Below are 144179 nucleotides of genomic sequence, written 5' to 3' on the forward strand. Positions count from 1 at the left end.
TCCAGTAGCATGAAAACTCTTTCCAGTCTTATGTAAATGTAATACATTACTGAAGTTCTGCTTAACATTACTACCTTTTTTTTCAGGTGATCTTTTCATTATATTGCTGAATCAATGCATTTGGTTAATGTGATTTTTTTTTTTATCTGCTTCATGAAATGCAGCTTCTCCATGTGGTCTTTCTGACATTTGGGTGATTTTACATACATACATACATACATACATACATACATACATACATACATACATACATACATACATACATACACTGGTGCACTGGTAATTATGAATCTTTCCCTTGAAAATTGTCCCAGCTGAAAGCAGGTTGGAAGTGGCAGTAATTCAGTGTGTGCATTATTTTTTGTATCCCATACCGAGCCTGGCACAGCAGACGGCAGTTTGCCCAGTGTTTGGCTGCCCAGATCTGTACCTTGGCTCTGCTCAGTGTTCACTGACATTTCAGTTAGGGACTACAGAGGACAGAAATTCTCCATTCTGCTTTTGCTTGTCTAAATTTTTTTTTTTCTCTTAAAATGTTTCTATATTTCTCTCTGTGTAGCCGGGACAGCAAGGTTCCTCATCCTCACTGTCTTTTTCAATCTATAAGGTTGTTCCACAAGTGGCCCCAGGGTTCCACATATGCTGCTTCTCTTCAGCTGTTGTAACAAATTAATGCACTTGTCATCAAAGATTACGCTGTCAAACTGCTGTTTCTTCCAAAGCAGGAGTGTGACATGCAGTGAGGAGAGAAAATGCAGAAATGCCAACTCTTTTGGCAATCAATATCACATGTGAGCTCTAGAGCAGACAATAAGCTCATGAGTAAAGGTCTTTACACATACAGCGAGAAGGCTTTCACACACCAGGGGCAATTTTGTGTGTGTGTGTGTGTGTGTGTGTGTGTGTGTGTGTGTGTGTGTGTGTGTGTGTGTGTGTGTGTGTGTGTGTGTGTGTGTGTGTGAGAGAGAGATTAATTCGCATGATAGTATATTTTTTCAAACTGTTGGTTTTGTCATCAGTATTTTCACTCAGAACATGAATATTACCCAGCAAAAAAGTGACCTTTTTTTGCACCAAGGTAAATTTTTCTGAGCTTTTGCATCATGAATAAACACATTAAAAAGGCAGAATAAAAAGGCTGCTCATGCTCAGACTGTTTATTGCACTCATGAATCTTCTGCTCACAGATTTCTGCGCTCTCTCTCTCTCTCTCTCTCTCTCTCTCTCACTCTCTCACTTTTGTTGTTGAACTTAAATGATAGGAATAAAACTCCATATTATTTAGCCCGTGAACGCATAACACCATGAGAATTAGTTTCTTTTTTTGTTGTCCAACATCCGATCTCTCAGCTTCAATTCTTTAACGAGATTATGAAACTCTCCCTGTTGTCATATGCACCCAAAACTTTGTCTTTCTTGAGAGCAGGTCTATAATTATTGTTTTCATCGCGGCTAGATGACTCCCTCATTCACTCAGGACACTACTGATAGTCGCAGCATGAAACCAGTATGAAAAAAAGCATGAAATAGAACACGTTAAAATTTTGTATCGGAGTTGGTGTGCATACTTTCTGTGCAAAAATTTTGCACATGAATTTTTCAAATTTTTGCATCACAGTTTTGTGTCATATTTGGTGTGTAAAGGCCTTGATTCGTCATTATGATTTTTTCATCTGAAAATATATATTGTTTTGAATGACTATCCTGTAAGGGCGGCACGGTGGTGTAGTGGTTAACACTGTCGCCTCACAGCAAGAAGGTTCTGGGTTTGAGCCCAGTGGCCGACGGGGGCCTTTCTGTGTGGAGTTTGCATGTTCTCCCCGTGCCTGTATGGGTTTCCTTCAGGTGCTCCGGTTTCCCCCACAGTCCAAAGATGTGCAGGTTAGGTTAATTGGTGGCTCTAAATTGACCGTAGATGTGAGTATGAATGGTTGCGTGTCTTTATGTGTCAGCCCTGCGATGACCTGGCGACTTGTCCAGGGTGTACCCCGCCTCTCGCCCATAGTCAGCTGGGATAGGCTTCAGTTTGCCTGCGACCCTGAACAGGATATGCAGTTACAGATAATGGCTGGATGGCTGGACTATCCCGTAAATGAAAACTTTCACACCAAAGGTGAATGTTTGTGTGCAAAAAAGTGACATTTATTTTGTCCGTTTATTTTGAAAGAAATGCATTCAACCAATCTGGGAGCAGGTTCTGGAAATGTCATCACATGCTGCAGGCTTGGCGGAAGCTCTCATACCCCTTTTCGACCAACAGGGGATGGGTTCCGTTCTGATTCGCACAACAAATTTTTAACTATTCAGAGCATTTCTACCAAAAGTAAACTGGTTCAGAACCTGAAAAGTTGGTTCCCAGCTGGAACCGAAATAAAGCTAGTTTTTCAAGCACAAACAGGGATGACATCAGGGGGCATGTGATTAGTTTGGAGAGGAAGCAGAGCACAGCAATGGAGAACGCAATGGGAAAGGATACATCTTCAGAAAAAAATGAACCAAAATCAAATATCTGCAATAACAGAACAAAAGTTTGCAGGTAATGAATGTGCACCACCATCTTGCTAATACTGTTTATTCCCATTGTGAATTGTGCAACACCCTCCATTCACAACACATCCTTGATTACAATGGTTCCACTCAAAACTGGTGAAAACGTGGGCCAGTTCGCTAGCTGGCAGCAAGGTTCAAAGAATCCTGAAGGGAACCAGTTCAAGAACCAGTTCCCTGTTGGTTGAAAAGGGGTTTCATTAAGTTTGTTTCAAAACACAGTGCTGTTTGATATGGGTGACAAAAATGATCAAGATAATGACTTTAAAGACAACGTCTGGAAAAAAAATAAAAGAGGAACCCAGGAATGAAAACAGCGGGTGTATGGTCCATGGTCTATGGCCTACTTTGTGATGTAGTGAAGCTTGCTATCAGTCTCAACAACTCCTTGAACCAAGCAGTGAAACTCCTCACGTTCTCACCTACTTCTCAGGATCTGACGTACTCAAAATCCCCCCCCCCCCCCCCTTCTAAAAGAATAAGCATCAGCTCATCACTTGTCAACTCAATTGTCATACAACTGTTTTTGTGGAATGCTCACATAATCATGTCACGTTTACTGTGAATATTAATGTTGCATTAAATTCTTCAGCAATTTTTTCGCACTTTCACGTCATTTGTTCTCATCATGTGCTATATGTAAAGACCTTAATACTTGTGCCTGGATGGAGACATATAGACTAAACTTATAAAAGAGCAGTGGTGGGTTTCCCAAAAGCCTCTCAACACTAAGAGCATCTTAACTAGGAGAGAGAGTGTTCATTGTGCTGCTCTTTCTACCATTTAACTACGATCTTTGTGCTACGATGCTTTTGGGAAACTCGGCACAGAGCTGTGATTTTAGTATAAATGCATTGTGTAGGATTCAGTTTGATCACTCATAGCCAAGATACAAACCAGTGACTACTCATACATATACAGTATAAGCCTTGGTGTGTTTGTGTTGTCTGTAAGTTTTGTATTAATTTGTTCCATGCTGCCACAAATCAAGTCAAGTCAAGTTTATTTGTATAGCGCTTTTAACAATAGACATTGTCACAAAGCAGCTTGACAGAATTTTGGTGACTTAAAACAGTTAATTTTATCCCTAATCTATCCCCAGTGAGCAAGCCTGTGGCGACAGTGGCAAGGAAAAACTCCCTCAGACACGAGGAAGAAACCTCGAGAGGAACCAGACTCAAAAGGGAACCCAATCCTCATTTGGGTGATGACAGATAGTGTGATTATAACATTTTTAATAGTTTTAACATGAAGTCTGTTTTGTTGATGTTATAAACTGTTTATTGATCGAAACTTGAGTGCAAAACTGTTCATGACAACTGCAGTTAGCAAATCAGCTGTAGTCCTCAGCTATAAAAGCATTACTGTAATCTCCTTCTTATTTAATACAGATTTATTTATGAAAAATCAGCTTTCAATCAGTTTACAATTTTAAATGTTTATGAAGAGCATTATGATTGAAATAAACAAGTTCCTTCAATGGTTCTTAGGTGGTCTATTTTGAAGCGGAACCTATATTGGACAACCCCGATTCCAAAAAAGTTGGGACAAAGTACAAATTGTAAATAAAAATGGAATGCAATGATGTGGAAGTTTCAAAATTCCATATTTTATTCAGAATAGAAATGTTTAAACTGAGAAAATGTATCATTTAAAGAGAAAAATTAGGTGATTTTAAACTTCATGACAACACCACATCTCAAAAAAGTTGGGACGAGGCCATGTTTACCACTGTGAGACATCCCCTTTTCTCTTTACAACAGTCTGTAAACGTCTGGGGACTGAGGAGACAAGTTGCTCAAGTTTAGGGATAGGAATGTTAACCCATTCTTGTCTAATGTAGGATTCTAGTTGCTCAACTGTCTTAGGTCTTTTTTGTTGTATCTTCCGTTTTATGATGCGCCAAATGTTTTCTGTGGGTGAAAGATCTGGACTGCAGGCTGACCAGTTCAGTACCCGGACCCTTCTTCTACGCAGCCATGATGCTGTAATTGATGCAGTATGTGGTTTGGCATTGTCATGTTGGAAAATGCAAGGTCTTCCCTGAAAGAGACGTCGTCTGGATGGGAGCATATGTTGCTCTAGAACCTGGATATACCTTTCAGCATTGATGGTGTCTTTCCAGATGTGTAAGCTGCCCATGCCACACACACTAATGCAACCCCATACCATCAGAGATGCAGGCTTCTGAACTGAGCGCTGATAACAACTTGGGTTAACTTCTCCTCTTTAATCTGAATGACATGGCGTCCCTGATTTCCATAAAGAACTTCAAATTTTGATTCGTCTGACCACAGAACAGTTTTCCACTTTGCCACAGTCCATTTTAAATGAGCCTTGGCCCAGAGAAGATGTCTGCGCTTCTGGATCATGTTTAGATACGGCTTCTTCTTTGAACTATAGAGTTTTAGCTGGCAACGGCGGATGGCACGGTGAATTGTGTTCACAGATAATGTTCTCTGGAAATATTCCTGAGCCCATTTTGTGATTTCCAATACAGAAGCATGCCTGTATGTGATACACTGCTGTCTAAGGGCCCGAAGATCACGGGCACCCAGTATGGTTTTCCGGCCTCGACCCTTACGCACAGAGATTCTTCTAGATTCTCTGAATCTTTTGATGATATTATGCACTGTAGATGATGATATGTTCAAACTCTTTGCAATTTTACACTGTCGAACTCCTTTCTGATATTGCTCCACTATTTGTCGGTGCCAGTGTTGTTTTCGTTAATGATGACGATGACGAAATGATTTCGTTAACGCACCATTTTTTCATGACTAAAACGAGACCATGACGAGCTAAACATAACTCTTTGATGACGAAAATATGACGAGACATATCTGTTGTTTTCGTTGGCGAGACGAGACAAAAATGTTAGTGGGTTGGCTATAGGACTATCAAAATGCATGGCGTTTCCTCCAGTGGTGCGTGCAATCTGTCTGCCAAATGCTGAAAATATCAGCAATAACAGATATGTCTGCATCCTGTCCTTGTTTGGTCACGCCCACCACCAGGCATGTCCGGGCACAGTGCGCACCGGGGCAGCCACACACAGTTCATGGACCATGGGGGCGGCAACGCCAGCATAAGGGCTTGGTGGGCAGAAAAGACGTGATGATTCATGGACATACTTTACACATAATCCAGCAGAAAAGAAAACGCAATGCCTTGTAGTGGGAGACAGAGATACACACTGTGGCTATAAACTACGTGGCAAGAATACGACCAACCTCAAGAGGCATCTAAAGGCTCACCATGCTGCTGTTTCTGCGACGGTAAGTTAACGTTACAAGAAGTCCTGAACAGATCATGTATACGTTTGCTAGCTTTGGTTTACTGTATGTCACTCAACAATTGGTCTGTGATGAATTTCCTATGAAGTTTTCCAAAACACCGTGACCTGGCGAAAATGAATGGGACCACTAGCTTAATGCTAAAGTTGGCTTGGTTAAGCTAACTTAAATTCAATTAACATGTCATGAGTAAAACTTGTCCTGCAGGGATTATTGGTGGGACAGCAACTGAATGCTTGGTCATATATTGACCCATATTTGAGTTACTGTGAAACATATGGAGGGAAATGTAGCTTTTCAGACCTGTTGCTGTGCCTTAATATGTCTAAATGAGCAGCAGCACACCTGGCTACTTTAACGTTAGCAGCATGTTAAGCCATCATATTTACATAAAAATAGACAGCGTGGTTATCTTCTGGTTGTGTGTTCATCATGACATGTTTGTGCTCTATCAGAGCATTGCGACATGTTGAACAGAGGCAGAAACACGAGTCTGTGAACAACGGAGGATACACACTAGACAGCGTTTATGTAGACAGCATGCACACTAGACAGCGCTTATGTAGAGAGTATGCACACTAGACAGCGTTTATGTAGAGAGTATACACACTAGACAGCGTTTATGTAGACAGTATGCACACTAGACAGCGTTTATGTAGACAGCATGCACACTAGACAGCGTTTATGTAGACAGCATGCATACTAGACAGCGTTTATGTAGAGAGTATGCACACTAGACAGTGTTTATGTAGAGTATGCACACTAGACAGTGTTTATGTAGAGAGCATGCACACTGTACAGCGTTTATGTAGAGAGCGTGCAAACTAGACAGCGTTTATGTAGAGAGCATGCACACTAGACAGCGTTTATGTAGACAGCATGCACACTGGACAGCGTTTATGTAGAGAGTATGCACACTAGACAGCATTTATGTAGAGAGCATGCACACTGGACAGCATTTATGTAGAGAGTATGCACACTAGACAACGTTTATGTAGAGAGTATGCACACTAGACAGTGTTTATGTAGAGAGCATGCACACTAGACAGCGTTTATGTAGAGCATGCACACTAGACAGCGTTTATGTAGAGAGCATGCACACTAGACAGCGTTTATGTAGACAGCATGCACACTGGACAGCGTTTATGTAGAGAGCATGCACACTAGACAACGTTTATGTAGAGAGCATGCACACTAGACAGCGTTTATGTAGAGTATGCACACTAGACAGTGTTTATGTCGAGAGCATGCACACTAGACAGCGTTTATGTCGAGAGCATGCACACTAGACAGCGTTTATGTCGAGAGTATGCACACTAGACAGCGTTTATGTAGAGTATGCACACTAGACAGCGTTTATGTAGAGAGCATGCACACTAGACAGCGTTTATGTAGAGAGCATGCACACTAGACAGTGTTTATGTAGAGAGCATGCACACTAGACAGCGTTTATGTAGAGAGCATGCACACTAGACAGCGTTTATGTAGAGAGCATGCACACTAGACAGCGTTTATGTAGAGTATGCACACTAGACAGCGTTTATGTAGAGAGCATGCACACTAGACAGCGTTTATGTAGAGAGCATGCACACTAGACAGCGTTTATGTAGAGAGTATGCACACTAGACAGCGTTTATGTAGAGAGCATGCACACTAGACAGCGTTTATGTAGAGAGCATGCACACTAGACAGCGTTTATGTCGAGAGCATGCACACTAGACAGCGTTTATGTACAGAGCATGCACACTAGACAGCGTTTATGTACAGAGCATGCACACTAGACAGCGTTTATGTACAGAGCATGCACACTAGACAGCGTTTATGTAGAGAGCATGCACACTAGACAGCGTTTATGTAGAGAGCATGCACACTAGACAGCGTTTATGTAGAGTATGCACACTAGACAGCGTTTATGTAGAGTATGCACACTAGACAGTGTTTATGTAGAGAGCATGCACACTAGACAGCGTTTATGTAGAGCATGCACACTAGACAGCGTTTATGTAGAGAGCATGCACACTAGACAGCGTTTATGTAGACAGCATGCACACTGGACAGCGTTTATGTAGAGAGCATGCACACTAGACAACGTTTATGTAGAGAGCATGCACACACTAGACAGCGTTTATGTACAGAGCATGCACACTAGACAGCGTTTATGTACAGAGCATGCACACTAGACAGCGTTTATGTAGAGAGCATGCACACTAGACAGCGTTTATGTAGAGAGCATGCACACTAGACAGCGTTTATGTACAGAGCATGCACACTAGACAGCGTTTATGTAGAGAGCATGCACACTAGACAGCGTTTATGTAGAGAGTATGCACACTAGACAGTGTTTATGTCGAGAGCATGCACACTAGACAGCGTTTATGTCGAGAGCATGCACACTAGACAGCGTTTATGTCGAGAGTATGCACACTAGACAGCGTTTATGTAGAGTATGCACACTAGACAGCGTTTATGTAGAGAGTATGCACACTAGACAGCATTTATGTAGAGAGCACACACTAGACAGTGTTTATGTAGAGAGCATGCACACTAGACAGCATTTATGTAGAGTATGCACACTAGACAGCGTTTATGTAGAGAGCATGCACACTAGACAGCGTTTATGTAGAGAGCATGCACACTAGACAGCGTTTATGTAGAGTATGCACACTAGACAGCGTTTATGTAGAGAGCATGCACACTAGACAGCGTTTATGTAGAGAGCATGCACACTAGACAGCGTTTATGTAGAGAGCATGCACACTAGACAGCGTTTATGTCGAGAGTATGCACACTAGACAGCGTTTATGTAGAGAGTATGCACACTAGACAGCGTTTATGTAGAGAGTATGCACACTAGACAGCATTTATGTAGAGAGCACACACTAGGCAGTGTTTATGTAGAGAGCATGCACACTAGACAGCATTTATGTAGAGTATGCACACTAGACAGCGTTTATGTAGAGTATGCACACTAGACAGCGTTTATGTAGAGAGCATGCACACTAGACAGCGTTTATGGAGAGCATGCACACTAGACAGCGTTTATGTAGAGAGCATGCACACTAGACAGCGTTTATGTAGAGTATGCACACTAGACAGCGTTTATGTAGAGAGCATGCACACTAGACAGCGTTTATGTAGAGAGCATGCACACTAGACAGCGTTTATGTAGAGAGCATGCACACTAGACAGCGTTTATGTAGAGTATGCACACTAGACAGCGTTTATGTAGAGAGCATGCACACTAGACAGCGTTTATGTAGAGAGCATGCACACTAGACAGCGTTTATGTAGAGAGTATGCACACTAGACAGCGTTTATGTAGAGAGCATGCACACTAGACAGCGTTTATGTACAGAGCATGCACACTAGACAGCGTTTATGTAGAGAGCATGCACACTAGACAGCGTTTATGTACAGAGCATGCACACTAGACAGCGTTTATGTACAGAGCATGCACACTAGACAGCGTTTATGTACAGAGCATGCACACTAGACAGCGTTTATGTAGAGAGCATGCACACTAGACAGCGTTTATGTAGAGTATGAACACTAGACAGTGTTTATGTAGAGAGCATGCACACTAGACAGCGTTTATGTAGAGCATGCACACTAGACAGCGTTTATGTAGAGAGCATGCACACTAGACAGCGTTTATGTAGACAGCATGCACACTGGACAGCGTTTATGTAGAGAGCATGCACACTGAACAACGTTTATGTAGAGAGCATGCACACACTAGACAGCGTTTATGTAGAGAGTATGCACACTAGACAGCGTTTATGTAGAGTATGCACACTAGACAGTGTTTATGTCGAGAGCATGCACACTAGACAGCGTTTATGTCGAGAGCATGCACACTAGACAGCGTTTATGTAGAGAGCATGCACACTAGACAGCGTTTATGTCGAGAGCATGCACACTAGACAGCGTTTATGTCGAGAGTATGCACACTAGACAGCGTTTATGTAGAGAGTATGCACACTAGACAGCATTTATGTAGAGAGCACACACTAGACAGTGTTTATGTAGAGAGCATGCACACTAGACAGCGTTTATGTAGAGAGCATGCACACTAGACAGCGTTTATGTAGAGAGCATGCACACTAGACAGCGTTTATGTAGAGAGCATGCACACTAGACAGCGTTTATGTAGAGTATGCACACTAGACAGCGTTTATGTAGAGAGCATGCACACTAGACAGCGTTTATGTAGAGAGCATGCACACTAGACAGCGTTTATGTAGAGAGCATGCACACTAGACAGCGTTTATGTAGAGAGCATGCACACTAGACAGCGTTTATGTAGAGAGCATGCACACTAGACAGCGTTTATGTAGAGAGCATGCACACTAGACAGCGTTTATGTAGAGAGTATGCACACTAGACAGCGTTTATGTAGAGAGCATGCACACTAGACAGCGTTTATGTACAGAGCATGCACACTAGACAGCGTTTATGTACAGAGCATGCACACTAGACAGCGTTTATGTACAGAGCATGCACACTAGACAGCGTTTATGTACAGAGCATGCACACTAGACAGCGTTTATGTAGAGAGCATGCACACTAGACAGCGTTTATGTAGAGAGCATGCACACTAGACAGCGTTTATGTAGAGTATGAACACTAGACAGCGTTTATGTAGAGTATGCACACTAGACAGCGTTTATGTAGAGAGTATACACACTAGACAGCGTTTATGTACAGAGCATGCACACTAGACAGCGTTTATGTACAGAGCATGCACACTAGACAGCGTTTATGTACAGAGCATGCACACTAGACAGCGTTTATGTACAGAGCATGCACACTAGACAGCGTTTATGTACAGAGCATGCACACTAGACAGCGTTTATGTAGAGAGCATGCACACTAGACAGCGTTTATGTAGAGTATGCACACTAGACAGCGTTTATGTAGAGAGCATGCACACTAGACAGCGTTTATGTAGAGAGTATGCACACTAGACAGCGTTTATGTAGAGAGCATGCACACTAGACAGTGTTTATGTAGAGTATGCACACTAGACAGCGTTTATGTAGAGAGCATGCACACTAGACAGCGTTTATGTAGAGAGCATGCACACTAGACAGCGTTTATGTAGAGAGCATGCACACTAGACAGCGTTTATGTAGAGTATGCACACTAGACAGCGTTTATGTACAGAGCATGCACACTAGACAGCGTTTATGTACAGAGCATGCACACTAGACAGCGTTTATGTACAGACCATGCACACTAGACAGCGTTTATGTAGAGAGCATGCACACTAGACAGCGTTTATGTACAGAGCATGCACACTAGACAGCGTTTATGTACAGAGCATGCACACTAGACAGCGTTTATGTACAGAGCATGCACACTAGACAGCGTTTATGTAGAGAGCATGCACACTAGACAGCGTTTATGTAGAGTATGCACACTAGACAGCGTTTATGTAGAGAGCATGCACACTAGACAGCGTTTATGGAGAGCATGCACACTAGACAGCGTTTATGTAGAGAGCATGCACACTAGACAGCGTTTATGTAGAGTATGCACACTAGACAGCGTTTATGTAGAGAGCATGCACACTAGACAGCGTTTATGTAGAGAGCATGCACACTAGACAGCGTTTATGTAGAGAGCATGCACACTAGACAGCGTTTATGTAGAGTATGCACACTAGACAGCGTTTATGTAGAGAGCATGCACACTAGACAGCGTTTATGTAGAGAGCATGCACACTAGACAGCGTTTATGTAGAGAGTATGCACACTAGACAGCGTTTATGTAGAGAGCATGCACACTAGACAGCGTTTATGTACAGAGCATGCACACTAGACAGCGTTTATGTACAGAGCATGCACACTAGACAGCGTTTATGTACAGAGCATGCACACTAGACAGCGTTTATGTACAGAGCATGCACACTAGACAGCGTTTATGTACAGAGCATGCACACTAGACAGCGTTTATGTAGAGAGCATGCACACTAGACAGCGTTTATGTAGAGTATGAACACTAGACAGTGTTTATGTAGAGAGCATGCACACTAGACAGCGTTTATGTAGAGCATGCACACTAGACAGCGTTTATGTAGAGAGCATGCACACTAGACAGCGTTTATGTAGACAGCATGCACACTGGACAGCGTTTATGTAGAGAGCATGCACACTGAACAACGTTTATGTAGAGAGCATGCACACACTAGACAGCGTTTATGTAGAGAGTATGCACACTAGACAGCGTTTATGTAGAGTATGCACACTAGACAGTGTTTATGTCGAGAGCATGCACACTAGACAGCGTTTATGTCGAGAGCATGCACACTAGACAGCGTTTATGTAGAGAGCATGCACACTAGACAGCGTTTATGTCGAGAGCATGCACACTAGACAGCGTTTATGTCGAGAGTATGCACACTAGACAGCGTTTATGTAGAGAGTATGCACACTAGACAGCATTTATGTAGAGAGCACACACTAGACAGTGTTTATGTAGAGAGCATGCACACTAGACAGCGTTTATGTAGAGAGCATGCACACTAGACAGCGTTTATGTAGAGAGCATGCACACTAGACAGCGTTTATGTAGAGAGCATGCACACTAGACAGCGTTTATGTAGAGTATGCACACTAGACAGCGTTTATGTAGAGAGCATGCACACTAGACAGCGTTTATGTAGAGAGCATGCACACTAGACAGCGTTTATGTAGAGAGCATGCACACTAGACAGCGTTTATGTAGAGAGCATGCACACTAGACAGCGTTTATGTAGAGAGCATGCACACTAGACAGCGTTTATGTAGAGAGCATGCACACTAGACAGCGTTTATGTAGAGAGTATGCACACTAGACAGCGTTTATGTAGAGAGCATGCACACTAGACAGCGTTTATGTACAGAGCATGCACACTAGACAGCGTTTATGTACAGAGCATGCACACTAGACAGCGTTTATGTACAGAGCATGCACACTAGACAGCGTTTATGTACCGAGCATGCACACTAGACAGCGTTTATGTAGAGAGCATGCACACTAGACAGCGTTTATGTAGAGAGCATGCACACTAGACAGCGTTTATGTAGAGTATGAACACTAGACAGCGTTTATGTAGAGTATGCACACTAGACAGCGTTTATGTAGAGAGTATACACACTAGACAGCGTTTATGTACAGAGCATGCACACTAGACAGCGTTTATGTACAGAGCATGCACACTAGACAGCGTTTATGTACAGAGCATGCACACTAGACAGCGTTTATGTACAGAGCATGCACACTAGACAGCGTTTATGTACAGAGCATGCACACTAGACAGCGTTTATGTAGAGAGCATGCACACTAGACAGCGTTTATGTAGAGTATGCACACTAGACAGCGTTTATGTAGAGAGCATGCACACTAGACAGCGTTTATGTAGAGAGCATGCACACTAGACAGCGTTTATGTAGAGAGTATGCACACTAGACAGCGTTTATGTAGAGAGCATGCACACTAGACAGTGTTTATGTAGAGTATGCACACTAGACAGCGTTTATGTAGAGAGCATGCACACTAGACAGCGTTTATGTAGAGAGCATGCACACTAGACAGCGTTTATGTAGAGAGCATGCACACTAGACAGCGTTTATGTAGAGTATGCACACTAGACAGCGTTTATGTACAGAGCATGCACACTAGACAGCGTTTATGTACAGAGCATGCACACTAGACAGCGTTTATGTACAGAGCATGCACACTAGACAGCGTTTATGTACAGACCATGCACACTAGACAGCGTTTATGTAGAGAGCATGCACACTAGACAGCGTTTATGTACAGAGCATGCACACTAGACAGCGTTTATGTACAGAGCATGCACACTAGACAGCGTTTATGTACAGAGCATGCACACTAGACAGCGTTTATGTAGAGAGCATGCACACTAGACAGCGTTTATGTACAGAGCATGCACACTAGACAGCGTTTATGTACAGAGCATGCACACTAGACAGCGTTTATGTACAGAGCATGCACACTAGACAGCGTTTATGTACAGAGCATGCACACTAGACAGCGTTTATGTACAGAGCATGCACACTAGACAGCGTTTATGTAGAGTATGCACACTAGACAGCGTTTATGTAGAGAGCATGCACACTAGACAGCGTTTATGTAGACAGTATACACACTAGACAGCGTTTATGTAGAGTATGCTCACTAGACAGCGTTTATGTAGAGAGCATGCACACTCGACAGCGTTTATGTAGAGAGTATGCACACTAGACAGCGTTTATGTAGAGAGTATGCACACTAGACAGCGTTTATGTAGAGAGTATACACACTAGACAGCGTTTATGTAGAGTATGCTCACTAGACAGCGTTTATGTAGAGAGCATGCACACTAGACAGCGTTTATGTAGAGAGCATGCACACTAGACAGCATTTATGTAGAGAGTATGCACACTAGACAGCGTTTATGTAGAGAGCATGCACACTAGACAGCGTTTATGTAGAGTATGCACACTAGAGAGCGTTTATGTAGAGAGCATGCACACTAGACAGAGTTTATGTAGAGAGCATACACACTAGACAGCGTTTATGTAGAGAGCATACACACTAGACAGCGTTTATGTAGAGAGCATGCACACTAGACAGCGTTTATGTAGAGAGCATGCACACTAGACAGCGTTTATGTAGAGAGCATGCACACTAGACAGCGTTTATGTAGAGAGTATGCACACTAGACAGCGTTTATGTAGACAGCATGCACACTAGACAGCGTTTATGTAGAGAGCATGCACACTAGACAGCGTTTATGTAGAGAGCATGCACACTAGACAGCGTTTATGTAGAGAGTATGCACACTAGACAGCGTTTATGTAGAGAGCATGCACACTAGACAGCGTTTATGTAGAGAGTATGCACACTAGACAGCGTTTATGTAGAGAGCATGCACACTAGACAGCATTTATGTAGAGAGCATGCACACTAGACAGCGTTTATGTAGAGAGCATGCACACTAGACAGCGTTTATGTAGAGTATGCACACTAGACAGCGTTTATGTAGAGAGCATGCACACTAGACAGCGTTTATGTAGAGTGCATGCACACTAGACAGCGTTTATGTAGAGAGCATGCACACTAGACAGCGTTTATGTAGAGAGCATGCACACTAGACAGCGTTTATGTAGAGAGCATGCACACTAGACAGCGTTTATGTAGAGAGCATGCACACTAGACAGCGTTTATGTAGAGAGCATGCACACTAGACAGCGTTTATGTAGAGAGCATGCACACTAGACAGCGTTTATGTAGAGAGTATGCACACTAGACAGCGTTTATGTAGAGTATGCACACTAGACAGCGTTTATGTAGAGAGCATGCACACTAGACAGCGTTTATGTAGAGAGTATGCACACTAGACAGCGTTTATGTAGAGAGCATGCACACTAGACAGCGTTTATGTAGAGTATGCACACTAGACAGCGTTTATGTAGAGAGCATGCACACTAGACAGCGTTTATGTAGAGAGCATGCACACTAGACAGCGTTTATGTAGAGAGCGTGCACACTAGACAGCGTTTATGTAGAGAGTATGCACACTAGACAGCGTTTATGTAGAGAGCGTGCACACTAGACAGCGTTTATGTAGAGTATGCTCACTAGACAGCGTTTATGTAGAGAGCATGCACACTAGACAGCGTTTATGTAGAGAGCATGCACACTAGACAGCGTTTATGTAGAGAGCATGCACACTAGACAGCGTTTATGTAGAGAGCATGCACACTCGACAGCGTTTATTTAGAGAGTATGCACACTAGACAGCGTTTATGTAGAGAGCATGCACACTAGACAGCGTTTATGTAGAGAGCATGCACACTAGACAGCGTTTATGTAGAGAGTATGCACACTAGACAGCGTTTATGTAGACAGCATGCACACTAGACAGCGTTTATGTAGAGAGCATGCACACTAGACAGCGTTTATGTAGAGAGCATGCACACTAGACAGCGTTTATGTAGAGAGTATGCACACTAGACAGCGTTTATGTAGAGAGCATGCACACTAGACAGCGTTTATGTAGAGAGTATGCACACTAGACAGCGTTTATGTAGAGAGCATGCACACTAGACAGCATTTATGTAGAGAGCATGCACACTAGACAGCGTTTATGTAGACAGCATGCACACTAGACAGCGTTTATGTAGAGTATGCACACTAGACAGCGTTTATGTAGAGAGCATGCACACTAGACAGCGTTTATGTAGAGTGCATGCACACTAGACAGCGTTTATGTAGAGAGCATGCACACTAGACAGCGTTTATGTAGAGAGCATGCACACTAGACAGCGTTTATGTAGAGAGCATGCACACTAGACAGCGTTTATGTAGAGAGCATGCACACTAGACAGCGTTTATGTAGAGAGCATGCACACTAGACAGCGTTTATGTAGAGAGCATGCACACTAGACAGCGTTTATGTAGAGAGCATACACACTAGACAGCGTTTATGTAGAGAGCATGCACACTAGACAGCGTTTATGTAGAGAGTATGCACACTAGACAGCGTTTATGTAGAGAGCATGCACACTAGACAGCGTTTATGTAGAGAGTATGCACACTAGACAGCGTTTATGTAGAGAGCATGCACACTAGACAGCGTTTATGTAGAGTATGCACACTAGACAGCGTTTATGTAGAGAGCATGCACACTAGACAGCGTTTATGTAGAGAGCATGCACACTAGACAGCGTTTATGTAGAGAGCGTGCACACTAGACAGCGTTTATGTAGAGAGTATGCACACTAGACAGCGTTTATGTAGAGAGCGTGCACACTAGACAGCGTTTATGTAGAGTATGCTCACTAGACAGCGTTTATGTAGAGAGCATGCACACTAGACAGCGTTTATGTAGAGAGCATGCACACTAGACAGCGTTTATGTAGAGAGCATGCACACTAGACAGCGTTTATGTAGAGAGCATGCACACTCGACAGCGTTTATTTAGAGAGTATGCACACTAGACAGCGTTTATGTAGAGAGCATGCACACTAGACAGCGTTTATGTAGACAGTATACACACTAGACAGCGTTTATGTAGAGTATGCTCACTAGACAGCGTTTATGTAGAGAGCATGCACACTCGACAGCGTTTATGTAGAGAGTATGCACACTAGACAGCGTTTATGTAGAGAGTATGCACACTAGACAGCGTTTATGTAGAGTATACACACTAGACAGCGTTTATGTAGAGTATGCTCACTAGACAGCGTTTATGTAGAGAGCATGCACACTAGACAGCGTTTATGTAGAGAGCATGCACACTAGACAGCGTTTATGTAGAGAGTATGCACACTAGACAGCGTTTATGTAGAGAGCATGCACACTAGACAGCGTTTATGTAGAGTATGCACACTAGACAGCGTTTATGTAGAGAGCATGCACACTAGACAGAGTTTATGTAGAGAGCATACACACTAGACAGCGTTTATGTAGAGAGCATACACACTAGACAGCGTTTATGTAGAGAGCATGCACACTAGACAGCGTTTATGTAGAGAGCATGCACACTAGACAGCATTTATGTAGAGAGCATGCACACTAGACAGCGTTTATGTAGAGAGCATGCACACTAGACAGCGTTTATGTAGAGAGTATGCACACTAGACAGCGTTTATGTAGACAGCATGCACACTAGACAGCGTTTATGTAGAGAGCATGCACTCTAGACAGCGTTTATGTAGAGAGCATGCACACTAGACAGCGTTTATGTAGAGAGTATGCACACTAGACAGCGTTTATGTAGAGAGCATGCACACTAGACAGCGTTTATGTAGAGAGTATACACACTAGACAGCGTTTATGTAGAGAGCATGCACACTAGACAGCATTTATGTAGAGAGCATGCACACTAGACAGCGTTTATGTAGAGAGCATGCACACTAGACAGCGTTTATGTAGAGTATGCACACTAGACAGCGTTTATGTAGAGAGCATGCACACTAGACAGCGTTTATGTAGAGTGCATGCACACTAGACAGCGTTTATGTAGAGAGCATGCACACTAGACAGCGTTTATGTAGAGAGCATGCACACTAGACAGCGTTTATGTAGAGAGCATGCACACTAGACAGCGTTTATGTAGAGAGCATGCACACTAGACAGCGTTTATGTAGAGAGCATGCACACTAGACAGCGTTTATGTAGAGAGCATGCACACTAGACAGCGTTTATGTAGAGAGCATGCACACTAGACAGCGTTTATGTAGAGAGCATGCACACTAGACAGCGTTTATGTAGAGAGCATGCACACTAGACAGCGTTTATGTAGAGAGCATGCACACTAGACAGCATTTATGTAGAGAGTATACACACTAGACAGCGTTTATGTAGAGAGCATGCACACTAGACAGCGTTTATGTAGAGAGCATGCACACTAGACAGCGTTTATGTAGAGCATGCACACTAGACAGCATTTATGTAGAGAGCATGCACACTAGACAGCGTTTATGTAGAGAGCATGCACACTAGACAGCGTTTATGTAGAGAGCATGCACACTAGACAGCATTTATGTAGAGAGCATGCACACTAGACAGCGTTTATGTAGAGAGCATGCACACTAGACAGCGTTTATGTAGAGAGCATGCACACTAGACAGCGTTTATGTAGAGAGTATGCACACTAGACAGCATTTATATAGAGATTATGCACACTAGACAGCGTTTATGCAGAGAGTATGTTATCCACAACCCGTCAACCTCGATTACAATTTCCTATCTCTGTATTGGCCTAATTTCATGTTTTAAAGTAATTATTTTTTCAACTAAAATGAATGACTGACTAAAACTGGACTAAAACCCTTTTAGTTTTCGTCGACTAAAACTAGACCAAAACTATCAAGGATAGAATTGACTAAAATGTTACTAAAACTAATAAGGATTTTGTCCAAAAGACTAAGGCTAAAACTAAATCAAAAATGGCTGCCAAAAACAACACTGGTCGGCGCGGAATTAGGGGGACTGGTGATCCTCTTCCCATCTTTACTTCTGAGAGCCGCTGCCACTCCAAGATGCTCTTTTTATACCCAGTCATGTTAATGACCTATTGCCAATTGACCTAATGAGTTGCAATTTGGTCCTCCAGCTGTTCCTTTTTTGTACCTTTAACTTTTCCAGCCTCTTATTGCCCCTGTCCCAACTTTTTTGAGATGTGTTGCTGTCATGAAATTTCAAATGAGCCAATATTTGGCATGAAATTTCAAAATGTCTCACTTTCGACATTTGATATGTTGTCTATGTTCTATTGTGAATAAAATATCAGTTTTTGAGATTTGTAAATTATTGCATTCCATTTTTATTTACAATTTGTACTTTGTCCCAACTTTGGAATCGGGGTTGTAGAGTTCTAGACAGAACTGAAGGTTTCTCCTCAAGGTGCAAATCTAGAGCACAGATTTAACCTTTTAAAGAGTAAACTTTATGACTATGGGAATGAAGTCTCTGTGAACTGTCACTTTTGACTAATCTCGTTGTCATTTCAATATATTTTCATTCTCTGAGGCTGTTTTAATAAACCTACTCGTGTGATGTTACTAAATTCCAAACTGACATCCGTTAACTGTGGCATACATTTTGTTATGTCTTTTCTCGGTATGCTACAATTGGTCCTCATCAGTAATAAAGCCTGATGTCTGATTGCTTACATTTTTCCAGGTTTTTTTGTTGTGATCTGCACCACCATGTGAACCTTTTATCTGTTCGACAAGTGTATCTTCTGAGCTTGACCATGTTTGTGTAATTTTTCTTTTCATTGGTGCTCAGACCTGCTTTCAACCACAAGGGCTAAACACTCAGGCCTGCCTCGCACACTACTCCATAAGCTGCTGTGACATTGGACCAAATCTCTCTTTGAAAACCACCACAATATCACATGATTCAATTTCACACTCATGTGGACTGCTGACGTCCATAATTGCCATGCTGGGGATAAGCCATGCGTTTGCACTTGAACAGAGTTAACCTGCACTCTCTCTCTCACACACACACTCACATTCACACACACAGAGTCTCATTCTATAGATTTATAAAAGAGTGTGAAGAGGGGATGAAAAGGCAGAAATAGAATTTGAAAGATACTGACTTGTGAAACTGCTTAGGCAAGCGGTGTGTGTGTGTTTCATGCATAGAAGGTTGGTATCACAAGCTTCATGCACCAGCGTATACATTTTATGAACTTTTATTGCTCCTTCCTCTAAATCAGTGTCATTAATTCTGGACCTATGTTTTATGCCAAATCTTGTGTCCGTACATTATCAAGGGTAATATCTAGAACTTTAAACTATGAATCATTTCCTTTATTGCAAAAAAAAAAAAATCATTAGGTTTCAGCCTGGGCGGCACGGTGGTGTAGTGGTTAGCGCTGTCGCCTCACAGCAAGAAGGTCCTGGGTTCGAGCCCTGGGGCCGGCGAGGGCCTTTCTGTGTGGAGTTTGCATGTTCTCCCCGTGTCCACGTGGGTTTCCTCCGGGTGCTCCGGTTTCCCCCACAGTCCAAAGACATGCAGGTTAGGTTAACTGGTGACTCTAAATTGACCGTAGGTGTGAATGTGAGTGTGAATGGTTGTCTGTGTCTATGTGTCAGCCCTGTGATGACCTGGCGACTTGTCCAGGGTGTACCCCGCCTTTCGCCCGTAGTCAGCTGGGATAGGCTCCAGCTTGCCTACGACCCTGTAGAAGGATAAAGCGGCTAGAGATAATGAGATGAGATGAGGTTTCAGCCTTACTAGCTCTGTTACATTCTACTGTCTTTTACTATCTTGTTGATTTTCCTGGTTTTCCTGGAGAACTGGGCCATTGATGGCACATGAAACAATCATCCTGTGAAAAATTCATTACTGATAAAACTCCAAAGACTAAAGGGTCTCCAGAAGCCCGAGTGTGGAGTTTTCAGGATGCTGGGTGTGTCTTTCATTGCGTTTCTATGTGTGTTGTACCCGGGGCAACTCGTATCAATAGGCTAGCAGGGTTAAGCCCCCTGATCTTTCAGAGGTTAAAGAAAAATCAATATAAGGTTTCATGTTTTGCGCATCCACATCATCTAATCTGTGGTTAATAAACATTTTAAAGAGATTTATTTGTGATATATTTGAACATGAGTGTAACAGCACCACTAATGGTCAAAATAATTCACACAGAACGTAACGAACTGTACTGAGCCCAGTGCTGTAGGCAGAGACGCTCTCTGTTGTACAACCCCGATTCCAAAAAAGTTGGGACAAAGTACAAATTGTAAATAAAAACGGAATGCAATAATTTACAAATCTCAAAAACTGATATTGTATTCACAATAGAACATAGACAACATATCAAATGTCGAAAGTGAGACATTTTGAAATTTCATGCCAAATATTGGCTCATTTGAAATTTCATGACAGCAACACATCTCAAAAAAGTTGGGACAGGGGCAATAAGAGGCTGGAAAAGTTAAAGGTACAAAAAAGGAACAGCTGGAGGACCAAATTGCAACTCATTAGGTCAATTGGCAATAGGTCATTAACATGACTGGGTATAAAAAGAGCATCTTGGAGTGGCAGCGGCTCTCAGAAGTAAAGATGGGAAGAGGATCACCAATCCCCCTAATTCTGCGCCGACAAATAGTGGAGCAATATCAGAAAGGAGTTCGACAGTGTAAAATTGCAAAGAGTTTGAACATATCATCATCTACAGTGCATAAATATCATCAAAAGATTCAGAGAATCTGGAAGAATCTCTGTGTGTAAGGGTCAAGGCCGGAAAACCATACTGGGTGCCCGTGATCTTCGGGCCCTTAGACGGCACTGCATCACATACAGGCATGCTTCTGTATTGGAAATCACAAAATGGGCTCAGGAATATTTCCAGAGAACATTATCTGTGAACACAATTCACCGTGCCATCCGCCATTGCCAGCTAAAACTCTATAGTTCAAAGAAGAAGCCGTATCTAAACACGATGCAGAAGCGCAGACGTCTTCTCTGGGCCAAGGCTCATTTAAAATGGACTGTGGCAAAGTGGAAAACTGTTCTGTGGTCAGACGAATCAAAATTTGAAGTTCTTTATGGAAATCAGGGACGCCGTGTCATTTGGACCAAAGAGGAGAAGGACGACCCAAGTTGTTATTAGCGCTCAGTTCAGAAGCCTGCATCTCTGATGGTATGGGGTTGCATTAGTGTGTGTGGCATGGGCAGCTTACACATCTGGAAAGACACCATCAATGCTGAAAGGTATATCCAGGTTCTAGAGCAACATATGTTCCCATCCAGACGACGTCTCTTTCAGGGAAGACCTTGCATTTTCCAACATGACAATGCCAAACCACATACTGCATCAATTACAGCATCATGGCTGCGTAGAAGAAGGGTCCGGGTACTGAACTGGCCAGCCTGCAGTCCAGATCTTTCACCCATAGAAAACATTTGGCGCATCATAAAACGGAAGATACGACAAAAAAGACCTAAGACAGTTGAGCAACTAGAATCCTACATTAGACAAGAATGGGTTAACATTCCTATCCCTAAACTTGAGCAACTTGTCTCCTCAGTCCCCAGACGTTTACAGACTGCTGTAAAGAGAAAAGGGGATGTCTCACAGTGGTAAACATGGCCTTGTCCCAACTTTTTTGAGATGTGGTGTTGTCATGAAATTTAAAATCACCTAATTTTTCTCTTTAAATGATACATTTTGGGTGGCATGGTGGTGTAGTGGTTAGCGCTGTCGCCTCACAGCAAGAAGGTCCGGGTTCGAGCCCCGTGGCCAGCGAGGGCCTTTCTGTGTGGAGTTTGCATGTTCTCCCCGTGTCTGCGTGGGTTTCCTCTGGGTGCTCCGGTTTCCCCCACAGTCCAAAGACATGCAGGTTAGGTTAACTGGTGACTCTAAATTGACCGTAGGTGTGAATGTGAGTGTGAATGGTTGTCTGTGTCTATGTGTCAGCCCTGTGATGACCTGGCGACTTGTCCAGGGTGTACCCCGCCTTTCACCCGTAGTCATCTGGGATAGGCTTCAGCTTGCCTGCGACCCTGTAGAAGGATAAAGCGGCTAGAGATAATGAGATGAGATGATACATTTTCTGCGTTTAAACATTTGATATGTCATCTATGTTCTATTCTGAATAAAATATGGAATTTTGAAACTTCCACATCATTGCATTCCGTTTTTATTTACAATTTGTACTTTGTCCCAACTTTTTTGGAATCAGGGTTGTAGGTTCATGCAGCCAATCAGCAACAGTCATGTTACTCCTGCCTAGTTTTGAGCTCCAATGAACTAATGCACTGGTTCTCAATCATGCTCCTGTGGCCCCCCGTTCTGCATGTTTTCCATCTTTCTCTGCTCTATCTACCTGACTGAACCCATCAGTGGCACTTTTGATTAGCTGAGCACACCTGATTTAATCAAGAGCATGTTAATCACAATAACTTCAATCAGGTGTGTTTGGTTTGGAGCAAGGATAGATAGAAGATCTGCAGGACAAGGGAGCTCCAGGAGGAGGATTGACAAACACTGGGCTAATATATTCTAGCCCATTTTGGTGACATTTCTGTAATGCGTCACCAGTAGGCATGTCCCGGACTCAGTCGCAGATGTAATGAAGGTGAACAAAGTGGATTATTTACGCTAGCATTATTTTTCCATTAAAATATGCTTGGAGGAGAAACTGAAAGTTGAGAGACTGAGTACAAATTGTCGAATCAAAGTAGAAATTATACAACAGGACAGATGACAAAACTGTAAGTTTAGTGGTTTTTGGTTTGAACAAAAGGGTTACAACCTTTCTGTGTACCATGTTTGTTCTATATAAACTTTAGACATGAATGAATGAATGAATTTATTTTATTTCGAACATGTATAAAAAAAATGTATGTAACTATTTGTACATACAAAAGAAAGAAAATGAGAAAGTGACAAAAAAGAATAAATAAAATAACATAAAGAGCTAAGACATTACAATACACCGCACATTGTTCGAAAAAAGAGTGGGAAGAAGTACAATACTTTTTTAATTTCCCACCCCTTTTTAACTTCCCCGAAATCCAAACTACATTAATACACCTATTAAAATATATACCATATATACACTTCATGAATATCTATATAAATATATAATTACAAAAATAAATATATACTACATACCATATATATATACACATTTCATAAATATCTATATAAATATATAATTACAAAATTAAATATATACTACATTCCATATATACACTTCATAAATATCTATATAAATATATAATTACAAAAATATATATGTACTATATACCATATATACACTTCATAAATATCTATATAAATATATCATTACAAAAATAAATATCTACTACATACCTATCCCTGTAAATATGAAGATATAAACTATCCCCATAAATAAATATATACCATATATACCTAAATTGACCGTGGGTGTGAATGTGAGCATGAATGGTTGTTTATGTGTTAGCCCTGCGATGACCTGGCGACTTGTCCAGGGTGTACCCCGCCTCTCGCCCGTAGTCAGTTGGGATAGGCTCCAGCTTGCCTGTGACCCTGTAGAACAGGATAAAGCGGCTAGAGATAATGGATGGATGGCTTTTTTCGTGGTCTCTCAAATATACAGTATTCCGTTCAGCTAGCATGATATTGAATGAGTTGAAGACAAGTAACAGTATCATGCTAGCTGAATGGAATATATCTGATAGACCATGAAAAAAAGCCAGCCAATATTATTATTTTTACATATACACACTCTCTTCATATCAACATTCTCAAAGGCCAATGCTAGCTTACCTGCGACTCAGTGCTGTTAGCGTGGCAGTCCAGTTACCTTCCAGCCGACATAGCATTAGCGAAGGTCAACGCTAGCTTACCCGCGGCTCGGTGCTGTTAGTGCAGCAGTGCAGTTACCTTCCAGCTGGTGTAGTGTTAGCGAAGGCCAATGCTAGTGCAGTCAAGTCAAATATTATTATTATTTTCCCTGTGTAATTTACTTCGTTACTTTTAAAATCAACATTGACAACTACACACAACAGAGTGACCTGGCAGCCAAAATTCTCTCAAAATCTTCCGCTTTTAAAGAAGCAAACATCATGGCCATGTTTGTTTACAAACTGTCACAGTCACTCACTAGCGCGGAAGTTTTACATCTCCAACGTCTCTTTTCCAGTTTTTCGATGTCCGTTGGTGTGTTTTTCTCTTGTAAATATGCATAAAGAATATATAATGAAGTTTTGGTAGCCTTTCAGGTATTCAGCATGTCTCCAATTTCAGTTTTCAGTTTGTTTATTCATTTAGTGCTTAATTATAGCATAGCTAATCCTAGCAGTAGCACTGGATTAGCCTCGTCTTCTCTCTTTCCCGGCGGACAAAGAAATGCTTCTGAGCATGCGCAGCAGAAAAGTTTTGTCATTGGATATTCACATGAGCTCTGACGTGTCATGTCATATTGTAACAATATTGCATGCTCTTTCTCCATTGGGTAGAGTGACATAATACACGTAGGATAAGCAATATGCTAACAACATTGCATGCTATCAAACCAAATTAATAAAACCCGCAAGAAGGGAATAGAATACATGTTTTTATTCCATCGAAAAAGTGTCCTGTATGTATAATAATTCCCGATATTTCACTCCGATGACATCACTCCCAGTGTTTTCCCACTGACTAGATGTGTGTTGTCAAAATGGCAAACCGGTTCAAAATTTAAATTCTTTTGATTAACTTGCATATTTTTTTGTGGATGTGTCCATATCATATAAAGAACATTACACAGTGGTGTGAAGAGATGAAGTTATTCTTCTCATGATGAAAAATATATCACTCGGTCGCTGTGCTCACTCGTGAAATATACATTCACCACTTGAAGATAAACTTCATACCTTTGCACCACCATGTACCACAAACTTTTACATACATGTCAACCTATACGGAATGTCCGTATTTTATACGGATTTGATTCAATAAACGTAGTATACGGGCGTATAAATAAAGTTATACGGATTCTTTAAAAAAACTTCAATATTTATTTAGAGCTATAATCAATTCCCACGATGATAAAAGAGCGCGTAACATTTACAAACGTACTGTACACCACAGCCAGCCAGTAAAGAGTCTTATGAAATCGCGCGTTATCTTGTGGTAGCGAGACTTCGTTCCACTTTTGATCATGCGCACACCGCATTGCGAGAATCCCGCCAACCGTGAAGTCATAGACATATAAACATAGACGCCACCTTCTGCGTAGAATCATACGTCATCCTCGCCGCCATATTGGATGTGGTAAAGTGGAGATTCTTCAACCGTCTGGTATAGCGTCTAGACAGTAGCCGAGAATAAAGATGCCTCATTGATGTGCTGCGTTTAACTGTACCAACAGGTTTACCGTCCAAACGAGATCACATGGGATTACCTTTCACAGGTGAGACTGGAAAAATACTTTTCATTGTATTTGGTCATTATAACGTAATTTTACGAACAGATTTTCCTGACTTTGTGGCTAATATGAAGTCTCGCGCATAATAGCCATTCGGTGAAACCTGTCTCCAAACAACGAAGCATCTCATCTCATCTCATTATCTCTAGCCGCTTTATCCTTCTACAGGGTTGCAGGCAAGCTAGAGCCTATCTCAGCTGACTACGGGCGAAAGGCGGGGTACACCCTGGACAAGTCGCCAGGTCATCACAGGGCTGACACATAGACACACACAACCATTCACACTCACACCTACGGTCAATTAGTTAACCTAACCTGCATGTCTTTGGACTGTGGGGGAAACCGGAGCACCCGGAGGAAACCCACGCGGACACGGGGAGAACATGCAAACTCCGCACAGAAAGGCCCTCACCGGCCACGGGGCTTGAACCCGGACCTTCTTGCTGTGAGGCTACAGCGCTAACCACTACACCACCATGCCGCCACAACGAAGCATTTCCTTCGTAACTACGCTGATAACACTTTGTGTTTTTGTCAAACATTGGAGCTTTGTATTCATTCTGAAGGTTTATTGTTATTAATATTGAATAAAAAGTAACTGGGATATATCATTGTTAATTATCATTCAAATTTTAGGGAAATTATTTTAATTTGCATCTTATACGGATTTTATAAGGGAAATACGGATTTCGGAGGTTGGTTATACAGGTTTGATTGACCAAAGGTTGACATGTATGCTTTTAGCCATGTAGTGTATACAGTATAAATTCGTATACAAAACAGACATTCACTCACAGACATAACTTACCAGTGTTGACCTTTCTTTTTTTTCTTTTTTTTTTTTTGATTTGTCACATAGTTCATATAATTTGTGACAGGGGAGGAATACAGAGCAAAGCTCCAATTAATTTTCAACCCCTTTTGATAAAAAGTGACATTATTTTAGAATAAGGTAATTACTGCTTTAAAAGGCCAAGATGTCCAAAAGTGTGCTGTTCGGTTGGCTCATAGATTCACTTTAACAGTACACTCACTTATTCTTAATTTTCCCATCACTTAAAAACGAATGAATAAGAGGAACAAAAAGAGAAAAGAGGAATTTTTTTTTTCTAATAAGAAAGCTGTAGTTCTTATAGTAGTGTAGAGTCACAGCTCAACATAGTACAAGTCCTTGGTTGCACTGCTGCCAAACAAGATCTAATCAGGTCAGCTTTAAAAAGACCTGAATTTCAAAGCTTAGGTCATGGAGAGAAAAAGGCCACATGTATTCAATGCATTTGTAGCCTCAGGAAGGTAAGCACAGGGTTTTGGCACATGCACCAGATCAACCAGTTCAGCACTAATTCCATTGTGTCTCAAGTATAACAAGGTTTCAGGGAGAAAAGAAAAAAAAAACCTGACAAGCACTGACAATATGTTCTCTTTCTCCTGAGCTTGTACACCGTAGAGTGAGTACTTGTGGGATGCTCTGGATCACAGCTTTGGGAAGCAGTGTGGTCTTCTACTTTACAGATTTATCAGGCATTTCTTTCAGAAACTGAGAAAATCTCAGAACAGCACACTGAGGGGGTCACTGGTCAAGAAATAAAGAGTATATAAAACACTCACATAAGATAATGTAGGGCTATAAGCCCAACTGTTAATGTTTACATTAATGACAATGTTAATATGTTAATGTTGTTATAATGTTTTCATTATTTATGCAAAATTCTACATTTTCCAATACATTTTCCACCAAACTTTCTTTGTTGAAACAAAAATTTCTTTTATTGTCCAAGTAATAAGGTCTATTTCATTTCGTCACAATTCTTTTTAATCAGTTATCAGTTGCTAATGGGGCAGCACGGTGGTGTAGTGGTTAGCACTGTCGCCTCACAGCAAGAAGGTCCGGGTTCGAGCCCCGTGGCCGGCGAGGGCCTTTCTGTGCGGAGTTTGCATGTTCTCCCCGTGTCTGCGTGGGTTTCCTCCGGGTGCTCCGGTTTCCCCCACAGTCCAAAGACATGCAGGTTAGGTTAACTGGTGACTCTAAATTGACCGTAGGTGTGAATGTGAGTGTGAATGGTTGTCTGTGTCTATGTGTCAGCCCTGTGATGACCTGGCGACTTGTCCAGGGTGTACCCCGCCTTTCGCCCGTAGTCAGCTGGGATAGGCTCCAGCTTGCGTGCGACCCTGTAGAACAGGATAAAGCAGCTAGAGATAATGAGATGAGATGAGATCAGTTGCTAATCATTTGCCCTGATTTGGAAACTGCTGTATGAGCTTTGTTGTTGTTTTTCTTTTGTGCTCTGCACTACTAACAGCTTCTTAGCATTTTTAGATCTCACATGTACATGTCACCTCTGAGCAGGCCCGGCGCCAGGAACAGTTTACTAAGGGGGCAATTAGAAATCGCAAGGGGGCAAATATTTTTTCATATAGCGTGTAGTAGTGATGGCGGTCTGACAACGTGTTTCAAACAATTAACTGCGCCAACCACAAAACCACGGCCCCGAAGGTTGCTTTAGTCCGGGAAAATCATGTGGCATATTACCAGGGCAGTTGCGATTTATCAACTCCCGTGCCCACCTGTTACCCCTCCCCTCCAATTTTCTCACAGACACGCGTTACAACCAGAAAGATGCCAAACATAAAACAACACACACAAACCTACAGGCAAGTCCTTTAAATTTAAAATACATACAAATAGCTCCGCGGCATGAAAACAAAACGTCAATGCAAGTCTAAGGTACTTGGCTCGGCGGCCAAAATCATAATTTAAAAAAAATCAACAGACCCCGCGGCTGCACCAGTAATAGCCTTCCTGACTCGCACCGAGTCAACGCTAACCACTTAATCCGCGATCCCAGTTTAGGCGTGTAGGGAACAAAACACTCTGAAGTGATGAATTTTCACCCCCGCTGCATGGGGGGTGACGTCAACAACACATATTCTTACGCTATTTGCGCACAAAGCGGACCATATATGAACACATGCACCAACATAAACGGAGATAAACTTAGCCTACAAAGAAAGAAAATGGATTCACAATATTGTGATTGAATTCGTTTAATTCGGAGGGGGAAAGACTACTCCCGTAAACTGACTGCATATTGCAGGATATTGCAGAGACAGTGCACTTGTAAGTGTGCATGTAAAACCCCCGCTCGCACGACCCTTGTCCTTATCACAGGTCTGTGTGTGCGTGGCTGTGTCAGCATTTCACACATACACCCACAATAACTAGTAGTCCACAGTAGTTAGGATTGATACATATGTCTAAAACAGGGTTAATATTAAATTCAGGCTTTTTGAAATAATCCTACCTTAATACAGTTGAATTCTACGATTGCAACGTAAGAATCATAACAACCAATCAGATTTGCTCTACCGTGCAAGTTTTAGTAGTGATTTATGTGAAATGTATTTTTGTACAATGCGCAACCACTTAATATTTCGTATTTGAAAATGCAAATTATTAATGCGTCTATAATACATTATATTTTCATAAGAAAACAATTAAGTGATCTGAGTCTCCGTTGAGGGGGCGGGGCTGTAGCCACGAGGGGGCGACGCCCCCTTTCGCCCCCCCATGGCGCCGGGCCTGCCTCTGAGCGCTTGGACATAACCAAACCAATCCATGCTGTTACAGCACAGATAGGAAGAGAAGAAGAAAAAATGTAAAAAATTTCTCTTATCTCATCTCATTATCTCTAGCCGCTTTATCCTTCTACAGGGTCGCAGGCAAGCTGGAGCCTATCCCAGCTGACTACGGGCGAAAGGCGGGGTACACCCTGGACAAGTCGCCAGGTGTAAAAAATTTATGTCTTAAATATATGCTAAGCAATGTTGAAGCAAGCCCTGTGATGACCTGGCGACTTGTCCAGGGTGTACCCCGCCTTTCGCCCGTAGTCAGCTGGGATAGGCTCCAGCTTGCCTGCGACCCTGTAGAAGGATAAAGCGGCTAGAGATAATGAGATGAGATGAGATGTTGAAGCAGTACATTTGATAACCCAGCAGAGGTTTTGGAAAAACAATAAAGCATGTGAGACCAGTGTGTAGGTTGTATGCTGAGCCAAAAGCAGTTGTCTATATACTGGCACCACTACATGTTAGTATACTGTATGTGTTGAATTGTATGAGTGTGGACATTTCCTCAGCCACACATCTTCAGCGCACAGCATTTCCTGATTTCTGTCACCTATTACCTGTCAAACCAATTTTTTTTGTGTGTGTGTAGTTATACTTCCTATGTTGTTGATTGCAAAGTTTGTTTCCAGTATGCAAATGCCACTGAACCTTCAAAGTCATGTATTTTGAGTTCTTTGATATTTTTTATTACAAATATTCTTGTATATTTGAGAATACCGTTCTCTTGAAATGTTTACAAAATTTTTGCTCCAGTTCCTGCACTGGAATGTTTGCAACGATGTACCATTTTAACAACATACACCAAACACTCTGAACAGATGTCCTCTTCTGCACAGCAACCAAAAATGTAACAATTCCCAGGATGGCAATTTATAATTCAGTATTATATTCTAATATTGAGGAAAGCCATATGACAAGTTGTCATATGAGTTTATCCATTCAGTCATGCAGGATGTGGATTGCTGCTTTCTGAAGGATTGTTCGGGTGTTGCATTCAACAGTGAAGCAGAAAATGCCCGCTTTTCAGCACTGATTCATCTGTTTAAGGGCTAAATATTATTGCAGAGTTTTATGAGAGTGCTCCTCATCTTTAGCCTGCTCTGCTGATTCTGGATGTTTTTCATGGATTAGGCTGTCAGGCCTGATAAGGAAAGATATGCGTCCAGTACAGCCTTATGGGAGCGAGACCTCAAATGCGCTTTTGATGAAGACGAATCAAGAAAAGGGCTCAGAAACTTTCATTTAACAGTCTGTGTATGCTGTAAAGTCAAATTCCTTTCACAAAATGCAGCCCAGGGACATGGCAGCAAATATGAGATGATTATTCAGCAATGACCTCAATGTGAGATTATGCAACATAATAAGGAATGCATATTATGCATATATGAACAAAAGCTGAAAATGGATGTCCGATATAAAAGTATATAATATAAAACACAGCTTGTTGGATTCTTTTTGTAGCACAATTTCAGTCTTGATTGAAGGTCTCAGAGGCTAATACTTTTAAATTAGTACAAAATGTGACCCTATGCTCTTATGAAGTGTTTGCGAGTTGCATTATCTTGGTGAAGTGTACTAGTGCATCACAAATTATTAGAAATTCATAATTTAATTCAAAAAGGTAAACTTTCATAGATTCTGTATTCATTATACATAAATTGAAATATTTCAAGCCTTTTTTGTTTTAATTTTGATGATTATTTCTTATAGCTGGCGGCACGGTGGTGTAGTGGTTAGCGCTGTCGCCTCACAGCAAGAAGGTCCTGGGTTCGAGCCCCGGGGCCGGCGAGGGCCTTTCTGTGTGGAGTTTGCATGTTCTCCCCGTGTCCGCGTGGGTTTCCTCCGGGTGCTCCGGTTTCCCCCACAGTCCAAAGACATGCAGGTTAGGTTAACTGGTGACTCTAAATTGACCGTAGGTGTGAATGTGAGTGTGAATGGTTGTCTGTGTCTATGTGTCAGCCCTGTGATGACCTGGCGACTTGTCCAGGGTGTACCCCGCCTTTCGCCCGTAGTCAGCTGGGATAGGCTCCAGCTTGCCTGCGACCCTGTAGAAGGATAAAGCGGCTAGAGATAATGAATGAATGAATGAATGAATGAATTTCTTATAGCTCATGAAAATCAGAACTCTAGTATCTCAAATTATTCTAATATTTCCTAAGTAAGGAAATGTCCAACTTCTGAAAAGTATATTCATTTATACACTTAATACTTGGTTGGGGCTCCTTTACCACGCATTACTGCATCAATGTGGTGTGGCATGGAGGCCACGGGCGCAGATAGAGGGGGGGACGGGGGGGATTCGTCCCACCCAGATTTAAATTCACCTCGTTCGGTCCCCCCCACTTATAGGGAGGAAAAAACGTCTATGCTGTCTTTCTTTGCATAAGGCAAACCTCACGGAAAAATCAAAAGACTAATTACCATTCGGTTTATTGAGGTGCACAGCAGTACATACATAGTTGCAACTGCGCAGACTGCACAGGTTGCGAGCTCGAGCTTGGTTGCTATGGTTACCCACAACAAGTTTGACAGGCATATCGGGGACAGCTCCTCCTAGTTCAGGACCCCAACACGGCATGATGAAGGGTGCCAAAAGGCAGAAAACGATTGCATCGTTTAAAAAAAAAAACGACTGTAAGTAAACTGTGCCTTACTTTATATCACCTTGCAATTTTTTGATAGTCTGTTCAAAGTAATGTCGTAGTGAAAGTAAAATCGTACGGAGTAGAGATGCCTTTCTGGTAGCCTCCTTCTTTCGGTGGTAGCCTGTAGATACAGTGCTCAGAAGGCAGTTTTAATGTTTAATCTGGCGTTCCCTGCCATAATTTCAGCGAGCATATTGTTTCATAAGGAAACTTTGCGAAGAGTTGTTGACTGACTGCCGCTCACGCAACACACAGGCATAGTTAGAAAGTCAGGATGCACTGGTTTACACTTTACACACACGCACGTAGCCCAGCCTCTCGCTATGTTTAACAGTTGGAACTTAGCGGTTTTAAAACTAGTTTTGCAGTTTTGCAATTTCTGTGCGTGATGATAATGTGTAAACTTTGGATTTCCATAGGCTATGTTAAAATGTTATCATTGTCCTGGCCTGCAGGTAGTTCCTGGTGATGGCAGTGAGGGAGGTGAAATAACATGTATACACACTACCGTTCAAAAGTTTGGGGTCACCCAGACAATTTTGTGCTTTCCATGAAAAGTCACACTTTTATTTACCACCATAAGTTGTAAAATGAATAGAAAATATACCATAGTCAAGACATTTTTCTGGCCATTTTGAGCATTTAATCGACCTCACAAATGTGATGCTCCAGAAACTCAATCTGCTCAAAGGAAGGTCAGTTTTATAGCTTCTCTAAAGAGCTAAACTGTTTTCAGCTGTGCTAACATGATTGCACAAGGGTTTTCTAATCATCCATTAGCCTTCTGAGGCAATGAGCAAACACATTGTACCATTAGAACACTGGAGTGATAGTTGCTGGAAATGGGCCTCTATACACCTATGTAGATATTGCACCAAAAACCAGACATTTAGTAGAATTTAGCTAGAATAGTCATTTACCACATTAGCAATGTATAGAGTGGATTTCTGATTAGTTTAAAGTGATCTTCATTGAAAAGAACAGTGCTTTTCTTTCAAAAATAAGGACATTTCAAAGTGACCCCAAAACTTTTGAACGGTAGTGTGTATATATATATATATATATATATATATATATATATATATATATATATATATATATATAATACACACACACACACACACACACACACACACACACATATGTGTGTGTGTGTGTGTGTGTATTTTATATATATATATATATATATATATATATATACACACACACACAAAATGGAATCATTTGCTGACAGCTCAGTCCCCCCCAGTTCAAAAATCCTATCTGCGCCCCTGATGGAGGCGATCAATCTGTGGCACTGCTGAGGCATTACTGAAGCCCAGGTTGCTTTGATAGCGGCCTTCAGCTCATCTGTACTTTTGGGTCGGGTGTTTCTCATCTTCCTCTTGACAATATTCCATAGATTCTCCGTGGGGTTCAGGTCAGGCAAGTTGGCTGGCCAATCAAGCACAGTAATCTCATGGTCAGCGAACCATTTGGTCATGGTTTTGGCACTGTGGGTAGGTGCTAAGTCCTGCTGGAAAAGGAAATCAGCATCTCCATAAAGCTTGTCAGCAGATGGAAGCATAAAGTGCTCTAAAATCTCCTGGTAGACAGCTGCACTGACTTTGGACTTGATAAAACACAGTGGACCAACACCAGCAGATGACATGGTACCCCAAATCATCACAGACTGCAGAAACTTCACATTGGACTTCAAACACCTTGGATTCTGTGCCTCTCCACTCTTCCTCCAGACTCTAGGACCTTGATTTCCAAATGAAATGCAAAACTTACTTTCATCTGAAAAGAGGACATTGGACCACTGAGCAACAGTCCAGTTCTTTCTCTCCTTAGCCCAGGGAAGATGCTTCTGATGTTGTCTCTGGCTCAGGAGTGGCTTGATATTAGGAATGAGACAGTTGTAGCCCCTTTCCTGAAGACGTCAGCGCGTGGTGGCTCTTGATGCACTGACAGCACCCTCAGTCCACTGCTTGTGAGACTCTCCCAAGTTCTTGAATCGACTTTTCTTGACAATCCTCTCAAGGCTGTGGTCATCCCTGTTGCTTGTGCACCTTTTCCAGCCAGCCTTTTCAGCAATGACCTTCTGTGAAGGAGGGTGTCGATGATCGTCTTCTGGACAACTGTCAAGTCATCAGTCTTCCCCATCATTGTGGTTGTGTGTACTGAACTAGACCAAGAGATGCACTGTATTTATACTGTTTCATTCAAACTGAAATTTAAATACTCTGATATTTTGAGGGGATTTTTTTAATCTTTTCTGCTGTAGAGAATAATTATTAAAATTAAAATAGAAAAAATGCTTGAAACATTTTCATTTATATGTAACAAGTCTAGAATATATTAAATTTCCACTTTCTTAAATAACTGATGGAAAATATTGAACTTTTTCCACAATATTCTAATTGTTTGAGATGCACTAGTTTGTGAGTTGTATTATTACCAAGCAAATATTTTCCCTGCTCCCTCACATACCTCCAATAATTCAAATTATATTATAAATTGAGATGCATTCTGGAGGCAATGAACTGATAGACTTGTTCTTATTTGTTTTTATTAATTAAGAGTACTACATTATTTATTAGAACAGGTATTTGCCTGGTAGAAAGATGCTGTGCAGTCCTCAGCAGTAAACTATATTTCCTACCCTGGCAACCTGCTTTCGGACAGAAAAAGCCAATGTACAGTGGTCCAGATGGCAATACATGTTTGCACAACACTGAGATTATGCCGCTTGGTCATAGTGGCCATGGCCACATACAGATTGCCAACTGCTAATAAACCAGATGTCTGGTACAATATAATAATGAAGTCTAGTGGATCTTCTCCAGCACCTGATTTGGTTCATTATTTATTGCTAAAAGTCTTGAATTTATGTTGGTGTGCTTAATATGAGCTTAAATATACATTATTTATTGGATACCTCACATAAAATGGCACTTACTGGCACATATACACACATTTTGCATAATTCCAATTAATTTCCTAAGTTATCTTTATTATCATGGTCAAATGAGTTCAAATCCTAGATACCATCTCTCAATCTTTTCCACACTTGCTCATTTTTCTCATCTTAACTCTAATTAATCTCTCCATCTCTCTGACTCTCCACAGTCTATTCCCAATCTTTCTCTTGCTGAGTTGGAGCTGACAGATCTGAGTGTGTGGTTGTTAGACGATGCCCTTTGCTGAGCAGCAGGGTTTTGGCCCGGCTGTCTGGCCCTGCTCACTTTGAGACAGAGGTGAACTCCAGATGCAACTGTTTTGACTGCACAGCCCTACAAAGTAGCAGCAAAGACAAAAGCCTTGACATTGGTGCTATTTTTGATGTTTTGATGGTACTGTTTGGTCACTGTTCTGTTTGGGACTGTTCAAGAATGAATGTCCTCACTGAAAGTCCTCATATAAAAGAAACAACAAACAGCATCAGGAGTAGGGATACGTTGTATTGCCATATGCTTATAATGAGGCATTCTATAGGATGCAGAAAAGTGTAGGTGCTGCTGAATTCTCAATTCTGGTCAGGAGGTGCTGATAAATGTTCTATAACAGCAGCTCGGACAATAATTCCAGCTGCAAAGTTTATATCAGTGTGCTCATTCTAATGCATTATCATTTCTAAAGTAACAACTTACACAGTGACTTGTACAGTGAACTTTCCACATAAGTAGATTAAAAACAGATGTAATTATTGATATGATGCGGTTTACTGTGAGGAGACCTTTACCGGCTATTTTTGAAAGGAGTCCAGTTCGGACCTGTCGGAGGTAAAGTTGTTCCCTTAAGTTTCCTGCCGCAAGAAAGTCTACTCTTTATGGTAATGACAAGATGTGACAGGATGTTCTTGAATTAGTTTTTAAAAAAAGCTAGTATTGGCATGTTGCTGTGCTATAAGATGAATAAAGCACTTCACAGTGTGCTCTTATCTCATTATCTCTAGCCGCTTTATCCTGTTCTACAGGGTCGCAGGCAAGCTGGAGCCTATCCCAGCTGACTACGGGCGAAAGGCGGGGTACACCCTGGACAAGTCGCCAGGTCATCACAGGGCTGACACATAGACACAGGCAACCATTCACACTCACATTCACACCTACGGTCAATTTAGAGCCACCAGTTAGCCTAACCTGGGACTCTGGGGGAAACCGGAGCACCCAGAGGAAACCCACACGGACACGGGGAGAACATGCAAACTCCACACAGAAAGGCCCTCGCCGGCCACGGGGCTCGAACTCGGACCTTCTTGCTGTGAGGCGACAGCGCTAACCACTACACCACCGTGCCGCCCCCAGTGTGCTCTTATAGGCAAAATAATTAGCTTCATGTTTGTACTGCCTGTGCATCACACCACCAAAATAATCACCTTGTTGATTATTTACCTAAACAGCATACCATGGCACATTTTATTCCTTATTTATTCTTTTTCTTGTAGATGATATACTACTATTTTGAATATGTTGCATATGACAAAAAAGATTTATGAGTATCATTTGCTATATCAACACAACCTAAGTAGAAAAGTCTTCTCTAATGGTGGGTATGCACTGTGTGATTTTGGGCTGCCCAAGAATAAAGATGGCCAACGTGAAAGACATGTGGCAATATCTTTGGCCGTGGCTCCAAAAAGATGGCCGTTGTCATGGTCTTGCGACCAAAGATAGCCTAGGACAAAATTCTGACAGTGTCAGAATGTTAGGATGACCATCTCACAATGTGACTCCTGCTACAACCTCCATCTACAGTGGTGCTTGAAAGTTTGTGAACCCTTTAGAATTTTCTGCATAAATATGACCTAAAACATCATCAGATTTTCACGCAAGTCCTAAAAGTAGATAAAGAGATCCCAGTTAAACAAATGAGACAAAAATATTATACTTGGTCATTTATTTTCTGAGGAAAATGATCCAATATTACATATCTGTGAGCGGCAAAAGTATGTGAACCTTTGCTTTCAGTATCTGGTGTGACCCCCTTGTGCAGCAATAACTGCAACTAAACGTTTCCGGTAACTGTTGATCAGTCCTGCACACCGGCTTGGAGGAATTTTAGCCCATTCCTCCGTACAGAACAGCTTCAACTCTGGGATGTTGGTGGGTTTCCTCACATGAACTGCTCGCTTCAGGTCCTTCCACAACATTTCCATTGGATTAAGGTCAGGACTTTGACTTGGCCATTCCAAAACATTAACTTTATACTTCTTTAACCATTCTTTGGTAGAACAACTTGTGTGCTTAGGGTCGTTGTCTTGCTGCATGACCCACCTTTTCTTGAGATTCAGTTCATGGACAGATGTCCTCATGGTTTCCTTTAGAATTTGCTGGTGTAATTCAGAATTCATTGTTCCATCAATGATGGCAAGCCGTCCTGGCCCAGATGCAGCAAAACAGGCCCAAACGATGAGACTACCACCGCCATGTTTCACAGATGGGATAAGGTTCTTATGCTGGAATGCAGTGTTTTCCTTTGTCCAAACATAATGCTTCTCATTTAAAGCAAAAAGTTCTATTTTGGTCTCATCCATCCACAAAACATTTTTCCAATAGCCTTCTGGCTTGTCCACGTGATCTTTAGCAAACTGCAGATGAGCAGCAATGTTCTTTTTGGAGAGCAGTGGCTTTCTCCTTGCAACCCTGCCATGCACACCATTGTTGTTCAGTGTTCTCCTGATGGTGGACTCATGAACATTAACATTAGCCAATGTGAGAGAGGCCTTCAGTTGCTTAGAAGTTACCCTGGGGTCCTTTCTGACTTCGCCGACTATTACACGCCTTGCTCTTGGAGTGATCTTTGTTGGTCGACCACTCCTGGGGAGGGTAACAATGGTCTTGAATTTCCTCCATTTGTACACAATCTGTCTGACTGTGGATTGGTGGAGTCCAAACTCTTTAGAGATGGTTTTGTAACCTTTTCCAGCCTGATGAGCATCAACAACGCTTTTTCTGAGGTCCTCAGAAATCTCCTTTGTTCGTGCCATGATACACTTCCACAAATGTGTTGTGAAGATCAGACTTTGATAGATCCCTGTTCTTTAAATAAAACAGGGTGCCCACTCACACCTGATTGTCATCCCATTGATTGAAAACACCCGACTCTAATTTCACCTTCAAATTAACTGCTAATCCTAGAGGCTCACATACTTTTGCCACTCACAGATATGTAATATCGGATCATTTCCCTCAATAAATAAATGACCAAGTATAATATTTCTGTGTCATTTGTTTAACTGGGTTCTCTTTATCTACTTTTAGGACTTGTGTGAAAATCTGATGATGTTTTAGGTCATATTTATGCAGAAATATAGAAAATTCTAAAGGCTTCACAAACTTTCAAGCACCACTGTACTAATGAACCAATAGGAATGCAGCACAAAATGACATACTGATCAACGCAACACTGGCGCCAGGGCTCTATTATTGCTTAGCTGCATTGTTTACCACTATAGCAGTGCAGATGGATGACATGCTGATGACATTTTATTCTTGTATATTGACTTGCATCATACCCTATGATTCAGCAGGTGTTCTCATCATGCAGTCTGCATACATCAAACTTGATGTCATATCCAAGTTTTAGATCCATGTCACACAATGTGGCTGAGCAAGGCCTTGAGATGAGGAAAGATTCCTCTCTGTAACTCTACTCTAGGCAAAAGACTAAGCACAGTTTGGTCCAGAAAAGCCAGCAGAATCTCTTCTGTACCTGCTTGAGTACACATGGGTAGGCACACAAGCCAAGTTTAAGAAGCTGATTAAAAGATAAAGACTCCAAAAAGACAGCTCTGTCGAAACCAGGTTTTAAGGTGCCAACTGGCTCTACTTCATCCAGTATCCTTCCTTATATGAATTCTTTCTTCATTTCAGAAAGTCCACCGCTAGTGGTACACATAAAAACAATGTGTACTTTTCGTTTTGTAGTCTTTGTAATCTTGCCATCTGAAGACAAGACAGCTCCAAATTACTGCAATGCACAGAGCCTGGTGGCATATGTTCACTGACAGCCTCTCAAATGTCTAAAGTCCAGCAAGATCTCAGAGAATAGCACTCCCCTGCATGCTCGCACACTGCACTGTCATATCAAAAATAAATCCAATTCAGCAGTAATGAGCACTAATAACACTGTTCACTTGCACTTTCCTCACTGACAGTTATTAATTGTACATGCGCTATAAAGTTTAACTTGAACTTCACCTGCTCTTTTCTGAACATCTTTAAATTCTATATATAGGGACAAAAGTACACTTTCTGGAAATTCCTTTTCATAAGCCATGTACTTTTATGTACATTATTATGCACACAATAAGTGAACTGTTATCGCTTGTCTCCTCGCTCTTCACATTTTCTTTACTTCTTTCCTCCCTCATATAGCGGCCTACATTTTGCCATGATACCAGACAGCACCTGGTGCAGTTCTCGACCAATAATCAGAATTAGTAAGTCTTGTAAAGAGCTTAGAGCCTGCGAGACAAGTTTTTTAATAACGTGTTGAATTTCCCTGGCGGAGAACCAGGTTCGTTAGTTTAATTTCATATATCTGACAGTCATTTCAGATTAAAGCGCATAAATCTCTGCTCACAAGACTCATTGTTTATAGCTTTTCTTTTTTTTTTAAACCTCGGAAAACAATTGCATTTTTAAGTCGGATCAGTCCAAGAAGGGAGTGTGTAATGCCAGTTTTTCCTTGATGGAAGAACCGATCAATAGGTCCATACCATAGTGCCTTCTCAGGTTACATGAATCAGCATTTGTTTGACTAAAGCCATTGCTTAGAGCTGATTGAGGGAGAGTTAATGAGATTATAGTCATACAGAATAACAGCGATATTTGTAAATAAGAAATAATAATGCAAATAAGATTTTAATTCACTGAATGAAAAAAAAAAATAAAGATGCTGTCAAAAACATGACTGAGACAGACTGGCAACACTAGAGGCGATAAACAGCAGGTTGCAGTTCATGGTTTTTTTTTTCTTATGCAGCGAGCTTTATTCCAAACCGCATCTTAAGTTCTTGCTGCACACGAGTGTATACTCATCCCAACAATAACTCACTGAAAATCGAATTACTATAGAATCTCACAGAACCTGCATCTGACACTGAATAAGGAAAGTAACAGGAAGCTTTCATATTTATTTCATTATGTCCCAGCTATAAAGGAACACTATCTGAAAGCTTGGGACCTCCAAGGACAACTCTGAACTGTAGGGTCTCGTTTCCTTTGTGTCCTAACACAAGGGTCTTCATTTTAACACGAGCCTGGTTGACACACAGACAAGTTTCTACTTTTTACATTTGTTTCCCTCTGCGCCTCTTCTTGCACACCTCTTTCTTTCACTCTTTCTGTGTGTATAACTTCTCTCTCTGTTTCTGTCAGACTTGCAGAGAGACAGAGACAGTCTGATGCTGGCACTCCTCTCTGCTTGATCACGCTCTTCATGCCAACAGGCCCACAGCATGCTGGGGGCTCACTGTCAGCAGACAAACAGCTCAAGCACTATACACACACTTTCAGCCTTGCACAGGAGGCAAAAGTGAGCTTGAGAGACTGTTGCATCGTGCAATTGTCAATGCGTGGATGTTTTATTAGCATAAAGAGATTACATTTTAATTCATGTGTATGGAAACGCATGGCGTTCGGATAAGGAATTATGCTGATGGTTGATTGTCTTGTTAATATAATTGCAGCTCAGAGCGGCACCGATTTCAGAAAATAAAAAGACGAATCGGAGAATGAGAGTTTGTCAGTCAAAATGTCAAACATATTGTATCAAAGAGGCATTAATTCTTGAAAAGTGATTTCATTATACGGTGGTTATTGGTGTTTTAAAGTCAGACGATTTCTCTCACTCTTCAGTTTCATCATAATTAGAAGACTGCTCATTTACTGCACTGAAAGTCATTTTAATTTTACAGTATTTCCCACATCTTAATTTTGCTGTCTTCCTGCTGTCTTCTCAGATGGCGCTCTCAATAAGAGACGACGCCACCTGACTCAGCAGCAATATTATATACATCCTGTGCGTGTGTGTGTGTGTGTGTGTAATGGTGGATGTATAGTCCAGGAGGACGGTATTCTCTAAACTGCAGTGGTTTGTGCAAGAAAAAAAAAAAAGATCCCACAGAAAAAGCTGATTAAAGCCTGCTGTTAACGTGTAGCAGTACTGATGTGCCTTCTTATAGTTATCATCTGCATACCTGTAATGCATTAAATAGTCCATGTCCTGCCCGAGAACGGGCTCTCCTCTTGGAAAGGATTGACCATCATGTGCCCTTAACTCCAAGAAAAAGTTCAGCTTGATGGCTTTGTACATGGTACTTGTAATTTCTGGAACGTGTAGGGGTTGTTCTACATCCTGCTGCAAAATACACGACCCACAACAGACTGTAATCTCCTATAATACTGTAGCAGAACTCTTATCAGCATATGGCTCATCTACCAAAAAGATCAGACATTAATACTTTGTGTGTGTGTGTGAAAATGCTACGGAGTTTAGGTAAGAGTGTGTGTATTACAGAGACTGGTGGTGAAAGAATGTTTCAGCTGAAATCCAACATAACATATCCAAAGGAAAGATTTGTCTTGAATGTTCAGGTTAACGTTTGGATATTTAATATCGCTGTAATGACAATAATAAATAGAAGTTTTGATGATGGTAAGTCTTTGTAACAGCTCAATAATTTATAATATAAAATGTCTTATAGTGTATCTATATTATATACCCCCTTTCATAGGAGTCCACCAGCTAATTGCTTTAATATGTCATTAAAATGTTTCTATATTAAATGTAGAAATGTGTCTAGATTCTTCATCACGTATTCGATATCTTGCTGCGGTATCACACTGTTTGTTCATTTAACACAAACTGTTTCAGTGTATGAAGATCTCCTTTGAAGCCCCTGACACAGCCTGTAGAACTCCAGTGAAGCATGGCTTCTATCAGCTCCTGTGGCAGATCCAAGTATACTTTGTTTTTATGGGAGCAAAGAATAAAGCTCCCATATGTCTTTGGACAGCAATAAAGCTCTTTGGAAAGCATATGGGTTTTTTTTTTTGTATGCAGGACTTCACTGGGGGTCAATGAGAGAATGGACAGATGGGTTTTGCATAGAAAATATTTCAATGTTTACTGAACAGTGTGCTCTTGGCTTGTCCTGCCCAGACACACAGTTTCTGCATATGATAATTTGGAGATCTCTCAAAGAGGCTGAACCTCACAACCAACTGTCAATCACTGAAACGCTAATGAACATGAACATATCAAAGCCAGTCAGACTCAGAGTACTCAGAGCTGCAGCACTCACGACTAGTATACAGTAGCTTGTTAATTTACTATTGTAATTGGTTGATGTTTTGTTTAGTTTGATGTAAATGTCTGATTAATTTTCTTTTGTTTATTAATAGATTTTTAGTTTCTACTCATTACGTTCTTCAGTGAAATTGAGCTAGCTAGTGTAATTTTGTTGAAGTGATTTTAGAAAATATATTTGCCATTGGCGGCACGGTGGTGTAGTGGTTAGCGCTGTCGCCTTACAGCAAGAAGGTCCGGGTTCAAGCCCCGTGGCCGGCGAGGGCCTTTCTGTGTGGAGTTTGCATGTTCTCCCCGTGTCCGCGTGGGTTTCCTCCGGGTGCTCCGGTTTCCCCCACAGTCCAAAGACATGCAGGTTAGGCTAACTGGAGACTCTAAATTGACCGTAGGTGTGAATGTGAGTGTGAATGGTTGTCTGTGTCTATGTGTCAGCCCTGTGATGACCTGGTGACTTGTCCAGGGTATACCCCGCCTTTCGCCCATAGTCAGCTGGGTCCAGCTTGCCTGTGACCCTGTAGAAGGATAAAGCGGCTAGAGATAATGAGATGAGATGAGATATTTGCCGTTGGCGGCACGGTGGTGTAGTGGTTAGCACTGTCGCCTTACAGCAAGAAGGTCCGGGTTCGAGCCCCGTGGCCGGCGAGGGCCTTTCTGTGCGGAGTTTGCATGTTCTCCCCGTGTCCGCATGGGTTTCCTCCGGGTGCTCCGGTTTCCCCCACAGTCCAAAGACATGCAGGTTAGGTTAACTGGTGACTCTAAATTGACCGTAGGTGTGAATGTGAGTGTGAATGGTTGTCTGTGTCTCTGTGTCAGCCCTGTGATGACCTGACGACTTGTCCAGGGTGTACCCCGCCTTTCGCCCGTAGTCAGCTGGGATAGGCTCCAGCTTGCCTGCTACCCTGTAGGACAGGATAAAGTGGCTAGAGATAATGAGATGAGATATTTGGCGTTTTTAATTATGAGAAGAGACTGAGAATTAAACAGGAGACCAGACCAACAGATGAAACCGAACACACATAGATATATATATATTTCAATAAAACACACCTGGGCTTTCCCTATTTTAAAAACCACTGGCTGCCACTGGAGTCCACAGTATAAAAGTTCTAAAAAGGGTGTCCAGGTCCAGCCCTGAAGAGCTTCTGCTATGTAATTTTCTTTGTCCCTATACACCTGGCTCAAATTGTTAGGTGAAAACAGAATGAAATGCACCAGATTGTGGCTCTCAGGACTGGAGTTGGAAACAACACTGATAATAAAAAAATCAGCACAATATAATGGCCAAGCGTGCATGGCAAAAAATATAATTGTGTATTAATTAGCTGGCATCAGTGGCCAAATGAAAGTGGTAAACTGTCTTTCATTTGGTCTGTGATCTGAAAATAAAACGAGAATGTGAATCCCTTCTAGATAATCAGCATCTGAATGTATCAGAGAAATGAAACCTGAGTTTTATTAATGGATGTTAATGTCAATATGCTTCACATTGAGTGACCACCTAATGATGCTAGCTCGTGTTTTGTTTGCCCTTGGCTCTGCGGCATGGTGTGCCCACTTCACTCTCGTGTGCTTACCATTGAACAGAAGAAGCTGAAAGATTATTTTGCCTTATTAAATTGGAAATAATTAAATTATACTGAACAAAATCTGGGCGGCACGGTGGTGTAGTGGTTAGCGCTGTCGCCTCACAGCAAGAAGGTCTGGGTTCGAGCCCTGGGGCCGGCGAGGGCCTTTCTGTGCGGAGTTTGCATGTTCTCCCCGTGTCCGCATGGGTTTCCTCCGGGTGCTCCGGTTTCCCCCACAGTCCAAAGACATGCAGGTTAGGTTAACTGGTGACTCTAAATTGACCGTAGGTGTGAATGTGAGTGTGAATGGTTGTCTGTGTCTATGTGTCAGCCCTGTGATGACCTGGCGACTTGTCCAGGGTGTACCCCGCCTCTCACCCATAGTCAGCTGGGACAGGCTCCAGCTTGCCTGCAACCCTGTAGAAGGATAAAGCGGCTTGAGATAATGAGATGAGATGAACAAAATCTAGAAATAAATGTATCATTCATGGTTATTTAAGTATTATCTCATTTATACTCACTTTATTAGGAACACTCATACACTTGCTGTTTTATGCAGTTCTCTAATCAGCCGATCCCTTGACAGCAGCACAGTGCATCAAATCATGCAGATACAAATCAAGAGCTTCAGTTAATGTTCACTTCAAACATCAGAATGGGAAAAATTGTGATCTCAAAATGTGACTTTCACTGTGGCATGGGTGTTGGTGCCAGATGGACTGGTTTGAGTATTTCAGAAACTGCTGATCTCCTGAGGTTTTCACACACAACAGTCTCTAGAGTTTATACAGAATGGTGTGAAGGGGGGAAAAAAAAAACATTGAGTGAGCGACAGTTCTGTGGGTGGAAACACCTTATTGACAAGAGAGGTCAGAGGAAAATGGCCTGATTGGTTCGAGCTGCCAGGAAGGATATAGAAACTCGTAGCAACTCTTTACAACCGTGGTGAGCAGAAAAGCATCTCAGCATGCAACAGCAGAAGAACACATTGGATTTCATTCCTGCCAGCCAAGAACAGGAATCTTAGAATCCAGAACAAGTTCTTAGTGGCCGGTGAGTGAGTATATAGTGACTTGTATCAACTAATTGTGAGAATTGTAAATTAACACTTCACAGTGAAACTGTATAACTCGATATAAATTGTGTGAGCCTGTTAAACATACTGCGGAAATGACTGAACTGTTCTAACCAAGTATATTGAAAAGAGTACTAAGAGCAGCAATAAAAGCTTTTCCCTGGGTGTTTGATTGTGTTAGTTTTGAAAGCTAATGACTATGAGGGCAATGTAATCATATCCATGAATGTTTCTGTAGTTCTTTTTTTTTTCTGCACTACAGAGTATTTTTCTTTAATAAAAGTCTCATATGCAGAGTATACGCTGCTTACAGTCAGTTTTGGTGCTCCAAAAAGCATCACATAAAATCATACTTTAGGTTGGAGCAACAGTTTAAGCAGTCATTTTCCTGCAGCAAAGAAACTTTATTATTTGCTGGTTTGTTTGTTTGGTCAGTGTTGCTCTTAAACGCATTTACCCAGTTAATGAGAAATATGACCAGCCTCTATGTGGAATTAATGTGTACAATATAGCCGAGTGTAGCTGAACAAAGAAAGTGGGAGGAGGGTGCGGGGGCCTTGTTCACGCTCATTTTATCTCTCTCTCTCACACACACACACACACACACACACGCACACACACACACACACAATAAATCCACCATAAAAAAGCACAGAAGGCCATATACAATATGCAGGTCTCTCTCTCTCTCTCTCTCTCTCTCTGTGTGTGCATAATTTATTCATAATTAGGCATGCACGTAATATCCAGGAGACATGTCTTATTTATTACAGGAGGTTCTATAGTCCCCAGTCTCAGTCTCCCCAAACAGGGGTGGTACAATGGTGTGGCCATATTCAAGATTGTGTGTGTGCACATGTGTGGGTGGTAGTGGTGGGGGGAACCAGGGGATGTTCAGGAGGGAGATGTATGGTAGCAACCACAGCCACATAGGATGAGAAAAATATTGATTACTCATAGCGATGCTCTCTCTCTCTCTTTCCTTCTCCTTTCTGATCTCTCCCTCAATGCAGTTTTCCTTGTAAACATTTTTTTTTCACAACACTAGAAACAACATGTCTGGATTAAATCGGGATGCTTATAGCTCATCTTTAGGTATAAAGGAGTGGGATGAAACAGTGAGGATAAGGCATTGTTTCATTGCATTGGCTTTATGGGCTTTGGCATGCAGAAGAGGGAAGCTGTGGGATGTGGTGCCTCTCAACACCGCCACCTGCTGCAGAACACTGAAAGGTCACTGTGGCATGAAATATGAACAAATTTGACTGTTTATCCAGGTAAGGCAGGATATAATCGAAACCAAATCCCTTTCCGTTGACAAAATGTAAGCGAACAAGTCAAGATGAGTTTATTTATCACTTGCAAAATATGTCAAGACATACACTATAGGTGTCCACAAGTGTATGCGGACACCTGACCATCACACACATATGTGGTTCTTATATATGGAAGCACACAAGCTGTCTCTGTATGTTATAGCATTAAGATTTCCCTTCACCGGAACTAAGAGGCCCAAACATGATTCAGCATGACAATACCCTGGTGCACAAAGTAAGCTCCATTAAGACATGATTTGCCAAAGATGGAATGGAAGAATTCTAGTGGCTATAGACCCCTTCGCATGTTTGTAAACAAGCCAACCGTTGCCAGGATGCGCGCGCAGCCTGGACCCAGAAACAATGGTGCTGCCCATAGACCGGCATTATGAGCTGTCAGATTATGCCAAACAATTGTCGTTACAAGATCGAGAATGCTACATAAATAAGTTAACTCTAACAAGTGGACATCGCCTACCGGATCCGCATTTAATTAAAGAGTGGACGGACGATGTTAGCAAGTTCCCTGGTATACAATGGCCAGATATATACTCGTACCTTATTGACAAGACTTCAGTGTACACCCACGAAAAACTTCGTGCCTACAAGTCTTTAGACGCATATGATTGTTATGTGCGGGCATGTACAACTTGATTAACAATGGGAAATTCATATTCATTTTGTTTTAATCAAATTATGCCAGTGATGTGATGGCAATGTGGCTTTAGCTACAACAGCAAATACCAACACTAAACAGCAATTTGCAGGAAGTAATGGCATGAAAGGAATGATAGTGTAAAGAGTGAAGCTAAGAGAAATCAGAGCTGCGTAAAAAGCAAGAGGCAGAGACCAGAAATGAAACTGAACGGGGCGGGAGCTAGGTTAGAGCAGTCAACGTAAGTTGGCATTTAGAGTGAGGGCACACAATTTCACCTTTCCATCCTTGCTTTAAAATTGTGATTTTCGGCATACACAAATAATGATGGCACAAAATCTGGACTGCTTGAGTCAAGCGAGACCTCTCCTACAAACAAAATTGCATGCAAGGCTAAGTTAACATGCTAACAATATTCATTACATTGTGTAACTATGACCCAGCTAATCAGACAAACGTTACCAAAGTATTTTGCTACATCAATAAACGAAGACTAAAAAGAATAAAAAAGAAAGATTTAATAATAGCCTGATCTTGCCTGTGATGAAGTGGGCGCTGCAAACCCGCGCATTTTTGATGGTGCCTTCATCCCAGTCTACACGTTTGATGGCTTGTAGTCATACTGTAGACGTCGGTGATTTTTTTGGAATGGGTGAGATCCTGCTGGAATTCTGTACATTTTAACCCCATCACTGCTACGATTCTGACACCCGACAACACAACAACTAGGCATTTCTGAGTCTTTTTTGGGTCCAGGCTGCGAGCGCAATTTCCGCTTATGTATGAATGACGTTTACTGCGAAGGGGTCTATACAGAGCCTTGATCTCAACCCCACTGAACACCTTTAGGATGAACTGGAAGGCCAAATGCACCCCAGGCCTCCATACCCAATATCAGTTCCTGACCTCACTAAAGCCCTTGTGGCTGAATGGGCAAATCCCCACAGCCACACTCCAAAATCTAGTGGAAAGCCTTCTCAGAAGACTAAAGGGACTAAATCTGGAATGGGATGGTCAAAAAGCACATATGGATTTTTAATGGTCAGGTGTCCACAGACTTTTGGCCATATAGTGTAGTTTAAAATTTTCACAGTACCTGTATATTGCACAGTATAATATATGTCTTCAAATTTGCATGCAAAATATTTATTCATCCATTCATCTTCAGTAACAGCTTTATCCTGATCAGGGTTTTCATGAACCTCGGAGCCATATGCATAAAGTAGGAGAATTCACCCTGGATTGAATGCCAGACCACTGCAGGGCACCATGCATTTATTTATTCACACTTACTGTGTAGCCTATCCACATGTTTTTGGACATTGGTCGAAAACTGAAGAAACTGGAAGAAACCCACAGGAACACAGGAAGAACATCGGAAACTCCACCAGCTCAGGATCAAACCTGGGAGCTATGAGATGGCAGTGCTACTTGCTGTACCACCATGCCGCCAGAATATTTATTGTGAATTTTTTTAAACTGAAACAAACAATAAAGAGATCGCCATTATAAGACCCTCAAAGTTAGATGGACAAAACATATAGAAATAAACATCTTATCCACACATGCTTAACATGGAAGTGAAAAATACTTACCCATACTACCAAAACAACAACCAAATGACACCAAATCAATTACACATCACCTTATCAGAAGCACGATTTACTGCCCTAAGTTCAAAACAGTATAGAAAAAAAAATCATTTTCACATTAAGTGTTTTCGGCTCTATAGAAACCCATTTTAAGGAAAGAGCTTAACACGGCTTAATGTGATAAAACAGTGACCTAGAAACACCAAATTTTGTATATTGTCATACCACCCACTATTACTCTCTACTTCTGCTTTCTCTGTATCTGCTAATTGGTAGGGGGTCTAAGTAATGTTAGATTTGAACAATTCTGTCTTTTTCAGTTGTGCTCAGCTGTGTTGTTCTACAATAGCCTGAGAGATGTAGGCTTATATCTTCATCCCACGCCTACAGATTGTGTGCATGTGTGTGTGTGTGTGTGTGTGTGTGTGTGTGTGTGTGTGTGTGTGTGCCTCCCTGCAGTTTCTGCAGCATCACCATCAGCATGCATGGGCTTTTCCGCTGAACAGAGCATTTTTGGCTGCCTTTGTAAGACAATATGTAGTTATAGCTAGGACATATGCATTATAGATTATCTTCTTCCAAAGAACAAGAATAGAAACATGTATGCCTATTTGTATGAGATGTGCAAGAATTGTATGCTTTAAGTGTTACAAGGTAATAAGAAAAAACACACACACACAACATATTGCTAATTACTGATGATTAGTGTGATGGAATGTTGTACTTGCCTTGCACACAGTATTACTGGGGTAGGCTCCAGATCCACCATGACCCTGAAAAGGATAAAGTGCTTACTAAAGATGAATAAATGAATGGATGATTTTTGCTTTTGTTTTCGTAACACCATATTATTCTACCAACTCATCAAAGAAGTAATCTTGACTTGCAACTCTGAGCTTTGACAAATATTGTTGAATAGATGAGCAAATTGCATTTAAAGTTCTCATCTCATTATCTCTAGCCGCTTTATCCTGTTCTACAGGGTCGCAGGCAAGCTGGAGCCTATCCCAGCTGACTACGGGCGAAAGGCGGGGTACACCCTGGACAAGTCGCCAGGTCATCACAGGGCTGACACATAGACACAGACAACCATTCACACTCACATTTCACACCTACGGTCAATTTAGAGTCACCAGTTAACCTAACCTGCATGTCTTTGGACTGTGGGGGAAACCGGAGCACCCGGAGGAAACCCACGCGGACACGGGGAGAACATGCAAACTCCACACAGAAATCCTCGCCGGCCACGGGGCTCGAACCCGGACCTTCTTGCTGTGAGGCGACAGCACTAATCACTACACCACCGTGCCGCCCCAGAATAAATCTGTTACTGAAAATGAATGAATATGATCATTTGGTTCAAGATGTATTTACACTATGTGGCTGTCACACCTGACTAATCTGCTTTTTTAACATCCCATTTAAGATTTATAATATCCTCCAATCTTCTCTGAAGGCTTTCCACTACATTTCAGAGCATTGCTGTGAGGGTTTGCTTATTCAGCCACAAGAACATTAGTGAGGTCACCAACATCACTAGCGTTGGGTGAGGAGACCTAGTGCACAGTCAGCATTATGGTCCCAAAGGTGTTAAGTGGGGTTGAGGTCAGGGCCACTCAAGTGCTTCTACTCCAACCCATGTCTTCACTGAACTTGCTTTGTGCACAGGGGCACTGTCATGCTGGAACAGGTTTGGGCCTCTTAGCTCCATTCATGAATCCATCCATCTATTATCTATTCCGCTGATCTGTCAGGGTCACAGGGGAAGCTGGAACCAATCCCAGCTGACTTCGGAAGAGAGGCGGGTCTCTAACCTATCACAGTGCTAACACAGAGATGAACAACCATTCACACTCACATTCACACCTACGGGCAAGTCAAAGTGGCCAGCTGACCTAATCCGTACAGCATGTCTTTGGACTGTGGGAGAAAACCAGATCACCCAGAGGAAATACACGCAGGCACGGGGAGAACATGCAAACTCCACACAGAAAGGCCCCACTTGTCAATCAGAACCTTCTTGGTATGCGGCAACAGTGCTAACTACTGCACCACCGTGCCATGCTCTTAGTTCCACTGAAGAGAAATTGTAATGCCACAAAATACAAAGATATTCAAAGATATTCTCTACATACTAAAGCTCCCTTCATGCGTCATGAGAGAAATCTTTCATAATACATATTGTACTCCAACACACATCCACACCAGTATCATGTATCAACTCACATGCCTATGTATGATACAACTCTGGATATTTATGAAGTCAGAATGACATGAAAACATGTGCCTGTCCGTGTACTCCAAGCCACAGAGTCATGTGTTTCAAACTTCCTGTAAAATATTCAAACTTACAGCCAGCAATCTTTGAACAAAGCCAAAGGGCTTATGCCTGTGCCAAAACAGATAAAAATTCTTGTCACCCACAGTGCACACTGTCTTTGCTCTTGGCTAAAATCTCCTTCATTTGTTGCCACAGAAGTTGTTCAATCAATAACAACTTAATTATTCTCGTGCTGGGCATTAGCAGTCAAGTACGTCTTTAGCAAGATAACACATCAATAGTAACTAAATTATAAAGATGTGATAAGAAGGAAATATTTAATAAAACTCTACACTTTGACTCTAAAGTAATGATTGAGGGATATTAGAGTGTGACTTATGTTTCACAGGGTATTAGCACAATGGTATTCTTACATGGCCTTTTGTGCAGGTGTGAGGATATGTTTTCTAAAAAAAAAAATGCTTGATAAAGGCATCTGCCAGGTGCTGTAAATGTTTACATGATGAATACATGAATGAGAAAAACACTACACAAGGGATAGTTTTTGAAAGTCAGATATACTTTCGTTTAAATATTTGCTCATGTTAAAAATGTATTCTAAAATTATTTAAATGTTATTCTATGATTAAGACAGTCATTCATAGTCACTGAATTTTCATGTACAGAGACTTGTTGCCAGGCAAAGGATTTCAATTTGAACTAATATGGCAGGTAATTCACGAATCCTAAGCTGATTATTCCAGAGGATTCGAGCTGATTATGGCAGAGAAATCTAGAATCCTCAGCGGATCATGGTGGAGAATTCTAGAATCCTATGCTGATCATAGAGGAGAATTCTAGCTGATAATGGCAGAGAATTCTAGAATCCTCAGCTGATCATGGTGGAGAATTCTAGAAACCTCAGCTGATCATGGTAGACCATTCGAGAATCCTCAGCTGATCATGGTGGGGAATTCTAGAATCCTCAGCTGATCATGGTAGACAATTCTAGAATCCTATGCTGATCATGATGGCGAATTCTAGAATCTTATGCTGATAATGGTGGGGAATTCTAGCTAATAATGACAGAGAATTCTAGAATCCTATGCTGATCATGGTGGAGAATTCTAGAATCCTCAGCTGATCATGGTGGAGTATTCAATAATCCTCAGTTAATCATGGTGGAGAATTCTAGCTGATGATGGCAGAGAATTCTGGAATCCTCGGCTGATCGTGGTGGGGAATTCTAGAATCCTCGGCTGATCATGGCAGAGAATTCTAGAATCCTAAGCTGATCGTGGTGAGGAATTCTAGAATCCTCAGCTGATCATGGTGGGGGATTCTAGAATCATGAGCTGATTAGGTGGGGAATTCCAGAATCCTATCTTGATCATGGTGGAGAATTCTAGCTGATAATGGCAGAGAATTCTAGAATCCTATGCTGATCATGGTGGAGAATTCTAGAATCCTCAGCTGATCATGGTGGAGTGTTCGAGAATCCTCAGTTAATCATGGTGGAGAATTCTAGCTGATGATGGCGGAGAATTCTAGAATCCTCAGCTGATCATGGCAGAGAATTCTAGAATCCTCAGCTGATCGTGGTGAGGAATTCTAGAATCCTCAGCTGATCGTGGTGAGGAATTCTAGAATCCTCAGCTGATCGTGGTGAGGAATTCTAGAATCCTCAGCTGATCATGGTGGGGGATTCTAGAATCATGAGCTGATTATGGTGGGGAATTCTAGAATCCTATCTTGATCATGGTGGAGAATTCTAGCTGATAATGGCAGAGAATTCTAGAATCCTATGCTGATCATGGTGGAGAATTCTAGAATCCTCAGCTGATCATGGTGGAGTGTTCGAGAATCCTTAGCTAATCATGGTGGAGAATTCTAGCTGATAATGGCAGAGAAGTCTAGAATCCTCAGCTGATCATGGTAGACAATTCTAGAATCCTCAGCTGATCAGGATGGTGAATCCTAGAATCCTCAGCTGATCTTGATGGAGAATTCTAGCTGATAATGGCAGAGAATTCTAGAATCCTCAGCTTATCATAGTCAACAATTCTAGAATCCTTAGTTGATCATGGCACAGAGTTCTAAAATCTTCAGTTGTGTCAGCACAAGTGATGGCTCTAGCTAGGATAGTTCACTGGGAGATCATACCCTGAGCTAGCAGGAGTTTTGATTTATCAGCGTAGCCCAGTCTCACAAGTGCTAACACTTAAATGAACTGCACTGCAGGGTGTTGTACTTTGCTAAACACAATTATCATTGCTATTCATGAGACAAACTACAACTATGTACAAACATGTTTTCTCAGCCTGCAGTGATGCCAGTCACGAACAGCCCTCCAAATACAAAGTATGACAACAGAATTATCAGCCTTCGGTGAAGTTCAAATACGCATCCCACACATTGTGTGCTTAAGTGTTTACATGAACCCACACAGAGCTAGAGGGCTTCTGAGATCACAAGGCAACATAGTTGCTGATTTCTAGACCTGACCACAAATGAATACATCTGAAAACATGTGCTTTATAACTTAAGCATCTCAAAGTCTCAAATAATTTTTAAGCAACAATGACAAGCTAGCCACTTAGGACCAAGTTTCAGTAGAGTGAGAGACAGAGATGACCATTCCTTCTGACTTTTGTCCACTATCACAGGTATTTGAGATCAGTGATATTTCATTTTATTTTAACCCTGGAAAGAGTAGTATTAGGAAATGGTTAAATCATTCCCTTAAAGTAGCCTCAATTGAATTCACAGTTGGAGTTCTCCACCACAGATTGTCTATGATTGGTGTGTTTATGGCATGTTAAAAATGTTGTTATTAGACATTGTGTTCAACAAGAAACTCATTTTGTGGACACAAGTTGAGTATGGTGACGATGACATACAACGTCATGGACACAAATTTTGTCACAACTAAATGTTGTGAGAACTTTATACTTGATTTAACGCATAGCCTTTCTTTATGTGGTATTTAATGGGAACTTGAACATTTGTGAACAGTATGGACAAGATGTAAAAACTGGAGCCTCAACAATTTAATTAATGACCATTCCTTAAACCAACATGTCACATCAATATCTCTGTAGTTTTCCAAGCATAATTTAGAGAACATTAATTAAATTGGCGGAGCCTGATATCACTTTTATGGCAAAGGAGAGAAAGAGAGAGCAGAAACAGGACGATCAGGAGCTGAGTCCTTGGCTCAACTACAGAAAGTGCTGACACGGGATGCTACCAGTGAACTGTCTATCAGTCTGCCTGGATTGCAACTGAGATAGACTAGCTTTCGCTCTGTAATGATTCTGAGTAAAAGTGGCACACTTGCAAGATAAAGCTCTGAGCTTCTCTCCACTGTCTTGGAGTGACTGATTTCAGATTCCAGACTTCATTACAGCTCCAAGGACACTCACACAGCCAGGCCCATACCTTACAACCAACAGATCCGTCTCCACCCCACAGAGCCTGGCTCTTCTATTTGACAGGCCAGGCAGGAAGGCAAACAGAGGGCAAGAAAACTGCATAGAATTAATATCTCATTGCCTCTTTTATTGTGTGGCCTCTATATGCAACAAATATACACAGGTGCTTGTATTATTATTGATGACAGTAGCAATGACTGTGCAAGACTGTAATGGCCCTTTTCCACTACCCTTTTTCAGCTCACTTCAGCTCGCTTCAGCTCACTTCAGCCCGACACGGCTCGCGTTTCGACTACCAAAAACCAGCACGATTCAGCTCGCTTCAGCCCTGCTTAGCCCCTAAAACTCGCACGGTTTTGGAGTGGGGCTGAAGCGAGCCAAACCGTGCCGAGTGAGGTTGGGGGCGTGAGCAGACACTCCCCTGTGCACTGATTGGTGAGGAGGAGTGTCCTCACATGCCCACACACGCCCCGCGAGCGTGCTGGGATCTGTAAACACCGCAAACCCGGAAGGAGAAGAATTACGAATTACGAGAATTTCTGAAGCCTTATGCGCCTCGCCTCATCTATACGCTCTTGCCAGTATCTGTCCGCGTTGTCGGTGACAACAAGCCACAGCACCAAGACCAGCAACACTAACGACTCCATGTCCTCCATGTTTATTGTTTACTATCTGGGTTGTGGGACTACCGCTTAAAAGCTCACTGATGTCACTGTTTGCGCTGCTTAACGACATCACCTGACGTCCACCCACTTTCGCTAACTCCACCCAATGTGTCCACCCACTTCCAGCCAGCACGGTTCAGCGCGGTTGTAGTCGAAATGCAACTCCAACAGCCCCGCTCAGCTCGACTCAGCACGGCACGGCTCAGCCCGACTCAGCCGCGTTGGTAGTGGAAAAGCGGCATAAGTGTACAGATTGCAACATCATATACACTTTTTGTTCATACTACTCTGACCAAAAAGATTAAACCTAACCGTGCTTCTAATTATGTATTATTTTTCCTTATTGTATAAGTTGTAGATGACCCGACATTAAAAAAGTCATCAGCGCTTAATAAGAAATCAACCATAGCAAATCTTCATCACTGGGCCTCTCAAGTGTCACACATTGGCTACAAGACTTACGCAGTGGAGCCAAAGTTCATGGTATGGCCTTCTTCCTCTTTTTACATCCTTGTTTCCCACTTCTATGTGGGTTCAATGTAAATAGGTTGAGCTGCTAGAGTTAAAGGGTACCCATAGCGAAAAATATGCATAGGGTAGAAATATTACACATTTTGCACAAATGCATTTTGACTACCCTGTATTGTCACGCTGTGTCCCATAAAGCAGTGCTTTAAAATTATTTTGTACTCCTGCTCACTGACGTTCCACTTCAGGGTGCAGCCATATTGCTGGGTTTCAGTCACGTGACTTTTCTGAGCAGTTTTACCAGAAGTGAAATAGCTGGTGGTCTAAACGGCTGCCTAGTGCAAACAACTAGCGATAACTTATCGGAGTATGCTCGTAATCTAGAAGCCACTGCTCGCTTTAGATATATTCAGAAGATTGCTATGTGCAATGGAATTGACCCCTACAGTCTGGGAAAGAAGGATTTCTCATACGATCTCGAAAACTACCCTTCAGTCGAGTTCCCAACATCTCAAACTATCTGGTGCTGCAGACATCCTTCTACACCGCAAAACAGATGAAAGCATGGAAGAGTATGGAGGCTTACAATTTTTTTGTATGTGGCTGGGTAAAGGAACTCAGTATCAAGTTGCTGCCGAATGAATCCTGTATTGTTTTTGCCCGTGTAAGTATGTTTTTTTAAGCTTTTCATTCGTGTCTTGACAACGAAGCGCTGCAAGTTGAAGTGTAAACAAACAACAGTTCACTTGATTCTCACTTGTGTTGGCTCTTATCTCTCAGGTAAATCATTCACAAAGATCATCAGAAACCTCTTTAAAGACCTGGATCTTAGTTAAACAAGATGGAGAAGTGATCACGGCGCATTGTAACTGTATGGCTGGGGAAGAATTTTGTCGCGACCTTCATGCATATGGACTTTGCGAGGAGTAAACAAAGAAACAGCCGGGGACTTTAGCGCTTCATGACTAAAAAAAGTACCGTAAAATAACACATAGCAAGAAAAGTACTTGGAAAACACTACACTCAAAAAAATAACTTGCAAATAACTTGCTCAGTGAACATAATAAAATTATGGAAAGTATTTCCACCCAAGTAAAATGCGTTAACTTAGCCAGAAACAATTTTGTTGAGTGACCTAAATGTCAACCGTTACATGTTAGACTTAGGTTCATGTAACAGACACCCATGTTGGTTTTTTTGAGTGTAAGGACATAGCTGAGAGGCATATACAAACCTTTCACCAAGTGATCACTGCAAACCTGAGCATGCTTCGACTCAGCTTCCTTCGATTTCGGTGAAAGGTTCAAAAGCCACCTTTCTCGACGTCTTTTTGTGAAATCCTGTGTTCGTTCACCCTTTTTTTTATTTGTTCACGGAGAACCCTGAAGAAACTTTTATCAGTTTCATGGTTTGATCAATTCGAACAACCTAAAACAACGCAAGCGTAAGGCATTTTTCATGCAAGCAATGTACCTTCTCCATATAAACGCTTTGTCAACTGAGCTTTGGGAGACCACCAGCAAAAGTTTTGAATAACTAATGAGACGGATGTGAGATCACGTGAAACCCAACAATTGCCATTTTGTAGGCAGTGTCAAAGGTAAGCATGACATAGAATTGCTGACAGGTCTCCTGTATCTTGCTTGGCTCGCTGCTCCTGACACCACGATATAGCCAGGTGTACAAAACATTGCTGAAAAATAGCGCCGTGTAAAGCCTATGGTTGCAAAAATAATAATCATGATAAAAAGGGAAAGCGTTTTTCTGTGTTCCATTGCCGACAACCAAGCAACATAAATGACTTCCTAAACAATGGCTACACAACTTGGGAACAGGTCACACTTTAGACACTCTATCCTTTGGTAGAAATTATGCTGTTTGCGAGGACCATTTTGAGCCTGACTGCTTTGTAAGGAACCTACAGGCCAAACTTTTGGGCTACACAGGTTGCGTTATACTCAAACCCGAAGTTGTGCCAACAAGATTCTCACACCGTCCACAGAAAAAGGGATTCAGGCAATGCAAGCCAGTTAACTAGAATAGTATAGACATTCAAAACTAATATATACAGAGATGTCCACAAGTGCCGGTGACCAGTGGTTTTCCCCACCTACACAGACGGTCTGCGCTGGCTACTCAATCCCAGAAAAAAAAAACCTTGCCTTTCAATGTTCAAACGATATATATCATCTCCGCTGCCCATAATTTGCTGCTAATCCAATTATTCCACCACAAAATTGTCTTCGATTCAGTTCTAGCATGACCAGAAGTGATGTCATATTTGTTGATTGATTCTCGTACACTGACTGGCTGAGCCAGACCACGTGACCACGCCATAGCATATGTAGTTATATTACACAACGTACTTATATTACAGAGCCAGGCAGCGTACTACAGATGGTAATTGAAAAAGCCAAACACACACACACACACACACACACACACACACATCTGGAGGGAAATTTCATACACATTTTGCAAGTATTTTACAGGGAAGTGGTTAGTAATTTATTAGCTGAGAATGCACCAGAAGCCACCAGAAGGCATCTCATCTCATCTCATTATCTGTAGCCGCTTTATCCTGTTCTACAGGGTCGCAGGCAAGCTGGAGCCTATCCCAGCTGACTACGGGCGAAAGGCGGGGTACACCCTGGACAAGTCGCCAGGTCATCACAGGGCTGACACAGACACAGACAACCATTCACACTCACATTCACACCTACGGTCAATTTAGAGCCACCAGTTAACCTAACCTGCATGTCTTTGGACTGTGGGGAAAACTGGAGCACCCGGAGGAAACCCACGCGGACACGGGGAGAACATGCAAACTCCACACAGAAAGGCCCTCGCCGGCTGCGAACCCAGGACCTTCTTGCTGTGAGGCGACAGTGCTAACCACTACACCACTGTGCCGCCCCAATAAATTAACAATAATAATTTATTAAATTAACAATAATTTTGTGACCATATTATTATTATTTATTGATATTTTATTTTTATTACTTTATTATTTATAGTTTAGGTATCTACAGCGCCCTCCACAATTCTTGGCACCCCTCGTTAAGATACAGTATGTTCTTAGGCTTCTAATAAATTCATTTTTTTTTTTAAATAATATAGGACAACAATGCAAAAAAAAAGAGAAAAATCCAACCTTTAATTCAAGTGCATTTATTCAGTGGGGGAAAAAATCCCACATTAAGAAATAATTCTTTTACATGAAATCATGTGTGCCACAATTATTGGCACCCCTGATGTTAATACTTTGTACAACTCCCTTTTGCCAACAAGACAGCAGCTAATATTCTCCTATAACATTTCACAAGATGGGAGAATACAGAGAGAGGGACATTCGACCATTCCTCTTTGCACATTCTCTCTAAATCGTCCAGAGTCCCGGGTCCTCTCCTATGCACTCTCCTCTTCAGCTCACCCCACAGGTTTTCAATTGGGTTGAGGTTTGGGGACTGAGATGGCCATGGGAGGAGCTTGATTTTGTGTCTGGTGAACCATTTTTGTGTAGATTTGGCCACATGTTTAGGGTCATTATCTTGCTGAAACACCCAGTGACGACCCATCTTCAGCTTTCAGGTAGAGGCCACCAGATTTTGATTTAAAATGTCCTGGTATTTCAAAGAGTTCATGATGCCATGCACCCTAACAAGGTTCCCGGGGCCTTTGGAAGAGAAACAGGCCCACAGCATCACCGATCCTCCCCCATACTTCACAGTGGGCATGAGGTGCTTTTCTGCATACTCATCTTTTGTGATTGTGGCAGCGGGGGCGTGGTCAAGCGTCGGTCTGTGAACGGAGGGCAGAGTCAGGGAAGGTAAGTGGCAGAATCACTACACCCGATGTTAGTTAACCTGTGTTTGTGTGTCTTCTCCAGTGACCACACCCTATAAAAAGGAGAGAGAGAGCAGAGGAAGGAGACTCTCTCCAACCAGGAGGCTTGTGTGTGCGCGTGTACATGAATAGTTTAAGCTAAAAAGCTATAATAAAGAGTTTGAGAACTCAGTTCTGGCCTGCCGTGCTTGGGGGCGTATTGGGGGCGACCAATTTATATCTGGAACTATTTTCAGCCACAGCACAGGCAAAGCACCGCTGCAGGCGCAAAGACACCGCGCATCGCCTGAAAACGGGTGCGCATCGCCTGAAAACGGGTCCGCAGCGCCTGAAAACCCGTTTTCAGGCGCTGCGCGGTGTCTTTACGCCTGCAGCGGTGCTTTGCCTGTGCTGTGGCTGAAAATAGTTCCAGATATAAATTGGTCTAGTAAATCCCTTCGTGTTAATTTGCATTGATATGTGTACTCGATGTGACTGTACAAGTCATGAGAAATAATTATAAAAACTCTTCCGAAAGAGCCGGCTCCTTATAGTAAGAAGAGCCGAAAGAGCCGAAATTCCCATCACTAGTAAACAATGAATGAAGCAGCCGTGGCGGTCACCTGGCGGCAGCACGCAGTGATAAGAAGGGAGAGAAAATAGTGCCAAGCGATTTCGAGGTCTGACTTTTTATTTGACAACGGTTTTGTGATGCAAATATATCACTCTTTTGAACACATACTGTTTTGAGACGAAAAACGTTTTACTTTCGTGACCCCAACAAACTTGCCGGACTACTTTCGTCTGGACCAAAACTGGACAAGAACTGGACTCACAGGATGCTGTCAGGGGTCAGTCAGTGTGTTTGCACGACACTATTGATGGGGATGCCATACAGATTCATGTCAAAAATCCCGAACTATCCCTTTAAGCCCTACCATGCACTCCTTCTTAAAGACTTGAGTATTTCTTTAAATTTATTGTCATTTCACATTTTTGGATGTACAACAAAACACTAAACAGGGAGGCCACAAAGATTATGAATTTCAAATCATATATATAATACAGTATGGGGTGAAATTATCCGCGTAAGGATGACCAGGCAGGCGATTAGATCAGTTCTGTTGCCCTCTCGGTGCTGCTACCATGAACGCCCGGAAATCACACACACACACACACACACAGAGAGAGAGAGAGACCCTACTGTTATTATTAGGCTATTCAAAATCATAGGCCTATACTGAGCAAAAATCGCATTAGAACTTCAAAGATCATAAAGCGACAGATCGTGCTGCCTCGAAAGTGAAAAAATAAAATCCGTGTAACTTACATTTGACGTTGGCTGTCAAGAGCGTATAAACTCACGCCATTGAATGACAGTTTTGTTTTTTTTTTTGTTTTTTGTACCCCCGCGTACCACGCCCACTACACCCCTGGTCTTGCCCCCTTTTCACTGTTCGAGGTGGATTATTATTGGTTCGAAGCAGGAAGTGGTGCTTTACTACTCGAATGTTTTGAACGTGTGGAAACATGGGAAGTTGTGACGTGGGAAAAAAACCACACCCTGTTCAAAACTCCAGCACGGGCTGTTCATAAGCAAAGCCGATGCGTGGACTATGCTTTATCCGGGCCTGGTTCTCCCACTCAGAGAGACAGCGTAGCGTGCTCATGGGGGATGAGAACATCTTCCGTCCTGGAACTCGGAGCAGACGGCGCGCGACCATCACCAACACCAAGGGCGAGCTCGTGCAGCCTCTGAATGTCGCGAACTCAGCTGATCTCCACAACCCCACAGGGACTAAAACCAAACACAAGCGACAGGACACACACACACCTGAGAACAAGCGAAAAGAGAGTCGGAATGATAACTTGAGGTGAGAGAGGGGTTGTTCTGAAAGTGTTCTCCCTTCATGGAGACTCGATCAATTCACTTCTGTGTATTTGTGATGATGGTGGTATTTTGCCAGAATGTTTAATACTACACTGTTCCCACTTTTACAGATGTAGCCCATTATTTCACAGTTGTGTGTGTGAGACTGTATAACAGCACGAGTCAGCTCACTTTCAGAATCAGAAACACATTTATTGCCAGGTGTGTGAACACACACGAGGAATTTGACTCCGGTTCACTTAGCTCTCATAGTACAAAACAGATTTTAAAAAAAGCGTATACACAAAACAAACAAGCAAACAACAAAAAAATAGGTGCAAAGTAATCCAGGTATGTCAAGTATGGAATAGTTAAATAAATATAAAGTATACAGTGTGCACCACAGTGTTCAGATATTTTACAAGTGATATTACTGGTGTATGAATCTGGATTTTAGCTGTTCATCACAGAAAGGATTTCCCTTTTGGTGCATAGTGCAAAGATGAATAGTAAATTTAAATCAGTAAAAAAAATAAGTAACAGTGAGCACAGAATGACATTGAGTGTGCAGATATTTTATCTTTTGAACTAATCACACTGGGCGGCACGGTGGTGTAGTGGGTAGCGCTGTCGCCTCACAGCAAGAAGGTCCGGGTTCGAGCCCCGTGGCCAGCGAGGGCCTTTCTGTGTGGAGTTTGCATGTTCTCCCCGTGTCCGCGTGGGTTTCCTCCGGGTGCTCCGGTTTCCCCCACAGTCCAAAGACATGCAGGTTAGGTTAACTGGTGACTCTAAATTGACCGTAGGTGTGAATGTGAGTGTGAATGGTTGTGTGTCTATGTGTCAGCCCTGTGATGACCTGGCGACTTGTCCAGGGTGTACCCCGCCTTTCGCCCATAGTCAGCTGGGATAGGCTCCAGCTTGCCTGCGACCCTGTAGGACAGGATAAAGCGGCTACAGATGAGATGAGACTAATCACGCTCAGCTAAGTTAATTTGTAACTAATGTTTCAGAGCCCTCAGTCCAGTGTCCTCACACCAGATAACACAATGCATTGATTAGTGATGCCTAATGCACTGGTTCTCCTTATTAGGTTTCTTTATAACCACAGAGAATATGCCATCCAGATAAGTCCATACAGGGCAGAGCATTTTTTTAAGGATTTTCCACTAGGAGATCAACTGGTCTGGGCAATACAATCACAGGCCCCAGAGTCCATGCGGCTCCACCGCTGCGGCATATTCTGTGATGCAAAATGGTTCACCAATCACCATACAGACAAACACACTACAGTGACTACACAGCTATCAAGAGCAATTACCAAGCACAAATGTTATGTCAAAGACACTCAAAGTTGCACAGTAATGACATCGGATTCTGACATCAGCCATCTCAGTAACCAAATTTTAGTTTTGTTTTTCTTAACCAACATGATCTTGTGTGTGTATATCTTATAACATAGATCTCATCTCATTCATCTCATTATCTCTAGCCGCTTTATCCTTCTACAGGGTCGCAGGCAAGCTGGAGCCTATCCCAGCTGACTACGGGCAAAAGGCGGGGTACACCCTGGACAAGTCGCCAGGTCATCACAGGGCTGAACACATAGACACAGACAACCATTCACACTCACATTCACACCTACGCTCAATTTAGAGTCACCAGTTAACCTAACCTGCATGTCTTTGGACTGTGGGGGAAACCGGAGCACCCGGAGGAAACCCACGCAGACACGGGGAGAACATGCAAACTCCGCACAGAAAGGCCCTTGCCGGCCACGGGGCTCGAACCCAGGACCTTCTTGCTGTGAGGCGACAGCGCTAACCACTACACCACCGTGCCGCCCTAACATAGATCTTTGTTTTCCTTATTAGATGTATACTTACATGGTACTTGGTTAATTTAATTGCAACTGATTGAACCAAATGATAAGACATAACTTGGTTTAAAATTTGGTCTCCCAGTGAAGCTGGTTTGGCATTGACTAGGAGACCAAATCTGGCCACTGGGAGACCATTTGGTCTCCCAGTAACTATGTTAAAAAATGCTCTGATACAGGGGCGTAGTTAGGGAGGGGTCCTGGAGTGCCTGTGATTAACACCCCCCCCCCACCCCCCCCCGTCAGACCATACATTTTTTTCAGTAGCTGCATAAGAATATGGGTTGTTTTACAATCAGGGTACGCAAGCTAAAAATCACATTTAACACTTATTGTCTTCAGTATCAAAAGGCTTGACTAAATAAACTTGGTTGTTTATTGTAGCCCTGTGATCGCTCTATTTACCATGCAAAAAAAAATTTGGTGATAACGTTATTTTTGGTGAATGTATGGCTATATATGTCATATTTAGCAAAATTACTCATCATTTAGAAAAAGTGCCTTTTTTTTTTTAATATGTATAACCACAGGTAGCTCCAAAAGGGATGCACTTAAATCATTCTTTATACCATAAAACAAATATTTGGTTCCATATCATTGGAAACATAGTTAAGTTTTAATGTTGAATGCCAGTAAGTTTTCAGACTATTTTGATCAAATTAGTATGTAATTGTGTCAAAAAAATGTCCTCTCCGAGACAGCTAATTTTTCAATATAAAATAACATATCTAAAATGATTATTTTCATCCTAAAATGTGGTCAAGATATTGGAACATAAATATTAGAGAAAACTAACACAAATGTCCTCTCCGAGAATCACTTCATTTGTTTCTCCCAGCCCTGCTTAAAGCTACACTTAATCTTCTTTATCTTATAGCAGATTACACAAAACTACCATACACACACGTCAAAAAATTACCTGAAATCTGTTCTTTAACTTGTCCTTCACTTAAAAACTGGTACAAGAACCAGTTTGAATCAATTTGAATTTTGGACCCCTGTGTGACAAACTTTGTCCCCTGATTGTAAAACAACCTATATTAGAAAAGTGCTCACTGTAATTTTTCTACCCTTTTTTTTAAACTAGATTGTCACCTCGGTCTCATTAGGGTTTCTATAACCTTGTATGGACTTCCTGTGGTTTGGGCACGAAAACCCAGTTTGTCAGAGTGTGTGCGGGAGAGGTGGATGTAAGTGCAGATAATTAAATAATACACAGTGCGATATGAGCATAAAGTGCGTGAAAAACACACAACAGGCAAACAGTCCGAAACAGCAGGCAAAGTCGTAATCAAGGCGTGGAGAGAATATCTCATCTCATTATCTGTAGCCACTTTATCCTGTTCTACAGGGTCGCAGGCAAGCTGGAGCCTATCCCAGCTGACTACGGGCGAGAGGCGGGGTACACCCTGGACAAGTCGCCAGGTCATCACAGGGCTGACACATAGACACAGACAACCGTTCACACTCACATTCACACCTACGGTCAATTTAGAGTCACTGGTTAACCTAACCTGCATGTCTTTGGACTGTGGGGGAAACCGGAGCACCCGGAGGAAACCCATGGGGAGAGAGAGAGAATATCAGAGGCAAAACTATACAAGCTCAAGGGACGAGAAACAGGAGTCGAAAAACCAGGTGGTCAACAAGGCTCAGTAAGGCACACTAGATGCAGCGTAATACTTCACGTCGTCCTTGCATGGGCGCAGTCCTTAAATAGCCCAAACATAGTTAATTGATTAAAGACAGGTGTTCTTTGTTAACAGTGCGCACACCGGAGCTTGTTTGGCACGCGCAGCCCGGGGCACACCTTCAGGTGCACGAGCCAAGGCGTGCAGGACTGACACAGTTCTGTGCAAGCGCAACACGATCGCACTAGAAAGCACGGTCAAGCTGCCAGTGTAGCTGCAGTCTCTTTAGTTGCGAATTACGAGTATTTCCTCGTGTTAATAATTCGCCATGTCAAAACGAGCAAAACTTTCCTCCTCCTTTCGACGTGAAGAAAGGTAAGCAATTTATTATATATATATATATTTTTTTTTTTTCATCAAAGTTGCATTTTGTGGTTTCGAAGCTAAGTTTCAGTGCCGTTTCTACAACACCAAGAAAACGTGGAAGAAACCGCGATAATGAAAGAGCCGGTCTCTAAGCTACCTAAAACTAGGAATGGTAATTATTTTTTGTTACATAATGTACTCAGGCTGCCAGTCAGTGTTTCTCTTCCCCCCCCCCCCCCCCCCCCCCCCCAAAAAAAAAATCCTAGTTACGCCCCTGCCATGTATGTGGTCCACGCATTACAGACCTATTTTAGTTGCTTGATTTAAATGGATTGCTTCATTTCCGTTCTCACAGCTGTCACAGGTTGCAAGAGTCCATGCTGAGCTCTGCAAGCAGTTTCAAAAATTACAGAGGCATTCTGAACTGGTGCGTTGTCATGCTGGTGAGTCAGATTTTTTTTTTTCCATCTACCATCAGATTGTAACTTTAGCCTGGTTGTACAGGAACACTTATGAGTTGGAAAAAAACCTCTGTGCCAGTCTGTCACTTTTTCCTGTTCTAAGAGTGTGTATCAGTTCACGTATGCTCATGAGTATTGTTTCATTCTTGTACATGAGTCACTGTGTACCTTGTTGGAGTGAATGAACAATCCTTGGACACAGCCCATGGCTCTTGGTCTTCTGTTTCACATCGGCAGATTTCAGAAAATGCCCCCCCCCCCCCCCCCCCCCCCAATCCACTGGATCAGATTTGCTTCATATTTTCAAAGATTAAGGTAATTCGTCCTAATAAACAGTGTGCAAAATTTCAGATATAGGGACATGAATAAAGGGGCGTGGCTCATTTTGCCAAAAAACCTCTGAAGTTCCATAAGCAATAACTTTTGAACTAGATGCATGAAATTTTCAGGAATTGTTCTTGGGACAAGATAACTAACTACTGCAACTGAAGATCCACAATTGCGTATTTACCACTTGTGCGTTATAGAAATCTCATCTCATTATCTGTAGCCGCTTTATCCTTCTACAGGGTCGCAGGCAAGCTGGAGCCTATCCCAGCTGACTACGGGCGAAAGGCGGGGTACACCCTGGACAAGTCGCCAGGTCATCACAGGGCTGACACATAGACACAGACAACCATTCACACTCACATTCACACCTACGGTCAATTTAGAGTCACCAGTTAACCTAACCTGCATGTCTTTGGACTGTGGGGGAAACCGGAGCACCCGGAGGAAACCCTCGCGGACACGGGGAGAACATGCAAACTCCACACAGAAAGGCCCTCGCTGGCCACGGGGCTCGAACCCAGGACCTTCTTGCTGTGAGGCGACAGCGCTAACCACTACACCACCATGCCGCCCGTTATAGAAATCTGTTTTGTTTTTGTTTTTTTTTTGTTTTTTTTTAAATTGTGCTTTGGAGCATTTTCGGCCCTCTGTATCTCCACATTTTTAAACTTGTCAAAGCTTTCCGATTCTGCTATTTATTTCTGATATTGTAGTATTGTTTTGCTAGCTGATTATTTGTCTAAAAAAGATCAAACTGAGTTTTTAAATGGCTCATAAGTCATTTCACGCCCTTATTTCAAATGCATATTGCTTATGTATGACAAACTCTACCAAAAAATAATTATACAGTGCTGAGCGTAAATGAGTACACCCCCTTTGAAAAGTAACATTTGAAACAATATCCCAATGAACACACAGTTTCCAAAATGTTGACAAGACAAAGTTTAATATAACATCTGTTTAACTTATAACGTGAAAGTAAGGTTAATAATATAACTTCAATTACACATTTTTCAGTTTTACTCAAATTAGGGTGGTGCAAAAATGAGTACACCCCACAACAAAAACTACTCCATCTAGTACTTTGTATGGCCTCCATGATTTTTAATGACAGCACCAAGTCTTCTAGGCTTGGAATGAACAAGTTGGCGACATTTTGCAACATCAATCTTTTTCCATTCTTCAACAATGACCTCTTTTAGTGACTGGATGCTGGATGGAGAGTGATGCTCAACTTGTCTCTTCAGAATTCCCCAAAGAAAATAATTTCTTTCCACCACAAAGGTGAAGGCTACGAGAAGATCAGCAAAGCTTTACTTATCAGTCAGAATACTGTAGCAAAAGTGGTACAAAAATTTAAGAAGGATGGAACTGCAACCATCTCACAGAGACGTCCAGGTTGTCCACGGAAGTTAACACCTCGACAGGAGCGTCTTCTGATGAGAAGGGTTGAAGAAAATCGGCATGCGAGTTCACTGCAGTTATCTAAAGAAGGAGAAAGCCAAACTGGGGTGACTATTTCTCGTGATGCAATACGGCGTACACTGCAGAGGGATGGCATGCATGGATGCCGTCCACGAAAGAAGCCTCTCCTAAAGCCCAGGCACAAAAAAGCCTGCCTAGAGTTTGCCAGGGCCCATGCTGACAAAGATGAAGACTACTGGGGCTCTATACTCTGGAGTGATGAGACCAAGATAAATGTTTTTGGAACTGATGGCTTCAAAACTGTATGGCGTCACAAAGGTGAGGAATACAAAGAAAAATGCATGGTGCCTACAGTGAAACATGGTGGTGGCAGTGTCCTAATGTGGGGCTGCATGAGTGCTGCTGGTGTCGGGGAGCTGCATTTCATTGATGGCATCATGAATTCAGACGTATTGCTCTATACTGAAAGAGAAGATGCTACCATCACTCCGTGCCCTTGGTCGTCGTGCACTTTTTCGACATGACAATGATCCTAAACACACACCTAAGGCCACTGTTGGATTTCTGAAGAAGAACAGGGTGAAAGTGATTCAGTGGCCATGTACCGTATGTCCCCTGATCTGAACCCAATCGAACACCTATGGGGAATTCTGAAGAGACAAGTTGAGCATCACTCTCCATCCAGCATCCAGTCACTAAAAGAGGCCATTGTTGAAGAATGGAAAAAGATTGATGTTGCAAAATAGACGTCCATCTGATGTGGAAAAGCAAATCGGCACATTGCAGGTCTCAACGTTAACTTTTGACACTTTAAATGGCCGGAAATCCCCCCCCCCCCCCCCCCCCCCCCCGAATTTCCTTTTGCCCTAAAATTTTGCAGTATTTCAGCAAGTTTTCAAGTACACAGTTCAAGGCAATACTGATATAGGTTTTCTAGGGGTATAATTGAGTTATTTCGACAAAAGTACATCTCGTTATCTCTAGCCGCTTTATCCTGTTTTAAAAAAATAATAATTTTTAAAAACTCTTTTATATTTGCAACAGAAGAACAAGACAAGCCCTGGAAACATAAATCAGTATCATATATATATATATATATATAAGACTTGCGTACAGTGCTAGTACGTAATACATCTTTTTATACTGAGTTTAGGACACAAAACACTTTGTTTTGCCTCTGAATGACTAGCAATATTGCAAAGATGTTTTATAAAACTAAAAACATTTATAAAACCGGAGTCTGTACAGTACTGCAATCATCATTCAGCTTGCCATTGCATTTAGGAGGAAATTAAATAACCTATTCTCCTCGTTTACTGTAGAGGGTGTGGTTTATTTGAGAAACAAAAGCATATCTTTCCATTCATTGAATGTACTTACCACTAGCTTTTTTACATACATGTGGATGTCCTGAAGTCAACCCTGGAAAACGTAGAGGGCACCAGCGACCACTCGTAGTGATGAAAAGCACAAGTGCGCCTGAAGCAAGCCAATCAGAATTGCCGTTACGAGTCAGGAAGAAAAAAAACAAAATGGCGATCACAGGGGAGGTGAGGGTGTTGGTTAATATGTCTTTGGTTTTTTTTGTAACGTACTCGTTCGAAAAATCATTTTTGTGCTTAAAGAAGCCGACCATAGGTGTGCCCGAATGGGCCTAACTTGCTAAAATGTTTCTGCCTGAGCGTCTTGGTTGGGCAAATTGGGCATTTGGGCAATGCCTGGTGTTGAGGCTTACATTGTTCAAACTCAGGTAGACACAATTTCATTAAGGTTTTGCTGACACTGTAATTTGTGTAAATTTTAAAGCTGAGTATAATAAAATACTTTAAAGGTAGACTGCCTTTCAGATTTTACAGGTTCAGGTCATAAAAAGAATTTTCCCTGATACCCAATTATTTTTTGTTTAGTTGACCGAAAGCTACTGAATTCGAATCACAAACGTCCAATTTTTATTAGGGTTTTTTTTTTTTTTTTAAATGGAACAATTAATGAATTTAGGGTCATGTGGCCCTAAATTCTCCACTGTTCTTTCTTGCTTCACTATGACCCAGTTCAAGATACTACGTCATGTCACGTGGTGGGCTTTTCCTGTTCACGCAAGGCATTGTGGGATACAAATTCGAAACAGGAAAGGAAAATGGAGGATGCGAATGAAACGTGAAAGACTGACTACAGTAACGGAAAGCGAGAAGCAAAGATGTTATGTTGGAAAGGAAATGCAGGACCAACGTTTTCTGCGTGAAGCAAGCGATTTCATGCACATTATTTGCTAGGGAATCCCCTCAAATTAAATAACTTCCCAGCCACAGAATGGGTTTTTTTTTTGTTTTTTTTTTAAATAGATATTACAGAGGGGCGGCACGGTGGTGTAGTGGTTAGCGCTGTCGCCTCACAGCAAGAAGGTCCTGGGTTCGAGCCCCGGGGCCGGCGAGGGCCTTTCTGTGTGGAGTTTGCATGTTTTCCCCGTGTCCGCGTGGGTTTCCTCCGGGTGCTCCGTTTTCCCCCACAGTCCAAAGACATGCAGGTTAGGTTAACTGGTGACTCTAAATTGACCGTAGGTGTGAATGGTTGTCTGTGTCTATGTGTCAGCCCTGTGATGACCTGGCGACTTGTCCAGGGTGTACCCCGCCTTTCGCCCATAGTCAGCTGGGATAGGCTCCAGCTTGCCTGCGACCCTGTAGAAGGATAAAGCGGCTAGAGATAATGAGATGAGATATTACAGAAATAAACATGTATCCCAAAGACCAAATTTCAGAGGGAACTAAATTTCACCAGTTTTATGGAATCGAAAGGCTGTCTACTTTTACGAGAATATGGTAATGCATCGACCTGATTTTAATAGCTTTTGTGACCGTATGACGTACAGTATATCCGTATACCACCACTGGGTACCTGATCGTAAGTGCAAGGCAACATATCTCAAAAACATTTGGCCACTGTACAATGAAATTTGTAGCTTTATGTACATAAGAGAGATGGATTTTTATCCAGCACTTATTTTTAATTTGCTTTTTTTTTTTTCCAAAAATAACATGATTACTTACTAACACGTTTTACACTCATCGGGTGTTCTGCTTTTAAGTTGTGCCTGCATCGTCAAAAAAAATTGTGCATTTTTTGCCTTAGTTCAGTGTTGTGGTAGGCCATGGGGGAAGCCATGGTCTAATGGTTGGAGAAACAGCTTTGGGACCAAAAGGTTGCCAGGTTGATTCCCTGGACCAGCAGGAATGGCTGAAGTGCAAGGCACTTAACCCCAACTGCTCCTTTGGGTATATTGTACGTTGCTCTGGAGAAGTGCATCTGCTAAATGCCTGTAATGTAATGGTATGTCTCGAGATCTACCTCCCTGCACAGTTCCGTTATAAAATATTTGGTCAACACAGATGGCTTTGTAGTAAGGAAATAATGAACTTGGACGCTGGCTGAGAAATTTCTTTTAGTCAGCGCCAGGCTAAACACTCTTTGGCCAAAAGTTAGTGGACACCTGACCATCACACCCATGTGTGGTTCTTCCCCAAACTGTTCCCACAAAATTGGACGCATGCAATTGTATAGGATGTCTGTTTATGCTGGAGCATTACAGTTTTTCTTCACTGGAACTAACAGACCCAAAGCTGTTCCAGCATGACAATGCTCTTGTGCACAAAGTGACTATCTAAAATCTAGTTGAAGGCCTTCCCAGTAGAGTGGAGGTTTTTAACAGCAAAAATTGACTAAATCTGAACTGGGATATTCAGTAAGCATCTAATGATGTGATATTCAGCTGTCCACAAACTTTTGGCCATATAGTGTATTTTCTTAGTTATGTAGCTATAAGTTGCACATAAACTGACTTTTTTTTTAAATATGCATCATCTGAAATTTGGAAACCAATTCAGTGCATACTGTAAAATACCAAATAATAGCCCGGGCGATTATTTGTCTCAATCACGTAAGAGACCCGGCGCGTATTAGAGACTAGGCGGCTATTTGGAACAGGCGATTGATTCCTTCTTCACAAACACCTTCCCCAAAATCTACCTCAAAACAGGGAAAAAATCATTCTCAGATAGGCCTACTTTTAACCAGTATAACTTACAGTCTGTTTAGAGTTAGATTACAGATAGCACGGTGCCGACTTCGGGGAATTTTGAAGACGCAGAATGCATCTTCGCATGGCACAGTCGGGGTGGATAAAGGATAAATCACACACCTTTTCCTGTTAATGACTAGTTAAGTGCATGCTTTACAAAATAATCAAGAAACCACACCATTGTCTGTGCGCAGCACTGTGATTTAATTACTCTGCAAAGTTATGGTCACTTGCTATCACCCTCACCCATGCAGCCTCCACCCTTTGCGCTTCGCGATGTCTGTCAATCTGAAATTGCATGGAGGGCGCGACGTTGAAGCAACATAATTAGGGTGCGAAGTGTCAAACCAAAGGGTTTTTTCTTATGCTGAAAAATAAGTGACCTGCAGTGGCTACATACTGTCATCTTGCATTCTCACGTTTCTCTCCAAGACGTCTCCCTATTTGGCGGATATGAGCCTATTCCCCGAGTGAGTTGGTACGGTGGCTCGACCCCGTAGAAAACTTAAAGTTCGGATGAAAGTTAGTTGAATAGGTTACTGACTTGTAGGCTACATGTTGCCTGCCTGACGCGTGCTTCTGCCCAACTTGCACGACAGATTACTTGTTGAAAAGGCCCCTTGGATTAGATTGGCCGCGAGCAGACTGAAATGCATGTTAGAACGCTCTCACCTTTTTTGTAAAGCGTCTTCCAGATCCGAATGGGTAAGGGCAAGTGAAATGGTATAAGGTCTTTAATAAAACTCAGTGTGTGCTTTGACGCATGCATTCGGCAATTTAGGTCGTTTAACAGAAGCAGCAGTCCAACCTTGGAAACCCGCAGTCCTCAATGTCCCCACACACGCTGGCTTTCGTTGGGTATACCCAAAGGGGTGGCTAAGACATCTGTCAAAAGTTACGGAGTTGCATTCCTCAAGAAATATTACGGTAGACCAAGATTATAACATTGAAATGGCATGTTTATTATCACGTAACAAAATGTTGTAAACAGTATTATAGAAATAATTTCATTCATTCATTCATTCATTCATTCATTCATATTGTTTCGGTAGAAAACTATGCAATGCAAAATCGTTTAAACACCAGAAAACCAGAAAAGTGCTGGGCCTCAAGATTCTAGATAGAACGTTCGGACGCTTTTTTTTTTTTTTTTTAGACCCCGGCGAGTATTCGGAACCGGCCTTTATTTGTCACAACACACGCGTACACCCGGCCGTTAAAGGGAACTCGGCGGTTAATTGGAACTCGGCTATTATTTGGTATTTTACGGTAGGCAGCACGGTGGCCCAGCAGGCATGTGCATCCTGTATTTGTGTAGGTTTCTTCCAACTTCTCTGACCTGCCAAAACATGTTGGTAGGTGGACTGACTATGCTAAATTGCGCCTAGGTGTGATTTGCGTGAACGTGAGCATAGGAACGCATGCACCGTTACACGTTCTTGCAATTATCTAATCAGTTGACAGTGCAGAAAGTCATGCAGATCCAGGTCAAGAGCTTCAGTAATGATTCATATCAAATATCAGAATGGGGGGGGGAAAATAAAAACATGACTTCGGTAACTTTGACCATGACATGGTGGTTGGTGCCAGACAGGCTGGTTTGAGTATTTCACAAACTGCTGGCCTCTAGAGTTTACTCAGAATGGTGCAAGAAACAAAAAGGCATCCACTGAGCTGCAGTTCTGCAGGTAGAAATGCCTCGTTAAGGAGAGCGCTCTGAGGAGAATGGCTAACTCAATTAACAACTCTCCATCAGCGTGAGCAGAAAAACAAATCAGAAGGCACAAGAAGGCTGATGGGCTCCAACAGCAGAATCTACATCAGGTTCCACTCCGATCAGCCAAGAACAAGAATTGGAGACTACAGTGGGCTCGGGTTCACCAAAGCAGGACTGTTGAAGATTTAAAGAGTAAGCTGATGTTTGATGTGAACATTTATTCAAGCTCTTGACCTGTATTTTATGCATTGTGCTGCTGTCACATGATGGGTAGTCCAGCTATAACATGACCATGTTTATAAAACAAACAGTAAAGCCACCTATGACCAGGATGACACTACAGTAGCCACTGAGGCAATACTGTTTATTAGTGTAATGACCTGCTTGATGGCGTGTAAAGTGTTTTTCTTCTGTAGCATTCAGTACATTTACATGCATGCTAATATTCCACTATTAATCTGAATATGGCAATATTCATAATTTAATACTGGTCATGTAAACAGCATATTCCCTTTGGATGTTCTGAATTAAAATTTTTCCTAATAAGACGTGGGATATCCTGATATTCTATCCATGTTCACCGGATCTGAGCAATCACACACACTGATGGCCTAGTAGTAGTGTAGCCAATCAGCTCATTTACCATGAGTAGAGAAGAACAAAATGGCAGAACGTGTTGCTGAACCAACCAAGGACGAAATAAAAACTCAACCCCCCCCCCCCCCCCCCCACACACACAAACAAACAAACTAAGCGACAAAATATGGAATAAAAGTATTTGATGGCAAGAACTTTTTTTTTTTTTTCCCCCAAGAATTATTATAGCATTTTTCACAAATTGCTACTGTCATTTCACCGGTTTGTTTACTTTCCAAGCAGAAATGATTTTGTTGGATGTTTTGTATGAAGATTTTATTTATCGACTTTGCAAAAAATAAAATTGCTCCGTTTCTCAAAACCCAGTGACTGTAGATAGAATAAAACTATTATTACACTCGATCTCGTCACACATGGCTTATAGTCAGCTCAGTGCTATGCGCTTCGTCGGCTATCGGCTCATGTACGACTCAATTTCATGGAATAACTGTTAATTATTATGGTTTTCCGAGCATTCTTTGGACATGTATGCAGCACGTTCAGAATACACGTCTCAGCTGGGGTTTTTATGGCCGTTTGCGACACATGGCTTCCTGCCCGTTTAGTCAGCTCTGCGTTGCGCACACACACCAACATGGAAGCATTTTATGTCAATCGACGTATGCATGGCTGCATGTAAACTGGAATATTTGTCAAATATTCATTTGCATTAGTCATGTAAATGGTATAGTAGGAATATTTTTGTAGCAACTTTGGATGGGTAGAAAATGAGGAACTGGAGACAGACGCTACAATTCAAGGTGCATTTATCTTCTTTTTCACTTCACTTTTCAGTGATTAACACACACACACACCACACCACACACATTGGGGAACTCTCTCTCTCTCTCTCTCTCTCTCTCTCTCTCTCTCGGTACTGGCTATCTGAAAGACACACGTTAATAGACAGACAGTAATTAGACACAAGTGTAACTCATCACATGTTACCTGCTGGTTCAACCTGACTCCTTGCCGTTCACAGCTGACGTTCAACCACACCCTTGCTGCCACAATTGTCTTTTTCGGAATGAGGACAAAAACTGGAATATTTTGTGGATGTAAACATGATTTTATAATCCATTTGAAAGAATCTCATTGGCAATTCTGGGGCATCATTCCCTGGATACATTTAGATAGCTCAGAAAGGAGTGATCTTCCTGAAGTATGTGGCATGAACTCACTTGGCACTTGATGAATCATTTGTTCTACGTTGTGTTTGGGGACACAATTAATGCCAAGTGACACCTAAGAATAGATTTCCTGAAACGGCTCCTCTTCATGAACCCAAGCTGAGATTAGCTTGTTCCTTATCAGTACCAAACGGAGATGGATACGTTTGAGATGTTTCGTTCTGCCTTTCGGGTTTTACAAGGTTACTATAGAGACATGGTTGACTTTTTTTTTTTATATATAGTGTTCAGGCTTTTTCACTGTTCCATAGAACACTTTTAATAAAGCAGATATATAGTTTGATTTTAAAATGAGCGACTGGTGACAGTCTGTTTTTATTTCTTGTTTACAGTGCTGTGAAATGCTATTAATATTCGTGTTGTATCAATTATTTTTTTTCTTGTCTTACAGACCTTGAGCAATGCACGTCTATTCTTGGAAAACCTTCTCAGGTTTGAAAACATTACACACTTGCCCAATTTTCATGATGCTCAGTTTGCTTTCTTCATTAAAAATTCTCTTTGGCATCAGGTTTGGCTGGCGTGAGAGGCCAGTGTGAAATAAAGAACACTTGTTGTAGGTACCATATGTCTAAGACCCCACCTAACTATTAACTATGATGATAGGAGTAGTAGAGATGTTTAGGTTGCTGGGTGCATGCACACGACCAGCTCTGACTCAGTTGGACTCCCGAGCCCCATGCTGAGGGCACCATATGCTACGATCATGTTGTACTCCACTGTAGGCAAGCAGTTACGTTCCAGCTGCCAGCTCTAGTCACAGCCATGCAAACACTTTTTCACATGCAAAACAAACCTTTGAGACACGGTTAGAGCAGATGTGCAGGTGAGACAAGGAGGGACGTTTATTGGTTTACAGCAAAAGACAGAGGTAGAGATTGTTTGATAAGGATAATTCCATAAATGTAGTTAGTATAAATACGCAGGTGATTATAGAAACTCGCGCGCTGATTATCAAGAAATAGTCCGGATTTCTCGACCAATCACCTCGGGTGACTCAGCAAAATGGCGGCCAATCGCTTCATCACCATATGTGAGGAAGAATTACAAATGATGAAAGAAAATGCTGTTCCTAAAAGCGCTAAAGATGCTATGAAGTTTAGTCTAAAACTATTCAAAGGTAAGGTGGAATTGTGATTTTATTTTTATCCATTTCAAAAAATATTTTATGTGACTTGGCATAGATAAGTCATACAAGTCTGCACCGTGACTTTTTATTACATTTGCATGCTGCTTTTGAAGTTTGAATTTTTTTTTTTTTAAATAATCACCTGTGTATTTGTACTAAAACTATTATCAGGCTCAGTGAATATTTGTGAATAATAACCTTGATGATTAATAATCATCTCAGTTATTGTTCACTGATATTCACTTTGCCTTCGGTGAATAACTTGAATAAGAACCGCTAAGTAAATACAAAAGTCACTTTGTCACCTTTTGTAATTTCTTTTATACTGTTTTAAGGTATGGTGTGCTCGTGGACCCCATTCAGGTGGTGTCGTTGTTCTTGAAGGACCCGTATAGCTGGCCTGCTGCATGCCTGGTCATCGGTATGCTTATCTTGCGCTTCTGTAAAGCATTCTCTTAGTTTGTTTAGTAGTTAATTATTAAATAGGAACTGTTATCACATTTTCTTGTATGCTTAAAGTTGAAGGAAGCATTTAGATAAATACGCACATCTTTCAGTCTTAAGTGTTAGGGTAAAATTTATTTATTATTTATATGAGCCGTAATTTCTGCAAACAGCAGTCCGACAACTTGTCAGTCTTGCGTGAGCTGCTTTTTTAAAAATACATACTCACCAAAAAAAATATCTACGAGGGAGAGATTGTACATGGGCTTCAAAGAGAGAAAAACTTCCTCCCTTTTGTATTCGAGTCTTTATTCAAGCACAAGCCAAGAGCATCATGATGCTCCATCTGTACTTTTGGAACTGTGTAGGATTTTTTTTTTCTTTTCTTTCCAAAATAAATTATTCCGTTTCAAAAGAAGTAATTCTGTTACTGGATGAAAGGGGGTGTGTGTGGTGTGGGTTTTTTTTTTTTTTCCCCTCTCCTTCCTGCTTCTGCTTATCTTTGCTCTGGTAAGTCTCTGCTAAGCACACTTTCAGCTCCATCGTGTGTGTGTGTGTGTGTGTGTGTGAATATCACACCTGTCACTGGGTTAATTTCGAGGGCAAAAGGTTGACCCTGTTTTGATTGGTGACATACTAAAAAGCTCCTTTGCCGCTGAGTGCTGCTGTATGTCAGATGCATATTAAATCACTTTGTGCATATATAATTAATTAACGGGTGTCTGCTGCTTAATTTTTCCTTTTTTTTTTTTAAAGTACTGTAAATGTTACGTTTAGCATTTTTGTGAGGAGATTCTTAGGTTGTTAGAATATAAATCTCTCTGTGCTTATCTGTGCATGGATATGGATCAACTCGGGCAGTTGCAGAAATGGCAAGGAGGACGTTTATTTAGAGCAATGCAAGATTAGATTGTTAATTGGGGTGGGGAAGCAAAAATTTATTTGTGCTTAAATAAGGATGAAGTTTCTGATTTGGGGCATAAAATAGCTGGCACCACTTCTGAATAAATGTGATTTTGTATTTGTGACTTATCAGTAAATCTCTTCATATTGTATTAATCCATTAAATGTCCATCTTATTATTCAGATATTAATGTTAAACTTGTAGAAATGTGTAGTTACAAGAAGATGGAAGGTAAATATGGGAGTTTGTGGGACTATAAGAAAAATGTAATACCAGTCCATACTTGTCAATTCCCAGAGAATGAAAAGCGGTAGATCAGATTGCATGGCATAATTGCGCCCTGCTAGGAGGGGCGGGGGCATGCACTCCCAAACCCCAGAATTAAAAAATTTCTCTTTAAGGGTGTAAAATGGTGCATTCTCCTGCATTATTTGAAGAAACTTGATTGGGAAATCAGACCGACATACTTCACGAAAAGCATGCTTCTCACCTTGCCTCGATGCTTAGATGCTGGATGATCTGATGACCAGCCCTGTGTCCGAAATCGCTCCCTACTCACTATATACGGCACTGTATAGTGGGGATGCCATTTTGTAGTGCTGTCTGAAACCTTAGTGAGGATTATTTACACCCTATATAGTGCACTCAAAGTATCCCACAATGCATCACGAAAAGTAGTGTACAACCTATGGTCACTAACCAAGGCAATATATCCCATCATGCATTGCAGTCGCGCTTAAAGAAATCAAATTAAAAGTCTCAAATTTGATTTAATAAAAGGCAGCGGAAAAGAATAAAGTATTCAGCCTTGATTTAAAAAAAAAAAAACAACTGAAAGATGCAGGTACTTTGTATTGATTGATTAATGTGGGAAATCCACTCAGTATAATATGTATTTATCACAAAAGCACATGCATGTATTTATTATATTGAAAACCCACCAGCTGACTGATCTAGCACGTTTTAATTGTGCGACAGTAATGACGTAAATACCAGCGCGATGGACTAGTGTCCGAAAGGGGTTTTTTCATTTTACCAATGAGCTCATTATATAGTCCTCTATATAGTAATTCCCTATATAGTGAGTAGGAAGTGGTGAATGAGTGAGTGATTTCAGACACAGGGCAAGTCACCTTGAACTTGTCCTTGCGAGGGGTTGGGGTTTTTTTTTTTTTTCTTTTTTTTTTAAACTTTTAAATACAAACACTGGCACGATTTATGTGACCTCATGGCTGATTGGCAAGAACCATTAGAATGGTGCGATAGAGCGATACAGTTTAGATTCACCATTATTATTGCGCCTTTCCATTACATAACGTTACATGGCATTTAGCAAAACACTCTTGTCTAAAGAGGCGTGCAATGAGTGCGAAAGTCAGATACACGAAGTGCTGAACTTCTAGACAAAGTTCTAGTGCCAACTGAACAAGTGACAGAATAATACTTTGTGTAATATTCTGTTGAACGATCAATACTCAAACAGCCAAGGAAACAAAGCAACCATATGAAGTAAAACTAAATGGAGAACACCGTTCCATTGGCTCTTGGCTTCACTTAATATGACTATTTGACATTGTGTCCCCTGTGCTGAAAATGGCTGAAGCGAGGTTGGAAGAGAAAATCCAAGTGTTCGCTGATTATGTTGTAATGCAGTAGTTTTTAGAACTAAAAGCAGTAGGCAGTATTCACCTGTCAAAAGCAGTAGACTACTGCAAGAACTGGTAGAATTGGCAAGTATGCAAGTCTTTATCATTTTTAAAAACTATACTGTTTTTTTGTTTTTTGCGAGGCCAGTGGTTCATAATGTATCTGTCTTCTTCCAGTTTCGAATGTGTTCATACTTGTGGCGCTGTACACAGAGAGGAAATTAGCCACTGTAAGTTTGCCAGCTTCAAACCCAAACCATTACAGAAGTAAAGCTGTATAGCGCTCATGCAGGACATGGTCTCAATCTCTTATCTTGACTTTTTAATGTGTGTGATATATATGTATGTATTTATTTTTTAATAATATAAATAAGAAAAGCAAATATATAAAATGTATTTATTTTTTTAATAATATAAATAAGAGAAGCAAATCTGAGGGCTCTCTCTCTCTTCCCCCCCCCCCCCCCCCCCCCCCCCCCCCCCCCAAATCCAGGAAACCTTCAGTGAGCAGCTTGGTCTCCTTATTCATATTGTCAATATGTCCGTAATCTTGTGCTTTCCGATGGTCACTGTGCTCAAGCTGCCCTCTATAACACCAGGTGAGGAATGCGCAATGACTGCTTTCTCCTGGGTATCCTCAGAGTGTCATGTACTTATTGTATACGTGGGTATGTAACGATTCACCCAGTTCACGATTCACAATACTGGGTTCACGATTCAATTTTCCCATGATATTTTGAAGAAAAATTGAAATGAAAATTTTCATCAAAAAAAGTTTTCCTATTCTTTATCAACATATTCAATTTTTCATTTTCTTAACAGTAATTATTTACCCACATGTATAAAGATTAGAGTAAAATATAATGGCCTATTAACTAAAATACTCCTTTTATTGAAAATGAAAGTTAATAACCTAGGCATTTTTTTCAAGGAGAACTGAAGGCAAATTTTTTTTAATCAAAATTCTATTTCTCATTTTATTAAACATAGGAATGCATTGTTGATAGCTATTTTGTCACTGCTATAGCAAGTTGAGTGTTTGAAATATGCTCTGTAATATATCAGTCCATATGTCAAAGCAATGGCCGTAAACGAGATTCGTCAAGACCTGTGCGAGACATCGTAGGACGGAAGTAAAACGTACAGCGGAAATCAAAGTGACCGACATCTGCCAACGTTGTCAAAAGACGCACGCGCCCTCTTTCGAATGCTGATGTAATCAAGCTGGAAGTTTTGTCTGTTTTGATAGCAATCAGGAAAGTTTGAAAAAAGTAGGCAGTAATCGTCATTTAAACTCGTTTTTGTGCAATATTTCGTTTGGAAAACAGTTTTCAAAATGGCGGCACTGACACCTGGCTGACACTTCATGTTTCGAAGTCTCGCACAAGTCTCATGAAGATCGCGCGGATAAGCGACGCCTGCCGTGGACCAAACAAACTAAATTCAACATGGCTAAAAACCGAACAGGCCGATAAGTATAATATTTAATTGCAATTAGTTGCCAATATGAGTCACGATATAGGGTTACTAAAACCGAAAACATAATTGAATAACATGTTAAGAAATAAAGCAAGTTTAAAAATGACTTCTGTTCCCCTTTAAACATTTATGAACATTTCTACTACCTCCATTTTTCGACTCTCTTCTTTGTTCAGCAGTCTGAAAAAGTTCCGATTTCTTGTTAAATCTATTTGTACAGTCAATTGCACAATAGCTCTTTTAGATCTGCCTTTTTTTTTTTTTTTGTGGGGTTTTTTTTCGTGCCATTAGAGCTATGTTACTTCCGTCTAGGGTGAAGCCGTGTGTTCCCACTATTGTATGTCATTGTTCTCTCTGCTGTCTAAACAATGCAGTTGCAGCTAGGAAAAACTAAGATTACACATCCTGATGCTTGTGATTTTTATTATTTTATTTTTTTTATTTCACCGATTCAAATCTCTTGAATTTGTATCACAATTTATCTTCACAGGATACATCACTACATGTATGATGTGAGTTTGCCGGCATTAATATAATCGAACCACTGCTAATTAATCACTGTATTAATACTTAAAATATCATCCACAGACTGATAAGCTCATGTACATCATAGCCTAATATTGCCTTATGTTACCTTTTATAGTGCTCTCATAAAGCTATTAAGACTTCTCGCAGCTTGTCCAGTATCTATTGGGAAACATATCGCCTTATTTCCTCTGGTGTAAACCCTTTTTTCTGGCACGTTCTTTCTATCTCATCTGTTAGCACAATGGGAGGTACCAAAGGCGCTCCATCTGTTGGGTTTGTGCCACACTCCACCCTCATGTATGAGACAGTAAGGTCAGTGGTGAGGCCACTGAGGCTGCTACTGGCGTTAGAGCCGAGCCCAAGAGTCCCTGCATGGGCCATTTCCACCCGGCATATGGCTGCTATTGATAAAGCTGTGGTGGCCTACACATGCGTTTTCAGTGCCAAGACTATGTCATCAGGTTGCTTATAGGCTTGTGCTGTGACAGTTTGGGGCTGTTGTGTTTTTTTTTTTGTTTTTTTTTTGTTTTTTTTTTTAATAAACTGAGTTGTGTGCTGTCTGTATGAACTACAGTTTGAATTGAGGAACAATCATCCTAGTGGCACTATTAAAATTGTCGTGTGATTTGCATTTGGGGACCTTGGTAACGCATTCCTTTTCGCTGTATGTGGGGTTTTTTTTGTTGTTGTTTTTTTTTTTAATTGTGTGTGTGTGTGTGTGTATATATATGTGTGTGTGTGTGTGTGTGTGTGTATATGTGTGCACATATAAGATTCAGATTTTTCTCTTTCCTCATTCGCTCTTGTATTCTTGGCTTTGTTTAGTTGGCGGTGGCTTTGCATTGGCTGTCTACACTATCCTGTTTCTGAAGCTGTACTCATATAAGGACGTGAACAGGTGGTGCAGGGAAAGGATTCGGGCGAAGGCTCGCAGCCTGTCCAGATCACTGTCATGTGAGTACACTCGCTATCCTCTAGGCAAGGAGAATCAACCTGCGATTCTTCCATACTGATCATGCCTGCTGAATATTCTACTATATTCAAATCAGTTCGTTTAAATTGTTTTGTGCCAAATTCATATAACTCACTGTACGTATCAAGATGGCACACAGCAGAAATGAGGTTTTGAAACAAAATGTTGTACGAGGCCATGACGGTTTTAGTTATGGAACTCCTCCAGTACAGTGGCCTGTATTAGTGCTGTGTCATTCTTGATGAAATTGGATTTTTTTTTTTTTTTTTTAATATATAAAATTTATTTATTTTTTAAATTTAAGTCTTAGAATTAAGATCACGATTCTCCCTCTAACAACTTTGACCATTATGCATATTTATTAAATTCTTATCTTACTGTAGCAGAGTGTGGTACCTGCATTTTGAATTACTGATTTAGTGGGATGTCTGTATTGCAATTAAGAACTAAGAGCAGTGTGTCCTCCCAAATCTAAAAGAAAACCTTGATAAATAACGAGTCGTCGTTTCAGTTCTTTTGCCGATAGCAACTCCGGCAATGAAAATCACTCTTTATAAATGTTCTCTGATAAACGGGTTTGAGCAAGATAGCATGTGTGTAGCCATGATTCACTCACCCCATTCATTTTTTTTTTTTTTTTATTAATTATTGTCCCTCTTCAGAGCGGGGGTATACTGGTTTACCTCTGTCCGTCCATATTTCCATCCGTCCGAAACACCCTTTTTCTCAGCAACTGCAAATCATAGCTACTTGGTACCATACTTCAGCTTGGGGTTCTATACCATGTATACTGTTTTCAGGTCTGTCGCACATCGACTTCCTGTTTACTGACTGAATGTGTTTTACGAAATATATATATTAGGGTGGAGTTACAAAATTTTCATAACACTTTTCTCAGCAACTACAAATCACAGCTGCTTGATATTTTGGTACTGAGCTTCAGCTTGGGGTTCTATACCATGTATACCATTTTCAGGTCTGTCGCACATTGGCTTCCTGTTTACCAACTGGATGTATTTATGAAACGCGTAGGGTGGATTTTGACGCTATTCCAAAATGACGGTTTACCAGGATGCTATTTGAAATCCCTGGGGAGAGACACTGCTCTTTACTTGTTTCAGGGTTAATTATTTGTTGAAGTCAACATCATTCATAATAAGCGTCCTATTCCTTCGATTGCTTGCATTCTGATATAAGTGAGAGCGGGGGGATACGCAAGTGAGCAGTAGCTCAGTTGAATTTGTTTCATATATTCAATTGTGTGGGGTGTGTGTGTGTGTGTGTGTGTGTGTGTGTGTGTGTGTGTGTGTGTGTGTGAGAGAGAGAGGGTTTTTTTTTTGGTAAATGAGTACATAATGTCAAACAATTGTTAGGACACTTTGTTCCTTCTCACTACTATATTTGCGTCATTTTAAAGTTTACTCACAGATTTCTGGCATTGTTTATCCACCTTTTCTCTTCTGACTTGCTGTGCTTCAGGTGAATGCATGAGGTCATGTGATGCAACGTTTATGGATACTTGTCACTGCAAAAAAATAAAAAAGAGGTGGCACTCTGTTTTATGCATTAGTTGCTTGAGTACAAATGGCAAAACAACTCTTCTTAAATTGAAGTGCATTGAGAAATGCATTTCCAATGCAGGGGGTTTTTTTGTTTGGTTTTTTTTTTGGGTGCGGCACTAATCCGTGTGCATTTAATGACCGGTATGTGCGACTTGTCATATTGCATGCCCACATCTTATCGTGCATTGAATGAGTTGTCTGTCCGGCTTTTGTCAGAAGACAAAAGCTGTGACCCAGATTTTTCAGGATTTGTCTTCTGGTCTTGTAAGGAAATGGCCAATATTTTGAAGGAAATTTCAAAATCCTATTCAATAACCTCCATGAAACATGGTCTCCATAACCCTGTGGGTTTTAAGGAGTACAGGTTGACACATGGGCATATAGATTTCACAACTAACTAACTCCTAATCATATAAAGTTGCACTGATTCTTTGTTTGTTTCCTTTACTCATCTCCTACACCACCTCCAGTATCCTAATTCACCTGCAGCAGAGTCAGAACAGGAGTATCAGGTACTAGCGATGGTGATATTGATAGCAGTAGCCTACTACCAGTGAGCCAGTGCTGCCCACATTACTTGATGCTGGTTATGGTGTAAATGAACTCGTATCTATCCACTCATCCCTTGACTGTATTTGCATGCAATAGGTCCATCGCCACCATCTACCAGCGGAGAAGTGTATGTGTCCTACCCTGGAAACCTCTCTCTGAAAGGCGAGTGAGCCAGCTTTGGTTGGTTTTTCGTTCTCCTCCATTGAGACGAGACAAATCCACTGTGGAGTTGAACTCCAAAGGATGCAGTCTCCCACCTTTTTCATGTTTGATTTAACTGTATATACAGAATAACTTGCAGCAGATAGTGAATTATATGCTTAGAGATGAATAAGAAAATGGGGTTAATGGCTCTATACTGATTCAATTGTCCCACTTTTTCTTCATCATCCAGATTTGTATTATTTTGTTTTTGCTCCCACGTTGTGCTATGAGCTGAACTTTCCTCGCTCTAAATCTGTACGTATGGGATTCCTGCTCAGGAGGTTGTTCGAGATGGTAGGTATTATTTGTGTGTGTTTTTCCTGTAAAATTTACCAGAATATATTACTTGTATTGCCAGTGTAACCATCTGTCTTACAGTTGCTGCTCACTCAGCTGTTAGTTGGCTTAGCACAGCAGGTATGCCATATTATTTTGCTATCATTAGGGTAAACATTTTTGATCATAATTTCTCCTGGGATTTCATTCCCCCCCCCCCCCCCCCCCCCATATTCTTTCCTGTTCTTCAGTGGATGGTACCAGTCATACGAAGTTCAATGAAGCCATTGCAGGTATGCTGTTCTGTTGATCCACTCATCCCTGTTCTCTGTTCAGTAACTCCATATAGAGGCTAATTAACCTGCCTTTTCCTGCACAGGAAATGGACTTCTCCAGAATGATTGAGCGCCTGCTCAGGCTGGCTGTAAGTAGTAGGAGGAGCTGTTTAAAGCTATCCTCTTTGTCGCTGTTTCTCCCCAGCTAAAATTTTACAAGTCCAAGCTAAATGTTAACGTGGCTCAACAAACGCTGAAGGAAAAAGAAAATCACAGATCAGTACAAAACCATTTGATTTGTGTATTTTTTTTTTTCTTTAAATATCAGGTCCCCAACCACTTTCTCTGGTTGATATTCTTTTACTGGTTTTTCCACTCATCCATGAACTTTGTGGCTGAGCTTTTGAGATTTGGAGATCGAGAATTTTACAGAGACTGGTGGTATGTGGATTTATTAGTTAATACAGAAGTTCTACAATTTATTGGCTCCTTTTCTGTCGTGTTCCTGTTTTTAATGGATTTGTGATGACTTGTTTGCTTTCCTTTCCAAGTTAATATGTTTACATAGTCACTGTACAGTATAGATCTACACTTTGACATTTCTTAATGTTGCTCATTTTCTTTTAAGGAATGCAGAAACTGTAACTTATTTCTGGCAAAACTGGAACATCCCGGTCCATAAGTGGTGCCTTCGGTAAGTTTTTCAAAGAAGTATAGACAGCTGAAGAGTTATCTGGATAAAATACAGCGCAGTGAAGCGCATCAAGGCTGTAATGAAGAGACACTGTAATGTGATCCGTCTGGCACGTTATGCATGCTTATTTACTGTATTGAGTGACTGCTTATATATATTCTCTCTCTCTCTCTCTCACTGTCTTTCTTTTTCTTCCAAAGACATTTTTACAAGCCCTTGCTGAGAAAGGGAGCTGGCAAGTTAGCGAGCCAATCAGCAGTATTCTTTGCCTCAGCATTTTTCCATGAGGTGAGGTTTACCTAAATCATGCATTCTTTTGAATATTGAATAACGGTAAATTTCTGTTACAGCTCATGCAGAATCCTAACATGCATGAATACAGTTTTGAGATGAACAGTGAAGTAAATATCCCTTAAGCAACAGAATCTGAATTAGAAAAGAACTTCTCTAGCATTCAGACCACAGAAATGACAGAACAAAAAAACCTTAAGCGATTGGAAAAAAGAATGTGTGCAGTTGGTGTATGGTAATGAAAAGTGGACACTTCTCAAATCTTCATGAACTGTTTTGATACATATTTCTATCCACATTCACTGGATATGAGCAATCGCATACTCTGATTGGCTACTCTACTACGAGGCTGTCAGCTCATATACCATGAGTAGAGGAAAAACAAAACGGCAGCACGTTGCTGAACCAACCGAGGATGAAATAAAAACTTTGAAAATACAAAAAAGGCAACAAAATATGGAATGAAAGTATTTGATGGTAAGAACTGTTTTTGTGGGTTTTTTTTTTTTTTTTTTTTAAATTTAGCAAGAGTTTTATAGCATTTTTTCACAAATTTCTACCGTCATTTCGCCAGTTTGTTTACATTCTAAGTGGAAATTATTTTGTCAGACATTTTGTATGAAGTTTTTATTTATCGAATTTGCAAAAAATAAAAATGCTCCGTTTCTCAAAAGCCAGTGAATGTGGATAGAATTTATTCCGCTCAATCCCTTTCTACAGTTGTGGTCAGAAGTTTACATACAGTGGCATGAATGTCATGGCAGTATTTGGGCTTTCAATGATTTCTCTGAACTGTTCTTTTTTCTGTGGCAGAATGATTGTACAGCATTTTTTTTTTTTTTTTTTTTAAATTAAAAAAAAAAAAAACCTTGAATTCTGTGCACAATTTTCTTTGAGTTTTCTAAAATTAGCCCAGGGTCAAAAGTATACATACAGGGTCAAAATTTATACAGTACACTTAATACTTCGATAAAATGTTTCTTCACAAGATTCACCTTGACCAAACACTTTTTTTTTTTTTTGGTTTACCATGAACAAGCTTCTGGCAGAATTCTGGTTGGATATTTCATGACTCTTCATGGTAGAATTGGTAGAGTTCAATTAAATTTGGGGGGGGGGATTTCTTGGCATGGACTCAACTTGTAAGCACGGTCCATATGTTTTCAATAGGGTTGGAGTCGGGTTTGTTTTTAAGCTTCATGTTAGCCTGCTTTATCTTCCACAACCAGCTCTGATGCATGTTTGGGTTCATTGTCCTGTTGTAACTCCAAATCATGTTCAAGTTTCCAATGGTTTGAGGTTACACTGAAGAATTCTGAGGTAGTCCTCCTTCATTATTCCATCCACTTTGTGCAATGAGCCACTTCCACTGGCAACAAAACAGCCCCAGAGCATGATAATCCTACCACCACCACCTGGTAGTGTTCCTCTGTACATGGTCATTATTGTGGCCACACAACTCAATCTTTGTCTCATCTGACCATACAGCTTTCCTCCAGAAGGCTTTTTCTTTGTCCATGTGGTCAGTTGCAAGCTTGGAGGTGTTGATTTTGGAGCAGGGGGTTATTTCTTGGATAGCAGCCTCTTGGGCCACAGTGATGTAAAACTCGCTGAACTGTAGACAGTGATCCATCAGCTTCCAGTTCATGGCAGGGCTGTGCCATTGTGGTTCCTGGGTTGTTCCTGACCATCCAAACCAATTTCCTTTCAGCTAAGAGTGACTGTTTTGGGTTTTCTTGAAGCAAAGTGGCTTGGCAAAGTGACTACACTTCCCAGTAACTTGCATACAATTGTTTGAACTGATCTTATAATTTGCAGTTGTTTAGAAATGGCTCCAAGAGACATTCCTGAGTTGTGTACATCTGTGATCCTCTTTCTCAGATCTGCACCGAGCTCCTTGGACTTTCTCATTTTACTGTGTGTTGGTCAATCCAGTGGTTGCTATAAACAAACCCTTTTTATGACGGCACAGAGAAGCTACCAGCTGTAGTCCACTATTCATACATGTCCGAAATAAAGATTTCAATAGTCAATCATGATCACTAACATGAAGTTAAGAGGCCCTGGCAAGATAAGAGACATTTGAGAAGTCTCAGCACCCCTGAATTAATAATGAGTATGTATAATTTTTGACCCTGTGTTGATTTCAGAAAGCCCAAAATAAATTAAAACTTCTGCACCAGATTCAAATGTTTTTTATTTTTCTATTAAAGAAATGTTGTACGTTTCGCCACAGAAAACAAACAGTTCAGAGAAATCATTGAAACCCCAATATTGCCATGACCTTCATATCCAAGATGGCGTTCATGTTACTGTATGTAAACTTCTGAGCATACCTGTACATGGCTTATAGCCAACTTGGTGCCACATGCCTCATCAGCTATCAGCTTATGTATGACTCAAGTTTGTGGAATAACCGTTTATAATAGCTCCATTCTACCAACAACTGTCACTTGAGATAGTATGTAACACAAATTAGAACTTGGGGGACCAATTAAGTGTACAAATTTTAATTATTTTAATTCCTGATTCATTGAAGGCCACTTGTAGGGCTGTATGCCCCCTGAAGCACTGAGTAGTGGTGCAACGATCAGACAGTTTGGATCCGTGCATCACAATGGTTGAACTTAATCAAGCCAGCAATTATAATTCAGAAGTCTAATTATAATTTATTATAAATCAATCATCAAAAATGACTGACAACTGGCTTGAAGAAAAATTTATTTGAATGTTACGTTTATTTTTAAACTGTAAATGGGCTCACAAGGTGGTTTGCTCAAAACCCTGATACTTAATCGAGGCCTTCTCTACATCATCATGATTGGTGAATTAAGTGTAGGTCTTCCCTTAGGTTCTGAACAAAATTGGTCTCGCATCGATCAGCGGCTACTTAATCAAATAGTTACATGACAGATCCAGTCGTATTATCAAATATCGAATTAATCGCTTTTTGGTTGATTCAGTAGAATTGTCCGATTTATTGAATTGAAATCGGATTCGATCATGTGGAAGCCTGGGGTTTACACCCAGAGTGTTGAGGCTGCTGTGAAACATTGTTCAGTACAAGTGAAGGTTAGAGTACAGTTTTGTAGATGAGGAGCAATGTAAAGCAACATCATATCAAACTGCTGCTCTCTGCGATAAGAAATCGCTTGAAAGAAACGGGCAGGACAAAGGGTATTGAAGTTACAGGTGCATCCAGATACCACAGAACATCCAGGCCTGTTCAGAAAGTCACCTTGTGAGGAGTGTTTCAGAAGCAAGCTTTCTCAGCTCTGACGAGTGAGAGTAGTTTGAGAACTTCCACAGAACTTTGAGGCTAACCGAATGCCAGTTGGTAGAATGTAAGCTCTGGATTGGTTTGATCGAGCACTGGAACAAGAGAGTTTTGTTTTTATGTATTGCCATGTTTGTCAAATACACAAGTCATTTTCGTGTGTGCGCACGCAGTATCTGGTCAGTGTTCCTCTGAGGATGTTCAGACTGTGGGCATTCACGGGCATGATGGCTCAGGTAAAAATGATCAGAATTTACTAAGCAATCAATCATATGTTGTGTTTTTTAAACTAGACTGACTTGCAAAGACGGTATACTTTTTCCATAACATATGTACACTCTTTTTAAGCTGAAGAAATGTCTTTATTGCAGCTGCCATTGGCATGGTTTGTGGGCAGGTTTCTCAGGGGTAACTACGGAAATGCTGCCGTGTGGCTTTCTCTCATAATTGGCCAGCCAATAGCTGTTCTTATGTACGTCCATGACTACTACGTCATCCACCACCTGGAGGAAGCAGCAGAACCAGCACCTTTCTAAGCTGCAGACTGTGTACTGCTACCGAAGCCGTCCAATTCGTATGTCCAATAAGCACGTATTTTAAGTACGTCTTCCTTAAAGAAAAAGTAGTAGTAGTAGGATCTTCATAGGCAGCAGATAAATTAACTGGAATCAATTTTAAACAAATGCCTTAATAGTTATGTGGTGCCTTACTGTGATTTTATTTTAAAGTTACGGCTTGGCTGAAATGGCTGTATTTCACATTTTGTATGGCATTACAGGCTTAGAAAGGATTTTTTTTTTTAAGTGTTGAATATTGATATTTTATACTTACTGGTAGGTGGATAGATCACATCTATAGCATTTATAGGATTAAAAGGGAATGATTTTTTTTTTTAACATGTTTAAGGATAATTTGTCATTTTAGATCATTTTGTAAAAGGTCCTAAAATGTCGTGTATAAATGGCTAACATTTGAAGTTTATTTTGCATGAAAAGAACATTTGTAGACCGTTTCTCAGTGTGGTCTGGTCTACTATGAGCTCGGGAGGGTATACTGGAGAACTCAGGGACTTAAAATCAGGGAGTGCCACCTACTGGTGTCTTGTAAATCATAGTGTATGAATGAAACTCTTAGGCCGTGTAATTATACCTTCATGTGGAGACATTCATCAAACATAATTATATTCCATAGAATAGCGAATACAGTGTAATCTCCGACTGCGATATTTTCTGCAGATTTAGTCCTTTTGGAGCTATTTGTTTTCAAGATGATGAGGGTGCCAGGTCCTTCCAATCAGTACAAGTTGGTGATAAATGGCTTTGGAGATAAGTTGTATAATAGCTTGTGGTAGCACTGTATAAACAGCCTATCTCCAACACCAAGATGCAGGCATGATTTCACACAGCACTATCTTAAAGGTTGATTGCACGTTACAACACTATGGCCTGTTTAAAACACTGCCTGACACGCGGTAGTGGAAGAATGATTACAGTGCAGGGAATCAATGCCATTGATGCAGAGATGCAGTTTATCTATTTTTACCAGTAGCACTGTGCTCTAGTCTAAATCAAGTTTGTTGTAAGTTCTTTAGTTTTGTAACTTTTGGAAATGTCTTCCATCGACTCTACATGCATGTTTACAAAATGAGTTTTATGATTTTGAATATTGCTTGCTCAATTTTAAATATAAACGGTTTTGTTTTTTTATTTTCTATGCATGGACTTGTACTTTTGTCATTTGGACATTGGCACAAATGTTAACAGTGAATAAAGGTATGAAAATTTGTGGGTGTTTTTTTTAAATTGAGCTTCACCTTAACATAATTGAATATAATGTACAAGAAAACAAAAGTATGATTACATGTAGGTAGGGTCACCAACAGTTTGTGCCAATTACTGTAGGCCCAATTAATAAAACAAAAGATGATGGCTAGATACGCTAATATAATAAATCTGAGCACTAATCTAAAAACAAGTACTGGGGCTGGTAAGGATACGTGACTTGTTGCATTTCACATGGTTTTCCGTGAATGCAGGTCTTCTGTGTTTTATATAACATAAATATACACTACCATTCAAAAGTTTGGCGTCACTTTGAAATGTCCTTATTTTTGAAAGAAAAGCACTGTTCTTTTCAATGAAGATCACTTTAAACTAATCAGAAATCCACTCTATACATTGCTAATGTGGTAAATGACTATTCTAGCTGCAAATGTGTGGTTTTTGGTGCAATATCTCCATAGGTGTATAGAGGCCCATTTCCAGCAACTCTCACTCCAGTGTTCTAATGGTACAATGTGTTTGCTCATTGCCTCAGAAGGCTAATGGATGATTAGAAAACCCTTGTACAATCATGTTAGCACAGCTGAAAACAGTTGAGCTCTTTAGAGAAGCTATAAAACTGACCTTCCTTTGAGCAGATTGAGTTTCTGGAGCATCACATTTGTGGCTCAAAATGGCCAGAAAAATGTCTTGACTATATTTTCTATTCATTTTACAACTTATGGTGGTAAATAAAAGTGTGACTTTTCATGGAAAACACAAAATTGTCTGGGTTACCCCAAACTTTTGAACGGTAGTGTATTCAGCGTATTTTATCAGTGAAATGTAACTACTAATTTACAGGATAAACGGGTGTTATTATAAAGGAAATAGCCTTAACCATAGCCCAAACTTAACGCTATGAGCAAACTTTACCTTAGCCCAAGCCAAAACATAGGCTAGTCAAGCCAAAGGTTCTCAATTTCTGAAGCGGTGAACAAATTGCCATCAGTTTGGGGGGGTTTTTTTGTTTGTTTTTCCTTCAATGCAGGTCTGAAATTATAGACCTACTACTTTTACAATTCGCAGTACATCTCTGTAAGAAGTGTACAATCCCATAGAACATCTGACCTGGATTGGTATATTGATTTGGTGATCTAATTTGGGAGCCTGGTATAACATGCAACCATGCATCTGTATTGTGCATTCTGAGATTCTTTTCTCCTCCTCATAATTGTCCAGAATGATTGAGTTACTGTAGCCTTTCTGTCAGCTTGAACCAGTCTGTCTGTTTGCTGTTGACCTCCTCTCATAAACAAGGTGTTTCTGTTTGCAGAACTGCTCCTCACTGGGTGTTTTCTTTATTGCACCATTCTGAATAAACTAGACTGTTGTTCCTGAAAATCCCAGGAGATCTGCAGATATAGAAATAAGTGCTCAGTGAGTGCATGCTGAAACCCATGTGCTATTTAGATTCTTCATTCCAACTCTAGCTCACCCCTAACTTGTTTTAACATGTTTTTTTTTTTTTGTGGCTGTTAAGGGAAACCGTGTCTGTTCATTCTACACTGCCTTAAAAACATCTCTGTAAAAGTGGTGGCTCGTCCATAGGGGCAGATGGGGCAGATCCTCACCGTATCTATCAGCTGTTCAACAAACAATTTTAAACTCATTTTAATTCAACTGAGATACGAATAGTATTTTGAGTGACCAACAATGTAATTTGCTATTTAACAGGCGTAAGTAGACTGTTCCATTGATTTAAGATTGTCTTTGTAGCACAAATGTGAAGCAGAGTGTTCAATGACCCATTTCACGCCTTAGTTATTGTTGCACCAAGTGGATAAAAATGGGAGCTGCAACGATTGCTTTTAGAGGCCACTGTGGCAGTAATCATACTTCCCCATGTTTTCCCTTTGAACATTTTTTAGTGCAAGAGGAGCAGCAACAGACAGGAAAGTTCATGACAGGGTTGCCAGATTTACAGCAAATTGGGAAACCTTTAAAAATTCTCCAGTTACCAATATCTTGTTGATAGCAAATTGGAATTAAATCTAAATTAAAGGGGACCAGAGGGCAATATATAGAGTAAATATAACAATTAAGCACACATTAACGAACCTTATTCAAGACTTACAAAAGTTTTTTGTTCTAAGGTTGGAAAGTTATAGTGTTTTGAAAGTAGCTCGAGCAAACTATTTCCGCAGTTTGAACAGGCCACCATGATATTAATTTTATCCAATCAGAATGCATGTTCATTTTCTCTGCGTAACACTCATGACGTATGTATGTGCCCAGTTGTGTTGGCTCATTGAGGTTGGGAATAGCACGTGTGAATCGGAAAGTAGGATGAATTGTAAGTGATCGGCTACACAATGCCACAGTGTGTTGCTTTCGGGTGTAATAACAGGACCGATGGAAAGCATAACAATCCTCCAGACGTGTCTTTTGCGGGATCTCTTCGTATGATTCGACAGAGCTGTCGCTTTCACTTGATGCGCCCGACGCCATGATTACACGCTTCTCTCCTAGTGCAGTGGGTAGGGCTGACATCACGATCTTTTAAAAATGGCAACTCTTGTGCCGTTTAGCGTACCGACTATTATATTTACAATTACCAAGATATTTCGTTGTTTTCTAGTATATAAATTTGATAGAATACTTAAGAATACGTTACTTTGTCACATTAGCAACTGTATATATTATATTTGGTACCCCTTTAAATTTCCACAAGCAAAGGCAAAGTGTAAATGTGTCTATAATGTACAGAACAATTTCTATTATAAGATGTATTGCTAATTTTGTGAGAGGTAATGATAAACCCACTGGTGACGTGAAACACCTGCTGTATCGGATGCAGTTGAACAAAGTTGTATCTAAAACCACTCTAAAAGAGCTGCTAGAGTGTAAGCTGAAGGATTGTGTGTTGTTGACTCTCAAGTGTCTATTACAGATTTCATCCAAATATTCACTAGATGGTATAGCATAAGTCAAGTGTGACAGCCAGTTGACTTTATTTTGTTTGGGACTATGTCATTACCTCACCCGCTATGGAGTAAGCAGGGTGATGGATTGTTTGTTTTCGGTTGGGTTTCTTTGGGGTTTTTTTTTTGTAAATGATATTATGGGAAAATGGCTGGATCGATCTTCATGAAACTTTCAGGATAGATGGGCATTGGTCTCAAATAGAACCTCCAATATTTTGAGGGTCGTCCGGTCAAGGTCACCAAAAAGGTCAAAATCGTTTTTGTTGTCTATTGCCTTGTATACAGGCGCTAGCCACTATGTCATCATGCTGTAAGAATGCAAGTGTAACGATCACGCACTGCACATGCGCATACACGTGTTCCGATTAAAATGGCCGGTGAGTGTATGCAATTCGGTTCACCATTCGAAATAAATGGACTAAAGAAATCACTTTCAGACATGTTTATGCTTATTACAGAGGGAAAGTGCATTCCACTGAGCTCTAGCGCCAGGCCTTTTCCAGGAAATAAGAGGCAATAGACGACAAAAACGATTTTGACCTTTTTGGTGACCTTGACCGGACAACCCTCAAAATATTGGAGGTTCTATTTGAGACCAATGCCTATCTATCCTGAAAGTTTCATGAAGAATGATCCAGCCGTTTTCCCGTGATATATCGTTTTACAAAAAAAAAAGAAACCCAACCGAAAACAATCAATCCCTCGCCCCGCTTACTCCATAGCGGGTGAGGTAATGACATAGTCCCAAACAAAATAAAGTCAACTGGCTGTCACACTTGACTTATGCTATAACCTATATCATCTAGTGAATATTTGGATGAAATCTGTAATAGACACTTGAGTCAATAACACAGAATCCTCCAGCTTACACTCTAGCAGCTCTTTTGAGTGGTTTTAGATACAATTTTTTGTTCAACTGCATCTGATATAGCAGGTGTGTTTCATGGCGACAGCGTGTGTATGTCAGCCTTGGTTCAAAGGTTTCAGTTTCGAAAACTGTAAGAGTAGAATAATATAAAGTACAGACACTTGGTATATTTTACTACTTCTGTGATTTTTTTTTTTTTAAATTGTTCATTTTTGTGGTTACCACCTCATAGAGTAAATATATATGCTATATTTACTGTATGGACATGGGATCAGAAAACAATTTTATTTCTAAGCAGTAGCCACATGTACCCATAGGGTACCTTTTTTTTTTTTTCATGATATCTTCCTTCATATTCATCATAAGTGCTACCGGGCGAGGTTTGTTTTGCCTGGCAACACTTATTAATGTCATCCTGCCCCATCAAAATCTACGATCATGAGCTGCCACTGTTCTTGGTGAGCAGATGGCCATCTTGAGCTTTAACTTAGGAAACTTTGCAATTTGCTTGTCCATATAAATATTATTACTAATATAATAAATGAAAAATCACTTGCAAAAAGAACCTGGGAATAGGTCAAATGTAAAGGCAATATGTATTTGACATACCCTTTGAATATGAGGTCTATGAGTGTCTATGTGACATGTCCTTAACCAAATATTCTAAAGGGGCTCCTCGTAGAAACTTTCCTGAAAGGTTTTTCTGATTTAGGGTTCTGCATAAAACTTGACCAGTGGGACAAAACAAAGAATCCTTTAGGGTGCTACCCGGAATATTTTCCCCTAAAATCACACATGAAAGAACTGTGTGAACTGTTCAAGGTATGAATAATAGTGTTTAAGCTAAAAGTCTATTAGCATTCTAAAAGTGGATCTGCTTTGAAACAAATGTCACATAGTAATGAACTTTTATAGACCTTTTCGAAAAAGCTCTTCTAAACATCCTGAGGCTCTCTCATAAGCTTTTATCCCTTCCTGTAAAGAACTGTGGCAGCCTGAATCCTGCACACAGCCTGAACAAAATTCCCTGCAGCTGTAAAGTGAAGTTTCCTCACTATTTTGCATATTAACTGCTGGATGTTAACTGAGTCAAGAATGATTCAGTTTGTGCTGTGCTGTGGCGCACGGGTTGTCTAAGTTAGTGTAAAGAGAGGTCACACTTTTCGCATGTTTATTCACAGCTTTTGGCCAAGGGCTCAGAGTTCTCCTCAGGATATAGTGTCACCTGCCGGAGATGTGTCTTTAGCCTCACGTGCCTGATGAAAAGCAGAAGCTCGGTATATTGATTCTGCTAAAACGAGTCAAGGAGAAGGAGTAATTTTCCACACTAAATGTGGTACCAGGAAAGCAGTTTTTGTCGGTCTGTAGATTTCCATTCCTTGGTCTAAGAAATGTTGCATTTGTGTGGTGTTTGTGGTGTTGGTAGATCCCTGGGCATTCAGTAGAAGACTGCTTCTCAAAATGGGGTCTGTTTTTTTTTTTTTTTTTCTCTCCCACTACAAAATATAGTCTTGTATTTATTATTGCATTCTTATCTCTATTAGCTTGTTTGGCTGGTCACATGAATTGTGTTTACTCCAAACCTCAATAACTAAAAAACAAGCAGTCCCTTTGTCAGATAAATTCTGAAGGTGGATGCTATTGCAGTTTAAGATGTTTATTAACCAGAGAGCGCAGACAAATCCAAAACGTGAATCAAGATCAAAGTCAGATGTGAGCAGGAGGTCAGGCGAAGTGCAAAAATACATGAACCAGAAAACAGAGTCAAAACCAGAATATTAATATGAAAATCAATGGCTTTGTAAAGCACACACTAAGCATTTACTTCATGAGGAGTGGCTATTTGGAGTCTTGCATGTAATGTGGAAAGGGGTGACTGACCAGTAAGGTGACTGTGAACGTGAAAGTGGAGTGTATCAGTGGGAACTATAGTCCATGGGCTATGGTTATAGGCTGTGGTTTGCTCTTGGAAGTGGAATCTGGAATGGATTTCTGTGCTGACATTCTTTAGATATTGGTGGGTGCTATTCCACACTTGCTCTCACTCCACCTATACCAGTCATCTCCTGCAAGTGAGTCTGTGGGGTTGGTGTTTCAGAACAGAAAGTTCTGAGGAAGAATCCTTTTTCCTGATTGGCCTGTTCCACCTGATCATTAGCTTGTGGGTGATATCTGGACATGAGACTTCCAGAGACCCCCACCTTCTCCATAAAACTGGACCATATTTAGGAGGTAAATTGTGTGCCACAATTGCTTACAATGTCCTCATCAATTCCAAAGTAGTGAAACACGCGGTTGAAGATAAGTTCTGCTGTTACAAAGGCAGTGGGTAAGACAAGCAGAGGGACAAGGCATATGGACTTTGTTCAGTGACTACCATGATAACTGTATTTCTCCTGGATTCGGTGATGTGAGACCGAGGTATTATGGAGTGGGCGGTGGTATGAACATTTCAGCAGGGAGGGTATGGAGAACCTTGGCTTGATGCATCAGTGAATGTTGGTCAGTATGTTGGTCCACCAATATTTGGTTTTCAGCAGGTTGTAAATTTGGTGTGTGCTATGGTGGCTTGTGATTAGGATTGTGTCTGTGCCCAGGTTATAAATTTGCCTCTAAGTGGTTGGGGCACAAAAGTATGACCAGATGGGCATATAGCTGAGTTGGTAATTTCTCTGTCGAAGTCCCAGGTTATGGCATTGAAGCAGGAGGGAGGTAGTATGGACTCGGGCTCTTGGCCATGGTTCTTAGCAGGGTGAATACAGGACAGAGATTCAGCTTTGGTGTTTTTACAGCCCAGTTAATACGAGAGCGTGAAACTGAACCTGGTGAATCCCATGCCCACCAGGCTTGGCATGGGTTTAAACATTTTTCCTATTTTCAAATGCTCTAGGTTCTTGTGATTGGTGAAGATCATGAAGGTATAGGCAGTTCCCTCTAGCCAGTGGCCTCACTCCTCCAAAGCAAGCTTTACTGCCAGCACCTCACAATTCCCAATGTTATAATTCTGCTCTGCAGGTGAATGGTGCTTAAAGAAGAATGCCACTTGGTGGAGTTTGGGCTTGTCTCAAAGCGTTAAAATAGCACAGCTCCCACACTGGATTCAGAGGTGTTGACCTCCACCATGAAGGGCTTGGAAGGGGCGGGGTGTTTAAGGATGAGAGCTGTGGGGAAAGCTGTCTTGAACTTGGTAAAGGCCTCATCTGCTGCTTCATTCCAGGCTAGGCATTTAGCCTGGAATGTATTTTTTTTTTTAGGACAGTTGTGATGGGGCTTACAATGGGGCTGAAGCCCTGAATAAACCTCCGGTAAAAGTTGGCAAAGCTGGGAAAGCATTGGAGTTCTTTGATTGTCTTGGGTGTGGGACAGTCATTCACACCTTCCTGGCAGATGATGTACCCCAAGAATGAAATTTTAGAGACATAAAATTCACAAACTTCTTGGATGTAGTTCTTCATGGCTTGTTGTTCTGAGGGATAGTGGGTAGGGATAGAAGGCAGAAGGGCTGTGGCACAGTCATAAGGTCTGTGGGGTGGTAGACTGCTAGCCTCAGTCTTGATGATCACTTCAATGAGGTCATGATATACTTCAAGGATAGGGGTTGTGACTGGAGTGTTGGGACTCTCCACAGTGGTGGATGTAACATGAGACGTGGGACGTGCAAACAACGGTGAAACCATTGTTCTGACCATTGTTCTTGATCTCCTTGTTCTGTCAGGAAATCTGAGGATCATGGAGATGCCTCCAGGGAACTACAAGGATTATTGAGTGCTTATTAGTGATGGTGACTAGGAAACCTCAACCTTTGATGGAGTACAGTGACTTAGAGAAGAAGGGGCTTGGTGCAAAGATTGATGGTGCCAGTTCCAATGAGTCTGCCGTTGATAAGGCATCGATTAAGTCTAGGATTTTACAACACCAAACTGACAAAAAATAATGAAGGCAACAACTTGAGGTACACTGCTCTTCAAAGAGTCCAATACATGTGAGTGAGGCTACAGCTGGGTCAACGTGTTTTAAGTTTACTCTCTGAGAGACAGTTCATTGCCAAGAACATAACCACACTCACAAATGTGAAGAATAAAATTATGTACAGTATATTCATCAGGTTCACCCGTAGTCAGCTAGGATAGGCTTCAGCTTGCCTGCGAGCCTGTAGAACAGGACAAAGCGGCTAGAGATAATGAGATGAGATGATATTCATCAGGCATGAGTCTATATTATTTATCTAAACTAACTATATTCCTCAGACACCTGCTGTTGATAGTTTTAAAAAGCAGTTGAAAATTTTTTATTTAGATTAGCATTCTGTTGGATGATCATTTGTATTTATTTAAAGGCAAACACTATTTCCATCCAGGTGTCAGTAGCCATCAAAGCTATTTGTATCTGGGGTGGATAGCCAATGTGGCTAATGCTGGGTTTCAGTCACGTGACTTTTCTTAGAGGTTTTACCAGAAGTAAATAGCTGGTGGTCTAAATGGCTGCCTAGTGCAAACAACTAGCAATAACTTATCGGAGTATGCTCGTAATCTAGAAGCCACTGCTCGCTTTAGATATATTCAGAAGATTGCTATGTGCAATGGAATTGACCCCTACAGTCTGGGAAAGAAGGATTTGTCATACGATCTCGAAAACTACCCTTCAGTTGAGTTCCCCAACATCTCGAACTATCTGGTGTTGCAGACATCCTTCTACACCGCAAAACAGATGAAAGCGTGGAAGATTATGGAGGCTTACAACTTTTTTGTATGTGACTGGGTAAAGGACCTCGGTATCAAGTCGCTGCTGAATGAATCCTGTATTGTTTTTGCCCGTGTAAGTATGTTGGGGGTTTTTTTAGCTTTTCATTCGCATCTTTACAACAAAGTGCTGCAAGTTGAAGTGTAAACAAACAACAGTTGGCTTGATTCTCACTTGTGTTGGCTCTTGTCTCTCAGGTAAATCATTCACAAAGATCATCAGAAACCTCTTTAAAGACCTGGATCTTAGTTAAACAAGACAGAGAAGTGATCACGGCGCATTGTAACTGTGTGGCTGGGTAAGAATTTTGTTGTGACCTACATGCATATGAACTTTGTGAGGAGTAAACAAAGAAACAGCTGGGGACTTTAGCGCTTCGTGACCTAAAAAAAGTTCCGTAAAATAACACATAGCAAGAAATGTACTTGGAAAACACTAAGGACATAGCTGAGAGGCATATATACAAACCTTTCACAAAGTGATCCATGCAAACTCAAGCATGCTTCGACTCGGTGAGAGGTTCAAAAGCTACCTTTCTTGACGTCTTTTTGTGAAATCCTGTGTTCGTTCATCTTTTTTTATTAGTTCACGGGGAACCCTGAAGAAACTTATCAGTTTCACGGTTTGATCAATTCGAACAACCTAAAACAACGCAAGCATAAGCCATTTTTCATGCGAGCAATGGACCTTCTCCGTACAAACGCTTTGTCAACTGAGCTTTGGTAGACCACCAGCAAAAGTTTTGAATAACTAATAAGGAGGATGTGATGTCATGTGAAGCCCAGCAATTTACACCCAGGTGTATATAGTGCCACCTAGACATAAGACAAGCACCCAGGTGTTTGTAGCCAACAATGCTATTTACACCCGAACCTAAACAATAACCAGCTGTAAATAGCCAAACAGCTGCCATATGACTATTCTCACCCAGGTGCAAATACATAACTGTTATTTAAATTTTACTGTACTAATTTTTATTTGTTTTATTTTCATCCAAATTCTCTGTTTATTTTTATTCCATTTTCTTTCTATTTTAATTATTCTCTTTTTCTTATGTTTTTATTTGTTGTTTACTGTTTGACATACATAGGATTGATATTTAATTTTACTGTGAAGCACTTTGAGATGCACTTATGTATGAAGGTGCTATATACTGTAAACAAATAAAGTTAATCTATTTAAAGTGCAGTGTTTTATTTAAGCTAGTTTCCAATTAGACAATGCAATTCTGTTATTGTTATTATTTCCCAGGGATGAAGCCACAGAAAAACCTGTAAAATTTTCAGTCCTCATCCCAATCATTGCACAAGAATAAAGCACACACTTTCACATGTCACATCTTGCTCTTGTGAAATATTATGAACACTTGAAGCTTTCCATAATTCCTTCTTGTCACTCCTCAGAAGCAATTCCAATGAACCATAAACAGTTGCATATTTGGAGCATACGTTATAATCATTATTTTTTGCATTTTAATTATGCACAGAATTTATAGATTTCATAATGGCACCAGGTGGCACAGTGGTGTAGTGGTTAGCACTGTCACCTCACAGTAAGAAGGTTCTGGGTTTGAGCCCAGTGGCCGACAGGGGCCTTTATGTGTGGAGTTTGCATGTTCTCACCGTGTCTGCATGGGTTTCCTCCGGGTGCTCCGGTTTCCCCCACAGTCCAAAGACATGCAGGTTAGGCTAATTGGTGGCTCTAAATTGACCGTAGGTGTGAGTGTGAGTGTGAATGGTTGTTTGTGTCTGTGTCAGCCCTGCGATGATCTGGTGACTTGTCCAGGGTGTACCCCGCCTCTCACCCATAGTCAGTTGGGATAGGCTCCAGCTTGCCTGTGACCCTGTAGAACAGGATAAGCAGTTATGGATAATGGGTGGATGGATAATGGCACCCTCAGCCCCCATAACTACCAATCAGGTAATGCGGTTGTAGCAGTCCATGTAGGTGGGTGGAGCACAGAAGGACGGCAGGACAGAACTGTTTTAACAAACTCTCTTTTATTTGCACTTTTCAGCTGCAAACACACACTCGGACACACGCACACACATCAGCCATCTGGTTGTGGAGAGAGTCCCTCTGCTCTCACTCTCTCTCCTTAAGAAGGGCTCGGTCACTGGGAAGACACACAAACACATCAGTTAACAACAGGTGTAGTGATTCTGCCACTTAACTTCCCCGACTCCGCCCTCCTGTCACAGACCGATGCTAGACCACGCCCCCGCTGCCACAGCGGTCATGTGGAATAGCGACAGAACATAAAAGCTGTGAATATACTGAATATTACAGTGCGTTATTAATCACTGTTTGGTAACATCACAGAATTAATTTTATTACATTCATTTTCAGTAACCACTTTAATTCAGAGTCTATTACTTGAATGCTGACCAGAACAACCATCACAAGGCAGCATGCATACAATCACACATTCATTCACACCAACCAATCTGCCTACTTGTATGTTTTGGGGCAGTGGGAAGAAACTTGAGAACCTGGAGGAAACCCAGGTGGATATAGGAAGCACATGTGAAACTCCACACAGACAGTAACATGAGTTCAGGATTGAACCCAGAACCCTGAAGCTGTGCCATCATGTTACAACTCACTCTGCAATCAATTTTTTAATTACTTTTGCTGTTTTGGGGATTCCATATTTATGTCAACAAAATTGCTCTCTATAAATCCTTCACTGATAATGTTTGTTTCTTCTGTACAGTAAGTGAACTAATTATATGAATTGTCAACCCATTCATTAATATGTGCCTGGTGATTATACAGTGCACTCAGTAGGCTACTTGCTCAACTTTGTTCTACAAAGTCTGAGTTTATTAGTATTCAACCTTCAATAAGTGACTGTGGTATTTAATTCTATAATTACATTATTATTTTTTTTTTTTTTTCATAGATGTTCGGACGAAATTTTAACCACTGGTAGCCACAGACAACAGAAGCTCACTGACCCAAGATGAGTGACCCTGACCTATTTTTCAAGGTCACAGAGCATATTTTATATCATTTTGTTTGAAAATGTCATTTTATTTATTACAGTATCTACTGAAGATATCAGGATTTCCCCCTAGATTTTGTATAAACAAATGATGTGCTCATTTTCTGCACAAAAAGCTACGATGTCAGTCAAGCGGAAAGTGACGCATTCTGGACTGTGGTCGAAAACACTTAGTTTCCTAAATAGCCAAAAGCACAACATGTTCAAAAACACCAATGGTGCCAAAAGTTGCCATTTGCTCTGAACCAGTGCAGGTTCTTCTTTGGTAAAGAAGTCTATATCAGTTTTCGAAAAATTGAATTTAATGTGTTTTGCATGTTCGCAAAAATGGTCAATATAACCATTTCACCATGAAATATTGATTTTGGCTTATAATATGCTATATTAAACTACCCCAAACATGTACCCATTCTACTAGAATCAAGTGTCAAATTTGACCTTTGACCTACTTTTAGAGATCAAAAAGGTTCTTTTCTTTTTCTGACTGTACTATTTTCAAAATATCATAAAAATAGTTGAATACTTGCATGTAATGACCTTGTATTTTTTTCTTTAGTGCATATTCTTTTGTAGATTATTGACAAACTGATAAAATATATCAAAAGCTATATATAAAAATTAAAAAAATTCCCAAGTGTGATGGTTATCGCTTAAAACTTCGCATTGGTGTTTTCTCTACTTTTAGTCTAAACTACATAAATGAAATGTATTATTCACAATATATAATTTACATAGGGGGCGGCACGGTGGTGTAGTGGTTAGCGCTGTCACCTCACAGCAAGAAGGTCCAGGTTCGAGCCCCGTGGCCGGCGAGGGCCTTTCTGTGTGGAGTTTGCATGTTCTCCCCGTGTCCGCGTGGGTTTCCTCCGGGTGCTCCGGTTTCCCCCACAGTCCAAAGACATGCAGGTTAGGTTAACTGGTGACTCCAAATTGACCGTAGGTGTGAATGTGAGTGTGAATGGTTGTCTGTGTCTATGTGTCAGCCCTGTGAGGACCTGGCGACTTGTCCAGGGTGTACCCCGCCTTTCGCCCGTAGTCAGCTGGGATAGGCTCCAGCTTGTCTGCAACCCTGTAGAACAGGATAAAGCGGCTACAGATAATGATATGAGATGAGATAATTTACAAATGCTCTTTCTATTCATACTGTCATCACATATTTCTCTAATGTTTTTAGGTCAAGGTCAAAAGTCTGAAAAACTCTCAAAATAGACAAAAATGTAATTTTCACAATGAAATAATGTTCAAGTCAACTTTATTATCAATAATGTCATATGTGCAGGACATACAGAGAATTGACATTGTGTTTCCCTCTTATCCGCGGTGCAAACAGTAATAAACATGAACTATAAAATATAGGTAAAAGATATAAACTTTAAAAAAAAGGTATATATACACACACAAGCTAAAGCTGTCTAAGAAAAGACAGTGGCAATCCAGAAAGTATGAATATGGCAAATGTGGCAGTGTGAACAGAATTAACAGTATAAATTTAAATGTGACGAATGACAATATAAACAGAATGAACAATGTAAACGGGAACAGCAGTCTGACAGTATAGTATGTTTTTGGCTGATAACATGCCGATAGTAAACCACCCCAAATATATACCCGTTCTACCTGAATCAGCTGTCAGATTTGACCTTTGGCCTACTTTCCAAGGTCAGGGAGGTCATTTTCAGTTGATAATGCAATAATTCCATCAGTTACATGTACATCAAGTACATGTACAGATACTTTAGGGAGTAAACACAATCTTCATTGCATATTGTAATAAAAATAAATGGCAAACAGATGGAGTTTCGATAAAATGACACAACCCCGATTCCTAAAAAGTTGGGACAAAGTACAAATTGTAAATAAAAATGGAATGCAATAATTTACAAATCTCAAAAACTGATATTGTATTCACGATAGAACATAGACAACATATCAAATGTCGAAAGTGAGACATTTTGAAATTTCATGCCAAATATTGGCTCATTTGAAATTTCATGACAGCAACACATCTCAAAAAAGTTGGGACAGGGGCAATAAGAGGCTGGAAAAGTTAAAGGTACAAAAAAGGAACAGCTGGAGGACCAAATTGCAACTCATTAGGTCAACTGGCAATAGGTCATTAACATGACTGGGTATAAAAAGAGCATCTTGGAGTGGCAGCGGCTCTCAGAAGTAAAGATGGGAAGAGGATCACCAATCCCCCTAATTCTGCGCCGACAAATAGTGGAGCAATATCAGAAAGGAGTTCGACAGTGTAAAATTGCAAAGAGTTTGAACATATCATCATCTACAGTGCATAATATCATCAAAAGATTCAGAGAATCTGGAAGAATCTCTGTGCGTAAGGGTCAAGGCCGGAAAACCATACTGGGTGCCCGTGATCTTCGGGCCCTTAGATGGCACTGCATCACATACAGGCATGCTTCTGTATTGGAAATCACAAAATGGGCTCAGGAATATTTCCAGAGAACATTATCTGTGAACACAATTCACCATGCCATCCACCGTTGCCAGCTAAAACTCTATAGTTCAAAGAAGAAGCCGTATCTAAACATGATCCAGAAGCACAGACGTCTTCTCTGGGCCAAGGCTCATTTAAAATGGACTGTGGCAAAGTGGAAAACTGTTCTGTGGTCAGACGAATCAAAATTTGAAGTTCTTTATGGAAATCAGGGACGCCGTGTCATTCGGACTAAAGAGGAGAAGAACGACCCAAGTTGTTATCAGCGCTCAGTTCAGAAGCCTGCATCTCTGATGGTATGGGGTTGCATTAGTGCGTGTGGCATGGGCAGCTTACACATCTGGAAAGACACCATCAATGCTGAAAGGTATATCCAGGTTCTAGAGCAACATATGCTCCCATCCAGACGACGTCTCTTTCAGGGAAGACCTTGCATTTTCCAACATGACAATGCCAAACCACATACTGCATCAATTACAGCATCATGGCTGCGTAGAAGAAGGGTCCGGGTACTGAACTGGCCAGCCTGCAGTCCAGATCTTTCACCCATAGAAAACATTTGGCGCATCATAAAACGGAAGATACAACAAAAAAGACCTAAGACAGTTGAGCAACTAGAATCCTACATTAGACAAGAATGGGTTAACATTCCTATCCCTAAACTTGAGCAACTTGTCTCCTCAGTCCCCAGACGTTTACAGACTGTTGTAAAGAGAAAAGGGGATGTCTCACAGTGGTAAACATGGCCTTGTCCCAACTTTTTTGAGATGTGTTGTTGTCATGAAATTTAAAATCACCTAATTTTTCTCTTTAAATGATACATTTTCTCAGTTTAAACATTTGATATGTCATCTATGTTCTATTCTGAATAAAATATGGAATTTTGAAACTTCCACATCATTGCATTCCGTTTTTATTTACAATTTGTACTTTGTCCCAACATTTTTGGAATCGGGGTTGTACATAACAAAAAAGTTCTCTTTAAAAAGAGAACTGTGTCAGATTTGGTTGTCAGCATGTAAGGAGAGAAGTTGTTGTCGGGCTTTTAAAAAGTGTAACTGGTAAATAGTGCAGTGAAAGTGTCGATTGGATGTAGTGTAAATGTATTGTAAGAAGAGTAACGTTACGGGACTCTGTGTGTGTGTGTGTGTGTGTGTGTGTGTGTGTGTGTGTGTGTGTGTAGGGGTAACTGTCTGTGGAGTGATTTGCTAGGTGAATGTCACTTGGCGTGAGACGATTCAAATCCTTAGACAGCTTTAGGCACCAGGTGAGTGTCGTGAGGTGAATGGCACTTGGCTTGAGGGAAATGGCGTGAGGCTGTTAGCGTTAACATTGTCAGTTTACATTTGAAATAGATGAAGACTCTAAATTGTCAGTGACAATTTCAGATTTCTAGTTAATTATTATTATTATTATTATTATTATTATTATCCAACTTATATTTTGTTCTTAATACAAAAGACAGCACAACCTAATATCCACTCTTGTAGAGGTAATATAACAGTGGGGCTTTGGCAGACAGAGATAGAGACAGATGAAATTCCTGACAGTATATGAGGAAAGCGTATGTTAGGATTGATGTCTCTGCATTGTTTGGGACATGATTTGGATACAGTGGTGATAGAAATGCTATGGATTCCCCAAGGTTTGGATTTGGCATGTTATTTCCACTTCAATAATACAATTAAATGTTTTAAAGAACCGTTATTGTAGTCTGTGAGTAGCATAGATTTCAGGGGCCGTTTTTCAAGTCAGGGGCGGTGTAATGTCAGTCTCCCTTCCTGTTAACATGTGTGTGTGTGTAAGTGGGAAGGGATTAAGAGAAGGAAAGAAAGATTGAGAGAGACTGTCTTGTGTCTGTCCACTCAACAGTAGATGCTGGGCTGAGGGATGAGAAAGATATTTGAGGAGGTAGAGAGATAGAGACAAAGAGGTTTTCTTCAGCCGGTCCATCTCTGAGAGTATGATGAGCAGTGGAGTCCTCATTCAGATACTTTTCTGAAACAGGTGGGTCGGAAGTGTAGAAAAGGTGAATTTCAAGTCAGATACAAAGCCTGAATTAAGCATTTGTTGAACCCTGCAGTGTTCTAAATGTACAGGTAGATATGTGTGTGTGTGTGTGTGTGTGTGTGTGTGTGTGTGTGTGTGTGTGTGTGTGTGTGTGATACTCTTTACTTTTGTGACCTTGCTATTACTTTTAACCTTTTTTTAGTTTCACATTGATCCATGCTGGAGATAAACATTATACATTGCAACTGAAAGTGTATTTTTATGAATTTCAGATTTATCTGCTTATACTAGTTTGTTGTTTTCAATAATTATGACTCACCATCTTGTAGTAATTAAAAATAGTAATTAACTGCTGTGCAAACATTTATTACCAACCTGTTTTGCCTGTAAATGTTAATACCGGAGCAAACTGAAGAGATACTTGAGCAAAAAAAAAAAACTTTGAGCTGTACATGATGCCATTTATATAAAGCCCGGCTGGGTTCCTCAGTCTTATCAGAGAGACGAAAGGAGGTTTTTCACTTGTTCTAGGAGCATGACCCTCCTCAGGAGCCTCAAGAAGATCTGAGGGTTGCTGGTGGTAGTCAAGGAAATTTTTAAATTGTTTAATAAAATTTTGATCCTGGAATTTACAGGCTGGTGTTCCACATGATAATTAAAACAATATAAAATGCTTCACTTTCAGCAGCACCCCGTTTTAATTCTGCCGTTTATTTCATTCCTTTTCGATAAGTGTAGCCTTGGTAAGCATTCTCTGTGGCTCCACTGATGTAAAACAAAGAAAAAAAGAAATGCGATAAAGCAACCATATGATCAGCATAATTAATATAAGCATACATTTATGTCTTTTTTCTTTAAGACTGGTGTTTCAGAGAACCTTTTAAAGAAAAATATTTTCCCCTACAGGAGAGAATGGCCCATCCTTTAAAAGACAGCAAGACAGCATCACTAAGAGAGGATTAAAAGGCCATCATCATTTTTACCTTGCATTTATAAGGGTTATGTTGAAGCTGAGGAAAATAATCATAGGGCCTAGCAGACAGACAGAACACAGAGACGGTGTTAGATACTCGAGAACCAAGCAGTGGTTTAATTTTACTGGCTGACTGTGAGGTGGAAACCTTTTCTCCCAGTGGTCAGTCCTATAAAAAACATCTTATGTAACACCAAGCAGCCAGCTTCTCTTCAATCATTTGACATACTGGAGAAAAAGTCTCTAGGAGCCACCAGATGACATCACCTAAACTGCAAATTTATTGCATCATGATTTTCTCATCTCATCTCATTATCTCTAGCCACTTTATCCTGTTCTACAGGGTCGCAGGCAAGCTGGAGCCTATCCCAGCTGACTACAGGCGAAAGGCAGGGTACACCCTGGACAAGTCGCCAGGTCATCACAGGGCTGACACATAGACACAGACAACCATTCACACCTACGGTCAATTTAGAGTCACCAGTTAACCTAACCTGCATGTATTTGGACTGTGGGGGAAACTGGAGCACCCGGAGGAAACCCACGCGGACACGGGGAGAACATGCAAACTCCGCACAGAAAGGCCCTCACCGGCCACGGGGCTCGAACCCGGACCTTCTTGCTGTGAGGCGACAGCGCTAACCACTACACCACCGTGCCGCCTATCATGATTTTTTATATCAAAATTGAATGAAGGAGAATGAAGAAAGGTGTTCTTTTTTCTAAAAAAAAGAAAAATAGAATTGCAGGTTTATCACAATAGCAAATGGCAGATGTAGACAATTATATTTCTTATAGAAAGGATGCCATGGCAGCAAATATTTAAATAATATTGGCTGGCTTTAGTAGGCTTGCCAGGATATATCCAGATGTCGATCCGACCTGCTCCCGATGCTGGCAGGCTCCGGCTACTCTCTACCATATGTTCTGGGCTTGCCCAAAGTTGATACAGTTTTGGTCTTTAATTTTTGATGCTTTTTCTTACATCTGTGACAGAGAGATAAGCCCTGCTCCTGAAATCACAATATTTGTGGTGGCCCCTGCCGGGATGGCGATATCTGGTGCACAATCAGATGTCATTGTGTTTTCATCTCTATTGGCCAGACATCTTATTTTGTGTAATTGGAAATCAGATAAGCCTCCCACACACAGGCGCTGGGTTGAGGATGTAATGGCACACTTGAAACTTGAGAAGTTGAAATACATGATCAGGGGATCAACCTAGAGATTTTATAAGGTCTGGCAGCCATTTCTGAATTATTTTAACTTAAAACTCCCTGCTGGAAACACTGGGACATGATTGATTCACAGACTCTGTAACTCTGTAACATGAGTTTTTTTTTTTCTTGTGTTATTATTGTCACTTTATTATTGCATTTGTTGGGGTTGCTGTTTGGGGATTTGTTAATTGTTTTATAAGTGTGTACAATTCAAAACCCAATAAAAAATATTTGAATAATATTGGCTGGCTTTTTTCATGATATATCAGATGTATTCTATTCAGCTAGCATGATACTGAACAAGTTGAAGACGAGTTCAATTTCATGTTAGCTGGATGGAATACATCCGATATACCCCCCAAAAAGCCAGCCAATATTATTATTATTATTATTATTATTATTATTATTATTATTATTATACATGCACACACTCTTCATATCAGCATTCTCAAAGGCCAACGCTCGCTAGCTTACCCACAACTCAGCACAGTTAGTGCGGCCGTGAAGTCACCGTCCAGCCAGTGTAGCGTTCATCAGTAGTGTTAACAAATGCTGATAAAGCAGTCAAGCCAGTGCTATCGAGAGCAAGTAGCACAGGCTAACGACCAAGAAACTAAGATTTCTGTCTCCAGACTCTTCTTCCACGCACACTTACCACAGTATTTTTCACTCATCCTTAAAGCTAGACGGCCTTTTGTTTTCATAAAATCAGTGAACTTTAGTTCCCTCTGAAATTTGGTCATTGTGATATTATTTCTGCAATATCTCACAAAAAAAAACAACAGGCCATTCTCTAGCTGGGAAGTTATTTAGTTTGAGGGGATTCCCAAGCAAATAATGTGCATGAAATCACTCGCTTTGCACAGTCAGGCAGACAGAGGAAGTTCGTGTGTGCATGTGCAGGTTTATCATCATCTTCTTTTCCTTCTTCTTTTGGGTTTTACAGCAGCTGGCATCCACAGTGTTGCATTACTGCCATTTACCTTGACCCTGCACTGACAGTTCCATCATGCTGTCGCTAAACGAACAGCTGATCACACCGAGGTGCTCGCTGACCACTGATATTTATTAGTTTGGTCCTGTGTTTCCTTTCCTTCGCAACATGTCTTTTCTTCTCGCTTTCCGTGACTGTAGTCAGTCTTTCATGTTTCATTTGCATCCTCCACTTTCCTTTCCTGTTTCAAATTTGTATCCCACAATGCCTTCCGTGAACGGGGAAAGCCCACCACGTGATGCATGATGTAGTATCTGGAATTGGGTCATAGTGAAGCAAGAAAAAATGGTGGAGAATTTAGGGCCTCGTGGCCCTAACTTCATTAATTGTTCTATTTAAAAACATATATATAATAATAATTATAATAATAATAATAAAATTGGAAGTCTGTGATTCGAATTCAGTAGCTTTCAGTCCACTAAACAAAAATAATTGTGTGTCAGGAAAAGTTCTTTTTATGATCTCATCTCATTATCTCTAGCCGCTTTATCCTGTTCTACAGGGTCGCAGGCAAGCTGGAGCCTATCCCAGCTGACTACGGGCGAAAGGCGGGGTACACCCTGGACAAGTCGCCAGGTCATCACAGGGCTGACACATAGACACAGACAACCATTCACACTCACATTCACACCTACGCTCAATTTAGAGTCACCAGTTAACCTAACCTGCATGTCTTTGGACTGTGGGGGAAACCGGAGCACCCGGAGGAAACCCACGCGGACACGGGGAGAACATGCAAACTCCGCACAGAAAGGCCCTCGCTGGCCACGGGGCTCAAACCCGGACCTTCTTGCTGTGAGGCGACAGCACTAACCACTACACCACTGTGCCGCCCCTTTTTATGACCTGAACTTGAAAAATCGGAAAGGCAGTCTACCTTTAAGTATTCATTTCCCTGTGTAATTTACTTAGTTACTTTTAAAATCAACATTGACAACTACACACAACAGAGAGACCTGGCAGCCAAAATTCTCTCAAAATCTTCTGTATTTACAGTAACGAAACAAACCAGGTGGCCATGTTTATTTACAAATTGTCACAGTCACTCGCTAGCGTGGAAGTTTTACATCTCCAATGTGTGATGTCATGTTGTCTTGACAACCATGCAATATCGTAAACCATATTTAATGCTCATTCTCCATTGGGTAGAGTGACATAACACACATAGGATAAACGATATGATAATAATATTGCATGCTATCAAACCAAATGAATGAAATCCACTAGAAGGGAATAGAATACATGTTTTTATTCTATCAAAAAAGTGTCCTGTATGTATAATAATATTACATATTTACAGACGTTAATTGATGTTAATCGGCTGAGGCTTTAGCTTTGTAACAGTCTAGTATGAATGCAGCATAGAGACAATGTGATGTGTTGTTGTTGTTGTTGTTATGCAATACAATATATTTGGTTAACAGTGTTGTGAATTATCAGTCTACTGTTAATCTCATGTATGAAAGGACTGATATTATAATAAGTCAATTAAGGTAGAAACAAAGATTTGACCTTTACTTGAGGAAGTACATTACGTTTTTTTTCCTTCTCATGTTTCAGACACATGACTACAAAGATGAACAGAATTGAGGAGTCATATTTCAATGTCACATCAACAGTGTCTCTACCAGTCACCACCAATGTTTCTCCATCATACCGTGAACCCTATCTGCACAGACTGGCCCACCTGGATGAGGGTCTCTATAATGACTTCTATAGCGTGTGGGTTGCTCTGGTGGTCATTAACACTTTGATATTTATCGTGGGAATGGCTCTCAACAGCCTGGCCTTGTATGTCTTCTGTTTCCGTACAAAGCCCAAGACCACATCTGTTATTTATACTATTAATCTAGCTATCACAGATCTTCTGGTGAACCTGTCACTTCCTACCCGCATCATACTGTATTATAGTGGAGGCAACTGCCTTAACTGTTCTTACATCCATTTATTTAGCTACTTTGTCAACATGTACTGCAGCATCCTTTTCCTCACCAGCATCTGTGTGGACCGTTATCTTGCCATTGTACAGGTCGAGGCCTCCCACAAGTGGCGCAACCGCAACGTGGCTAAAGTAGTTTGTATCTGCATCTGGCTGTTTGCCATCATTGTCACTTACTCTTTCCTCATGACGGCCTTCAAACATTCAGCCTGCTGCAAGCTCTTCACACTGACTGTATTTGAGTTCTTCCTGCCCTTGGTGATTATTGTGGCGTTTACAGTCAGGATTATGTGTGCACTGTCCAGCCCAGGCCTCATGCAACAAAGCAGGGACAGACGGATGAAGGCTGTGCAGCTACTCACTACTGTACTGGTGATCTTCACCATCTGCTTCACACCTTTTCATGTTTGCCAAGTCCTAATCTACTTCCACCCTGATCTGCCCCACCATGTGATTGTCTACCATGTGACCGTCACACTCAGCAGCCTTAACAGTTGCCTGGATCCTGTTGTCTACTGCTTTGTCACCAACAATTTCCAGTCTACCATGAAGAGGTTTTTACAGAAGGCTAAGGAAGAACAGACCAGTGGTGACATCATCAGCATGCACAAACGCTCCAGAGGATCAGGCACTGTTTTTGCTATCACTAACAGCATGGTCATGATTAATATGAATTCTCCTAAAAAGGAAGGTGACGAATAAGGCTGTACACTTTATGGACACGAATGTTTTACTGGGAAATACGCCACTCGTATTTTTCATACGAACTACACCCGGGATATGGAGAACCAAAAGCGTGACATAAATCTCTATATGTTACTCGTGAGGAAATTGATGAATTGTTTTGATAAATTTGGGCACTTTTTGTTTGTGTCTATATAATAAAAAGAAAATCACACGTTGGTTTGAAGATCTCATCTCATCTCATCTCATTATCTCTAGCCACTTTATCCTTCTACAGGGTCGCAGGCAAGCTGGAGCCTATCCCAGCTGACTACGGGCGAGAGGCGGGGTACACCCTGGACAAGTCGCCAGGTCATCACAGGGCTGACACATAGACACAGACAACCATTCACACTCACACTCACACCTACGGTCAATTTAGAGTCACCAGTTAACCTAACCTGCATGTCTTTGGACTGTGGGGGAAACCGGAGCACCCGGAGGAAACCCACGCGGACACGGGGAGAACATGCAAACTCCGCACAGAAAGGCCCTCACCGGCCACGGGGCTCGAACCCAGACCTTCTTGCTGTGAGGCGACAGTGCTAACCACTACACCACCGTGCCGCCCTGGTTTGAAGATATGAAGTTTATCTTCTTGTGTTGAAAAACTTGCATTTTTTTCATACAAAATACATTGTGGATCTGAGTGACATATTTCCCGATATTTTGCTCCATTGATGTCACTCCCAATGTTTTCCCGCTGACTAGATGCACATTGTCAAGACGGTGAGCCAGTTCAAAATTAAAATCCTTTTGATTAACTTGCATATTTTTTGTGGATGTGTCCATATCATATAAAGAACATTACACGGTTGTGCGAAGATATGAAGTTTATCTTCTCGTGCTGAAAATATTTTCACTCTTTTGCTTCACTCACTCCTGAATATGTCCACTACTCGAAGATAAACTTCATATCTTCGCACAACCATGTAATATCCTATATATTACATGCAACATGTCTTTGATAACAATCTTTTCTGGTAATAGTGCATTTTTAGAGAATTCTCTCCTAATGCACACTTCACAGTCTTGTTCGACTGTGTTCGAGCGTACTCTAACACACAAAATGCTTTTTCTTTTCCAGTGAATGGCATTTCTATACCTAAAAAGATATAAAAACAAAAAAAACATTAAACATAAAATTTTGACCTGTTTCCACACGTTGTTAAAATTTGAAGTCAATTGAATGAGAATTGACAAAGTTATCAATTGTGAAATGAAATCAAAGTTTTTGAAACACCCTGTATGTATATATAGACACATTTAGACATTATTCTTTGTTGTAAATAATTAATATAATTATTAAGTATATTTAAAATCATGTTATGATAGTGGCGGCACGGTGGTGTAGTGGTTAGCGCTGTCGCCTCACAGCAAGAAGGTCCTGGGTTCGAGCCCCGGGGCCGGCGAGGGCCTTTCTGTGCGGAGTTTGCATGTTCTCCCCGTGTCCGCGTGGGTTTCCTCCGGGTGCTCCGGTTTCCCCCACAGTCCAAAGACATGCAGGTTAGGTTAACTGGTGACTCTAAATTGACCGTAGGTGTGAATGTGAGTGTGAATGGTTGTCTGTGTCTATGTGTCAGCCCTGTGATGACCTGGCGACTTGTCCAGGGTGTACCCCGCCTTTCACCCGTAGTCAGCTGGCATAGGCTCCAGCTTGCCTGCGACCCTGTAGGACAGGATAAAGCGGCTAGAGATAATGAGATGAGATGAGAAGATGTGAAGCGCCTCATAAACATGACTTGTAACTCACTCACATGTTTGGGCAAGCTGAATATTTTCCACAAGGGGGAGCAATCGGTACTCTAGTACTCCAGCAATAATACTGAGTGTGAAAAATGAGAAAAAAATAAGGAGTGTGGTTAATTAGTTTAATCTCAAGCTCAAACTAAGAAAAAAAAAACATGTATCATTCCATAATGCTTGATGGTATTGGAGAATGGAAAATACAGAGCAATGAATCTGAGAGCACTCCTCAATCCAAAATCACACCAGATCCTCCAGGGTACAAGGTCCTGTCTTGTGCACATTCCTCTTCTATTCACTGCACAGGCTGACAGTGAGTTTAGGTTAAGGGACTACACTCTCAGAAAATAAAGTACATTATTGTATGTTTAGGGGTATAATGGCTTGTCACTGAAGCAGTACCTTCTAAGGTATTTATTTGTACCCTTTATATACCGCTTAGGAACATATATGAACCTTTTTTGCCCTAAAAAGATACACCTTGAGGTCCAATAATGAGCCCTAAGGGGTACATTAGTGTAGATTATACCTTGGGGTACAGAAATGGACTCCTACTGTACCCCTATTTCTAACAGTCTGGGATGACCATATCAAAAACTTTATTCTGTGATCAGTAAAGCTTTTTTTGTGTGTGTAGATCTGGGCATATGTTGTGGATGATGGTTGAGTTGTAAGACCAACAATTGTATCATCATCTCGGCCAGGTTTTACAGAAATGTAACAGTTACTTCATGGAGTCTATGGTTCCATGCATTGTAAAAGGGTTCTCAGGGACTTTGGAGGAAAAATATCACAAAGCCTTCACCATATTTAGTTTTTCTGTAACAGCATGTACAAATCCATCTTGAGCATTTGTTCTCAATAACTACTTATGTCTTATCTAACCATACATCCCTGTTCCACCCAAAGTTTCAGAAGTGTCTCATGAACTCCAGGTGTTTATGTTTGTGGTTAGATGAAAGCAAGCAATTTCTTCTGGCACTTGTTCTAAATGGTTTGTTGGCATGGAGGTGGTGTCTTGGAGAAATTTTTACCTTGAACTTACCTCTTCACTGTGCCTGGAGGCAAAATGCACTTCCATACAGGTTAATTTCAGCGCTTGTATGGGTTTTTATTGCTCTAAAAATAAACAAAAAGTATTTTCTGGCATTTAGCAATTTTTATATACATGGAGATTTGGCCACTGTGCCATCTCATATTTATATCCCAGTGAGACAAGAAGTCATGGATGAGCGCTTAAGAGTTTCGAAACACTCAGACGAACTTAAGAACAATATAACTGGGAAAATTCTTCCATTTCATTCTGTGTGTAAGGATTCCTAGGGTAAGATTTCTCTCGTATTTTCAGTGTGAGATTAAGCTAATTGGTTAGTGGTTAGCACTGTCACCTCACAGCAAGAAGGTTTGAACCTTGTGGCTCACTGGGGCCTTTCTGTGGAGTTTTGCATGCTTTCTCCATGCCTGTGTGGGTTTCTTCCTGGGGCTCCAGTTTCCTCACACAGTCCAAAGGTCAACTCGCTACTCTAAATTGCTCAGAGGTGTGAATATGAGTATGAATGTTTTTTTGTCTCTGTGTTAGCCCTGCGATAGACTGGTGACCTGCCCAGGATGTACCGCACCTCTCACCCAAAGTCAACTGAGATTGGCTCCAGCTTCTCCCATGACCCAAATAAGTGGTATAGATAATGGATGGATGAATGGATTAAACTAAATGACCACAAACACATTTTTATAACCTTTTCTTTATCCACCTTTTTTTTTAAGTGCCAATAATTATGGATCTGGCTGTATCTATATCCTCCTTATTTACTCATGCAGCATTACCTGATCTTTTCTCTGCTTCTATAATGGAAATATATCCACGCATGAGATTACTCAGGGATTTACAGCGCCCTCCACAATCATTGGCACCCCTGGTTAAGATGTATTAAAAGCCTTAAAATAAATTCAGTTTTTATTGCAGAAGCATAATCTCACACTGAAAATTGTAGAAAAATTTAACCCTTAACTCAAGTGAATTTAAAAAAATAAAAAATCCCTGACTAAGAAATAATTATTTTTCATAAAATCACCTGTTCCACAATTATTGGCACCCATAATTCCTAGAAAATAAATGTAACTGAAGCATTTCTGTCATTTCTACTGTAGTTTATAAAGTTGATCAGAGTATCTAGGAACTATTAATTAGTAATTCATCACATCCTGGTTCCCTGGGGTATAAATATGATGTGACACAGAGGCCTATTTTTCTTATCCACTCTTCAACATGGGAAAGACAAGAGAACACACCATTCAAGTAAGGCAGATGTGTGTCGACCTTCATAAGTCAGGCAATGGCTACAAGAAAATAGCCACTTGCCTACACCTGCCCATATCTACAGTCAGAGGAATCATCAAGAAGTTTAAAACAACTGGAACAGTGGCAAACAAGCCTGGACGAGGATGCAAGTTTATCTTGCCACCACGCACAGTGAGGAGGATGGTAAGAGAAGTAAAAAGTTCTCCAAAGCTCACCGTTAGAGAATTGCATCAAAGAGTAGCATCTTGGGGTCACAAATGCCGCTTTTCCACTACAAACGCGGCTGAGTCGGGCTGAGCCGTGCCGTGCTGAGTCGAGCTCAGTGGGGCTGTTGGAGTTGCATTTCGACTGCAACCGCGCTGAACCGTGCTGGCTGGAAGTGGGTGGACACTTTGGGTGGAGTTAGCGAAAGTGGGTGGACGTCACGTGATGTCGTTAAGCAGCGCAAACAGTGACATCAGTGATCTTTTAAGCGGTAGTCTCACGACCCGGATAGTAAACAATAAACATGGAGTCGTTAGTGTTGCTGGTCTTGGTTCTGTGGCTTGTTGTCACCGACAACGCCAACAGATACTGGCAAGAGCGTATAGATGAGGCGAGGCGCATAAGGCTTCAGAAATTCTCGTAATTCTTCTTCTTCCGGGTTTACGGTGTTTACAGATCCCAGCGTGCTCGCGGGGCGTGTGTGGGCATGTGAGGACACTCCTCCTCACCAATCAGTGCACAGGGGAGTGTCTGCTCACGCCCCCAGCCTCACTCGGCTCGGTTTGGCTCGCTTCAGCCCCACTCCAAAACGGTGCGAGTTTTAGGGGCTAAGCAGGGCTGAAGCGAGCTGAGTCGTGCTGTTTTTTGGTAGTCGAAACGCGAGCCGTGTCGGGCTGAAGTGAGCTGAAGCGAGCTGAAGTGAGCTGAAAAAGGGTAGTGGAAAAGGGCCAAAAGTCTCCATAACAACCATCAGGCGCTATCTACATGCCAACGAGCTGTTTGGGAGGCATGCACGGAAAAAGCCTTTTCTCACTTATGTACAAGCATAAACGTAAACATCTGGTGTTCGCTAAGCGGTACTGGGACTTCAACTGGGACCGTGTGCTTTGGTCAGATGAGACCAAGAGAGAGCTTTTTGGCAACAAACACTCTAAACACTCACCTCATGCCCACTGTGAAGTATGGGGGAGGATCGGTGATGCTGTGGGCCTGTTTCTCTTCCAAAGGCCCCAGGAACCTTGTTAGGGTGCATGGCATCATGAACTCTTTGAAATACCAGTACATTTTAAATCAAAATCTGGTGGCCTCTGCCCGAAAGCTGAAGATGGGTCGTCACTGGGTGTTTCAGCAAGACAATGACCCTAAACGTGTGGCCAAATCTACACAAAAATGGTTCACCAGACACAAAATCAAGCTCCTCCCATGGCCATCTCAGTCCCCAGACCTCAACCCAATGGAAAACCTGTGGGGTGAGCTGAAGAGGAGAGTGCATAGGAGAGGACCCGGGACTCTCGATAATTTAGAGAGATTGTGCAAAGAGGAATGGTCAAATATCCCTCTCTCTGTATTCTCCCATCTTGTGAAATGTTATAGGAGAATATTAACTGCTGTCTTGTTGGCAAAAGGGAGTTGTACAAAGTATTAACATCAGGGGTGCCAATAATTGTGGCACACATGATTTCATGTAAAAGAATTATTTCTTAATCTGGGATTTTTTTTCCCCCACTGAATAAATGCACTTGAATTAAAGGTTGGATTTTTCTCTTTTTTTTTTTTTTGCATTGTTGTCCTATATTATTTTTAAAAAATTCATTTATTAGAAGCCTAAGAACATATCTTAACAAAGGGTGCCAATAATTGTGGAGGGTGCTGTAGGTATTTCATTGATGATTAATGCAGATGAAAGCAACTGTCAGCGTCAACCATGTTGTTTTTGCCCAGTGAGCTACTGCTGATTAGGAAACTTGATTGTGTTGTGCTTTTATTAATGTGAACATCATTTAAGACAATACTTCAAATATACATCCATCCATCCATTTTCTGCCACTTATCGAGGTCCAGGTCACGGGGGTAGCAGCCTAAGCAGAGCAGCCCAGACTTCCCTCTCCCTGGCCACCTCCACCAGCTCTTCTGGGGAAATACTGAGGTGTTCCCAGGCCAGCCGAGAAATTTAATCTCTCCAGCATGTCCTGGGTCTGCCCCAGGGTCTCCTCCCAGTGGGGCATGCCCAGAGAACCTCACCTGGGAGGTATCCAGCGGGCATCCTAACAAGGTGCCCGAACCACCTCAACTGACTCCTTTTGATGTGGAGGAGCAGTGGTTCTACTCTGAGTCTCTCCTGAATGACCAAGCTTTTCACCTTGTCTAAGGGACAGCCCAGCCACCCTGCAGAGAAAACTCATTTCGACCGCTTGTATCCGTGATCTCATTCTTTCGGTCACTACCTACAGCTCATGACCATAGGATGAGGGTGGGAACGTAAATGGACCAGTAAATTGAGAGCTTTGCCTTTTGGCTCAGCTCTCTCTTTACCACAACAGACCGATTTAGCATCTGCATGACTGCAGATGCTGCCCCAGTCTGTCTGTCCAACTCCCACTCCCCCCTACCCTCATTCGTGAACAAGACCCTGAGATACTTAAACTCCTCCACTTGAGGTTGCAACTCCCCCCTGACCCAAAGTAGGCACTCCACCCATTTCCTGCTGAGCGCCATGGCCACGAACTTGGAGGTGCTGATACTCATCCCAGCCACTTCACACTTGGCTGCAAACTGTCCCAGCAAATGCTGTATGTCACAAATTGATGAAGCCAACAGGACCACATCATCCGCAAAAAGCAGAGACGTGATCCTGATGCCATCAAACCGGACACCCTCCGCCCCTTGGTTGCACCTAGAAATTCTGTCCATAAAAGTGAGGAACAGAACCGGTGACAAAGGGCAGCCCTGGCAGAGTCCCACATGCACCGGGAACAAGTCTGACTTACTGCTGGCAATGCGAACCAAACTCCTGCTCCAGTCATACAGGGTTCGAATGGCCCGCAGCAGTGGGCCCCGAACCCCAAACTCCCAAAGGGCCCCTCATAGGGCACCATGAGGGACACAGTTGTAAGCATTCTCCAGGTCCACAAAACACATGTAGATTGGTTGCACAAACTCCCATGCACTCTCCAGTACCCTCGCAAGGGTAAAGAGCTGGTCCAGTGTTCCACGACCAGGGTGAAAAGCTGATCCTGGTCGTGGAACACTGGACGTTCCTCCTGAATCCAAGGTTTAACTATCGACCAGACTCTCCTCTCCAGCACCCCAGCATAGGCTTTCCCAGGGAGGCTGAGAAGTGTGATCCCCCTATAGTTGGAACACACTCTCTGGTGTCCCTTTTTAAAAAGGGGGACCACCACCCCAGTCTGCCAATCCAGAGGCATTGTCCCTGACCTCCACGCAATGTTGAAGAGGCGTGTCAGCCAAGACAGCCCAACAACATCCAGTGCCTTCAGGAACTCAGGACAAATCTCATCCAACCCCAGAGCCTGGCCACCGAGGAGCTTTTTAACCACCATAGCAACCTCAGCCCCTGTGATGGGCAAGTCCTCCCAAGCATCCTCAGACTCTGCGTCCTCCTTGGACGACATGAAGGTGGGATTGAGGAGATCCTCAAAGTATTCCTTCTACCACCAGATGATGTCCCCAGGTGAGGTCAACAGCACTCCATCCCCACTGTAAACAGTCAGGACAGAGCACTGCTTCCCCTTCCTGAGCTGCCGGATGGTTTGCCAGAATCTCTTCGAGGCTGACTGAAAGTCGCTTTCCATGGCATCACCGAACTCCTCCCACACCCGAGTTTTTGCTTCAGTGACCGCCAGAGCTGCGTTCCGCTTGGCCCGGCAGTATCTGTCAGCTGCCTCTGGAGACCCACAGGCTAACCAAGCCTGATAGGACTCTTTCTTCAGCTTGATGGCTCCCCTCACTGCAGGTGTCCACCACCGGGTTCAGGGATTACAGCCACAACAGGCACCAACAACCTTGCAGCCGCAGCTCCACATGGCCACCTCAGCAACGGAGGTGCAGAACATGGTCCACTCAGACTCAATGTCCCCATCGTCCCCCGGTATGCAGTTGAAGCTCTGCTGGAGATGGCAGTTGAAGATCCGATGGACGGGAGCCTCCGCCAGATGTTCCCAGCATACCCTCACTACACATTTGAGCCTACCAGGTCTGTCCAACCTCCTGCCCCACCATCTGATCCAGCTCGCCACCAGGTAGTGATCAGTTGACAGCTTTGCTCCTCTCTTCACTCAAGTGTCCAAGACATACGGTCACAGATCAGATGAAACAACTACAAAGTCAATCATCGATCTATGGCCTAGGGTGTCCTCATGCCACGTGCACTTATGGACACCCTTATGCTTGAACATGGTGTTCGTTATGGCCAAACTGTATACAGAAGTCCAACAACAGAACACCGCTCGGGTTCAAATCAGGCAGGCTGTTCCTCCCAATCACACCCCTCCAGGTCTCACCATCATTGCCCATGTGAGCGTTGAAGTCCCCCAGTAAAACAATGGAGTCCCCTCATGGTGCACTGTCTAGTACCCCACTCAAGGACTCCAAGAAGACCGGGTACTCTGAACTACCATTTGGCGCATAAGCACAAATGGCAGTCAGAGACCGTTCCCCGACCCAAAGGCGCAGGGAAACAACCTTCTCATTTACTGGGGAGAACTCCAATGTTAGCATGCCGAACTGGGGGGGGGGGCTACCAATAGCCCCCCCACCCCTGCCCTGTGCTGCTCACCCTTGGCAACTCCAGCATGGAAGATAGTCCAACCCCTCTCCAGGAAATTGGTTCCAAAGCCCAAGCTATGCATTGAGGTGAGCCCAACTGTATCTAGTTGGTACCTCTCAACCTCACGCACAAGCTCAGGCTCCTTCACCACCAGAGAGGTGACATTCCATGTCCCAAAAGCCAGTTTTGTCAGTCAGGGATCAGTATGCCAAGGCCTCCACCTTTGGCTGCCACCTGATCCACAGTGCACTGGACCCTTACGGCACCTCCTGCGGGTAGTGGATCCACAAGATATTCACAGACATAGGTCCAGCCACCACATGCTCACCGATGAGCCCCTCCCCCAGGCCTGGCCCCAGTATCCCTGGTCCGGGCGAGGGAACTCGGATCCTTGCTGTTTCTCTCATAAGGGTCTTCAGAACTGTTCTTTGTCTGACCCTTCATCTAGGATCTGTTTGCCTTGGGAGACCCTACCAAGGGCAAATGCCCCCAACAACATAGCTCCTAGAATCACTGAGGTACTCTAACCCCTCTACCACGTTCAGGTGGCGATTCAAGGAGGGGACCTCAAATATCAATCAGAAATATCTTCAAACTAATTCAAAGTGTTATGCCACAGGTTGGGAAATATACAGAGAGGATATTACATGGTTCCGTGAAGATGTGAAGTTTATCTTCAAGCGGTGAATGTATATTCACTAGTGAGCAAAGCAAATGAGTGAAAATATTTTCAACACGAGAAGATAAATTTCATATCTTTGTGCCACCATGTAATGTTCTCTATATTATATGGACACATCCACACACAAAAAATACACAAGCTAATCAAAAGAATTTTAATTTTGATCTGGTTTGCCATTTTGACAATGTGCGTCTAGTCAGCAGGAAAACACTGGGAGTGACGTCACTGGAGTGAAATATGGGTACACACACACACACACACACACACACACACACACACACACACACAGTATTGTGCAAAAGTCTTAGGCACATGCAATGAAATGCTGGAGAGCAAAGATGCCTTCAAAAATAATGAAATGAACTGTTTCTACATATAAAAAATATACCATAGTGGTCAGTAAGAAGTAATGCATGAAAAAAGTCAATATCTGGTGTGAGACGACCCTTTGCTTTAAAAAAAAATTGTAGTCTCAGGTACAATGAGTGCAGTTTTATAAGGAAATGAGCTGTAGGTTTTACTGAGCATCTTACAGAACCAGCCACAGTTCTTCTGGACACTTTGACTGTCACACTCGCTTCTTCATTTTGCACCAAAACCCAGCAGCCTTCATTATGTTTTCTTTTTTTAATCTGAAAAGTGCTCTCTTATATAATATGCTGCTCAGATACAAACTTTTTTTCTGTAACATTTAATTTTGTGCTGGAAAATGAACATTTGGAATTCTAAAATGTTTTTGTACTGACTCAATGTAGAAGTCATCAAATAGAAATCTATCACAAAGTTTGTCTGAAAAAAATAGGGTACCTCAGACTTTTGCACAGCACACCTCACAATAGATTGAAGTTTTAGGGACAGAACAGAAAAGTATGGCTGCATTTCATGCTTTTGTATCTCATAAAAGAGTGCTGCATTTCTGGTGTGGAATTACTGTTCAGTGATTAATCATGCATCATGTTTTTGCTGCACCTATGAACCTTTAGGCTCTGTATAAACTCTGGTCAAACTAAAGATCCATCCATCCACTTATTCACTGAGGGTCACAGGCAGGACACAGTCTACAGTGAGATGAACACAGAAGTCCCTTTCACATGCGGAATCCGTTAATGTATGAGGTAAAAACAACATGGAAAAGATAACAAATTGTATTCCCACTCAGTCTTCCAGAACAGAAAAGTTACAGATGCAGTGTATTCCCATCTGACTGTATGTAATGGAAAGCAACAGAGCACCAACCATGCGAGACTGGATATAACATATAATTCACGAGGCAGAAAGTCCATTATTGTGAAAAGCCCAAGCCAGAAGTGGAAACGTTGGCTTGTGAGCAACATGTCTCTGTTGAGAGAGTTGTTTTCCTGTTTCACAATGTTGAACATTTGTTCAAAGACTATTTACTTTTGCTTATACAGTGGGACTACTGTATCCACTAACTTGCTTAAGAGACAATCATCACCCCTCGAACTACACACCCAGAATGCAATGCGCCATGACGCACATCTACTTTCACTTCATATCACTTACCACCTTATTTAAATTCCAGCTTCTGTAAAATTTGTCTTGCATTGTCTTTATTTTCCATGACGATGCATGTTGTTTTCCTCACTTCTACTGTCATGTTTTCATGCCCGGTTTATATTGTGACTTTGACTATGCTGTGTTGTTAGTCCTACGCGCTGTGGCGTGTGCACCTGAAGGTGCGCCCCGGGCTGCGCGCGCGTCCAGTGGGCTCCGGCACGTGCGCTGTTAATGACTCACACCTGAACTTAATTAAGGAGCTATTAATTAAGTTCACCTATTTAAGGATTGTTCCGAATACACCACATCAGTACGCATTACCGAGCCTTTCTACCTGAGTGTGAGTTCCTGTTTCCTGTGCCTGTTCCTCGTCCTCGTTTTCTCTCTGCCTTTGATATCCTGTTTGCGCCTCGCCTGACCCTTTGCTTGTATTACGTTCATGAGTTTGCCTGCCGATTTGGACTGTTTGCCTTTGTGTGGTTTTCACTGTAAATAGATATCACTTCTGCACATACATCTGCCTACCCCGCATCTAACAGAATACTTTGCCCACAATGGATGCAGTGGAAGTAATACACATTGCTATACCTCGCATCTACCGTGTTCCTGTAACTTGACCCCATGCCTCATATTTCCAGCAGCGTGTCGGAGCGATCCTCCCGGCTATGTACTATGGAATGTATCATCCGAGGGGATTCAGTGTGATCTGTTCTGGGTGGCACGGTGGTGCAGTGGTTAGCACTGTCGCCTCACAGCAAGAAGGTCCTGGGTTCAAGCCCAGCAGCCAACAAGGGCCTTTCTGTGTGGAGTTTGCATGTTCTCCCCGTGTCCTCATGGGTTTCCTCCGGGTGCTCCGGTTTCCCCCACAGGTTAGGCTAATTGGTGGCTCTAAATTGACCATAGGTGTGAATGTGAGTGTGAATGGTTGTCTGTGTCTATGTGTGTCAGCCCTGCGATGACCTGGCGACCTTGTCCAGGGTGTACCCCGCCTCTCACCCATAGTTAGCTGGGATAGGCTCCAGCTTGCCTGTGACCCTGTAGGATAATGGATGGATGGATGGATGGATGGATGGATGGTGTGATCTGTTCTATGAGGACTTTGTAGAACCCAAGCCTCCAGAACCTATCTGGATGAGCCTCCTGTTCACACGGACAGCTGGATGGGCTCGCTGATGGGTGGAATACCTCATTTGAGTCGAGTACCTGTGCCTTTGAAGCTCACAGACTTTCTTTGCCATGCTCTAGTTTATTTTTGAATCAGTAGAAAAGGAGGAATCCCATTAATTTTTTTTTTTTGGGGGGGGAACACACCTATGGCCGACACAGCAGCGAAGGAGGCTGTCGCTCCAAAGCTCCCTCCTACAGGCTGACGCAGCGGAGGAGGCCATCGCTCCAGAGCTCCCTCCTAGAGGCTGACAAGGGGCTTTGCTCAAGGGCACTTCAGGGAATTGAACCTGAAACCTTTTGGTCCCAGAGCTGCTTTTCTAACCATTAGGCCATAGCTTCCACAAGCATGTTTATTCATCAGTCTCATAAGCAAAATATATTCTGTTTTTACATATGTTATGTAAACAGCAACAAAAATGTGTATTGGCATCTGCTATTATTTTTATTATTATTTTTTGGACCATTGTACTACTAGTGTGCACTGTGTTAAACAAAGCTTTGAGTAATGAACCTTTTTTGACTCATTTGGATTCGCTGTCCCATCATTACTTCATATACGGTTCACTCCGATCCGCGGTTTCAGGTCTCCGCCTTAGATCTTGGACCGTTTCCCCTGCAGATACGACGCTCCCACTGTATCTGCCAATGTTTGCGTCTTGTTTTGAGTATGAGTAATGCTGTTGCAATATTACAACATCATTTACATCACCACCAGCAACATCACAACCAGTTACGACTGATTCACATTCCAGTGGGAAACAGTTCTGTTTTCCACTAGAGCCGTAACAAAAGATTCCCATAAATGTTACTAGGTTGTTACTAAATATGTTGCTGGCACTAAAAATGAGCATATATTTTTCAAAAAACAATAACATTTCTCAGTTTCAACACTTTATATGTTGTCTTTGTACTATTTGCAATTAAATATAGGGTTTCTGTGATTTGCAAATCATCACATTCTGTTTTTATTTATGTTTTACATAGCATCCAAACTTTTTTGGTGTTTGGGGTGGTAGATAAATGATCATAAAACATGTTGGCATTGATAAAACAATAAAGATGATGATACACAGGGCAACTTTTTAGGCAATGTTGCCGGCAACGGGCAACCAGGTGAGACTATATATACTACATAATCCCTCAATATGCACACTCAACTCTGCACCTTATGTTGCTTGTGTCTGCATTTTATATTGTTTGTGTCATTTAATCTCCATTTATTGTTTGTCTATTGTGTCATTTACTGTCTGCAGTGTTGCACTCATTGCATTCTTGCACTTTATGTTGTTATACGTAGACTTGTAGTCCTGTGGTGTTTAATGTAGCACCATGGTCCTGGAGAAACGTAGTTTGGTTTTAACTGTGTACTGTACCAACTGTATATGGTTGAAATGACAAAAAGACATTTGGCATCAACCAATCAGAAAAGAGCAAATCTGTTGCCAGGGAGACAGACATCGCAAAGACGGACACTGAAACATTTGCAGTTATCACTTTTGTCTTGGCTTCAGCCTTTATTTCGCTCAAGTATCACTTCTGGAACAAAACTGAATAGATACACTGGTCAAAAGATAATTTGCCATTATTTTAATATTTATTAGTCAAAATGACCACATTATTCTGTGAATAATAAACACTTTTTAAATCTCTTTAAAAATGCTACTAGTCTCAATCACATATGCTATAACTAATAACTGACATACATATCACAAAAACATAATGGCAAAAACATAATCGTTAAATTCTCATCTCAGCAAAAAAGAAAAAGGACCAGGAGACGGCTGCTGAGGAGGAAAAGGGTGTGACAGAGCTCCTGAAAAGCTTTCTCTCTTTTTTAGATCCCAAAATTTGTACTGTTTCGTCCTTGGGTTCTACAAGTAGTCATGCTTTGTATGTGAATTAGATCAGACAATCTCTATTACAACTCACACACACACACACACACACACACACACACACACACAAAAAAAAAAAAAAAAAATCATGAGCTGCCCATCACTTTTAATTTGACACAAGAGAGCTAATGTTATCCCTACATAGCTAGCGATAACTTTCATCTAAATATGTTAGCAAAAAGCACTAATAGTTAGCTAAATCCACTGATCTCTACGTAAAAAATCTGGATGGCTCATAGCCCATTCCCCACTGTACAGACAAGTGAAGCCATATGGCCGCCAGTTTACCATGCACACCACATGTATTTGGTTTATGTGTTAAACCGTCGTATCTGATTTGCCCCAAGAAAAGTATTTCCAGACTTTTTATTCCTTTCATTACCTCCTCTTATTTTCTCATCTTTACCCACACTCCTTACTTATATTTATAGCGCTCCCCTTCACTGTTATTGTTTTCTCATCTCATCTCATTATCTCTAGCCGCTTTATCCTTCTACAGGGTCGCAGGCAAGCTGGAGCCTATCCCAGCTGACTACGGGCGAAAGGCGGGGTACACCCTGGACAAGTCGCCAGGTCATCACAGGGCTGACACACAGACACAGACAACCATTCACACCTATGGTCAATTTAGAGTCACCAGTTAACCTAACCTGCATGTCTTTGGACTGTGGGGGAAACCGGAGCACCCGGAGGAAACCCACGCGGACACGGGGAGAACATGCAAACTCCACACAGAAAGGCCCTCGCCGGCCACGGGGCTCGAACCCGGACCTTCTTGCTGTGAGGCGACAGCGCTAACCACTACACCACCGTGCCACCCAACTCTGTTAAGTGTTGATTTTAAAATCAACACTTAACAGAGTTGTTCCCAGCATTCCAACGTATCTGTGACATGTTTGCCTAAAGAGGGGGATGACTCCGAGCAGGGACAGCGGACAACAGCTTTCTCTTCGCTTCCTTCGACTGTACCAAGTGTCTTTGTATAAGTAAATCAAAGGTATTATGTCTATTTAATAATACTTTCTATGCAATAGTATTTTATATGTGACAAAAATAAGTAGCAGGGAGTCCCAGCTGCAGCTAACATCATGACTAGGCAAGTCCCATGTTAAGGTTAGCATGATTGTTGTATGTTATTTTTTGATGGGTACATTAATGTTCCTTTTGCACAAGAGTGTCGATGAATATACGTAGTTTGCTTGACGTAAGTATACACATTTGGATAACGCGGTATATATGTACAACTGCACATTTTTTGTGAAGGGTTTAAGCTAGCTAAAGTGATGTACAGTAGCACACGCACCAGGCGTTGCATTAGTGAATATTCTCTGTTGGAAAAATCAATCGGAAAAAAAATAGCTATGGTCTAGTCTTGATGAATGACGTTGTTGGCTTTACACAGCAAAATGTCACGGCAGCTGAGTGTCAAGCTATGGAGTAGAGAGCCGGGGCTGGACAGGGGGGTTGAGCTCCTGAAAGCCGGGCAAGCTCTGACAGCCAGGTGACATGTTGCTGCTGGAAGAATACACACACACACACACACACACACACTGGGCTACCACACCAGCCACACCAAGTCCTGCTCTAAATCTGGAGCTTTTTACGGGTGGGAGTTTATAACAACTTTTATCTTAACTTTAGCTTCTCAATCTAACATTAGCCGGAGCTAACACCGGAGTCACACACCCCTCAGCTGCTGCCATAATAATAAATGTTTGAAATGCGAAATGAGTTTATCTAACTTAACAAGTTACACAGTGTGTAGCTTTCTATGCATATAAACAATAACGTTGCTATCATGTTTATGCCTTTACTCATGAGTAATGCTAAAAATCAAAACAAATACTCCGACGGTCGAACTCAGGCGATTAAAGCCAGGCAAAAATTCTCCTGTCTCTACACATCCATGGTGAACATACTGTAAATGATGGCACAGTGCGGATGTATTCTCTTCTTTTTTTCTTCATAGTCAATCATGTTGGTGAAAGTGAGATTTGGAGAAACGCAGAAGTATGTCAAAGTGGCTGAGACTGAAGATGGCTATGATGACTTCAACACATTTCTTCAGAAAGGTTGGCATCATTTTTCATGCAGTCCAGAATGTTTGTGTTAATTGACTACTTGTTGAATTTATGTGATATTTACATGTCTTATATTGTGGAGTTGTGTTTATGATAGCTAATGGTAATGCCCTGTGAAGAAATTAAAAAGTACTTTTAGAAGTTGACCTAAAATGTTGAAAAACAAGCTTAGCAAATTTCTGGTAATGCTCTTTATTGTAATTTTTCATTGCTCTAAATCTAATATTTTTATCAGTCATTCAAAAGCTAGATCTTCCACTTGAGACTGAGCTGCACTTGACAGATGACTCAGAGACAGAAGTCGATGCAGATGTGTTTAAGGAGCTTTTGCAAGTAGGGAACCTTACTGTTAGGGTGATAACTGAAAAGTCAACAGGTGAGACTCGGCCTCGTTAGGGAGGGAGTGGATCGTCAATAATGAATATTGTGGAGAACTACTTATTTTTTCATTTTGTGTATACATTTTTTTAACTGTTTACGGTTGTGCTTCAGCATGATCTGTCGTATACTTCGTTGGAGTCAACCATGTCAGACAACTCATCTGTGTCAGTGTCAGGAGACTCCTTGCCAGTATCCTCTGATTCATCAGATGCAACAGTGATTGTTCAGACAAACGGAGGGAAGAGAACCCATGCTGAATGAGAATCAGCAAAAGAGGTATGCAGCTTTTGTAACAAATGATATTAGTTATCAAATATCAGACACAAAGATATTGGGCAGTTAAACTGTGGTTTTGTTGTTGGATGTAATGATGACGATGGATAATTGCTAACTTTCTGATTCTTTATCTTTTAGATGGTGAGAGATGCTCTCCAGGCTAAACCGGGTGGACAGATTATTTTGGATGAATATGATAAAATGAAAACATTGACGGATAGCACAAGGAGACAATTGGTAAACCTTCTTGTGGCCGACATGGTTGAAATTCATGGGTAAGACTTAAATGTCCATATTTGTACTTTACTTAATATAGAAATTATTTTAAAAAGAGCACACTCATTTTACGACATTGCATATTAGTAAAGCAATTTATTACTTCATTTTTCCTATGATATAAATAGATATTAAATGGCTAAAACATTATACAAAAACTAATAATTTGAGAGAGACTAAAACTCACTGAAGCCAACAATAGGAAAAATTTGTATCTTTTAAACTGAAGGAAATGAAGTAGTAATGTCATGCTTATCTTTCAGGAGGAGTCCACCTGTCTCTGTGCGAAGTAAATATGTTTTGGGCATCATCTCTCTATTTCCCAGCCTCAGAGATCCATACTCAAACAATGGATATGTAAGTTTGTAAATGAAAAGCTTGTATGTCAATTTATGGAGTAGTAATATGTTCTGAACTTACGCTACAATGTATTGTTTTTAATATTACAGGAACACTTCTATGACCCACAGAGTGGATCCAGCTACTTGGCCTGGAGGATAAAGACTGTTCAGCGCAACACTGCAGCTCAGTCCCGGAGATCTTCCACCAGCACAACCTATCAAGATACAACCCCGATTTCAAAAAAGTTGGGACAAAGTACAAATTGTAAATAAAATCAGAATGTAGGGTGACCACCTGTCCCGCATAGCGCATGCGCGTACAGCATTTGAAGCCGAATTTATGCGTCCTGCAAATTCAGAATGTGTCCCGCATAATCGATGCTTGCTGAGGGGGCTGTCGCTCTCCCCGGGCCACCCAGGCAGCCAAACGAATATTACGAGTACTTGACATTTCAGCACACCACCGTCGCCACTATAGACTGTAGAACAAAACCACACACACACCCCTCACAACTGACTGGTTGTTGTCAACTTTTTGTTGTTGCCATGACACTGCACTCACGTGCACAGGGGCACGCAGGTGCAACGCATGCATTGCTTTCATATTAAAAAATGGAGAAAGGTACCGGGGAGATGGCAGGTGAGGCACCGCCACCTCCAGTTAAAAAGAGAAGGTGTATGTACAGGAAAGAGTGGGAAAATGAATATTTGTGGCTGAAAGGGGTTGAGGGGGATACCGAGAGGGCTTTTTGTGACCTTTGCAAAACATCTTTCTCAATCGGACATGGCGGGGAATACGATGTGAAACGACACAGGCTTGCGGAGACTCACAAGAAACGTGTGCAACAGAAAGAAACGTCTAAATCTATGGATGCTTTCCTCCGACCTAAAAACGACTCTCTAGCTGACAAAGTGACTGCGGCAGAGGTGACGAGTGTGTATCACACTGTCCAACACGCAATATCATATCAGGCAGGAGATTGTGGCACAAAGCTGTGGTTGTGAGTTAAGAGACTTTTTTCTGCTGTTTCTGTGGTGCTGAGCCACTACAATTCCTGTTAATCCACTGAAAACTAAATGGAGACTTGTCACTATTCCTGCTGTACTGATGCACTCCAAAGCCTCAGACTCAATATTATATTATGATTGATTTAAAGTGAATAAATTGTAATGGAAAATAAATAAAATTGAGTAGCTTCAGTAAATCATAAGTGGAAGTGTGTCTGTCAAGTCATTGAATGGTTAAAATATTATGAATGTTTATTTAAAAAAAAACACACATTTGGTGGCCTGTTCATGACCATACATCACCAATAACAGCAGAATAGGGTATTATTGATATACCATGTAAGGTAGTATGTGCTAGAAATGGGTAAACCACTATCTGTGAGTCTTCCAGCGGCTGGCGCGGCGCACTGGGGGCGGCGTCCCACATTGTCCCTCAAAAACATACCCCTTGTCCCCCCTTGGGCTTATGAGCAGGTGGTCACCCTATCAGAATGCAATAATTTACAAATCTCAAAAACTGATATTGTATTCACAATAGAACATAGACAACATATCAAATGTCAAAAGTGAGACATTTTGAAATTTCATGCCAAATATGTTAGGACTAGGACTGTTTTGGCCTCTAGAGGCCGCTGTTATTTCCTTTTCATGTCGTGTTTATTTTGGCCTCTAGAGGCCGCCACTGTTCCTGTGTTTTGTGTTTGTGTTAATTGCCTAATTATCTTCACCTGTGTCCTTAATTAGTTTGTCTATTTATACCCCTGAGTTCAGTCCTCTTGTCACGGAGTCTTTGTGCTGTTATGTTTATCTCCAGTTTCCTTTGTACTGTGTTTTTTGATCTTCTTAGCGTTTGAATTTTTGCACTTTGCTTTTCTTTTGGATTATACTCTTTGGTTTTTTTTTTGTCTTTTGTTTTGCCCTGTATATAGTGTATATAGTTTAAATAAACCTTTTGATTCTTTTTCTACTTCCGCCTCACGCCTCTGCATTTGAGTCATCCCCCTGGTGGCCTAGTGGGGGTTTGCTGGATCATCACACCAACGAACCAGGTTCGAATCCCAGCAAAACCCTAACAGAAAGACTCCGTCATGACCGACTCAGCAGAGGCTGCTTCAACTGTCTACCCGGCCAACCTTCAGGGAATTATGGCAGCTTTGACACGCTTCGGAGCGACCATGGACGCTCATGGACGTACGCTCACCAGCCAACGTGAGGCCCTCGCTCGCCACGAGGAACTGCTTCAGCAAATTGGGAAAACCCTGGCACAGCTGACATCTCTGCCTGCATCTCCTGCTCCTGATCCAGTTCCTGCTCCTGATCCAGCTCCCACTCCTGCTCCAGTGCCTCCTGCAATGCTGCCTTCTTCACCTCGCGAACCCAGCCTTCCTGCACCACAGAGGTATGATGGCAAGCACAGTGAGTGCCGAGAGTTCCTTACCCAGTGTCAACTCACCTTTGAGCTTCAGCCTACCACCTACACTACGGATCGCCGCAAGATTGCCTTTGTGATCACCTTATTAGCTGGTAAGGTGCGAGCCTGGGCTACTGCTATCTGGCAAAGACAGGGACCTGAGTGCTTTGATTTCCAGCTGTTTTCTGAAGAGATGCTTCGGGTCTTCGATCAGGCAGACATCAGTACCGACGCAGCCCGAAAGCTCATGTCCATCCGGCAAGGAGGAAGCGTCGCAGATTACGCCATCTCGTTCCGAACACTCGCAGCAGTAAGTGGATGGAACGAGACTGCCCTGGTGTCAGCCTTCCACCATGGTCTGTCTGACCCCATCAAGGACGGTCTGGCCTCTATTGGATGCCCAAGTGACCTCGAAACCCTCATCTCACATGCTATTCGTCTGGACAACAGGATGAGAGAACGCCACCAAGCCTTGAGCCCCCCCAGCCTCCCTACCTCTACCTGGAGACCGTCTACCTCCTTCAGTGACTGTCCAGAACCCATGCAAGTGGGTCGTACTCGCCTCTCCGCATCTGAGAGGGAGCGCAGAAGGAGGGACAAGTGCTGCATCTACTGTGGCAAGCCTGGTCACTTCCGAGCATCATGTCCCGAACTCTTGGGAAAAGGACCGCCCCGTCCAGCCGAGGGAGGGTTGTGACGGGGCCTACCCTCTCTCCCGGACTCCCTGGCCAAGGAATCTACATCCCGGTCTCCATCTCCTGGGGTGAGTCTGTCCACTCTTGTCAAGCTTTGATAGACTCAGGGGCGGCTGGGAACTTTATGGATATTCACTTCGCCCAAAGCATCAATATTCCGACTGCACCTCTTGAAGTCCCACTGTCTGTGTCTGCCCTCGATGGCCAAGCGTTAGGTGATGGAAGAGTCACCCAAGTTACTTCTCCAGTCTTCCTCCAGTCTCAAGGTCACAAGGAAGAAATATCCCTGCACCTGATTCCTTCACCTGAGTTCCCAGTTATTCTAGGCCTTCCTTGGCTTACTCGCCACAACCCTCGCATAGACTGGGTAACAAGCCAGGTTGTGGAATGGGGCCCTGCATGCCATGCCTCTTGTCTGCTCTCTAGCTCTCCTGTGTCTCCTGCCGAGCCCCCTGATCTCACCGAGTTATCTCAAGTTCCCACAGAGTACTGGGATCTCAAGGAGGTATTCAGCAAGAGCAGGGCCGCCGTTCTTCCTCCGCACCGGCCCTACGACTGTGCCATCGACTTGCTCCCTGGGACTACCCCTCCTCGTGGCAGACTGTTTTCACTCTCTCAGCCAGAACGCAAGGCCATGGAGGAATACCTCAAAGATGCCCTGGTCTCTGGGTTTATTCGACCCTCCACTTCACCTGCTGGAGCCGGCTTCTTCTTTGTCGGCAAGAAGGATGGGGGGCTCCGACCATGTATTGATTACAGGGGCCTGAATAAGATCACTGTGCGCAACCGATATCCCCTTCCGCTGATGTCCACAGCTTTCGACCTGCTCCAAGGCGCCACCGTCTTCACCAAGTTGGACCTACGGAACGCATACCACCTCATCCGTATCCGACAGGGAGACGAGTGGAAGACTGCCTTTAACACCCCGTCTGGGCACTACGAATACCAGGTGATGCCCTTCGGACTCACCAACGCACCAGCTGTTTTTCAGGCCCTAATCAATGACGTCTTAAGGGACATGATTAACCTATACGTTTTTGTCTACCTCGACGACATCCTTATCTTTTCCAAGACCGTGCAGGAGCACCGCCACCATGTCCGCCAGGTTCTCCAGAGGCTGCTACAGAACAATCTGTTCGCCAAGGCCCAGAAATGCGAATTTCATGTTCCCGAGGTCTCCTTTCTGGGATTTATTGTATGGACAGGCCAACTCCAAATGGACCCTGCCAAGACCCTGGCCGTCCGGGATTGGCCTACTCCCAAGTCCGTTAAGGAGGTTCAGCGGTTCTTAGGATTCGCTAACTTCTACCGCAAGTTCATCAGGAACTTCAGTTCTGTGGCAGCACCCATGTCAGACCTCACCAAAGGGACAGGTGGATCTTATGGCTGGTCTCCTCAGGCAGAAAAGGCGTTCAAAGACCTCACGGACCGCTTCTGCACGGCACCCATTCTGGTTCTCCCGGACACCTCCCAACCATTCATCGTGGAGGTGGACGCCTCGGACAGTGGTGTCGGCGCGGTGCTCTCTCAACGTTCGGAAGGAAAGCTGCACCCCTGCGCTTACTTCTCCCACCGCCTGAGTCCTGCTGAGTCCCGGTACGATGTGGGGGATCGAGAACTGCTAGCGGTCAAACTGGCCCTTGAGGAGTGGAGGCACTGGCTGGAGGGAGCACAACATCCATTCCTGGTTTGGACTGACCACAAGAACCTGGAGTACCTCCAGCAAGCCAAGAGACTGAACCCTCGACAGGCTAGGTGGGCCCTGTTTTTCAGTCGGTTTGACTTCACCCTCTCATACCGCCCCGGCTCCAAGAACACCAAACCTGACGCACTGTCCAGACTGTTCTCTGCCACTAACAGGGAGAATGAAGTCGGGCCTATTATCCCTGTGTCCCGGATTGTGGCCCCTGTCCGCTGGGGTATTGAGGAGGCTGTCCGACGAGCCCAACGCCAGGACCCCGGTCCTGGGACGGGGCCACCAGGCCTCTTGTACGTCCCACATCAAGCCCGGGCCAAGGTTCTCCAGTGGGGTCACTCTTCCCCTCTCACCGCCCACCCGGGAGCTCGGAGGACCCTGGACTTCCTGAAAAGACGCTTCTGGTGGCCTAACATGGAGAAGGAAGTAAGGTCATTTGTCCTGTCCTGTGAGGTTTGCACCAGAACCAAGAACCCACGACAGCGTCCCCAGGGTCTCCTGCATCCTCTGACCATTCCCCGGCGTCCCTGGTCCCACGTGGCAGTCGACTTTATCACGGGTCTCCCTGAGTCACAAGGTAACACGGTCATTTTGGTCTTAGTTGACAGATTCTCCAAGGCCTGCCGCTTCATACCACTGTGCAAACTCCCCTCTGCTCTTGAAACTGCGAAACTTTTGTTTAATCATGTCTTCCGAGTCTTTGGTCTTCCACAGGACATCGTCTCAGACCGAGGGCCCCAGTTCTCCTCCCGAGTGTGGCACGGGTTCTGCAAGGTCATCGGAGCCACTGCCAGCCTCTCCTCTGGGTTTCACCCACAGTCCAATGGTCAGACGGAGAGGCTCAACCAGGACCTGGAAACCACCCTGTGAGGCCTGGCTATGGATAACCCGACATCGTGGAGCACCTGGCTGCCATGGGCGGAGTACGCCCACAACTCCCTGCAGTCATCGGCCACCAAGCTGTCGCCATTCCAGTGCCAATTCGGGTTCCAGCCACCTCTGTTCCCGGACCAGGAGGAGGACGCGGGGGTGCCCTCGGTCAACCAATATGTGAGACGGTGTCGCAAGACCTGGAGCAAGGTCAGGAAGACCCTCATACAGACCTCCAGAACCAACCAGACTCAGGCCAACCGCCATAGAAGACCTGCACACGCTTTCCGCCCTGGGCAGCGTGTTTGGCTGTCCACTAAGGACCTTCCACTGCGGGTGGAGAACCGCAAGCTTGCTCCTCGCTACATTGGCCCCTTCAAGGTGGTGCGCAGGGTGAACCCTGTCTCCTACCGGCTCCAGTTGCCCCGGACTCTGAGGATCAACCCCACTTTCCATGTTTCCCTGTTACGGCCCGTACTGACGTCTACGTATGCCCCTGCCCCTAGGAACCCCCCACCCCCCCGCATCTTCCAGGGGCAGACTGTGTTCACTGTGAATCGCCTGCTTGACTCCCGCCGGGTCCGCGGCGGGTTGCAATATCTGGTGGACTGGGAGGGCTATGGTCCTGAGGAGCGCTGCTGGGTTCCTGCTCGGGATGTCCTTGATAAAGAACTATGTCGGGACTTCCATTCGGCCCATCCGGATCGCCCTGGGAACGTCAGGAGACGCTCCTAGAGGGGGGGGTCCTGTTAGGACTAGGACTGTTTTGGCCTCTAGAGGCCGCTGTTATTTCCTTTTCATGTCGTGTTTATTTTGGCCTCTAGAGGCCGCCACTGTTCCTGTGTTTTGTGTTTGTGTTAATTGCCTAATTATCTTCACCTGTGTCCTTAATTAGTTTGTCTATTTATACCCCTGAGTTCAGTCCTCTTGTCACGGAGTCTTTGTGCTGTTATGTTTATCTCCAGTTTCCTTTGTACTGTGTTTTTTGATCTTCTTAGCGTTTGAATTTTTGCACTTTGCTTTTCTTTTGGATTATACTCTTTGGTTTTTTTTTTGTCTTTTGTTTTGCCCTGTATATAGTGTATATAGTTTAAATAAACCTTTTGATTCTTTTTCTACTTCCGCCTCACGCCTCTGCATTTGAGTCATCCCCCTGGTGGCCTAGTGGGGGTTTGCTGGATCATCACACCAACGAACCAGGTTCGAATCCCAGCAAAACCCTAACAAAATATTGGCTCATTTGAAATTTCATGACAGCAACACATCTCAAAAAAGTTGGGACAGGGGCAATAAGAGGCTGGAAAAGTTAAAGGTACAAAAAAGGAACAGCTGGAGGACCAAATTGCAACTCATTAGGTCAATTGGCAAAAGGTCATTAACATGACTGGGTATAAAAAGAGCATCTTGGAGTGGCAGCGGCTCTCAGAAGTAAAGATGGGAAGAGGATCACCAATCCCCCTAATTCTGCACCGACAAATAGTGGAGCAATATCAGAAAGGAGTTCGACAGTGTAAAATTGCAAAGAGTTTGAACATATCATCATCTACAGTGCATAATATCGTCAAAAGATTCAGAGAATCTGGAAGAATCTCTGTGCGTAAGGGTCAAGGCCGGAAAACCATACTGGGTGCCTGTGATCTTCGGGCCCTTAGACGGCACTGCATCACATACAGGCATGCTTCTGTGTTGGAAATCACAAAATGGGCTCAGGAATATTTCCAGAGAACATTATCTGTGAACACAATTCACTGTGCCATCCGCCGTTGCCAGCTAAAACTCTATAGTTCAAAGAAGAAGCCGTATCTAAACATGATCCAGAAACACAGACGTCTTCTCTGGGCCAAGGCTCATTTAAAATGGACTGTGGCAAAGTGGAAAACTATTCTGTGGTCAGACGAATCAAAATTTGAAGTTCTTTATGGAAATCAGGGATGCCGTGTCATTCGGACTAAAGAGGAGAAGGACGACCCAAGTTGTTATCAGCGCTCAGTTCAGAAGCCTGCATCTCTGATGGTATGCGGTTGCATTAGTGCGTGTGGCATGGGCAGCTTACACATCTGGAAAGACACCATCAATGCTGAAAGGTATATCCAGGTTCTAGAGCAACATATGCTCCCATCCAGACGACGTCTCTTTCAGGGAAGACCTTGCATTTTCCAACATGACAATGCCAAACCACATACTGCATCAATTACAGCATCATGGCTGCGTAGAAGAAGGGTCTGGGTACTGAACTGGCCAGCCTGCAGTCCAGATCTTTTACCCATAGAAAACATTTGGCGCATCATAAAACGGAAGATACGACAAAAAAGACCTAAGACAGTTGAGCAACTAGAATCCTACATTAGACAAGCGGCAGAACGGAACGGGAACGGAAGGGGGGCTGCGCGGTGGCGACCTGTAGCTGGTGTTGCGCGTCTTGTGTTTGTCACATCGTGGCTTATTTTGTTAAATGTTTGTCAACGTGTCTTATTTTCGTGACAGGATCACAACATGGAGTTGGTCTACCTGCTGTTAATTCTGTTGGCCCTGGCCACATTGGGTGTCCACTCGGTTCCAGACAGAATCCACTACACCCGGGAGTTTCTCTTGGGCCTACGATGGAGGCAGCAGCAAAGTTCGGATTTATGCGTGGATTACCTGCTGAGTGGAATATCGTCTCTGCCGGTGACTACTGATCTGGTGATCAGAAAGTTTGGGCATACTCTGAGAAAACCCCGAAAACGGGGGAAAAGTGGAGGTGTCCGCAAGCGTATCCGAAGACAATTCCAACGAAATCGCTTACCGCTTCCCTCAATGGTCTTGGCAAATGTCCAGTCTATATGGAATAAACTTGATGAATTACAAGCCAACATTAATCATGTACGCGAATTCAGGGATGTGTGTGTCATGGCCTTTACTGAAACTTGGCTGACTGAAAGGGACTTGGACACTTCTCTGGAATTAAGTGACTTTGGGGCTCCTGTGCGGATGGATAGGGACTGCATTGTGACAGGTAGGACGCAGGGTGGAGGCATCTGCTTGTATATCAATCGCAGATAGTGCAACAACATCACGGTAAGACAAAGCATATGTCTTCCTGACATTGAACTTCTCTCTGTACCACTTCGCCCTTTCTATCTCCCCAGGGAATTCCCTCAGCTCTTCGTCACTGTCGCTTATATCCACCCCAAAGCGAACATTAATACAGCCTCACATGAAATTTTTAAGGTGGCGCAGCACCTTCAATCTATCTCGCCCGACTCTCCCAACTTTATTATGGGGGATTTCAATCACTGCAACTTGAAGGGGACGTTAGCAGGGTTTCACCAATACGTCACCTGTCCTACACGCCATGCGAAAACTCTAGACCTATGCTTTGGCTCTATTAAGGGGGCTTACAAATGCATCGCTGGCCCTCCGCTTGGATCATCGGATCATAACCTTATCCATCTCCTACCATTATACAGAACTGTACTGCAACGAGAGCGGTGGGTGACGCGGAATGTGGATATCTGGAACAGTGACAGTTCTCTTGCCCTTCAGGGCTGTTTTGACTGTACTGATTGGTCAGTGTTCCAAGACTCTGCTGAAAGTATACACGAACTTACCAATGTGGTGTGCAGCTATATTACATTCTGTAAAGACACGGTGATTCCCTCAAGGGAAATCAGGTTTTATCCTAACAGTAAACCATGGGTCTCACCTGAACTGAAAAACTTGATAAACCAAAGAAATTATGCTTTTAACTGTGGTGAGGTGGTTAAGGTTAGAGAGCTGCGGAAAATGATCAGAGCAGAAGTCAAGAAAGCTAAAATTAAATACAAAGACAAATTAGAAGCTGAATTCAACAGTAATAATTCTAGAGTTGCTTGGGATGGTATGAGGAAAATGACTGGCTGTTTTAAGAAGGGGAACAGGGGGGTAGCTCTGGATGGTTTTGACTCAGATAAGTGTCTTGCTGATAGTCTGAATGATTTTTATTTGAGATTTGACAAGTATAATTTTATGGATCAGGTCGATAATTTGAGACAGCTGACTAAGACCTCCTCTAATAATATTGCCATTAGCTCAAATCATGTGGTGAGGCTATTCAAACACACTAACAGCAGGAAGAGCCCTGGCCCTGATCTGATATGTGGTAAGCTGCTTAAGACCTGTGCAGTGCAGCTGGGGCCAATTTTTCACAGTATTTTTATGAAATCTCTGGATGAGCAGATGATACCTGTAATTTGGAAACATGCCATTGTCGTCCCTGTCTCAATGTGTCCAAATCCCAAAACCCTGAATGATTTTAGACCTGTTGCCCTTACTTCTCTGGTGATGGTGTTTGAGAAGGTGGTAAAGCAGGTGATACAGATACAGGTACAGGGGTTATTGGATCCCATGCAGTTTGCATATAGAGCAGGGAGAGGTCTTGAAGATGCTACTTTGACACTGCTGAACTGCATCTTTCACCATCTTGAGACCCCCACAGCCCATGCAAGACTTCTGTTCATTGATTTTTCATCTGCTTTTAATACAATACAGCCTCATCTGCTTGCAGAGAAACTTTTTTATGAGTTTAAGCTGGATTTTAATATTGTTGGATGGATTTTAGATTTTATGACACAGAGGACACAATGTGTTAGAGTAAATGGTGTACTTTCTGAAAAAAGCTGTTCTTCCACTGGATCCCCCCAAGGATGTGTTCTTTCTCCTCTTCTGTACATACTGTACACAAACTGCAGAAGTCAGTACAACAACAGAAAGATTATTAAATTTGCAGATGACTCTGTTATAGTTAGTCTGTTGAAGGGGGGAGAAGCAGAGCATGGTCAGGTGGTCAATGACTTTGTCAGTTGGTGTGAAGACTCATACCTTGAACTCAACGTGACTAAAACCAAGGACATGGTTATTGATTTTAGAAAATCGGCACCTATCCCTAAGCCCACTGAGATGGGGGGGTGGATATTGAACAGGTGGAAAGCTATAAATACCTTGGGACTGTCCTAGACAGTGACTTGTGCTTTCAGCCAAATTCAGAGGCCATATATAAAAAGGTCCAGCAGCGTCTCTATTTTTTAAGAAAAATGAACACTTTTAATGTATGTACTAAAATGATGTCTTTGTTTTACAAATCTTTTATTGAATCAGTCTTGTCTTTTTCTATTATTGTGTGGCTTGGTAACCTAAAACTTGCAGAATGCAACAAGCTGGGTCGACTTGTTACTGTTGCGGGGAAGGTCATAGGGGAGAAGCAGACTCCCCTTTGTGAACTGTTTAATCGCCATGTTTTCAGGAAGGCACTTTCAATCATAGACTGTGTTGATCATCCTCTCTATGGGGAGTTTGAACTTCTGCCCTCAGGCAGAAGATTTAGAGTTCCCACCCATAGGACCAATAAGTACAAATGCTCATTTGTTTGCACAGCCATAAACATGTTGAATTTGCACAAATAATGCTTCCTTCTGCACTTCCACATTGGACTTCTGGACTGGACTACTCTCCATTTTTTTATTTTGATCTTATTTTTTAACCTCTTATCCTTTTATCTGTTTTTATTTATATTTTGTGTATTGGTCTCAGTCTATATGGTTGGAGGCCTTATGTCTACGTGCCTACCTGTGTCCCTGTTTTTATGTTATTTTTATTTGGTTGTCTGTTTGTGTTTTTAAATACCTGCTACAAACTAATTTCCCCCTTGGGGACAAATAAATCAACTTGAACTTGAACTTGGGTTAACATTCCTATCCCTAAACTTGAGCAACTTGTCTCCTCAGTCCCCAGACATTTACAGACTGTTGTAAAGAGAAAAGGGGATGTCTCACAGTGGTAAACATGGCCTTGTCCCAACCTTTTTGAGATGTGTTTGTGGCAGTGGGGGCGTGGCCAAGCGTCAGTCTGTGACCGGAGGGTGGAGTCGGGGAAGGTAAGTGGCAGAATCACTACACCTGAGGTTGATTATTGTGTTTGTGTGTCTTCCCCAGTGACCGCGCCCTATTTAAGGAAGAGAGCGAAAGCAGAAAGGGTTCGCTCCCCAACCAGATGACTGGTGTGTGTGTGTGTGTGTGTGTGTGTGTGTGTGTGTGTGTGTGTGTGTGTATACCAAAGTATAGTTAAGGCTGAAAAGCTATAATAAACGGTGTTTGTGAACTCAGTTCTGGCCTGCCATCCTTCTGTGCTCCACCCACCCATCCGAGTTGCTACAGTGATGTTATCATGAAATTTAAAATCACCTAATTTTTCTCTTTAAATGATACATTTTCTCAGTTTAAACATTTTGATATGTCATCTATGTTCTATTCTGAATAAAATATGGAATTTTGAAACTTCCACATCATTGCATTTTGTTTTTATTTGCAATTTGTACTTTGTCCCAACTTTTTTGGAATCGGGGTTGTAGTCCAAAGAGAAAGAAGGAGGTTCTCTGCACTGATAAGTAGCTGCTTGGTGAGCACTGTCATGAAGCAATATCCGTTTTGAAACATTCAACTGATAAATCGGCAATCAAAGAGAAGATGAGGGCCACATTTCAGTACCGCCAAACACTGGTTCAAGATCAGCAGTGCTCTTCGACAGTATTGGATGTCTTCCCACAATTCCTCAATATCACTGGCTTGGTAAGAAAGGCAACTTCCTTTTTTTTAAGTGAGTTGTCACTCAAGGTATACACTTCTAAGTTGCATAAGTATAAAAATGCGTATTTTTCTGTAGATTGACCAAGACTTCACCATGATGTTTGGAGAGGAAGTGTCGGGCAGATTTTTGGCAAAATGGCCTACTTTTTTCAAACCTAGGATCCTGACAGACTACAAAAAACTGACTTCTAATGAGCACATTGAAGACCTCTTGTCTGTGCATGACTCAGGTGGGTCTGGTTAGCTTGGCTCATTCTTCTCTTTAAAATATCTCAATTATTTATGAAGTGAATGTGTCTGATATTTCTCCTGTTTTTCCCCTAGGCTGGGACAGTGACCTGTCAAGCATTCTACTGTCGGTTCACCTGCTTCCCCCTACCTCCAAAGGCCACAAGAAGAGTGCTAAAATCAGCTCATGTCAAGCCGTTGACCATGTTGTGAGATATTTGCAGGTAAGCAAATAGTAATGTACTTGTGCAGTTATTTACATTTTGTTAAAGATGGGAACCAGTGTTGAAACCTTCCTTGCTGGTGTGGAGCCAGGACAGCCCTTCCTCCTGTGTGTTGGTGAAAAGAAGAACAGCATCCAAAGATACTATGTCAGCATTGATCACAAGGCCATCTCTTGCAAGGCACAGACATCCCTGGCAGCTTTCGATGAGCTCCTCAAAGTACACTTCATCTTCAGTGTCAACTACCATGAATCCCTCTACAACTTCTATACATTCATCCAAACCACAGTTTTTAACATTGATGTGGGAAGTGCCAAGGAAAGTCCCAGAGTGAGAGGAGCTAAGAGCGAGATTTTTGCACGACACTTGAGGTAATAAATATCCTTGGATGCAAATACATTTCTTTGTTATGTCTGTAAGGCACACCACAAAAGTTCTGCATTGCTTTGTCAGCATTTAACCCATTGATGCCTGAAACGCCTGCAAAAAACGTCTGCAAATGCCTAAGCCAGTGTGGCAGTGGGGGCGTGGTCAAGCGCCGGTCTGTGATAGGAGGGCGGAGTCAGGGAAGGTGAGTGGCAGAATCACTACACCTGAGCGCAATTAACCTGTGTTTGTGTGTCTTCCCAGTGACCGCGCCCTATATAAGGAGGGAGAGCAGACAGCAGAGGTGCTCATCCCGGAACAAGACACCTGGCGTGTGTGTGTCTGTTCGAGACTTTGTTAAACTGAAAAGTGTAACAATAAACAATAATTTGAACCTGATCTCTGTCCTGCCGTCCTCTGTGCTCCACCCACCTACTCCAAACTGCCACAGTGGTGCCAAAACCCGGGATCTGGAG

General features: G+C 42.0%; 2 protein-coding genes and 1 long non-coding RNA gene across 6 annotated transcripts; 2 read left to right on the forward strand and 1 right to left on the reverse strand.

Moving 5' to 3' along the window:
• Positions 1 to 59016: 59016 nt before the first annotated feature.
• LOC132886808 (uncharacterized) lies at positions 59017 to 61183 on the reverse strand. Of its 2 annotated transcripts, none has more exons than XR_009654724.1 (2): positions 61017 to 61183; positions 59017 to 59662 (listed from the first exon to the last, which is right to left on the reverse strand). It is a non-coding gene; the product is annotated as an uncharacterized LOC132886808 (long non-coding RNA). The 2 variants fall into 2 exon arrangements; XR_009654725.1 differs by having other exon boundaries at positions 59017 to 59760.
• Positions 61184 to 61194: 11 nt separating this feature from the next.
• On the forward strand, positions 61195 to 91277 carry dgat1b (diacylglycerol O-acyltransferase 1b). The gene is made up of 17 exons (XM_060921904.1): positions 61195 to 61560; positions 65785 to 65872; positions 75652 to 75692; positions 76725 to 76810; positions 79561 to 79613; positions 79877 to 79982; positions 82216 to 82344; positions 84574 to 84639; positions 84872 to 84975; positions 85060 to 85098; positions 85209 to 85250; positions 85337 to 85381; positions 85561 to 85673; positions 85861 to 85926; positions 86127 to 86214; positions 89668 to 89730; positions 89866 to 91277. Exons 1-17 carry the CDS (start codon positions 61292 to 61294, stop codon positions 90028 to 90030), a joined length of 1563 nt encoding a protein of 520 aa, XP_060777887.1. The 5' UTR covers positions 61195 to 61291; the 3' UTR covers positions 90031 to 91277.
• Positions 91278 to 92871: 1594 nt separating this feature from the next.
• gpr20 (G protein-coupled receptor 20) lies at positions 92872 to 113279 on the forward strand. 3 transcript variants are annotated; one of them, XM_060920563.1, is made up of 3 exons: positions 99455 to 100147; positions 102755 to 102841; positions 112072 to 113279. In XM_060920563.1, the coding sequence occupies exon 3, from the start codon at positions 112076 to 112078 to the stop codon at positions 113150 to 113152; it is 1077 nt and encodes a 358-aa protein (XP_060776546.1). In that variant the 5' UTR covers positions 99455 to 100147; positions 102755 to 102841; positions 112072 to 112075; the 3' UTR covers positions 113153 to 113279. The 3 variants fall into 3 exon arrangements, with proteins under 3 accessions (XP_060776547.1, XP_060776546.1, XP_060776548.1); XM_060920564.1 differs by lacking the exons at positions 99455 to 100147; positions 102755 to 102841 and adding an exon at positions 92872 to 92993; XM_060920565.1 differs by lacking the exon at positions 102755 to 102841.
• Positions 113280 to 144179: the final 30900 nt, after the last annotated feature.

The sequence above is a fragment of the Neoarius graeffei genome, chromosome 5 (genome assembly GCF_027579695.1).
Source record: "Neoarius graeffei isolate fNeoGra1 chromosome 5, fNeoGra1.pri, whole genome shotgun sequence".
Lineage (NCBI taxonomy): Eukaryota > Metazoa > Chordata > Actinopteri > Siluriformes > Ariidae > Neoarius > Neoarius graeffei.

Coding starts and splice junctions, on each gene's coding strand:
- dgat1b (XM_060921904.1), top strand. CDS start 61,292: ATGCGTGGACTATGCTTTATCCGGGCCTGGTTCTCCCACTCAGAGAGA. Junction 75,693..76,724: donor TTCTTGGAAAACCTTCTCAG/GTTTGAAAACAT, acceptor TACTGTTTTAAG/GTATGGTGTGCTCGTGGACC. Junction 79,983..82,215: donor GCTGCCCTCTATAACACCAG/GTGAGGAATGCG, acceptor GGCTTTGTTTAG/TTGGCGGTGGCTTTGCATTG.
- gpr20 (XM_060920564.1), top strand. CDS start 112,076: ATGACTACAAAGATGAACAGAATTGAGGAGTCATATTTCAATGTCACA.